At 57.0% G+C, this 139,641-nt stretch overlaps 5 protein-coding genes across 10 annotated transcripts; 1 reads left to right on the forward strand and 4 right to left on the reverse strand.

Annotated features, from left to right (window-relative positions):
* Positions 1-23,357: 23,357 nt before the first annotated feature.
* Positions 23,358-41,193, reverse strand: TNNT3 (troponin T3, fast skeletal type). 6 transcript variants are annotated; one of them, XM_082478036.1, is made up of 17 exons: positions 41,052-41,193; positions 37,834-37,866; positions 37,704-37,720; positions 35,871-35,888; positions 35,679-35,720; positions 34,616-34,636; positions 34,381-34,395; positions 31,608-31,626; positions 28,913-28,958; positions 27,916-28,032; positions 27,735-27,812; positions 27,384-27,497; positions 27,191-27,300; positions 27,012-27,102; positions 25,959-25,999; positions 25,307-25,347; positions 23,358-23,884 (listed from the first exon to the last, which is right to left on the reverse strand). In XM_082478036.1, the coding sequence occupies exons 2-17, from the start codon at positions 37,848-37,850 to the stop codon at positions 23,373-23,375; spliced, it is 1,299 nt and encodes a 432-aa protein (XP_082334162.1). In that variant the 5' UTR covers positions 37,851-37,866; positions 41,052-41,193; the 3' UTR covers positions 23,358-23,372. The 6 variants fall into 6 exon arrangements, with proteins under 6 accessions (XP_082334162.1, XP_082334161.1, XP_082334163.1 ...); XM_082478035.1 differs by having other exon boundaries at positions 35,871-35,900; XM_082478037.1 differs by lacking the exon at positions 34,381-34,395 and having other exon boundaries at positions 35,871-35,900.
* Positions 41,194-42,780: 1,587 nt separating this feature from the next.
* PRR33 (proline rich 33) lies at positions 42,781-49,699 on the forward strand. Its single transcript, XM_082476474.1, has 2 exons — positions 42,781-43,206; positions 47,213-49,699. The coding sequence occupies exon 2, from the start codon at positions 47,222-47,224 to the stop codon at positions 48,557-48,559; it is 1,338 nt and encodes a 445-aa protein (XP_082332600.1). The 5' UTR covers positions 42,781-43,206; positions 47,213-47,221; the 3' UTR covers positions 48,560-49,699.
* LSP1 (lymphocyte specific protein 1) lies at positions 45,618-82,956 on the reverse strand. The gene is made up of 11 exons (XM_082476475.1): positions 82,863-82,956; positions 55,896-56,033; positions 54,701-54,872; positions 52,786-52,971; positions 52,346-52,435; positions 52,054-52,097; positions 51,803-51,884; positions 50,849-50,983; positions 50,439-50,516; positions 50,186-50,288; positions 45,618-46,070 (listed from the first exon to the last, which is right to left on the reverse strand). The coding sequence occupies exons 1-10, from the start codon at positions 82,928-82,930 to the stop codon at positions 50,199-50,201; spliced, it is 1,083 nt and encodes a 360-aa protein (XP_082332601.1). The 5' UTR covers positions 82,931-82,956; the 3' UTR covers positions 45,618-46,070; positions 50,186-50,198.
* Positions 82,957-91,260: 8,304 nt separating this feature from the next.
* TNNI2 (troponin I2, fast skeletal type) lies at positions 91,261-92,457 on the reverse strand. Its single transcript, XM_082476473.1, has 5 exons — positions 92,301-92,457; positions 92,075-92,203; positions 91,845-91,934; positions 91,564-91,740; positions 91,261-91,432 (listed from the first exon to the last, which is right to left on the reverse strand). The coding sequence occupies exons 2-5, from the start codon at positions 92,195-92,197 to the stop codon at positions 91,337-91,339; spliced, it is 486 nt and encodes a 161-aa protein (XP_082332599.1). The 5' UTR covers positions 92,198-92,203; positions 92,301-92,457; the 3' UTR covers positions 91,261-91,336.
* Positions 92,458-95,070: 2,613 nt separating this feature from the next.
* Positions 95,071-100,529, reverse strand: SYT8 (synaptotagmin 8). The gene is given in 13 exon segments (XM_082476806.1): positions 95,071-95,470; positions 95,572-95,705; positions 95,800-95,869; positions 95,873-95,905; positions 95,990-96,037; positions 96,039-96,108; positions 96,110-96,147; positions 96,216-96,328; positions 96,331-96,355; positions 96,480-96,777; positions 96,809-97,118; positions 97,234-97,344; positions 100,361-100,529. Coding segments are annotated over 13 exon segments (1,548 nt in total). The 5' UTR covers positions 100,425-100,529; the 3' UTR covers positions 95,071-95,236.
* Between the last annotated feature and the right edge of the window lie 39,112 nt (positions 100,530-139,641).

Genomic DNA, 139,641 nt, shown 5'->3' on the forward strand with positions numbered 1-139,641 from the left:
GGTCAGCTGTGACTGGCGGGGGGGGGGAGGGACAATGGCCTGCTGGGGAGGACCAGGGGAGGGCAGAGAAATGTCCGGCCCTTGTGGGATGGAGGGGGTCTAGGCTCGTTTGCAGGGGGACACGCCATGCTGGAGGGAGCCTGAGCTGCAGGGGCTGCTGTGCCAGGGCCCCGTGAGGCTGACAGGTGACCTTGGCAGGGCCCAAGGAGGTGGGGAGATAGCTGGAGCTGGAAAATGGGGGTCCCCGGACTTGGAGGCCAGGAGGCTTTCTTCTTCTTTCTATAAAGCTTTAACTCAGCAGCCATATTCCAACCCAAAGGTCCTGATGGTGCTCAGAAATGTGGCAGGAACTGGAGCTCAGAGCCGTGCATGCCTGATGGGAGGGGCCGTAGTTAGGCGCCGTGCTGGATTTCAGTGGGCGTTGCTCTGATCAGTGGGGCTGAGGGAGCTGAGGTCCTCGAGGAGGGTGGGGCCGGGATGGGGTCTCAACGGTGCAGACCCCCAACACTCAGACCCTGCTTCTCTGATTATCTGCCAACTGGATTCCTCCCCTCAAGACCTGAGACCTGTGAGTGTAAGGTGGGTCTCGACCCCCGCAGCCTGGGGAGCCCACGTGTGGCCCTCCTCTCCTCCTCCTTCCCCTGTGTCATCACATCTATCCCCTCACTGCTTTTCATGGCTTCACGCGGCTAAGTTTGCCAAGTAAAGGAGAGGAGGCCCAGTTAAATCTGAAGCTCAGATAAACAACATTTTTTGTTATTTGTTTTTTACTAGACTCTTTTAAGAATGATTTTAGGTGTACAGAAAAATTGCTCAGAAAGGACAAAGAATTCCCTATACTCTGTCTCTCCTGCCCCCCATTCTCCCGAATTATTAACACTTGCACGGATGTGATACAGTTGTTACAATTGATGGACCAATGCCGATACATTAATATTAGCTGAAGTCCTTAGTTCACGTTAAGGTTCACTCTTGGTGTTGTACATTCTACAGGTTTTGACAGATGTATAACGACCTGTGTCCACCGTTACAGAGTAACTACAGAGTAGTTTCACTGCCTGAAAAACCATCTGTGCTCCTTATTTTCATCCCTCCTCCTAACCCCTGGCAACCATAGGTCATTTTACTGTCCCCATGGTTTTGCCTTTTCCAGAATGTCCTGTGGTTAGGATCATATAGTATGTAGCCTTTTCAGATTGGCTTCTTTCTCTTGGTCATAGGCATTTATGTTTCCTCTGTGTCTTTTCATGGCTTGATGGCTCCTTTCTCTTTAGCACTGAATAATATTCCATTGTCTGAGGTACCACAGAAATGGATCCACTCAACCACCGAAGGGCATCTTGGTTGCTTCCACATTTTGGCAATTATGAATCAGCTGCTGTAAACGTCCAGGTGGAGGTTTCTGCATGGACGTAAGTTTTCAGCTCCTTTGGGTAAGTACCAAGAAGCATGACGCCCGGATCGTATGGTGAGAGTGTGTGTAGTTCTGTAAGAAACCACCAGCTTGTCTTCCAAAGTGGCTGAGCCATCTTGCATCCCCACCAGCAACAAGGCGGATTCTGTTGTTCCACATTCTCACCCGCATTTGTTGGTGTCAGTGTTTTGGATGTGGGCCTAACAGGCATGTAGGGATATAATTCTTTTATTTTTTAACATACATTTTCATTTGCTAGATCTGACATCCCCACCTGGGGCCCCACCACGCCTTGGTGCCGGGGAGGCCCAGAAGTGGCCCAGGGGAGGAGGACCCCCCCACGGGCAGGTGAGGGGGGGGGGGGTGGGTGGTCAGCAGGAGTCTTCATTATAGAATACAATTAATTAAATCATTGGCCGCTGATCATGGCTTCAACCTCCAGCCCGTCTCTAGTCCTCTGCTCAGGGTTGGCTCTCCTGACCTCAGCCCCCTCCCTTAGGTCTTTTCCCAAAGCCTCCTCATGAACAGAAACCCAGTAGCGCTGCAAAGGGACTTGCTATGAATATGAATAACAAGACACCCATTTCACCTTCATGGCTCTCAGCGGTTTAAGGAACTGAGGACAAAACTCCAAATATTATAATAAATGATGCTCCCATTGGTCTTACTGCTCAGGAAATTCCAAGGGTCTTGGGAGGAAGCTGGCAGCCAGGGAGTGGGGACAAAGACCAGACCTATATTTCTTATAAATCTCTGTATCACAGCCTGCTTTTGTAACTTGGGAGACTCCAAATGTTTCAGAAAGCTCTGAGGACAATTCCAAAGAGGGAAGGGGGGGAGACCAGTAAATACGTGATTCTGATAAAGGGGTACGTGCAATCAAGCGCACATCTTGTAGAAGATGTTTTTAATGGTTTTAGTGCTTTTCTAAGAATGGGAAGATGCAGGAAACTGGGTTCATAACATTTTCTCCTGAAAAACTATCTGAGGGCCAGTTCTGCCAGTTTTCCCAGAGTGCCTCATCCTGCTCCTTTGTCCTGAACCTCTTTCAGGGTGTGTTGTAGGTCAGCGGCTGTGGTGGCTGATGACTTCATTCTTGTCGAACTGGATGGTGGGCAACATTCTTTATTTTACAATCCCTCCCTTTCCGTCTTAATTTCAACCAAGGTTCGGGAGGCATTTCGTGACCAGTTTGTTCCACGGCGCTAGGAATGCTCATTCCCGAGTCAGACAAGGATTTCCGTGACGGGTCACCCAAGGTGCTGTTGCTGGACCAGGCCCTATTAACAGTCACCCAAAGCCTCTGGACCCCCTGTCCTACTAGTCTGTTATGGTCCAGGAAACGGGTCCCTCTTTCTGTACTTCTTCCTACATCTAGAGTTACACTATTACAATCATTGATCTTATACAACTGTATATTTGATCAATCATTTCAAGTCTCCTAATCATCATTAATGTTATCTGAGGCTCAATCACACACTTGGTAATGCAAGAAACAATCATCTTGTAAAATAGGCGGAACACACGTCATATAGCTAAGGACATTAATAAGGTCACGAGCAAGTATTTAAGCTAAGAACTTCTATTAGGTGTGGCCCAGTATCTCCCCCGGTCATCTGGCCGGTCTGTTCTGTACCAGTTGCTATCTTTAAGGGAAATGATATATTGCTGTTTCTCATAAAGTCCACCAAAGATGTCTGCACGTACAAGGCCAGTGGTGGGTCATCGTGACCTCTTACAGGACTGAGAAAGGAATGTTATCTTCTAAAGAGTTACATGGCTGACGTCAAAAGAAGAAAAATAGATTTTTATGGTTGAGCAGGTATTTCTTTCCTTGGGGAAGTCTGGTTAATGCATAATGCAGATGCACAGTGCCCACCAGAGGGGAGGGGAGAGGCCAAAGGGCAGAGAAAAAATTTCATGTTGAAATTTTTCTTGTCCTGCCTTAGAATTTGAATTTCTTTTCATCAGGTGTTTGCCGTCCATGTTCAGAACTAGCCCTGTGGGATGCACCCCCCCCCCCACCCCCCGTGGCCTGTCTGGAGGACGTCCCCTGAGCCCTGCAGGTCTTTCCCCAGGGGTTCTTGGCATCTTCACGAGACCCACCTCTAGCTGGGCTCTGGCACACAATAACCAAGGGTCCTCAGCACTGGGGGAGACCTTTGCAAACTGGAGCAGGGAGAAGTGGAGGAGGGGGAGACGGCGTCTCATTTGTTTTCATTGATACTTTAGTTTCACACCTTTTTGATGTATTTATTGGTCATTTGCATTTCTGATTCTGTAACTTTTCTATGCCTTTTGCTCATTTTTTTCTATAAGGCTGTGTTATGGGCTGACTTGTGTCCCTCCAAACGTTCATATGTGGAAGTCTTAACCCCCAACACCTCAGAATGTGGCTGTGTTTGGAGCTGAGCCTTTAAAGAGGTGATTAAGGTAAAATGAAGTCACTCGGGTGGGTCCTAATCCCATAGGACTGGTGTCCTTATGAGAAGAGGAGATCAGGACACAGACACACATGGAGGGACGACCCTGTGAGGACACAGGGAGGAGATGACCGTCTACACGCCGAGGAGAGAGACCTCAGGAAGACCAGCCCTGCCCACACCTGGATCTGGGATTCCAGCCTCCAGGACAGGAGACAGTGAATATCTGCTGTTTAAGCTGCCCCGGCTGTGGGCCTTTGTTATGGTCACCTAGCAAACTAATTAGGGTGTTAATGTTTTCCTTATGGATTTCCAAGTGCATATAATGTATTAATTATGTTACCCCCTTGTCATATTTGACTCAAAATATTTTCCCACTTTTGTCATTTGCCTTTTAATTTTTTAAAAACAGCTCTATTGATGTATTCTTGACACACAATACACTAAGCACACAATATGACAAGTTCTGAGCTGTGTAGACACCCATGAAACTATCACCACCATCAAGATGGTAAGCACATCCATCACCCCTAATAGTGTCCTCTGACCCCTGCGATCCCTCCTCCCATCCCTTCATGCCATACATCTCCCCCCCCGCAATTCTCAAGCAACCAATGAATTGGTTAGTTTGCATTTTCTAGAGTCTTCTATGAATGGAAGCATATAGTATGTACTCTTTTTTGTCTGACCTCTTTCTCTCCACATAACTATTTTGAGATTCGTCCATGCCTTTTTGTGCATCAGTGGAACATTCCTTCTGATTGCCGTAGTATGGATACACAAAAATTTGTTTATCCATTCATCTGTTGATGGACATTTGGGTTGTTTCCAGTTTTTGTCAATTAAAAATAAAGCTGCTATTTACATTCATGTGAAAGTCTTTGTAAGGACAAACATTTCCTTTTCTCGTGGGGAAATGCCTAGAGGTAGGATTATGAGGTCACATCTATGCTTAAATTTTAAAGAAAAAAGATACTGCCAAACTGTATCAGTTTACATTTCCAACAGAGATGTGGGGCTTCTCCACATTATGGCCATTTGGGATGGTTAGTCTTTTTAATTTTAGCTATTCTTATAGAGTGCTATCCTGCAATTTTATTTTGCATTTCCCCAGTAGCTAATGGTGTCATGCATCTTTTCACGTGCTGGTTTACCATCCATTTATCTTGTTTAGTGAAGTGTCTGTTTAGTGAAATGAAGAATCCTTTACCCATTTTCAAAAATTGGGTTTATTATTGAGTTTTAGAGTTCTTTATATATTCTGGATCAGCCCTTTATGAAATATATGCTTTGCAAAAGTTTTCTCCCTCTCAGTGGCTTATCTTTTCATTCTCTTTACAGTGTCTTTGGAGAGCAATTTTTTAAATGTTTTGATGAATTTCAACTCACCAGTTTGTTTTTTTAAGGACCATGCTTTCCATATTGAATGTAGGAAATCTTTGCCTTGTCCGAATTCACAGAGATTTCCCCTTATGTTTTTAACAGTTCTAGTTTTACATTTAGATCTATGATCCACTTTGAGTTAATTTTTGGATGTAGTATGAGATATAAATCCAAGTTCCTCCTCTCCTTCTCTCTCTCTTTTTTTTTTTTTTTTTGCTTGTGGATATCCGATTTGTTCCAGCATGATTTATTGGAAATGCTATCATTTGTGCACTGAATTGCCCCTGCACCTCTGGATGACCAGGTTGTCTATGAATAAAGGAGTTTTCCTTCCTTCTCTTCAATCTGTATGACATTTTCCTGGCAAATTGCAAGAACCTCCAGTACAATGTTGGATGGAAGTGGTCAGAGCAGACATTCTTGTCTTGTTCCTGATTTAAGTGAGAAAACATTCAGTCTTAGATGCCCCTTGTTGGCTGACGAAGTTTCCCTCTACTCCTAAGTTTGCTGAGAGTTTTGTATTTTTTTTTTTTTTTTTTTTTAAAGATTTATTTATTGATTGATTGATTGATTGTTATGTTGGGTCTTCGTTTCTGTGCTAGGGCTTTCTCTAGTTGCGGCAAGTGGGGGCCACTCTTCATCGCTGTATTTTTTTTTAATCAGGAATGAGTGTTGAATTTTGTCAAATGCTTTTTCTGCACCTGTGGAGATGATCATATGGCTCTTCTTTTTCAGTTTGTTAGTATGGTGAATTACTCTGATTGATTTTTAAATGTGGTACCAACCCTACATTCCCAGGATAAAACACACTTGGTCATGATGTATTATCAATATTATACACTGTTGGGTTCTATCTGCAAAATTTTGTATAGGATTTTTGTGTCTATGTTTATGAGGAATAGTGGTCTGTGGTTTTCTTTTCTTATATTATCTTTGGTTTGGGTATCAAGGTAATGCTGGCCTCATAGAACGAGTCAATTTTTAAATAGAATTTGTATATAATCGCCATTATTTTTTCTTTAACTGTTTGGTAAAATCCACCAGTGAAACTGTCTGGGCCTGGAGTTTTCTTTGTGGGAAGGTTTTAAACTACACTTTCAGTTCTTTAATAGATATAGGGTTATTCAGGTTATCTAGTTTTCTTTGATATGGGCTTTGGTATTTTGTGTTTTTAAAGACACCTTCATCTAACCTGTCAAATTTATTGTCATAAAGTTGTTCATAATATTCCTTTATTATTCTTTTAATCGCTGTACAATCTGTAGTGATGTCACCTCCCTCATTCCTGACATTGGTAATTTCAGTTCTATCTCTTTATCTCTCTCCTTTCCTGGTCAGATTGGTTCGTGGGTTATCAATTTTTATTGATATTCTCAAAGGACAAAGTTTTGATTTGATTTTCCTGTTTTTTCTATTGTTCTTCTGTTTTCTATTTCATCAACTTCTACTTGATCTTTATTGTTTCCTCTCTTATGCTTACTTCAGGTTTAATTTGCATTTCTTTTTCTGTTTTTCTTAGGATGGGAGCTGAGGTCAATGATTTGAGAGCTTTCTTGTTGTCCAATATAGGCATTTCATGGTAGAAATTTCACCCTGAGTCCTGCTGTAGCAGTTTTGCATAAGTTCCCATGTGTTGTGTTTTTATTTTCATTCTGTTGAGAATGCTTCCTAATTTCCTTTTTGATTTTTCCTTGACTCAAGGGTTATTTGGAAGTGTGTTATTTAAATTCCAAATATTTGAGAATTTCCCAAGGATTTTTGTGTTATTGATTTAAAATTTAATTCCATTATGGTCAAAGAATATAATTTATGTAACTTGAATCCTTCTCAACTTATTAAGTCTTGTTTTATGGCCCAGAACATGGTCTATATTGGTAAATGTTCCATGTGCACTTGGAAAGAATGTGTATTTGAGTGCCTTGTTCTATAAATGTCAATCAAGTTGGTTGGCAGTAATGCCCAAGTTGCCTACCTTCTTGCTGATTTTCTGCCTACTTGTCTAATTATTGAGAGAGGGATACTGAAATCTCTGACTGTAATTGTGGATTTGTCTATTTCTCCTTTCAGTTATGTCATGTTTGGCTTTATGTATATTTCAAAGGTCTGTAATTCCTTTTAACCTGTGTGTGTCTTCATACTTAAAGTGTGTTTCTTGTAGGCAGTACCTAGGAGGACTCTGCCTTTTTAACCCAGTCTGACCATATCTGCCTCTTATTGGGGTGTTTAGACCATTTACACTTAATGTGCTCACCCATAGGTGTGAGTGCATTATCTCTCACGCACGTTCTATTTGTCCCGTCTTTTTTTTTCTCCGTTTTTCCTCTTCTTCTGTCTTCTTCTGCATTAATCAAGAGTTTTACGTATTCCATTTTATCTTCTTTGTGGCTCTTTAGCTATAACTCTGTGCTGTTCTTTTGGTGTGTTCTTTAGGGGTTTTAGTTTACAGTGTTAACTTTTCATGGTTGGTTTTGATTGATTGATTTTTCTCCTCCTTATGGCTCACTTTTTCCTGCTTCTTTGCCTGTTTGATAATTTTTGATCAGATGCCAGACATTGTGAGTTTTTCCCTTCGTTGGTGCAGGCTATTTTTGTATTTCTACAAATATTCTGGAGCTTTGTTCTGGGGTGAAGTTAAGTTACCTGGTCATGGTTTGATCCTTTCTAGTCTTGTTTTTCTGATTTGTAACAGGGCGTCTGGCACTGTGCCCCATTCAGGGTGAACTGTTCCCAGTACTGAGGCAGGACCTTTCTGAGTACCCAAGACCCCGTGAAGTGTCCATTTTCCTAGTCTGGTTGGTGGGAACAGACCCTATTCCTAGCCCTGCATGAGCAGTGGGCATTGGTCCCTCCAATCTTCCCAATGCTTCTCTTCTGAGCCTTGAATAATTTCCTCCCAGGCGTGTGCTGATCTTTACTTGACTGAATACGTGAGTGGGCCCCTCTGCAGGTCTCCAGGGCTCTCTCCCTGAGCATGCTCTGCTTTCTGATAATCTGTCCTATGAACTTTTGTTGCTTTGGTCTGCCTAGACCCTCAGCTCTTTCTCATCAGCTCAGGGATTCTGTTTGGCTCCCCCTCAATTCCTCCTTCCTCTCTCGAGGAAGCAAACTGAGCAATTATAAGCCTCAAGCTGATTGTTTCTCGTCTCCTAGGGACCGCTGCTGTTCACTGCCTGATGTCTACTGTTTTGAAAAATACATTGTTTCATGTACTTTTATGGTTGTTGTTGTTGTTTTGTTTTGGGGGTTGTTTAAGGCAGGAGGATAAATCTGGTCCCTGTTTCTGCATCTTGGCCAGAGCAAATGTCTGCCTTTTAATTTTGATGAACATTTTTGGATACACAGAAACTTAAACATTTTAAGTAATGAAGTTTACTGAGTCTTTCCTTTTCTTCCATGATACTTTAATTGTTTGTAAGCTTAGGAAACTGTTCCCTAGCATGAAAGCAGATAAATGCGCACGTACATTTCTCTCTAGTTTTATTGTAAACAATTTTTTTTTTTTTTCACATACTGACCTCTCTAACTCTCCTGGCATGTATTTTGGTATTTGCTTTGAGTGAAAATCTCATTGCCTTTTTCTCCTCCCCTATACATTTCTGATTTTCTCAAACTCCTGATTAAATATCCTGCCGCCTTTGACGGAGTTAATCCCAGATTCTTACATTTTCATGGTATCAAGATGATAAACATTGTAGAATTGAAATAACTTGTACAACCTATAAAAGTGGACGATGTGGGGCTATGATTTATTGTCTATATTTGGGTCCACTTCTTAGTAGCTGTGTGACCTTGGGACTCTGCTTAACCCACTCTGAACTTCAATTTGCTCTCTGGAAAATGCAAGGGATGAGAGCATTTACCTCCTGGGGCCACTGTGAAGATATCAGGAGACAAAGGCAAAGCAGCTTTGCCTGACTGCTAGTCTACAGGGAGCTCTCCACATGCGTCAGATATGTTGCCTTCACTTTTGAAATCTGCTCTTAATTTTCAAAATTTTCTTGGCTATTCCTGCCTATTTTTTCTTGTATATGAATTTTAGATTCATCTTGCCAACTATCTCCCCACCCCTGACTCACCCCTCACCCCCAAATAAATCCTATCAGAATTTTGGTTGAAAATCTGGTGAACCCGTACGTGAATTTGGGAAGATCTGATGTTTGTAAACTTCCTACCCGAGAACATGATGTGTTTTTTCTTTCTTTCTTTTTCAAATTTCATGTTTATATTTCTCATTAAAGTTTGTCATTTTCTTCCTACAGACCCTGAACATTTCTGAAGAGGGTTTTTGCTAAGTATTTTTATGTTCTTTTGGGTTTTTTTTCCCCTTTTGTTTGAGAATGAAATCTTTAAAAATTCTACTTTATTTTCTAACTGGTGGTTGCTAGAAAATAATAAAAATATTGATTTAAAATATGTATTTTGCATCTGGCTACTTTCCTGAATTCTCTCATTCATTCTGAAAGCTCTTCCGCTGACTCTCCTGGGGCTCCTAGGAATGTGGTATTTTGGTCTCCTCCTTTCCAGAAGTTGTACATCTTATTTCCGTTTAACATCTTTTGCATTGTCTTCAGTTTATAGACCAGGGCTGAACAGTAATGGTAAAAGCAGGCATCCTTCTTTGGTTCCTGTCTTGGGCTGCAAACGCCTCTGTGTTCCACCATCCAGGGTAGATAAAGGAAGTGCTTATTTATAATTTTCTATAGTTTATTGAGCTTTTGTTTTGTTCTCAGAAATAAGGATTGACTTTCAGCAAAGGTCCTTCCCCCAATGTTTAACAATCATGAACTATTTAAGACACACCAGAAACATAAATAAAAATAGGAAGAACCTGCATCTACCCACCCACCACTTGGCTTAAGAAACACGACATGAGGACGGGTGCCAGGGCTCTGGGGGCCCCCCTCACAATAGAGCCCCTCCCCCACTGCAGGGGACCATCCATCTGCGATGTGTGCTCCTCACATCTAGGCGTATGTAACTTATTTCCATGCACTGAACCGTGCTATGGAAGTCACATCAACCTGTGCTTTTCCTTTCGCGACTTTCTCACCACTCCCAGCACTGTGTCTGGGAAACTTTGCCAAGGGATGCATGTAGCTGTAGGTCATTGTTTTAACCGTGTCGATTCCACACACAAATATACCTCAACGTGCCTCTTCTCGGTGGAGGTTCGGAGCTGCTCTAATTTTCAGCAATTACCGACAGGGATCTGCACTCAGCAGAAACTGATGGGCCTCTGCAAGCTGCCCAGATGTGGCCCAATTGCTCTCCCAGCCCCAACCCCGTGTGCCTTCTCCTGAGAAAATGAGCACGCTTCAGAGCCATCCTTGCAGACAGGTTCCCCCCCTCAGAGCTTTGCAAAGGAGCACAGGAGTCCTCTGAGAACAAGTGTCCCTCCTGGACCACGCCCCAGGATCGCACCATGGATACAGGGTCTCTGAGTGTCCGCTACACGATCCGGGCAATACATCCTACTTAGTTGTCCTGCCCCTTCATCTCTCTTCATCTGGGACAGGCCACCACTTTTTTTCTTTTTTTTTTTTGGCTTTTAGGGTCAGCGACAGCTTTGAAGAGTCTAGGCTGGGGACTTCCCTGGCGGTCCAGTGGTTAAGGCTTCACCTTCCATTGCAGGGGTATGGGTTCAATCCCTGGTCAAGGAGCTAAGATCTCACATGCCCTGTGGCCAAAAAACCAAAACATACAACAGAAGCAGTATTGTAACAAATTCAATAAAGACTTAAAAAAAATTTAAAAAAGGATTCTAGGCCAGTTGTCTGGAAGAAGTTCCCACAATCAGATTTGTTGGACAGTTTCTTGATGATTAGACCCAGGTTGAACTTTTGGGCCAGAATATGGCTTCAGTGGTGCTCGGTCCTCAGTGCTACTCACTGCCAGGTGCCTAGTGCCTGTCTGTCTCTCTGTTGGCGACACTAAGATTGATCACCAGGTTAAGGTGGGACCCACCAGTTTTCTCTGTTTTCATGGTACCCTTTTAACTTGGGAAATAGTGGAAGAAATGTGGGGAACTCTGATTTAACTTGAATTTTATGCTAAGTAAAACAGACTGTTGATGACCTATCAGACATACATCGTACATCTGTTTTAATCATTAAAGAAAAGGGTGCACTGACCAGAAGTCAAGAATGTCCATGTTAAAATAAAAGATGAAATGCCTCCCTTCCTGGGAGGTCAATGCTGGTGCTCCTTTGATAAGACTCCCTTCCCAGGGGCCAAGGCTGTACTGACTCGCTATGTATGTGCTGATCTGTTTTTTTTGTTTTGTTGTTTTTTTTCCTGAAACCTTGAAGGAATGTCTCCCTGACTTGCTTGATGGTCTTTGTTCTGACAAGATATAAACCTGTGCTGAAAACCCTGCTTCTCTGGAGCGGTTTCTCAGAGACATCTGGGAAACGGGCTTCCGGGCTATAGTCCTCAGTTTGGCTCAACTAAAACGCTTCTCTATCCCTATTATAGATTGTTTACTGATTATTTCTGTTCTCATTGCTTGGTGTAGTTGGCAGGATATTAGAAAAACCCACCTGAGGTCACCTGGAATCTACTTTGGACCAGTGCTCGGGACCAAGCACAGGTTCCTTGAACGCCACCCCCCAGCCCCCTCCCCAGCTTCCCAGCAACCCCCAGATGCTCTGGTGAGCTCTTCCTCACATCCGGATCTCCTTGTACTAGGTGATTGTCCACGACTTTTATTTTAGCTGTTCTCTTAAGACGTGGAGTCTTAAGGGGGTACCAGTACATTTCCTAGGTCAAAGGGACCTAGGGGGGAATTTCTAGGCAGCAAAGGCCTAGGAGGGACTTTGGAGTGAATGGGGCTGACTGACCATTTTTTAAAATGTGGCTTAAAATTAGAAAGATTTGTACTTTATAGTAAAATGAAACTTTTAAAAAATGGGAGGAACTTCCCTGGTGGCATAGTGGTTAAGAATCCACCTGCCAATGCAGGGGACACTGGTTCAAGCCCTGGTCTGGGAAGATCCCACATGCCGCGGAGCAACTAAGCCCGCGCGCCACAACTACTGAGCCTGCACGCCACAACTACTGAAGCCTGCGCACCTAGAGCCCTTGCCCCGTAACAAGAGAAGCCACCGCAACGAGAAGCCCACGCACCGCAAGGAAGAGTAGCCCACACTTGCCGCAACTAGAGAAAGCCAGCACACGGCAATGGAGACCCAATGCAGCCAAAAATAAATAAATGAAATAAATAAATAAATATTTTAAAAAGTGAGAAATCAGCTCCCAGATGGGCAGCTACCCACTGGAACCCCGGCTGGCTTCTATAACTGGTATGGACCCAGTACTTGCAAGTATGTATCTAGCCCTAAAATGGCCTGGATGGGACTCTTTTGACATTCCAAAGCTGATTTTTTGCACATTCAGTTAAAGAAAGCTAGCTTGGTAAAACATCTTTTCAAAATTCAGACCCTGAGAGAACAAAAGTACTCCTAGGAGAACGCTTGATGTTATGACACTTATCATGTCCTTGAAACGCAAGCACCACACACATTGCCTGAGACAACAGCCTGGGCTCAATTAGTAGAAACTAAAACTGAAAAAAATAAAGGGGAAACTTTTACAACTCAAGCAGGAAAGCTATGAGATCTCTGTCTGTGTCTATCTGGATGTATGTACGTCTTTGTGTATTTATAAATGTGATCTGTCTCTACCTGTGGATAATATTATCAAAATTAATTTGTAAAAGAGCTCTATTTAGTTGACTTACATGTAAGTGCTTACAAATCAACTATTTCTAAATACAGCAAAAAACTAACCTAATTTTTAAAAAAGGAATCGTGATCTAGGATTAATCTTTAATAAATGAAAATAAGCTTAAATCTTTGGTTTGATTAACACAGACATGTCTTTAGAGCCATCAACACTAAGTATAATAATTTTATTGTATCCAGGTTTACTACAAGCCAATCAGCTCATGGTACACATTTTTTTTTTTTATCTCAGTTACAGAATTTGTCAACAAGAAATCTAACTTGGTATGATGATATTTTCATAAGTAATGAAATAGAGATCAATGGGATAAATGTTTTTAGGCAAACTCTTCAAGAATAATTATGTTTTTATATACAATGGAATACTACTCAGCCATAAAAAAGAGTGAAATAATGGCATTTGCAGCAACATGGATGGACCTAGAGATGATCATACTAAGTGAAGTAAGTCAGAAAGAGAAAGATGAATACCATATGATATCACTTATATGTGGAATCTAAAATATGACACAAATGAACTTATCTATAAAACAGAAACACTCACAGACATAGAGAACAGACTTGTGATTGCCAAGGGGGAGGAGGGGGAGGGAGGGATGGACTTGGAATTTGGGATTAGCAGATTATACATTATATTTAGGATGGATAAACAACAAGGTCCTACTGCATAGCACAGGGAACTATATTCAGTATCCTGTCATTAGCCATAATAGAAAAGAATATAAAAAAAAGAATGTCTATATGTGTATAACTGAGTCACTTTGCTGTACAGCAAAGAATGGCACAACACTGTAAATCAACTCTACTTCAATTTTTTAAATTGAAAAAAAAGAATAATTATGTTTTATGGTATGTCTACTTAAAAACAGTTTCTCCAGATTTTGGTAACTTGAAACTTTACTTTTGCTAAATTAAGTTAAATGATGGGAACCCATTGAATATCCAGATCATTTCCAATTAAGGTAAAAATACTAAGACATTAATTGCTAAGCAAGTCTAAGTTTACCTACTTTGTCTTCTTATTAGAGAAAAACTAAAGATGTTTGGGTTTATTGGTGACATGTCTTGTACCACACTGAGGGAGGAAATAATGCTGTGAGAAAATGTATGTTTCTAGAGGTTATAGAATATGTTCATAAGCTTGCCAATCAGGAAATGCTGGTATGACAAACAGTTCAGAGTTGCTTGCTTCTCGGTTTTTGCTAGAGATTCAGGTTTTTTTAAGGGTTAAAAATTATAGTATATATGTAATTAAAGAGACTTAAAAAAGGGAAACATTTCAGTATACAATGAAAGTAAGAAGGAAAATAATAAGATGTATGTTTTCAGTAAAAAAAAAAGGTATGAAAAATGGAAATACATTTTGTTACGGGAAAAGGAAGTGAAGCATTTTAAAGAGAGATATTAAACTAATTAGGCTTATCTGGTACATTAAGTTACATGGGAAGCGTTATCAAATAAAAGATAACATTAAGCCTTCTTTATGTTATGTCTATATAAATATATATTATGTGTTCCAGAAATTATATGAAATTCCTGGAAGTCTTATATGTCCTGACATAAAGTGTTAGCTGACATCAAAACTGAGCCTCACGCTAAAGGCTGAGCCCGAGTATTAGGGAAATGCCCTTTCCTGCAAAGGGAACAACAACAGAATCTGTAAAGTTTATGGCACATGTAGATAAAGTCCATTGTGCTGCTACAAAATTAATCCCTCAGTGTCAGACTTTTCCCATCCTGATGTCCTAGTAACATGGCAACAGTCTGGTCCTGAATCAGAGAAATTAAGAAGGGTAAACAATGGCTGTAAATTAAATGAACAGTCAGGGCTGTGGGAAAAATTAAGATGGGTAAACAATGGCTGTAAATTAAATGAACAGTCAGGGCTGTGGGAAACCCGAGAAGGCCACTTGGTTCTTCCCATCTCCCTGGCAAACCACATTTTTTATTTGATGGATCAAAGCCTTCCCTTGCTGCAAGGCTTATGCCCTCATGGTGACAAAGAAATGGTTAAAAAGTGTGTTTTCCACTTGGAATATACCTTCCACAATCTCCGATAATCAACGCACCCACTTCACTGGGCAAATCACATGAGTCTTAACAAAAAAACCTCACAAACTTCTTGGAATTATCACTGTCACTAACATCCTCTATCATCAGGCAAGGTCAACAAAACTAATGGAAAACCTGGACTTAAACAGAACAAAAATTAATAATATGGCATTGAATGAACTGATAAGTATGATTTTAATTTTTATGACTTTTTGTCTGACATATTACCAGCTTTTAATCTTTGTTTTTCAGATGTAAGGGAACCTTTCCCTTAAGCTTATTATGACTTATAGCAATTTAGTAAATTACACCTTTGTAAACAGAATCGACGCATTTATCTTTTCTCTCTACCTGATCCCTCCAGAATTTGGAAACTCTTACGTTCCCAGCAGCCTTTCCAGGTGAATAAGGAAGGCCACTTCCTGGCAGGTGCAGGAACCTCAGGATACTTTGGACCTTGCGAAGGGAGGAATCCACCTAAGTCTCTAGGCATTGCTGGCAGAATCTGATGGCAAGTCCTTGGCATAGCTTTCCTGGCCATGAGAGGACTTTTAAAAGTCCAATTTGAGATTCTTTATGAATAGTTACAACACAACCAAATTTAAAAGAGCCTGTAACTCCGAAGAAGACATACTGATGGCCAACAGGCACATGAAAAGATGCTTTACATCGTTCATCATCAGAGAAATGCAAATCAAACCCACGGTGAGATATCACCTCACTCCCATCACAATGGTTACCATCAAAAAGACCACAAATAACAAATGTTGGCAAGGATGTGGAGAAAAGGGAACCTTCCTACACTGTTGGTGGGAATGTAAATTGGTGCCGCCGCTATGGAGAACAGTATGGAGGTTCCTCAAAAAACTAAAAATAGAACTACTATATGATCCAGCAATCCCACTTCTGGGTATATAGCCAAAGAAAATGAAAACACTAATTTGAAAAGATACATGCACCCCAACGTTCATAGCAGCATGATTTACAAAAGCCACAACATGGGAACAACCCAAGTGTTCAACAATGGATGAATGGATAAAGAAGATGTGGTGTATATATATACAATGGGCTACTACTCCATTATATTACAGCCATAAAAAAATGAAATTCTGCCATTTGCAACATGTGGATGAACCTAGAGAATATTACGGTTAGTGAAATAAGTCAGGCAGAGAAAGACAAATATTCTGTTATCATTTATAATGTGGAAGCTAAACAATAAAACAAATGACTGTATATAACAAAACAAAAACCGACTTAGACAGCTAGAGAACAAACTAGTGGTTACCAGCGGGGAGAAAGAAGGGGGAGGGGCAAGATAGGGGCACGGGATTAAGAAGTACAAACTACTATGTGTAAAGTAGACGAGCAGCGAGGGTATATTGCACAGCACAGGGAAATACAGCCACTATTTTGTAATAACTGTAAATGGAGTATAATCTATAAAAATGATGAATCACTATGTTATATAGCTGAAACTAATATAATATTGTAAATCAACTACACCTCAATAAAATAAATAAATAAAAGAGCCTATATGTTCAATTACACTTATGTAAATAATCAGGACAAATTTATTGAAACTAGACTTATTTTTGCAAACAAGACTGTTGGCAATTTGGCTATATTTGATGCAAATAAGGATAATTTTAGAGAGAAAAATTATGTTTCAGACAATATACCTTTGTGGATATTAAGTTCTAGTGCTATTGTCTTTGAGGTTTGGTATTTTCTGCCTAAAACTCACTTCCTAGATGACTCCTTGTTACTGTGTTACAGTATTGTAGAGTTTAATTGAATTATTAAGAGGATATTCTAAGCTTGTTTCTGAAGCTGATCACAGTATTTTATCTTTGGGTGAAGATCAGATGCTCCATGACCTGCACCCAGGAGACTGTGCAGACTGGAAAAGACATCATTTAAAGGACTATCTCCAACCTAGATGGAAGGACCCTTATCAGGTACTCTTAACTAGCTCATGCACAGTGAAACTGAAGGAAATTGACTCTGGAATTCATATTTCCACTTAAAAAAGGCCTCTGCCTCAGACTCGTCTATAGAGAAGACTGCTGACCTCAAAGTCACCTTAAAACAACCATCAAGACAGAACAGGAAAACGATTACAACTGTGGAGACACAGCTGACCCAAGAATCCAGGCCAGGCCTGTAAGACCCATCCTTCTAGTTCAACTGAACTGTTATTCAAATGTTTGTCTCCCTATCAAAATAGAAAGTTACTGTTTTGGCTATACTTTTTCCCCATTGTTTAGGATGGAAAAAAATTCTTTGGTAAAGTTGTCACAAAAGGTATAGCTACCAGCAGCAATCTAACCAATTGTTAGATCTGTCATCAAATTCCTCAGTCAATACAAGACTGATATAGGCCCCTCAGAATACCTGTCACTGACTTCTCAGATGTCCTAATGTAACTACTTACCTACACCAAACCTAACCTTTCAGGTTCAAATTCTTCAACATATGAATGTGTCCGTCTCTTGTCTGGTACTACCCTCTGTCCTTAGAGACCAAGCACAACTTACACTAGGACACCCCCACCCCCACTCTGTCCCTTACTTAATTAACAAATGTCGTAAAGAGAAAAACACAAGTAAATTATGCCAGCAACTCCCTTATGTCAAATACCGTACAGATGGCTTTTGGAAAGAGTGCAAGAGAAATGACCCATGGTTTAATACCATGTTAACAAAACTTCCAATTAATGAGGCTATCAATGAGAGCTCTCTGGGAGGATCACTTTCACTCCCCCAGGTTTTGTCTTCATGTGTGATATTGGAACTGATCCACCTTCCCAAGGATGGGCATATAAATGTCTTAACAGCTGGCAAATAGATTTATGCTTATTGGGTCATTAGGTTACCCCATTGTCAATACACAAGGAACTAAATGAACCTCCTTTCTCTCCCCATTACAGAGTCAACAGATCCATGTTAGCAGGATACCAAGAAACCTGGTGGCAAATTCTCTTAGAAAACCTAATTCCTAATGCAGGAATGTATGTAAACAGAGAGGTGATCAGAAATCTATCAGCCACTGTTGGCCAAATAGCTGAGGAGACTGCAAAAATCACTGAAGCACAACAGACATCCCTAAACTCCTTAGCCCAAGTCGTATTAGATAACAGGGTTGCCTTAGATGTTCCGCTGGCTAAACAAGGAGGTATTTGTGCTATTGCTCACACTACTTGTTGTGTTTACCTCTGGAGAAGTTGAGACTTGTCTAGAAAGAATTTCCCAAAAGGCAAGTTGGTTACAAGATGTAAGAAAAACTGATGCTTTAAATGAGCTGTTTAGTTGCTCTCTTCAGGCATTAGTAATTTTTTCACTCTGCTTTACAGATGATTATTATTTTCATAACATGTATTTATCACTCTTTTCCTAACTACCAACCTACTTGTGACATGTATCACGGCCTGCTTTAAGTCTACTGCGAAAAGCACATGTACAATGTTTGTGTGACCATTCAGCATAATTGATCAAATGTATAGCCTATAAAACGTTTCCCCATTAGCGTACTTCTGTGCTTGTTTACTATGTCTGATTAGTTCCCCCCCAACGTGGATAACTAGGCAAATCTCTATACACATATAAACAAACAGAGGAGGCCTAACACCAAGGGGCATGATGGACCCAGGGCGGATAGCAACCACCCTGGCATCAAGGGACAAATATGTTGATCATCAATGCTTTCTATTGAGACTCTATGATCAAAGGGGAGAAATAATGAAATTTTCACATATTCAGGTTTGGGGAAATCATTCTGGCTTATACATGATTTAACTTGAATTTTATGCTAAGAGAAACAGCCTGTTTGTGGCCTAGCACACATGCATTGTACATCTGCTTTAATCATTAAAGAAAGGAACATATTGACCAGAAGTAAAGAATGTCCACGTTAAAAATAAAGATAAATGCCTCCCTTCCTGAGATGCCAATGCTAGCCCTCTTTTGATGATAAGACTCCCTTCCCAGGAGCCCAGGCCATGCTGACTCACTGTGTACGTGCTGATCGGTTTTTTCTCGAAAACTTGAAGGAATGTACCCCTGACTTGTTTGATGTTCTTTGTTCCAAAAAGACATAAAACGGTGCTGAAAACCATGCTTCTTGGGAGCAGTCCCTCAGTGTTATCTGAGAGGCTATCTTCTGGGTTATAGACCTCAGTTTGGCTCAAATAAAATTCTTTTCTATTCCTATTGTAGACTGTTTGAGTATTTCTGTCAACATAAGTCATCAGAGGGGTGTTACTTGGAGACTGAATATTCTGTACTCCACTAATTTTTCATCCAGTCATGTCAGTGATGACCCTTGCCTCAGTCAAGCATCACATTAATGAAACTTTTCTCGTTCTATCCCTCCCTCTGCATTAATCAGCTGCATTCTTTCCTTCCCCTCACTGACATCTGTGTTCTGTTCATCTAGTTGGTCTGAACTGGCATCAGTGGTAGTTTACATTTGATTTCCCATTTGCTATGATCACTCAGGTTCTCTTTTCTGTGAGCTGATTACTCCCAACTTGACCCATTTTTCTGTTCAATTGCTCGCCTTTCTAATGGTATCCTAAAGTTCCTTATACATCCATCTTCCGTGTCTGAGGGGAATTGGTTCCAGGACTCCACAGATACAAAAATCCAGGGATGGTTAAGTCCCTTATATAAAACACTGATGTGTTTGCAACCTAAGCACATCCTCCTGTGTACTTCAAACCATCTCTACATTATCTATAATATCTAATACAATATAAATGCTATGTAACTAGTTGTAAATACTACATAAATAGTTGCTGGTATGCAGCAAATGCAAGTTTTGCTTTTGAGAAATTCCTGGAATTTTCCTTTCTGAGCATTTTCAATCCGAGGTTGGTTGAATCCACGGATGCAGAGGGCCTACTGTATACATTGAATACTAATTCTTCATCACTGACATGTGTTACAAATATCTCCTCCCAAGAGATGCCTTGAGTTTTCACTTGTGGTGTCTTCTGATGCAGAGAAGTTTATTTCTTAAACTTTATTCTTGTTGAATTTATCAATCTTTCATTTTATGATTTGTGGGGTTTATGCCTTATTTAAGAAATTTTCCCTGATAGGAGAGCTTTCTGATTACTCTCCTATAGTTTTTTCCTAAAATTTTGAATGTTTTCTTTTTCAGACTTAGGTCTTTCAATGACCAGGAATGGATTTTTGGTGGATGGTATGAAGGAGGACAGCACTGTTATTTTATTTTGTTCTCAGTGGATATGCAGCTGTTTCAGCTGTAAAAGAATGTTGCCCACCACCCAGTTCCACCTACAACACACCCTGAAAGGAATTCAAGGCAAAGATCAGGAATGAGACACTCTGTGCTCTGGGAAAACAGGCAGAACGGGCCCTCAGGTAGTTAGATATTTTCAGGAGAAAATTTATGAACCCAGATTCTTGCATCTTCTCAAACTTAGAAAAACACTAAAATCATTAACGGAGATACCTGTTCCTCGTGACCAGCAGCAACCTTCTACCAAGATGTGCTCTTGATGGCACGTACCCCTTTGCCAAAATCACATATATACTGATAGCCCTCTCCTACCTCTTTGGAACAGTTCCTCAGAGCTACTGCGATGACGTTTCCCAGGCTATAGTCTTTAGTAAGACCCCAAATGAAACTGAAACTCACAGCTCTCCCATTGTGGGTTTTTATTTCAGTCAACATATCCCATCCTTTCCCCTGTTATTCCTGACACCATGTCTGCCCCACCCCCCCTCCCCAGTCAAGTTCCCCTGTGTGGTGGGCTTCACTCTGTTTTCTGTGTCCATCTGGGAGCAGACATTCCAGCGGCTTAAGGAACCCAGCTTCACATGGGAGGGTGGCCGGTAGGACAGATTCCCCAACCTCAGTCTTCTGATATTCAGACCCCATTTCTTTCCACAGGAATTTTAGAATCAGTGTCAATTTACATGTGAATCCATATTGGAATGTGGGTGAGTTGCCCTGAATTCACAGATTAATTTAGGGAGAACAAACATTTTAAAGATCTTGTGGAACATGGTGACATCTCCAGTGACGTAGCTCTTCTGTAATACTTTTCAATAAAGGGATTTTATTATCACTCTAATTATCTTGCACATCTTTTGTTAGATTTATTCTTATCCTATGTTTTTTACATTTCTGCTGGAAATGGCATCTTTGAACATTGCCTCCTACCTTTCAATTTTTCTTTCTTGTGCTCACATGCACACGTCCTCACTCTCCTTAATTCTAAAAACTTAGAATTGCAGATTTTCCTGGGCTTCCTTATAGACAGTTATTTGATTGTGAATAATGGTAGTTTCTTTTAAGGGACTAGCAGGCAAGAAAACCTTCTAACCTTTTACTATTAAGATGATTTGCTGTAGGATTTTGGAAGATGTCTTCCTCAGGTTGAGGAAATTGCCTTTTATTCCTAATTGACTAAGAATTCGTAAACTGTGTTCTGTGTCATCCAATTTTTCCCCCCAAGCCTTTAAACTGTTTATGTGTCATAAATCATCATATTACTCAGTTTTCTAATATAAAACTATTTTTGCATTAGAGAGGACCCCCTTGGTCATGATGTAATTTTCAAAATCTTAGTATTTTTTGGTGAGGATCTGTTTAATTGTTGGTTCAACATCTTTAAAATGAAGTCAGTCTATTCAAGTTTCATGCTTCAATGCAGTAAGTCTATTTCCCCCGGAAACTGGCCATTTTATCTAGTTTTCAAATATACTGTCATAGAGTTTTCTATGCTGTGCTCTTACTGCTAATTTAGTCTCTGCCATCTTTGTCACATGCTCTCTCTTCATTTCAGTGTGGTTTATGCCTTCTCCCCTTCCTACCTGATTTTCATGCCAGATGTTGGACTGTTTTATCAGTCCCTCTGAAGAGCCAATTTTTTTCTCTGTTGACCTTCCCTGCCAATTTTGTTTCTTCATTTTACTGTCTTCTTCTCTTTTCCTTACTCATTTCCATGCTTCTCTTTTACTCAGTTTTAGTTTTTTGTTCATTTTCTAACTTCTTGAATTTGATGTGTAACTTATTAAAAATATGGGTCTCCCCCTCCACCGACCCCAACCTTTTCTAATGTAAGCATTCAGGCCCTGACATTTCCCTGTAGGTCTGGAGTCAGCAGCACCAAGTTCTGCTCTGGTCCTGCATTATCGCTCAGCTCCAAGGTGCTTCCCAAGTCCCATCCCAATTTCCTCTGTGATCCCTCAACTATTCAGTGTGTTTTTGCATTTCTAAACATCCGCTAATAAGCTACCTGCCCTTGGTTCTGACTGGGCTGCAGATCGTTGGCTGGGACATTCCCATTAGAGCTTGAGACTTGTTCTGAATCCTCCTCTATAATCTGCTTCTGAAATGTTTCACACGCCACTCTAGATTGGAGGAACAGTGGTCCATCAACGTCCATCAGTCGAGCCTAATTGTTTTGTTTGAACCTCACATGCCTGCCCCCTCAACTCAGATCCTCCTGACCTCTCTGTGACTATGAGATGTGCTTGAAAATCTCCCGCTCAGATCCCGGACTTGTTCATTCCCTGGGTTTCCACCATGTGTGACTCAGCTCACATTGTTCTGAACCTGTACAATCTCGGTGAGCTGACTCTGCTTCTCACGTGTGCTGACCGCCTCTCCCCAGGGAGCTTTAGCCCCGTTAGTTCTGTGCGAGTGGAGGGACGGTGCTAGGGGGTCAGTGGACCCCACCGTTTACTACATGAAGGTGTTCATCTTCGAATCACTGCAGGAAAGCACATTGGCTGTGCTCAGAGTATTTCCACCGACTGCAAATAGCCCTGTCATGGGGGGGGAGGGGCACGGTGCTCGCATATTTATGGATGTATGTTGCGGGGGAGGGTACATGAGGGGGCATGGAGGTGTGTGCTGGGGTGCGTGCCACGTGCGTGCATGTGCCATCTGGGCAGGCGACCTCGTTGTCGGGATCCCGACCCCCGTGGCAGACCGATCGGGGTTGCTCCCTACTTTCCACCGCTCTGCAGAGCCTTCCCAGGGGGCGGTTCCAGACTCCGGCAGCTTCCTCTGTGGATACTTGGCTGTGCAAGCTTCTATGTCTTGATCCAATTTTTGTGATTTATATTTTCCGTAATTCTATTTGGTCAGGACTTTCAGACTTATTACACAGTGAGCACTGTATTCTCAGATAATATAGAAAGAACGGTCTGTGTTTGCTGTGTCTGCTCCCTGAAATGTGCTTTTCCACTCCTTTCCTGGGGCTGTGTGCACCTCTCGTGCTCTGGACTCTCCTTCTGCCCCATCTCTGGGGGCCGTTTGTGAAGTGTCCCACTGTGCCCTGGGCCTGCCTCCCAGACGCCCTGCAAAGGCCAAGCTCTACTGCCCCAAACCAGCTTCAGAGCTGACCCGGGGGGCTGGGCACTGAGGTGGAGAACTGAGCAGTGTGTGGGCTCTCGGAGTGGAGACAGAAGGTTCTAGGGGGTGAAAGCCCGTTGACAGAAGTGGAAGCCACTGGCAGAGCCGGTGGGCATCCGGGGCATAGCGCTCACGGCACAGTAGAGCCATGGCCCCACGGTCTGCTGAGCTGACCCCTAAGATGAGCGCCCAGGGTCCTGTGGGCCCCCTAGCTGCAGAATGGCCACCCCGCCCCCCCCCACCAGGGCCCCATCCATGAGCCAGGGCACACCTGTCGGAGGGGAGTCTGCTAGCTTTATTTATAGACCCCAGAGGTTGGAGGCAGCGAGGACAGAGACACAGGAGGTGCCTGAGAGCCAGATGCCTCCATGTGGGCCCCACAGGCTGAGGGTCTCTGCCTCGGGGAACCTCTTCGGCTGCTTTACTTCCAGCGCCCGCCGACTTTGCCCTTGGCCGGGGTCCCAGCCTTCTTGCTACAAATGGGAAGCAAGGTGGTCTTGAGCATGAGGGTATCCGGGACCCTGGCCAACCCCTTCCCTGGCCCCTGGCAGACCCCAGTCCCTGGCAGCTTTGCCCGGACAGGCTCTGGAAGCCCCAGCGCATCCCCCAGCTCCAGTCCAGCAGCAGTGACTCACCTGTACCTGCCCAGCCAGGCTTGGGTGGCTTTGTGCAGAGGGAGTCAGGGAGGCTAAGTGGGGGCTGGCGAGAGCCTGGTCCCCCTCCCCTCCCTCCCTTCCCCATCCGAGGGGCTCGAGGCACAGGGGGCAGGGAGACTCTGGGGCCCTACGTCAAGCAGACCCAAGCCCGCATGGGAAGCTGCCACCTTCCCAGTTACTTTGTCCTGAAAAGAGCCTCTGCCCCTGAGTCACAGCCTCCTGGGGCAGGTGGGCTCTTCTGGTCCTTCGCTGCAGGCCAGCAGTCCCAGCCTGATGGATGTGGCAGCAGGGAGGGCTCTGTCTTGTTGCAGAGTCTCGGCCCCTCAGCCACTAGTTAGACCTGGACCCTGGGGTCGGGAGGTCCCACCCCAAGGGATGTTGGTCCTCAGGAGCCCGCCGCATCTGTCTGAGCCCTCTGCACGCCAGTGAGCCAGGAGCGAGCTGGGTGCCGAGTTAGGACTGGCTGGTGATCAGAGCTCTTTTTTGGACAACTTCGGGCTGGAATGGGCCCTGCAGCTCCCAAGGCTTCAGGAGAAGGCCTGGCGCTGGGGCTGTGCCCACAGCCTGAGAACCCTCCCAGCCATGCACATGCACGCACACACACGTGCTCATGCACACACCTGGCCAAATGGCCCCCTCTCGAAGGGACCTGCAAAAACCCCTGCCCTGCACAAAGGCAGGGAGGAGGGCGTGTCTCCTTCACCAGCCCCGCTGCCCACCTTGGGGCATGCCCCATCTCAGCCACCAGGCTCCGGGACAAAACCCCCCTCTGGGCCTTACCCGGCAGTTATTGTAAAGGGTCCCATGGACCCCGAGGGTTCACCATCCTGAGGAACCAGTGATTTCACCCAGGGCCACGGAGGAGCTGGTGACAAAGCCCAGGCCCCCTGATTCCTGGTCCCAGGTCACCTTTGAAGTGACACGCTGCTGGCACATCCAGGAGCCCAGTCTGGCTTCACCGGGCCACTCTGAAGCTGCCCAGGGGGCTCCTGCCGGCCCTCCCCCAACCTGCCATCCTTCTGGGCTCTGGGGGTAGCGGTGAGAGGAGGCTCGGGTCCAGGGGTGCAGGGTCCCGACATGCTGGCCCAAGTGGCCAGCTGGTTAGTCCTGTTACTACTCTGCTGAAGGCCGGCTGCCACCGACACAGGCTAAAATCGCCAGGCCCCTGGCTCGGCAGTGGCAGCTGACCCGTGGGGCCATGTGCCCCATGCAGAGCAAGGGACAGGCAGAGCTACTCACTGCTTCTGGGCCTGGTCAATGCGGCTCCTGAGGTTGGTGATCTGCAAACAACACAGGTGACTTACCTGCCGTGTCCAAGCAGGGCCAGGCCGGGTAGTGACCTCCTGCCCTGCGGGCCCCTTGGCGGCCCTGGCAGGTCTTGGCACTCTTACTGTGTCCCGGCTCCTTTGGTTGGAGGACCCTTGGGCTTGTGCCTCTGACTTACTCTTGGTGGCCTGAGCTGGAGACCCGGGCTATAACACGCAGCAGCCCAGGAGCTGGCCACTTACCTTCCAGCCTCTGCGGGATGTGGGGCAGGGGGCACGGGGCGGAGGTGAGGCTTGCAAACAGAGCCCCTACCTGGTGGGCCCGAGCTCAGAGCCCTGCGGCCTCTCGCTCCTCGGCCCAGCTGCTCTCTCCTGCCGACTGCCCCGGGGGAGGCTGGAGGAAGGCAAGGCCCGGCCCTCGCTGCCATCAAGACAGCAGGGCAGCCTCAGCAGCCCCCAGGTAGCCGGCAGTGGAGAGGAGGAAGGCGGGAGGATAAGAGGAAGGCCTCCGGGGCCTCCGTGCCCCCTGCCGCCAACACCTGCAACGACCCAGGTTTTCGCCATGCAAGAGGCCCACCGTGCATGAACACTACGAGCCTGGTCCAGCGTGGACTCCGGCTACTTACAACTTGGCCAGCATCTCCACTCTGGCCCGGACGTTCACGATCTAGAAAGACCGAGACGGTTAGGGGGGCTGGGTGGGTAGTTGAGGCTTCGGCACCCACTGTGCGCTGGGCTATTCTGGGCCAGGGCTCTTGTGGTTCTTTTAGCCCCCGGGAACCCACCGTGGGCCATGCACAGTCTGTCAGGAAGCAGTTCGCCCCTGGCTCAGCCTCCTGGACATGAGTAGGGCCAGTCTGGGCTCTCTCTGAAGCCCATTTCCAAGGCCGGCCCTCCCAGGGGAGCATCAGAAGGGAACAGTGATGTCCCCGGCGCCTGGCCCTGCCTGCCGGCCAGCAGCGACACACATGCCCCTGGGGGCGGCCTGGGAGGGGCGTGCTTCTGCTCCAGTTAGAGGTGGGGAAATCGAGGCGCAGGAGGACCAGGCAACTCGCCCAAGGGCACCGGGATCCTGAGAAGGAGCCAGGACTCGCCTGTCTGTCAGTACTGGTCTCCCACACCCTCTGTCTCAGGGGCCAGTAGGGGAAGCTGGGAGAGGTGCCCTGAGAGTGGAAGGTCCTCCCCCGGGACCCTGGAGGCCAGAAGGGTCTATGCTTCACGCAGCGGGTCCTTCCCCAGGACTGGTGCCCCCAGCCCCACCCCCAGGCCCAGACTCCGAGGGACGGTGCCCACCCAGGGCTGCCGTCCTGAGTCGTGAGCTCCTCTCAGGCAACTCCCAACCCCCGGGGGATGGGCACTGTCCCAGCCCCCTCCCCAGCTCTGAGCTTGGGGGCCTGGGAGGGGGCTGGGGAGGACCCCCACCACAGAGGAGCTCAGTGCCAACCTGGTGGGCTTGGGACACCGCTGGCTTTCCACGGTCCCCCCCCAGCCCCCCGAGGGCACTCTGCCCCAATGCTCTCTCCCGCCAGCCCTGGGAGCCAGAGTGATGCGGGGAGGCTGGCCTGGAGGACACCCAGGCAGGGTCCCCAGCAGGACAGGGGCCTCAGTCGGGCTCCGAGGGGACTCGGGAGTGCTCAGGGGTGCCTGCTGGCAGGTGAGGGCGGAGGCGCTTCACTCACATCGTATTTCTGGCGCTTCAGCTTCTCCGTGTACTCAAACTTGCTGGTCTCCAGCTGGTGCAGGGTTTCCCAGAGCTCCTTGGCCTTGTCCCTGGGGAGGGAGCAGCAGAGAGGGAGGGTTGGCAGATCAGCCCCGGGCGGCTGGGGCCAGGCCTCCCCCACCCGAGGGGCGTCCTCACATGAGCTTCTCCTGGCTGAGGTGGTCGATATTGAGGGGCTTCTGCCGCTCAGCCAGGACTTTCTTCTTCATCTCCCGGGCCGTCTGCTTCTTGCCTCTCTTCTGGTCAGCCTGAGGGGACACGGCAGCGGGGACGTGGCACCGCCGGCCCGAGGGCGTGGCGGGGACCCCCGGGCCCCAGGCCCCGTGCCCACCTTGGTCAGGTAGCTGCTGTAGTTGACACCAATGGAGGACAGAGCTTTCTTCTTCTTCAAGTCTTCCTCGGCCTTCCTCTTGGCCTCCTCCTCCTCCCGCCGGGCTTTCTCCTCCTGCGGAGACCCCACCCCAAGACCTCAGGGCAGGCATCGAGGACTGCCTGGGCTTGGAACCTTCTGGAAGGTCCAGGTCCTGGTCGGGTCTGCCCTCTCGTGGGGGTCCTGCAGGGCGTGGGGACCTTAGTCACCAGCCCGGGTCCTTGGCCAAGGTCAAGGGAAACGTCAGGAGAAGGGAGGTCTGGGAGCCTGGCATTTCTCGGGCCGGGGGCTGGGGTGGCAGGGGCGCCTCACCGCCAGTCTGTTCTGGCGCTCTCTCTCCCTCTCGGCCCGGGTCCTCTGCTGCTCGGCTCTCTCCGCACGGCGCTTCTCCTGCAGCCGGAGGAGGGGCGGGTCACTCCGGCCTGGCCGCCCCCCTCCGGCCCCGCCACCACGTCCACCAGCCCCACCTCCGCCCGCAGCGGCCGGGACTCACGATCCTCTCCTTGAGCGCGACCAACTCCTCTTCCTCTTTCTTCCGAGCCACGAAGTGGTTGTCGATGAGGGCCTGCAGCTCCATGAGGTCTTTGTTCTGGCGCTTCTTCTGGATGTCCTGTGGGGGACAGGCCCGTCACCCCCACCCCTCCTCTGGAACTTCGGGCTCCCTGGCCCTCCTGGGGGCCGGCGGCTGGCTGCTCCCTTAGCCACAGGGTAGGAGCGGTGCCCTCCCCACGGGTGAGTCCAGGCCGGGCGCGGCCCTGGGGTCAGTCAGCCCCCCTGGGATGGACTGGCCCTGACGTGGCCCCGTTGTCGTGCCCAGAGGTGCCCTGCGTGGATCGGGCAGAGAGGAAATTGGGGAGTGAGGTAGTCTGTTGGATACACAGATGGATGGGTGGGTGAATGGATGGGTGGGTGGGTGGGTACCTGGATGAGTGGGTAGATGAGTGGATGGATGATGGGTAGATAGATGGATGGACGGATAGATGAATGGATGGATGAAGGATATAGACGGATGGAGGAAAGGACAGATGGGTGGATGCACAGATGGATGGATGGATGGATAGATGGTTGGGTGGGTGGAGGATGGATGGATGGATGGATAGGTGGGCGGGTGGGTGGGTGGAGGAAAGCATGGATGTGTAGATCGGTGGGTGAGTATCTGCATGAGTGGATGGATGATGGGTGCATAAATGGATGGATGAGTGAATGGATGGATGGATTGATGAATGGAGGGATGAAGGATACAGATGGATGGAGGAAAGGACAGATGGATGGATGCACAGATGGATGGATGGGTGGGGGAGGAGGGAAGAAAAGTGTCCATTACTGGAGGAGTTTCTTCTGGTCCAGGAATGAATTAAAGCAGAATCTCATGGAACCAGGAAGCCTTAGCTCTGGCTGCTCTAGAGGAGGTGACCTCCTCAGGCTTAGCCTGGAGCCTGAAGTCTGGGGGCTGGGGGGAGAGTGTGTTGATCTGGGTCCCGGAAACTTACATCAAAGTCTACTTTCTCCCCTTCCGGGATCTTAGGAGCAGTGAGTCTGAAGAAGAGAGAGAGGCTCATGAGTGGGGACGAGTGGGGACCCCCACCAGGACAGCTGGCCTGACCCAACCTGGCCTGGCCCTCCGCCCTTCGCCCTGGCACCTGGCTGAGGGCACACTGCCTGACCTTTGCTCTTATCAGATGTATAACCCACTGTCCCCAGAATGGCTTGACCCTTCGAGGAGGTTTCAAGCATCCCTCTGTTTTGCCAACTTCTGGACCTTGCAAGAGCTGTTTCACCCCCCTCAGTCCAGGAAGGGTAGCCTTGCTTTCTTTCTCAAACAAATAAACAAATGTGGCGAGGTCAGACCAGAAGGCAGGGTGGTCACTGCACACCCTCCCAGGGCCTTTGGCCTCTGTGGTTAGGAACGGCTGTCTCGGATGACCCTTTGCTTTTCTCTGGCCCCTCTTTGATCTTTCTTTCTGGGGACCCAGAGGAAGGGGGGCTGGGCAGAAAACAGTGCGAAGAAGAAATGAGACCTCTCCCTGAATCCGGCCGGCTGTGAGAGCCATGGTCTCCACCCTCCCCTGAATACGTTTCAGATGGAGCAAAGAGTTAAATCAACAACAACAACAACAATTTCTTCAAAAAAGAAGAAAGTGGAACTGAATATGGACCAGGATGCTGGCGCAGGAAAGGATTTTCTAAGCTCGGAAGGTCCTGCTCAGGAACTCCATGCAAATGAAAAACTTATGGACATGGAAAAAGGCACAACGCAAAAGGGGGGAAAGAAAAACCAGACTAGAAAAATCTTTTCAGCAAATACAGAGAAGACTTATATCCTCATGCAAACTGATGATTAAGAAAACACAGAGACACCCCCGCCGTTAGATAAATGGGCAGAGAGCGTAAGCTAGCAGCTCCCCAAGAAGAAAGACCACCAGTCAACACACGAGGGAAAGGCCATCAAAGGAATGCGAAGGAAAACAACCAAGAGAGGCCGTTTCTCATCCATCCGTCAGAGGCTCCGTGTGCAGGCACGTCGCGGTCCCCGGGCATGCGGCGTGGAGACCGCGCTGGCGGCCCTCGTGGAAGCCGTTTGGCAGACGATATCAAAAGCCTTAAGAACGTTCCTACTCTTTGACCCAGTAATTCCATTCTGGGAATGAGGCCTAGGGAAATAACCCAAAAGACAGAAAATGCTTTCCACCCGGCGTTATTTATGATAGTAAAATATTGGGGAAAGCCTTAATATCCTGCAACAGAGGCATGGTTAGGAAAATTATGGTTTGTTCAATTGATGGAATATTATGTGGCCATTCAAAATATTTAAGAAGACTATGTAAAAACATGGAAAAATACTTAGAAACAGCGCTGCATTTTAAAAAAGCAGAATTCAAGGCTGTATAGACAGGACGATGTTTGAAAAACAGCTCAGAGTTTCAGTCTTTTTTTCCGAGCCCTATGCATGGAAAAAGAGTAGGAAGAAATAAGCCTTTTTATTCCTTTCTACTCTTTTCCGCAGTCTGGCAGGCGGGGTGGGAGAGTTATAGATGATTTTTTTTCATTGGACTTTTACGTATTTTCCAAATTTCCTTTAATGAGGTGTTTTATTTTCATAATGAAAACACAAACATTTTTTTTAAACTAGAAAATATCTTGTGACCCGGCAGCTTTCTTTAAAACTGCTGAAAAATAAAGTGTAACGGACGGAAATGTGCTGGCTATACGTTCGCATATTTCCAGTCTTCTTTGGAGAGTCCGTAAGGCTCCCCTAAGTGGGAGCGAACACTTGGCGCGTGCTCATACGCGCTGACATTCCATCCCGTGCAGAGCAAAGGCAGCATGAATCCTCCGAAGGATAAGGGGGATGAAGCACGTGCAAAGTGCCGTGGGCTTGTGCGTACTTATCAGAAACAGAAAAGTCAGGAAAGTCGGATTAAAACAAAACATCTCTGAACCACTCACTGACATGTGGGCAAAACGAGGGAAAGAAAGTCCCTTCGAACAAGGAAGATGGTTCCCCAGAGAGGGTTGAGGCCGCCGTGAAGGGAGGGATCGTGTCTCCGGTCAAGGTTTTGTTCCCAAGTGGGTTTCAGGGGTGAGACCCTCCTTCCCACCGCCCCACTTTCACGCCTATTTCACATCTAGGGCCCTGGGAGATGGGGGGCAGCAGGCCGGTACAGGGGGGCCGGAGAGGGCACAGGGAGCTGCGTGGGGCCTCCCTCTCTCTGCCCTGTCTTCCCCAACTTCCTGCACCCCTTCCTCCCTCCGCCCATTGTCTCCTCCTGCAGGAAGCCCTCCTTGCGAACACTGGGTGATCCGGGGCGGAACCACACCCGACTGGACTTCCAGAGTCCGTCTCTGCCCGTCTCTGGGAGGTCTGACCCCCACCTGTCGGGGGCAGGGCTGTCCCCAGTGACCCCATTCCCATGATACGCCTCATCAGAAACCTGGAACCTTCAACACCAAACCAAGGAGCAAAGAAACGGCTGCTGTTCTCAGGGGTTTGGGTCTCCAGAGCCTAATGCACTTTGCTGCCTTCCTCAGGGGGCCCGGAGCCCAGCCCTGGGGCACCTGGTTCCCCAGGTGGCCTCGGGCCCCGTCCAGCCTGCCCACCCGGGCTTCTCCTCCAAGCATGGGCTCCAGGCCTCACCCCGCCCGCCCCGCCCGCCCGGCGTCCATCCCTGCCCACCCCACACTCACTTGAGTCTTGGCTTCTCCTCTGGTCAGCAGGGCACCAGCGTGGGGAGAGGGGAGAGGGGAGAGAGACCAAGTGAGATGGACAACGCACTCCGGCCAACGGGTCCCTGGGGGCCTCAGGCTGGGGGCCGCCTGCCCCTCCAGCTGAGCCTACCCCCCCGCCCTCCCCACCCACCAGGGGCAAGGGGGTCTTGCCCCCACTCTGGGCCCACGGAGGTCCCTGTGGGGTCTGAGGACGGGAGCTCGGGTGCGGGGCCCAGGACACTGGCGGGAGAAGGGAGGGAGGGAGAAGGGAAAGCAGAGCCGAGACATAGAGCATCCTCAGGGGGCAGAGGCAGGAGAGAAAGACCAGAGATGGCGGGGGCGGGGGGTGGGGGTGGGCAAAGACCGGGGGCTGGGGGAGCATCCCCCTGCCCAAGCTCCGGTCTGCTGGCCGTTCCCCACTGACCGCCCCATCATGGCGTCAGGCAGTGCTAAGTCCCGAGGCGGACGCGGAGCGAAGCAGCAAGGCCTGGCCCTTGGAGGCCCCGGTGCCGGGAGAAGAGGACAGACAGGCGCACAGGCGCGTCTGCGGGTCTGTGCAGACGAGCTGCGTGCGGCCAGGGGCTGGCCGTTACCTGCCTCGCCCTCCCACTCCTCCTCCTTGGCATCTTCAGGAAAGCGCACGTGCAAGAGAAAGCGGCAGGGCTGCAGGGGTGAGTCGGGGTGCGAGCAGGGGCACGGGTGAGGGCCCAGGGCAGACGCCAGCCGGGGGGCACCCCTCGATCCCTCTTCCCCTGGGTGTGCGTTGGCCTGGACCCCGTTTGTGACCCCAGCTGAAGGCCAGAGGACTCGCGTCTGGGGAGGGGCTGGAGGAGATGTGCGGCCAGGATGCCCAGGGAGAGGCCCGGCCCCCACCCCGGGAGGCTGGCCGTGGCTGGAGAGGCCACTGAGGGCCTGTGGGTGCTGGCTGCTGGCTTCTTTGAGTCTGTCCACTGGGGGTGAGAGGTTCTGGGGACCGAACACCTGGGTTTTGTTGGGCTGAAACCTGAGGGGGTCTGGAACACCTCGGTTAATAAAGCTTCTTGGGGCCTCAGACCTGCAGAAGCCTGGCTGATTCCAGTCCCAGCCCAAGGGGACGAGGGAGCTCAGGCAGAGCCCCGAGGGGCCCGGGTTCAGCTCAGCCCCAAGGTGGGGGCTCCTGACTCCCAAGGGAGCCTGTCCCAGCCCCTTAAGCGGCTTCTCTTCCGGAGCCTGGCTGGGCCATCTCACAGGACTGGCCTTATGACAGGTGGCCTGTCCAGGCTGCAGCCTTCAGACCTGAGACCCCACCTGCCTGGGCTAACCCAGCCGCCCTCACGTGGGGGGCTGCTTCATTTGATCCTCTCTGCCTCCCCGGGCCCTGGGGAGGTCCTGGCCGGCCTGGATGCAGCCCGGGATCTGCAGGGGGCCTGGCAGCACCCTAGCCCCATCCTTCAGTCCCTGCTCTGGGCCCTTTGGTGGCAATGACGCCTGGCCGTCAGCCTGTCTGAACCGCCAACGCCCCCCTGCACTTGGCCTGGCCCCAGGCCTGTTGGGGGTGGGAGGGCTCTTGGCAGGGTCTCCCCTCACATCCCCCTCAGCTCACAGATCACTTGGTTCCTTAGCAACCAACCCCACTCCCACAGATAGCGCCCCCAGCCCTCTGGCACTACTGTTTTCAGGTGGGCCTGACGTCACTGCCCCCCCGCACCTGGTTGGGGGCTGTGAACGTGGGGAGACTGAGGGAGACGGCGCTTTGGGAGCAGATGCCAGGAGAGGGTATGGGGGGAGGCCAAGTGCCATGCAGCAAAGCTCCCCAGGCAGCAGGCAAGCGGGCAGCGGCCTGGCATTCCCACCCCTGCCTGTCTGTCTGTTGGCCTCAGAGCTGGTGCCAGGGTGACCTGGTGACCTTGTGACCACCACAGCCCTTGCCTGGACCCTGGTTCCTGCAAGGCTCAGCATTCACTGCCCGACCCTCAGGGCCGGCACGTCCCTTTCTCTTACAGGTGGCCTCGCTTTGGGGGCTGTGCTCTGGGTTCTGGCCCAACCGGGAGGCCCCCTGTGGCCCCTCGAGACATTGTGTGAAGGCAGGGGCTCCCCGACTAGGGCCCTGGCTTGAGCCTGCACCTCTGTCACCTCCAGCCCCGCTGCGGGTAGGGCAGGCCCACCCAGGGGGCCTCCTCGCGCCTGGGTGTGTCTGGCTCCGGCCCAGGCGATGGGTGGGATGCCGGGACCTGACTGATTGCTCGTTTGCACGCAAGGCCCCAGCTGTTCCGGGTCCCCGACATCCCCACCTCAGCCTCAGCCTGACTTTCTGTTTCACCCCACTTGCCTCTCCACCCTTCCTTTAGCCCCCGCCTTACTTCCCCTCTCTGCCTTGCTATCTGGGGTAGGGCAGAGGCCACCTGCCCTGCCTCTCGTCCTCTGCTCTCCCCCACCCAACCCTGGTGGATCCCGAGGGTCCCAGTGGACCCCAGCACAATCCTCCCAAGGCCCACACCCTTCTCAGGCCCTACACTCGGCTCTGCTCTTGACCTCGAGGCTGACCGCCTCCATCTGCCTGCTGGTGACCCGGGAATGGCTTTGTCCCCCCAGCCCTGAATGCCCTCTGCCTGCTTCCCGTAAGCCAGTCCCGCCTGAGCCAGCGCCCCAGGCCTAACTGTCCCCACCCTGTCCCCAGCCCGCAGGCATGGCGGCAAGAGTCATTCAGTGAAGGAGGAAGAAGTGGTGGGGGCTCAGGTCCAGGGACGGGGACTGGGGTGGGGGACGAGCCTACCTTCCTGGACTTCCTCTGCAAAAGTGGCACCGTGGGGGGAAAGGGGGGGAAGAGAGAGAACCAGCCGTGAATCTTGGGGCAGAGGCTGCGGGGAGGGCAGCAGCGGGCGAGCAGAAACACACAGTAAGTGGGTTACGCGGCCCCTCTTGTTCCTTCGCGGCCAGGAGGCAGCTCGCACCCACACACGGCCACGTGTGCACATGCGCCCACACGGGACTGAAGTCATGGCACATACCTGGTTCATGAACTTCATGGACTAAGGAGGGCCATGGAACAAGAGGCAATGCGTGGGTCAGAGGTCAAAGGAGAAAGGATCCAAGGTTAATGGAAACAGCCGGTCGCCACGGGAGGGTCAGTGGAGGAGGCCGAGGGGTGGGGAGGGTGCGGGGAGTGAGCGAGACAAGGTCAGTGTCGGCCCAGGGCAGCGTCCCCCAGGTCCTGTCCCTGCCCCTCGGAGTTTCCAGCCTGGCTCTTGCTCCTGTCGTGACTTCGCTGCTGGTCACGGGCCTGTCGGGGTCCTGCCTGCCTCTGCCGCCTCCCCTCTTCCCGCCTTCTTCAGGCCCCCCCAGAGGGACTTCCATGCAGGGGCAGGGCTGTGACCTGGCGGGACGGCACCAGGGGCTGGGGGCCTGTAGCCCAGGAAGCTTCCTACCAGCCCGAGAGTGGGGGACACGCTGCCTTTTCTTTCTGAGCCTGCCAGGGCTCTGGGACAGCAGGTGCCAGCCCTCAGCTGCTCTGACCAAGGATCCAAGCACGGGATTCCCCACCCTTCCATCCTCCACCCCGACCTGACCCCGAGGAGGGAGCCCACTGGGGCGGGCTGGAGGGGGGCTGGGGAGTGACAAGGGCTCCGGCGGGGGGCTGACGGGCCCAGCTCAGGGCACCGACCGCGGGGCCTGTTCCGCCACCTCCCTGTGAGCACCGAGGTCCAGCCTGGGTCCCTGGCCCTGCCGAGGGGTCGGGCACTGTGGGGCTCTGAGATACCCACCCTGGGGTGGAAGGCTGGCTTCAGGGCTGTCTCCAGGGCAGCTAGGTCTACATCTGGTCCAACAGCCCCACTGACCAGCCCTCCCTGGGCCGGGGGATGGAGGACCCCGTCTGCCACCCTGCCCACGTTAGAGGGTGCGGGCCCTCGGGGCCCCCTATCTGGTCAAGCACTGGCCGTGGTTAGTGGGTTACGCTGGGGACCACATGTGGGGGCCCCTTGGCTGGCTGGCGCCTGGCTGCCCCCCGGCCCCGCTGCGTGCCCCAGCCAGCCCCGGGCGCCACATGGGGCCAGAAGTCCTGTGTCCTCATACCTTCCTCGTGGACTTCATGGACTTCTGCAGGCGGGGGGGGCGCTGGGTGTGCGGTGACAGGAGGAGAGAGGAGAGGTTAGGCCAGGAGCACACTGCACGTCGTCAGAGGGGTGGGGCCACGCAGGGTCACTGAGGTCGGGGGGCAGAGGGCTGGAGGGCGGTCGGGGGGCTGGGGTCCTGGACCCCACTTACCTTCCTCCTGGGCCTCTTCTGAGGAGGGAGCCAGAGGGCACAGGAAGGAGAGAGGGAACAGGACAGCTGTTAGGGGCCACGTGGGGGGCGGCAGGGAAGGGAGGCAGTCCCGGGTGCGGGGGTGGGGGGTGGGCAGCAGGCGCTCCAGGGACCAGGGGAGGCTGGTCCTGCTTCGAGGGCCTGCAGGACCTCAGAGAGCTCGGGCCTCGGCCTCCCCTCTGCAGCGGGACCTCCTCCCGGCCCTGGGGGTCTCCGAGCCCCTTCCCCATCCGCGGGTCTCCAGCCTGCTCTGGACTGCGGGGCCTGTGCACCGGAGGGTCTCGCTAAGTCTGACTCTGAAGGTGCCGGAGGTGAGACAGGTGTTATGGGACAAGCCCAGGAGACGTGGGCCAGAAGGCGGGCAGCCAAGGCAGGTCTTAGAGGACCCAGCTCGGGGGACCTGTCCCCCCGGCCCGTCGCCTTCCCTGGGGAAGGGTGGCTCCCGGGACCGTGGTTCCCTCTCAGAAAGGAGTCTTTCTACCTTTTCAGCAGAAAAAGAAATGTTTTGCTCATGTTGTTAGGGTAGCCAAGTGTTTTCAAAATATTTTCAAAACCTAGCGCCCAGAACGCCCCACAGGAGAAGCCTGCCTGGTGGAGTTCGGGAAAGCCTTCCCGCGGTTGAGCGGGTGCCAGCGGCCGCGCACGAGCGCCCGTCGGGCCTGAGAACCACCCGTGCGCACCCTTCCCAGGGGCCGTGGCTCCGCTCCCACGCCTGCCTGGGCACGGCCCACCGGGAGGCTCCCACAGACTCGGGCTAGGGAGGGGTCTCCAGATCTGCCTGGAGGTTCCTGCTCCCAGAGGGAGGGGGAGGGGGAGGATGCCGGGAGAGACAGAGAGAGACAGAGAGGCAGAGACAGAGGGAGAGACAGAGAGACAGATGGAGACACAGAGACAGAGAGACAGACGGAGACACAGAGACAGAGAGACAGACAGAGACAGACAGAGACAGAGCTGTGGAGAGACAGGCAGGGCCCACACACCCAGACTTGCTATTAATGAGGTGAGTGTCTTCACAACCAAATCCCAGGTAACTCCACACACCATGGACACCGTGGATGAGGTTATGTATAAATAATACATAATAATGCAAAAAGTATTAATGAACGATCAATGAGTGCTTTCTATTAATCGAGTAAAGAGGTGGGCAGTTAGGGGTGATGGCAAGTGGGGATTAAGGATGAGGAAGGTGGACGGTTACTTGGTGAGTCTGTGGGGGGGGCTGGAGGCCCCCTGGGGATGAGAGTGGGCATGTGGAGCAGGAGCAGGGGGGATGCCGGGGCGGGGGCGGCGAGGGCACTTCCGGGGCTGCCTCGGTTACCTTCCCTCTCTACTCCTCTTCCAGGGGTACAACAAAGGAGAGGGGCCAGCTAGAGGGCGCGCTGGGGGCCAGCCTGGGAGGGGAGGAGGGCAGCGCCTGCCTGCCCCATCGCCCACTGTCACGCTGTTCCCGCTGGCCAGAGAGGGGAATGGGAGGAGGAAGAGGTGCTGGCGGTGACTGCGGCTCTCGGGGAGGGGTCTGGGCCGCGGAGGCCCGGGTCCTATCCTGGGGGGTGGCCCCGCTGCCCAGACGACCCTGCAGTGCAGGCCGGGTGGCTCAGGGACTGGGCCCAGGGCCCTGGCCTTTGAGAGGAGGTGCAGGGGCAGGAGCGGGCGCCCGTTCACAGAGGGGTCGATCGGATGCGGCTTCCAGTGGGGGCTCCCCGGGAGGCGTGCTGGCAGCGGCTGGCGAGGCCCTCCCCACCTGGACTTTCTGTCTAGAGGCCGATGCAGACACAGCCTGGCTTCCACACTTACCCTCGACGACGTGTTCACTGTGGGGGAGAGAGGGGGAGGGGGTGAGGGGGGTGGGAGCTCTCGGCGGGGGGTCCTCTGGCCTCTGAGCACAGCCAAGGTCCAGGGGTCCCGAGGCAGGGCGGGTACTCACACTTCCTCGTCCGACATGGTGGGTGGGTGGTTTCTGCAGGGGTGGAGGGAGGCCAGGGCGAGGGTTAGGAATTGCCTTGACCTAGAGGGGCTGGAATGGCTGGGGGATGGGCCCTTGGAGTGGGGCTGCAGGGGGACGTCCATCAACAGGGGTCTTGGGCCAACTCTCCGGCCTTGGGCGGGCCGGCTCCTGCGCTTGGGGCCTCCTCAGCGGGCCGCCCTGCTTCCTCCGAGGCTCCAGGCCCCCCAGCCCTCTTCGCCCCTGATCTGATCCCATTCCGCCCCCCTTCCTGCCCTGGCTCCAGCCTGGAGCTTGGACTCCGGGAGCTGGACGGGATGCTGGAAGGTCGCGGCAGGGCAGACATCCTCTCTATAGCACTCCCCGAGGAGAATCATCCAGAATGCACGCGGCTCGGCCAGGCCGGCGGGGGGCGGGGGACGGGGGCAGGCAGGCTGCTCTGGACCGCGGAGGGGTGCTGCTGACTTTGCCTCAGAACCTCCCTCTTGGTGGTCTCTGCTCTTGGGCCCAGATGGGGGGGCTCCCAGGGACCCCCCCAAATTACAGAGCTTGGTACCTCCAGATGGTAACCTTGGACCTTCTCTAGCCTTTCCGCCCGCCATCCCCACGAGGCCCCCTCCTCAGGTGTGAGCCCAGACTCCCTTCTCTGACTGATGGTTTCCCGTGAGGACCCCGTGTCCTCTTATGGGGGTGCCCAGGGGTCCCCTGGGCTCTCCCATGGCCCTCTGCAGAGCCCTCTTCCAGAATCACAAGAGTGCACGAGACATTCTGTTCCCCCTCACCCCCCCCCCGTGTCCGCCTTGCCCCAGCAGACAGCAGACTGAACCCCGGCTCGTGAGGACGGGGTCTGGGCTGTTTCTCTGTGTGGGCCCCCCAGCCTGGTGCCCATGCCAGGCGTACATGTCCTCCGAGAACTGAGTGGACGGCCCGTCCCTCCCTCAGCCTGCTTTCCCAGGCCCTGTGGATGCCCTTGAATGTGTCAACGTCTGCGGGGAAGCCTGCACCCGGGCCTGGCTGCATGTGTCCAGGTGTGGCCGGCACCGGGCCAGCGCACGCGGGGACCGTCGATCCGTGAGCTGGCCACCACACAGACCTGAGGCAGCCGGGCCTGGGAACGCTCAGAGCAGCTGCATCAGAATGTTGGCCCCGGGTTTCGAAAAACAGAGTTCATGACAACTTGCTACAGCTTACTTGAAGACAATAGTTATGGCCCCCCGCCCCGGGAGGTTTGTATAAGAAAAACACAAGTTCATCATCTAAAAATGCGTTTACATCGCATTGCTAAGGTGGGAACAGTTTTCCAAAGCCTCTGTCAAGAATGTTAATTTTCCCAGAGCAATTTAAGCTCCATGCAAAATTAACCAACGGATGGGTCTCTGCTAACCCCTCCAGGAAGCTGAGCAGCTTTTTCGCATCCTGAAGTCTCTTCCCGGGGCTCTGCTGCCCCCTCAAGTTACAGCCTCCTGCTTTGTCTATAGCTGGGGTCTCACGGTCCCTTGGCCCAAACCCTCCCGGTGGGCCCTGCCCCTGGGTGTCGGGCCCCCGCACCACCCAGGCCACTGCCCTCGCCCTGCTGTGCCCACCTCTCCCCCTGGAAGGGCCAGACACCTGTCAGCCGCCTTGAAAAGGGGTGGTCATGGCCTGAGTCCAGGAGTGGGTTATTTTTAAGGAGCCAGTGGCAGCTGAGACGTCCAGAAATAGGCACCCAAATTAGCCAAGACACCTCTGCCCAGAAACCCAAGACGATGGGAGGGGGACTGGGAAGGCAGCCCCGGCTCAGGTCTTGGCCTGCATCCCCTCCCCCACTGACCCCCAGCCGGGCTCCGGGGTCGGCCCTCTTGTCTTCTGGGCCAGAGTCCCAGGGGGCATGCAGGCGGGCTCCCACATACCCAGGCAGGGTGCCATACCCTCTAAAGAGGGAAACTGAGGCCCCTCTGGGCTCCTGTTCCTCTTCCCAGCAAAGCCCTGGGGGTGATATCACGGGCTGCTCTGTCCCACCCGCCCTCCCCCTGAGAGGGGCCCAGGGTGGGGTGTGCTTGGGGGCAGGGTGGCATTTCGACAGCTGAGAAGGAAACCAGTTGTCCATTTAATGTCCTGCCCTCAGAGGGGCCATTGTGAAAACAGCCTCTGAGGTCACCGCTCCTTGGGGACACCCTCTCCTTCCTTCCTTCCCAAGTGACAAGATGGGGGCGGGGAGGCAGGAGGCCCTGCCGCTCACTTGCTGTGGGCCCTGACCCTGTTCCCTGACCCTCGGGCCCCCACCATCCCATCTGGCAGTGGCTCCTCAGCCGTCTCCTCCCAGAATGATTGAGGGCACCAGGGAGGTTGCTGCCCGGTGAAGGCGCCCCGTCCCGTGACGTCAGGAGGGTCAGCTGAGCCCTGGTTCGAGGGGGCACAGGAAGGGCAGGAGGGGCGTGGGGGCCAGGAGCTCAGGCGGGGCCTCCTGGGAGCTCGTGCTCCTCCCGTCCAGGCTGAGGTGGGACACGTCTTCCTTGGGCAGACAGGACAGACGCCCAGCTCCCCACTCCTCCCTCTGCCCTGCCCCAGCCCAGGCCCTGTCCACTCCAGGCCCTGGCCTCTGGACACTGCCCCCGGGCTGCTGGGGTCCCCGCCACCCCTCCCCACAGACCCACTCCTGTGGTGAATCCCACCAGCCACCTGGTAGTTGTCGTCTTTACAAACGGCAGCGTTAGAGACGGTGGCCGCTGGGCCGAGGGCCCCAGCCTCCTGGGAGAAGCTGGCCGAGGCGCCCCTCAGCTTAGCCGAGCCCCATGGAAAGGCCGGGGGGGAGGGCGGCCGCACCGCAGCAGGTAGCCTCGAAGCCCTGGGCAGCGCCCCTTCCCGGCTTCTTCATCTCAGATCGTCACCGTTCTCTAGTCATCTGCCTTGGGACCACCCCACTCACCCCCGGGCCTTCCAGGGAACCCCCTCCTTCCTCCTTCTTGGGCCGCCCCTGCCCCTGTACTCTGGTCTGGAAGGGCTTCCTCTGCATCTGATGTTCAGAGAACGTCACCCCGCGATGCCGGCACCCCAGACCGTTGGGACCCTGCGGTGGCTTCCTGGGTCTCCAGGACGCCATGCTTAAAGTGGCAAAAGGCTGGGAGGCACAGCCTCCTGCACCCGGGACCCCAGGACGCACCCAGGCCCGCCAGCACACAGCAGGCCGGCCCGGTCCTGGGGCTGCTCTCAGATGTACTGACCTGTGGCTGGGTCTGGAGAGATGGGCAGGAGCTCCCTGTGGACAGGACCAGCTCAGGCACTGCCCGTTCGGCCGCACGCTCTCATGTTATAGTGACATTCGATCTTTCCCGGCAGCCCATTGGCCAGGGGCTGGGTGGCCGGGTGCGTGGGACGGGCGGGAAGGGGCTGTGCCTTGAGGCCCCTTACCAAGTATAGGAAGAACAGAGCGGGGCGCCCAAGGAGGCAAGGATGGGGGGAAAGAAGACGAGGGCCGCCCTCCTCCCCCAGGAAGTGTCAGCTTCTATTTTTACTCTCCTGACAGTGGGCACATTCTTCATGGGTGGAGGAGGGTGAAGGAGGGCATTGGGTGGCCCTAGGGAGGAAGCTGAGGGCTCTCCTTGGGCCAGGCTGGTGTGGGGTCCCCAGAGCTGGGGCCCCATCTTCCCCGGGGGAGCTGTCCTCCCTCCGAGGTGTCTGCCCAGGAAAGGGGTCTGCCTGGCCAGGCTGCATTACTCAGGCCCCCAGCGCCACCCCGCCTCCCCATCAGAGGCAGCGGCCCGAGGTCCCTGAGACCCCCAAGGAATGGAAGACCCTGTGAGTCTTCGGCCAGGCCCTCAGCAGGTCCGAGCCCCACTGAGTGGTTCTCTGCGTGATGGCATTAGGACATACAGCATAAATGGGCAAGAGAAATACTAACCAAAGTCTGACTGGGGGGTCTGGCATCTCCCCACTGGCTGGTGCCTCCCAACGCCAGGGGCCACACCTCTGAGGTCTGCCCGGGAGCTCCCCATCTGGGGGTCCTGACCCCGCAGGCCTCTCTCTCGCCACGGGCCAGGCTCAGTGTGCTGCCCGCAGCGGGCTCCACCGTTCGCCCGTGGAGCCCCGTCTTTCTTTGCTCGGAACTCCAGGTGGCACCATCCAACCGGCAGACACCTCACCCGGGGCTTTCCATGGTCCCCACGCTGGCCAGTGAGGCCACGAGCTCCTACGGCCCCGCCCCTCGAATCAGGGAAACCGAGACACAGAGTAGGAAAGAGCAGCCCCAGGCCTCCTTCCCGACGCGGAAGGCTCCAGGCGAGGGCTGGTCGATCACAGACGGCTGGCCTGATCCAGACCAATGGCTCTTGGGCTGGAGCGCAGGACAGGGGTTGGTCCCAAGGAGACTCAGATGAAGCCCCTGCCCTCTGGAGCCTTAGGGGCGTCAGGACGACTGGCTCACACATCCCAGCCCTGGCTTCCCCTGGCTCTGCGCCCCACTCTGGGTCCCCAGAACCTTCTGGAAGGTTTCTCTCAGCACCTGATCCAATTTCTACACATTGGAGACAAGGCTACGGGGACCCGAGATAGGCAGGGTGGGCCCACCGTCCACAGCAAGGGGAGCCAGAGCCCTGGGCCCGCAGTGGGCAGGACAGAGCCCCTCCCCAGAGCTCCTGGGGGCGGGAAGCCCCACAAGGCCAGAGCTGCTGGGGCCGTTCCCGCCTCCCTTGTCAGAACTCTGAATTCCTCCTCCCGTCCAGGTCCTCGGATGGGAGAGTGTTTGACGAGTGTTTGACGGGCCACGCGCGTGCCCGACCCTTGGATAACTCTGACCAATTTTCTGTCCAGTGGGGTCAGCTGTAGAGCCACTTCCGAAAAAGGCCCCTGAGCGACTGCTGGGGCCGGCCTGGCCCAGCTGCTCCTCGCGGTGGGAGCTGACAGCCCTTCTCAGGCTGGGTCCTCTCACTCTGCTTAGAGGCCCACACCACCCCCCGCCCCCGCAGTCGCAGGTGCACACGTGGGGAAAGCACAGCAGGGAGCCCTGAGTCTGGGAAGCCCCGTGTGCACCCAGCCCCACCAACTGTGGGTGTCTTGCTCCTGGGAACTGCCAGCCACACCTCGCACAGGCCCGGGGTGTTCTTGGGGGCTGCACCCACAGGTGGGCGCTCCACGAGCCTGCAGTGGCCCCGCTCGGCCAGCAGAGGAAGGTGGCTGCCTGCCCAGGAGCCTCGGGCTCTGGCAGGTGCTCTCCCGTGAGCGGGCTGAGCCAGAGGGAGGGCGCTGAGGTCAGTGGGATGGGGCAGGTTTTATTTTGGGTATCGGCAACCTGCCCCTCGGGGTGCCAGGCCCGCGGTGCAGCAGGACGGCATTGAGCAGACACTGCTGGACGGGCTGCCGGCCGCCGAGGGCCTGAGACAGGTAATCCACACCCTGGTCCACCTGGCCAGGCCGGGCTGGGGTGGGAGGAGAAGGGGGTAGGGCAGGGCAGCGCCCCCCCTGGGGGCTGGAGGGGGGCTGGAGACCTGGGGTGGAGGCACGGGACGGGGTGGCCCAGCCTGGGTTGGGTGGGGGACTGATCTCAACCCCAGGAAGAACTTGAGGGCTGATGGGGCAAGGCCTCCACCCGGGGGCAATAGGAGCAGGGGTGGGCTTCTCAAGTCTGCAAAGCTGAGCTGAGCCAGGGAGCAGTGAGGAGGCCGTGGGGGCCCAGTCCCCCCAAAGATTTGGCTCTAGGTTTCTGCAGGGGTGACCCTCAGGGTGGTGGGGAAGGACAGGGGTCCCTCAATCTTGGTCCTGGCCCTCGGTGTGCACGGTTGAGGGTGGCGAGGCCCAGGGACCTTGAACCTCGAACCTCGCCTGGTAGCCCTGAGCTGCCCTGGGTGCCCGCGCCAGTGCCAGCCGAGCTCCCGGTCAGCCCAGCCCACGGGCTCGGGCTCTGCCATGCCCCAGATAGAAGCTGCTGGCACAGCACTTCGGGGATGAGCCTTTCCCAACTTGCGTAGCTGCCGCCCCACACGCCCTGGGGGCTTCTGCGGGATCTGTAATAGGTTTGCTCTGTGCGGGGCTGGCATTCAGTGCCCGGAGCAGGGGAGCAGGAGGGTGACGGGTGGGGCCTCTCAGGCAGTCAGAACGGATGGCAGGGGGCCAGCACCCAGGCAATGGCTCCTCTGAGCCTCTCCACCTCTGCGGTGGGCAGGCCCTGACCCCCAGGTTCTGCAAGGCAGGGGCTGGTTGTCACCACAGCAGAGGAGACAGACCCTGGGTCCTTGTCCCCGAGGCCGGGCCAAGTGCTAAGGCGCCCGAGAGGGGCTGGGCTGGGTCAGGGCTGCCTTCCTGGCACTGCCCACCCTGCCCGCCACTTGCCCCTCAGCGCCGTCCACTCTGGTCCCCTCTGGCCGTCCAGTGGGCCGTGTGGCTGCCTCTGCCTGCTGCCCTCGGCTAACGTCCCGCCCAGGTGGACAGGAGTGGCGCGTCCCCTGGGAGAAGCTCCCCAGCTGGCAGAGCACAGCCCTGATGCACCCTCAGAAGTGGGCCACGGGCGACAAAGGTGTGACATAGCTGATTTCTAGCACCTCCGAGCTGCCCGTGTTCACGCTCCCCTTGGGAGGCAGCAAGATTTTGACCACGAAGACTTTGGAAAACAGGTTCTGAGCAGACCCAGGCCTCGAATGTCAAAGGTCTAGGGGGCCTGCTCTTCGAAGGGGCTCCTCTGACTCCGAGGGCAGCAGGGCCTCATGTTAGACGTGTGCACAGGCCGGGGGTGGGGGGTGGGCTCGGGAGGACAGCCCCACCCTCTCCTTGCCTCCACACGCGTGTCCATCCGCCCACTGCACATCGATTTTCACAGGTACATCCTCACCATCACTGTCTGTTTCCCTCCCTCCCTCCTTCCCTCCTGCCTTCCCCCCTTCCATCGCCCATCCATCCACCCACCCATGTGTCCACCCACCCACCAGCCATCCACCCACCATTCCGTGAAGCAGGCATTGATCTGATTGCCTCTCCATCTCTTCTCCTGTCTACTCTCTGCACAACTACTTTTCTGCCCATTGACCTCTCATCCCTTCCGCAGACCCACCCATCCACCTGTTCTTTCTCTAGCCACCCATCACCCAAGGATTCAACACCTCTCTTTCTACTTATACACCAATCCATCCTTCCACCCATCCCTCCATCCACCCATCCCTCCATCCACCCATCCATCCATCCATCCATCCCTCCATCCATTCATCCATCCATCTTTCCATCCATCCATCCAACCACCTAACCATCCACCCATCCATCCATCCATCCATCCATCCAACCCTCCATCCATTCATCCATCCATCTTTCCATCCATCCATCCAACCACCTAACCATCCACCCATCCATCCATCCATCCAATCACCTACCTATCCATCCTTCCCTCCATCCCTGCATCCATCCATCATCCATCATCCACTCATCCATCCATCCACCGAATCTTCACTGAGCACCTCCTGGGTGCTGGGATGGGATGACCCCAAGGTGGGTCTTGTACTCAAAGGGTGCACAGTCTAGGGGCACAGACCAGAAGTGCACACTGTTTCAGGGGCTGTAGAGTTTATAAGGGGCCAGTCAAGGGGCAAGTACCACAGTGGAAGAGGACGACTGAGCCCCCACCCATCACATTCACCCTGACTACCCTCAGAGACCCCAGAGCCTAACACACAGAAGGCCACTGGACAGGACAGAGTGTCCAAATCTAAAGGCCAGAGGCTGGGCCCTGCCACTGTGCAGGGCGGATGGCCTTTCCGACGGGCCCTGCTCCCTGCCCCTCCCCCGTCAGTGAGCCCCAGAGAGCCAGCACGTGGAGACACCAGAGGGAGTTTACTGCACAAAGTGGAGGGCTGCAAGCGGGGCGGGGGGGGGGGGGGGGAGTTGAGGGGAGCCAGTGCCGTTGCGGGTGTTGGTGGCTCTTGACACGGAGGCCCCGGCACGTGGCCTCTCTCTGCACCGGCTGCGCCTTCCCTGGGAGCTTGCGGCTTCTCTGGAGGTGGTCCTTTTGCCAACCAACAGCCAGAGTTCCTTTCCTCCCGGAACTGTGAGGGGCAGAGCTGGGGGTCAGAGGGAGAGGTTGGAGGGTCCAGGAGCAAGAGGTGGCGGAAGTCGGGGGTGCATGCGGGCCAGGCAGACCATGAGAAGCAGCTTCTTCGGCAGGGCCAGTGGGGGGCGGGGGGGCGTTCATCTGGCCGGCCTCTCCCCCGGGCACGTGGGTCGGGAGCCAGGAGGTGCCGCCGGCGGGTGCTGCAGTCTTGGGAAAGCTGAAACACAGGTCGGGGAAGCATCAGGCTGCAGCCCGAGGAGGGGCCGTGGCTCTGCCTGTCCAGGCCTGCAGCCTCTCTCGGGTGGCCCCCGGCCTGTCCCCGGCCATCCCACCCCGCTCCCCCCACCCCAGGAGCAGCCTCCCTGCGGCAGCCCCCAAAACCCTGCATCCACCTCCGTCCTGGAAGCTTGCTTCCTGACACTGCGCTCTGGTGCCCTGGGCCCTGCTCGGGATTCAGGGTGGAGGGACGCTGCCTACTGCCTTTCTGCCAGCTGGCCTGACAGCCCCCCAGGCTAAACCTGGGGTCCCGGCCCCCCCTCACCGAGGTGGGCAGCAGCCCAGAGTGAGCCCCAGCAGACCCCTCGGGCCCCTCCCCAGCAGACGACGCACTCCTGCCTGACAGAGCCGGCCTCGTGGCAGCAGCCCCCAGGCCTCCCTCCTCCCCCAGGCCGGCGGCCCTGGCTCGGCCCAGCGGCCATTTGTCAACGTCCTCGGGAGCACGTGGTGCCCAGAAACCAGGGCGGGCGGCTTGGCCGGGACCACCCCGCCGGGACGTCTGTGGGAACATCCCATTTAGCGTAGCTCAGCAAAAACTGCTCCCACCTCCCACCCCGTCTACCTCTGATGATGCAGCCGCAGCTTTCCCGAGCCTCTGGCCGCCACCTCTCCGCTGGCTCGCAGCGGACGCGCCTGTGGTCAGGCCGGCGACAGCAAGGCGGCCCTCACGCTTGCGGGCGGGCACTCTTCCCGCCCTCGCAGGCGGCCGGCCCAGCACGTGCCTCCCGCTTGGCACCCGCCTGTGGGTCTCCCGGCCCCCGCTGTGCACACGGGCGGCACCCGGAGCCAGGTCCCACCCCTCCTCCATCACCCACGGCGCACCTCGGGCCTCCGTGGGCTCGTTTCTAAACCGGGATGACGGTGGGGCCGCCCCATAGAGTCACCCGATGCAAACGTTCATGCCGAGAGCGCGCCTGGGCTGGCAGGGGCCACGCACTCAGGGAGCACAGCTTCTGATGGTCAGGCTGCGGGCCCTCTGGGCCTGGGTCCTGCTGCGTGGCTGGGGGCCGTGTGCCCTCCCCCAGGGAGGCGGCCTGTGCGGAGGAGGGCTGGCCTCACGGCTGTCCCTCCCGCCCGCCCTAGGGTGCAGCGATGCTCACCTCGGCCGCCTCCCTGGCCCCTGAGCCGGCTGGCCGGTGCCCCCCGGGGCCCCCGGGACCCCCACCACCACTGCTGCCCAAGCCCGGGAAGGACAACGTGCGTCTGCAGAAGCTCCTGAGGCAGGCAGCCCGGAAGAGGACGAGCAGCGGCGGGCCGCCTGCCCCGCCCGGGGCTTTCCGCACCTCCTTATCCCCCGTGAGCGAGGCCAGCCACGACCAGGAGACCCTGGCCCCGAGCCCCGCGGAGGCGCCACGGGCGGTGGCCACCCTGCCCTACTCCCCCCACACCCGCGTCACCCACCACGTGGCGTCCCCCCTGCAGAGGTCCACGTTCTCCTTCAGCCTCACCCAGCACGGGAGCCTGGCTTCACACTTCAAGCCCACGGGGCCCCGGCTCGCAGCCCCGGCCCCAGAACCTGTCCAGTCCCCCTGCGGCCTTGCCCAGGTCTCGGACCCCACAGTGAGGGGCACCCCCACCAGGCAGGTGCACTTCCGGCGGGCACCATCCCCGCAGGCCGGGACCCCTGAGCCCTCCCCGACGGCCCCGGATGGTGGGCCTGGCAACCAGGACCAGGACACAGCCATCTGCCCTCCCGGGGCTCAGCCCCTGATCCCTGCGGTCCACACCCACTCACTGCCCGCCAGGGCCCGGGCTGCCAGCCCTCAGCACGACGAGCCCTCGGCGTTAAGCGCCTCGGTGCCCAGAGAGGCCAGAGGCCGGGTGGTGGTGTCCATTGCCCCCACCTACCGCTCACCAGGACCCTCGCCTTACACGCTGGCCTCTGTGGCACCCAAAGCTGGGCACCGGGAGGAGCCCCCCCCAGCCGGCCCTGCCGCTGAGGCTCAGCAGGTCTCCAGCCCCCGCGAGGCCTCATCCCCTGCACCACCGTCAGGCCCCCACCCGTGCCGTGTCCCCAGAGTCGCACCCAAGCCCCGGCTCAGCGGCTGGACGCGCCTCAAGAAGCAGCTGCTGGAAGAGGCCCCCTTCCCGGGGCCAGAGCCGAGCCCGGGGCACGCGGAGCGGGGAGGGACAGCCCCCACTGTCTCGGCGCCCCGGCCGGCCCCCGCCTCCCGGTCCTCCAGGATGTGGGACGCAGTGCTGCACCGCATGTCAGTGGCCGAGGCCCGTGACGGCCAGGTGGGGCCCCGGGATGGGGTGCACACCCTGCCCGGCTTCAGCCGCCTGCCCTTCCTTTGCTGGCCTCGCTTCAACGCCCGGAAGCTGCAGGAGGTGGCCGCCCGGCCCCCTCCCGTGAGCCACCCCGTCCTGGTCCTGAGCCCCCAGCCCAAGAACTTCAATCGTTCGGCAGCTGGCTGGAGGCTCCAGTGAACGGCTGGGGGGAGCCCAGGACCGTGGGGTGGACAGAAGAGGGGCTGAGGGTCCAGCTGGGAAGCCGCAGCCACTGAAGAGGGGAGCGTGGAGGGGCTGGGGGGTCAGGAGGGGAGGTGGGGTGGACGGGAGCACAGAGGGCCGTGGTGGGAGGTGGGACGCGGCCGGGAGCGGCTGGGATTAAGGAGGTGGTGGGTTTGGATGGTGCGGAGGGGCAGGGGGGGGTCTGCATCGGGGTAGAGTGTGGGGACTTCTGGGGTGAACTTCTGGGGAGACAGACCGTACACGAGTCTGCTCTGAGGCTGGGGCTGCATGCGTGACCCTGCAGGGCAGGGCCAGCCTGGGTGTCCGCACGGGGCTTGGGGCAGGGCGTGCAGGAGGTGGTCACCAGCGAGACCTGGGAGGGCCTGCCTGGGTCCAGGGAAGCTGCAGGCGGGGATCAGGGCCCAGCTGAGCCCCAGATGCTCTGGGTGACGAGCCCTGACGCTTGACGGGGTGAGCAGGGTTCTGGGGCCCCCGCCCTTCTGCCGAGAAAGGTTGGGGGGATGAGTTATGTTGCCGTGCGGAGTGGGAGCGGTCGGGATGACTCAGTCGCGGGCACCGTGGGCTCCGAGAGCTGCATGGGCGGCTTGACAGCCATGCCTCCCAAGGACGGAGGCCTGACAGGTGCTGGGAGCCCGGTGCAGGCCCGGGTAGGGGCTGGCCCCACACCCCTGCCCCTTCACTGCCACCTCTGCTTCCCCCGCCTGGGTGCAGAGCTCGAGGGGGACTCGTTGATGGGGGACAGAGGGGTGGGGTCTCAGCCTAGATGCTGGATGAGGAGGGAGGTCGGAAGTCAGCCTGGCCAAGTGGGTGAGGGGGGGCTGTGGCCCGGAGGGGGCAGCGACAGGGACCCCAGGCCTCAGGCAGCTTTGGGGACCCCCAGTCTGCACTCAGCTGGGGTCTGGCTCGGGACAAGCACTGGGGCTCAGACGGGGCAGCCGTGATGCGGGAGGGACACGGAGGTGCTGGGGGGGAAGCTCCAGCCGCAGCCCCGGGGGCAGGACTCAGAAGGGGAGGAAGCCGTCAGGAGGGGGACGTGAAGGACGCTGTAAATGGATCCTGGGACCCAGGCCACCAATAAAAGTGTGCGTGACCATGGCAGCGGGTCACCCTTCTGACTCTTCACCAGGTGACGGGGTGGGTGGGGGAAACGGGAGCAACTCCCCACTCGGGCAGGAGGGCAAGGGCAAGGGCAAGGTTCTGGCTCCTTGGAAACCCTCGGCCCAGTGCAGGGCGGGGACCTGCGCTCCCGGGGCTCCGGTCATCCCCCTCCTGCCACGCTCGCCCCGCGGTGGCCGGGACGGGCTCACCTGCCGGAGGAGCCCAGCTGGGGCATCCGGCCTCCTCCCGGGAGGGAGTCTGAGCTACCCTGCGGGGAACAGGAGCAGGGCAGGAACCAGGGAAGGGCGGGGGTGGGAGGGGGCTCACGTCTGTGGGCTGAGGACGCGCAGAGGCGGGCTCTGGCCAGCTCTGAGGCCGGGCATTCGGCCCTCACACGTCACCTTGCAGTCCCTGCCACCACACACCCAGAGCGGCAAATTTCACCCACGACACATCACGCTCTGGCCGCTGCCCCCGACTCACCAAGAAGGACGGCCTAGGGCGCCGAGCCCTCGTCCACGAGCACTTTCTCGTACTTCCCGTGTCCAGTGGCCACAAACTTGTACCTCTTCGCAGACGGGGTGCTCTGTCGGGGAAGGAGGTGGAGACCAAAGGTGAGAGACGCAGAGGGAGATGGCGCTGCCTCCTGGAAGCCCCCCAGGTGCGCTGAGGGCAGCTCCCCTTGCCTCTCACCCACTGGACCCGCCCCCCCGCATCAATCACATTCTGACTCTACCTTAAGCGCCGCTGAAGACTTGGGGCCTCCCTTCTGCTCCCAGAGGCTCCTCTTACTCATGTCTCCAGCTACAATATCCTGAGGGAAGAAGGCAGCCACGTCTCAGGGGCAGAGCCCTGACTTGGGGGCTTGGAGCCCTGGTCACTTCTCCTGCCTGGCCTCGCAGGGCCAGGGCCCCGGGGCCCGCACACCTGCCTCCTTGGGTGAGAGCCCAGGGGAAGAGGCCAGGGGAAGGTGACACCGTCCATCCTCACCTGGCCCAGCAGCCTTCCCGCCCAGCCCTCCACAGGGGCCAGCCTGGCGACCCCGTCCCCCATGCACCACGGTGCCCTCCGCCCACACTTCAGCCTGGACAGTCTCACACTAGCCTTCCAGAGGGAGCCCAGCCGGGCCCCAGGATGGGAGCCCACCTTGCAGGAGGGGGACTTGGCGGAGGACTGAGCCTGCACCTCTCCCGTCTCCCAGCGGCTCTTGGTGCTTGCCACGGCCATGCTGGGCAGCTCGATGGATGGCTGGCGGGCTAGCTTCGGGGTCCGGCCAGAGGTCTGCAGGGGAGACAGAGCCCAGGACCGCTTTACTGGACAGCCACGTGGAACACATCAGAGAGGCCTGTGTGAGCCGCTTCGGCACACAGCTGACGTCCTGTGTGGTTGCATTCCCCCAGGACTGCTTTTCCAACGCAGGGCTGGCAGAAGGCACTCTGGAAAAACGTGCCTTCCTCCCCTCAGTGTACTTGTGAAACACCCCCCTTGCTCTGCAGAGCACAGGTGATGGGTGAGATGCGAGACAAATGTGGGGCTGTCCTCATGCTGCTCCTGGCACAGGCTTGGAGGAGGAGGGGTTGAATGGAAGAGTGTTGGTTGGATGGAATGATGGTTGGATGGAGGGAAGTTAATGGGATGAAAGGGCATTGGTTGGATGGAGGGGTGTTGGTTAGAGGGAGTGGTGTTGGTTGTGTAGAGGAACATTGGTCAAACAAAAAATATCGGTTGGATCAAAGGACATTGGCTGAATGGAAAGACATTGATAGGATGGAGGGGTGTTGGTTGGATAGAGGGATGTGGGTTGGATGGAAAGGTGTTGGTTGGATGGAGTAGCGTTGATTGGATGGAGGGGTGTAGATTGGATGGAAGAGTGTTAGTTGAATTAAAGGGTGTTAGTTAGTTGGATGGGGGGGTGTGTAGGATCAATGGAGGGACCTTGGTTGGATGGAGTGGGTTGGTTGGATAAAGGGGTGTTGGTTGGATGGAAGAGTGTAGGTGAAAGGACAGGAGTTGGTTGGATGGAGAGACATTGGTTGGATGGAGGAATGGGTGCGTGAATGGAGGAGGGACCCTGCAGAAGCGGAGGGGACCCGTACACACCTCGATGGCCTGGGTGTACTGCTCCAGCCGCTCGTCAATCGTGGAGACGGGCAGGGCTGGCTGGGACTTCTTCACACTGTTACTGGAGGAGAGGAGAAGGGTCATGGCCCAGGCCCCCTCTCTCAGCTTCTACGCCCACCCTGAGCTCCTACCAGAGCTTTCTCGGGCCCCCACATCTCCACCTACTGGGTCCCCTCTTCAACCCTCCCTTGGAGAACACCGAGTCCTGCCTGGGAAGAAACCAGACATACCTCTTCTGAATGGAGCGGTTCAGGGACTCGGTTCTGTCGCTGAGCTGTGGAGGGCGGGCGGAGACTGAGCCTCCGAAGCCAGAGCAAGGCCCCCAGCCCACCCCTCCCAGCTGCTCCCACCCACCAGTCCCATTGCCCAGTTCATGCGTTTCACAAGGCTCTGCTGAGAGCCAGCCCGGCAGAGAAGGAGCAGGCTGTGCTCCTGTCCTGGAGCTGCCCCGTGGCCGCCTCTCTGGGACTGTCATTGGTCATGAGTCCGGGACAGAGGGCTAGGCTTTGGGGCTTAACCTACTTTGGTGCTGGGGCTCAGGGGAGGCGAGCCCGGTTCCGTCTCCTCCAAGACCAAGGGACTGGGTGCCCTGCGCTGCTGGCATCTCTGGTGCTGGGAACAGAACGTCTGAGGTTACGGGGTCTGAATGATCGCCCCCTTTGCACCCCTCCTGCCCCACCCGGGACTGGTTGAAGGAAACACTTTCCCCTCCCTGGGCCTCAGGTCCTTTCCCACCCTGCCATTCTCTGGTTCTGGAATTCTCTACAGCAGGAGCTGGTGAGTCTGGGAAAGCGTTGTTCCATCAGGCAGGGTGACCAACCCCACCACCCTCTGAGACTGCGGGGGTGGGTGCTGGCTCCCTCTGGGCCCGTCCCACGAGGCCCGCAGAGCGTGCAGGTAGCAGAGACAGACGCAGCCTGGGGGCCGGGGTGTGCCCAGACCCTCTGGGGAGACACCGGCACCTGTTCATCTGCCTCCTTGGTCTCTGCCAGCCCTGGGCTGCCCTGGACGGGTCCCTCGGGGCCTTTGGGCTCTGTGTCCTCTGTTCCCGGCCCCTCCTGGGGCTCTGAGTCGGGGCTCAGATGCAGCTCCTCCAGACAGACCCCAGCTGGGGTCAGCTCGTCGCCACCCTGGCTCCCAAAGGTGTACTGGAGGGGCCTGTGGAGGGGAGGAGGAGGCAATCCAATAGATCGAAGGTCTTTTGATCACTTCGAGTCCCTTCCCGTTTCCAAGCCTCAGTTTCCCCATCTGTAAGATGGGCAGTCAGACCAGTTAAGCGCCCAGGAATCTCGAGACCCCAGCCTCTTTGGAGAAGTAAGCCCAAGGACCTCAGAGCCTGCCCTCTGTCCCCGGGGCCACGTGACCAGTGCCCACTGCCCCATCCCTGCGCGCGGAGGCTAGCCCCGGGCTCCAGGCCCTCAGGACCAGCCTCGGCCCATGACTTGCTTGCTGGTGCCCAGCCTGCGGGCTGGCCTCCTGGGGCTGGGGCTGCCTGGGCCCCCTGCTCCTGCCCTGCTCCGCGTTGGGGCGAGCGGGCCTGGGCGGCAGGTGGGAGCTAGGTGGGGTCTGAGGGTTGCTTGGGGGCTGGTCAACTGAGGGACGAGGCAAGGGCTGGGGTCACAGCGAGGACCGCAGCCCTGAGGAGCAGGGCTGACCAGGCTGGCTGTGGGGGGCGGCGGGGAGGCCAGCCGCTGGCAGCCTGCGCGACTCTGCATTGGAGCGGGACTGAACCTGGAGAAGAAGATGGGAAATTCTCGCATTTTCCATGATTTCAGGCCCCTTGGTGTTCGTGCCAGCCAAGACCCAGACCACCACCCAAGGTGGGCCGGGGTCCGAGCCAGCGGCAGGCTCACAGAGGGCCCATTCAGCTGGGCTGCAGGAGGCCAGGCAGGTGCGGGGGGCAGGGCGGCCTGGCGAGAGCAGGAGGGTCCACAGAAGAGCTATAGTGCCCCCTGCTGTTGGGCGGCCAGGCGGGGACAAAGCGAACAGGACCGGCAGGGCTGCAGCCGCCCCAGCACCCGTGGACGGGCCACCCTGCTGCCCCCGCCCCCAGCTCAGAAACGCAGAGTGTGCTCTGGCCCCCAGAGACCGATGAGGGAAACCGAGGCCTGCAGGGCGGCCGTGGGCAGAGGGCCACGCCAGGAGCAGGGCCCCGGCCGGGCAGCTGGCTCTGGGCGTGGATGGGAAGGGGTGGTGGAGTGACGGGAGGGGTCTCAGCGAGAGCTCGGGGTTGCTTCAGGGGCCTTGGAGGGGACGGGAGGTGGCCCAGAGGGGTTCCGGAGACCCTCGAGGACACAGGGCCCCGAGCCTGGAGCTCCCGAGCAGAGCTGGGCCCCTGCCCCCGGCCTGTGGGGTGCTGAGAGCAGCTCAGACCCCCGGGTTGGGGGCGGGTGAGGGTCCGGAGCAGACCCCAGCCCAGGGCCCCTCCCCCTGCCTGCCCTGGTTCAGAGCGGCTGCACATCTGGAAAGCTTGTCCCCCCAGGCCGACTGGCGGCCGCACATCTGGAAATACCTGCTCCCCTCCGTGGGAATGGAGCTCGCTGCCCCGGGGGAGGAAGGGGCGGCGGCGGGGGCGCAGGGCCTCCCTGACGTCAGTGGGCTGCAGATGTGCTGATGGAGCAACAGCCCGGCCGGCCGCAGCTGGTCTGGATGGGGCCCGGGGGCCCTGGGGAGCCCAGGAACGAGATTCCTCCTGTCCCACCCGCAGCACCAGCACCCCCGCCGCCGCCCTCCTGTCTCGTTCTCTTCCTCCTTCTCCCGCTATGGCCACGGGGGCATTTTGGGGGGCTGCTGGGGGGGGCGGGAGCAGAGGGAGTGGCTCGGACACAGGTTAGGGGGCTTGGACAGAGCCCCCCACCGCCACACTTTGACCCCCACTTGCCTGTCCTCCTTCTTCTCCCCCTCCGGGCTCGCACCCCGAGGGGGGGCCCCACCGTCCGTGGTCTCCCCAGCCCCCCAGTGCTGCCGCCGCTGCTCTGGCTTCTGGGACCAGTCACCGAAACCCTCATCCTCGTCCAGTTCAGGGGCCTCCGAGGGCTTCGGGCTGAGGCTGAAAGAGCAGGCACGTTCTTAGGGCCGGGCCAGATGCGGGGCAGGGGGCCGACATCCCCGTCCACGCCACCTCCCTCTCTCAGACCCTGGGTTCCAAGTGCGGGAGACCCCATCTGCCCCAGGGGCAGCACCCCACGGCTGGGCCGAGGCCCCCCCCCCATTGTCAGAGAATCCCTGAGGGCAGGATTGTGTCTCCCCCACAGACAGGAGCTACCTGAGGCCAAGATTGGGCCACACCCTATTAAGCCAGGGCTCCCCAAGAACAGGGCTATGTCTCCCCGCTCAGCCTGGGACTCCCCAAATGCTGGGCTATGTCTCTCCCCCGCTACCTACGGTCCCCGCGGGTGGGTGCCGAGTTTCCCTCTGCCCTCCCGGCTGAGCCCTGAACCCTGTCCCCCACGGCAGGCCTGTGGTCCAGTGGTCCCTGCCTGCCCCCAGCCCCTGCCTGCTAGGCTAGGGACCTGGCCCGAGGGGCCTTGACCGCTGCAGCACCCCACTCCACCCAGAGCTGCTGACTCGGAGAAAATGGAACAAAACAGGGCCGGGAGGAGGGGAAGCATTATTGGAAAAACAGCCCAGCCCAGCTACAGCGGCCTCCTGGGCCCCGGCAGGGAACAAGCCGGCCCTCGGCCCGCCAAGTTGGATGTGGCCTCAGTGAGTCACAGACAGCAAGGACTAGGGCAAGGGGCTCGGGGGCCAGGGCCCCACAGCTGCGCTCAGAGTCAGTCCAAGCAAGGGGGACCGTGCAGGGTGACCAGGGCCTGAGGCAGGACCCCGGGAGGCTGGCCGGTAGGGGGTAGCTCCACACGTCTCCGGCCAGGTGTCCGGCAGACTCCGCTGGCACCTGGGGCTGCAACGACCCTCACCCTAAGGACACCCCCACCCCACCCCGCCCGGGTTCCAGGGCTGGGCCCCTCCCTCCTCGTCTCATCTGCTCTGGGGCCTCCAGCCCAGGGCCTGACCCCCAGAGGACCCCTCTGCCCAGGGGTGCAGGACAAGCGAGCTGGCAGCGTTGGCTCACAGCTTCTCCTGCTCCAGCTGCACCAGGGACTGGCCTCCTTCATCCTCATCCTGGGCCGGAAGCTGCCAGCCCCTCTCCTGCTGGCGCCGCCCCCGGGCGCCATCCTCCTCCTCTTCCACGCTCCACTGAGTGGCGAGCCTGAGGGACACGGAGAAAGAGTCAACACCGGGGCCTGTACCCCACTTCCCCCGTCCAAGCAGGCCCCAGCAAGGCCTCTCTAGGCCTCAGTTTCCCCATCTTTACAGCAGAGATCTTGAGAGGTGGTCGGGAAGGTGTCCTCGGGTTGGAGGAGGACCCAGGGTTCTGGTGGTCTCTGGACGTCCACGTGCCTCCTGGTGATGGGGGGGGTGCCCAGTGTCAGACAGGCTTGGGGAAACCCCAAGGATGGGACCAGACCCTCCATCCTCTTCCAGCAGACTGGATCCCTGGACCTCCTGGGAGCCAGGACACTGGCTAGTGTAGCTTTGGCCCCAGGCAGGGCCCGGAGGGCACGGGAATAGCCGGCTGAGGTGCGGAGAGCTGGCTGTGGCCGCCGGGCAGCTGGGGTCACTCGTTCGTTCTACCTGAGTCAAGTGACTGTAGCCTCGGCCACTCGGGCGCTGGTGGCCTGGGCTGAGGTCAGGCCAGAGGCGGCCCAGCTAGGCAGCCACGCCCCTAACGCGACCATCCCAGCAGGGGCGATCCTTCCTGCCCCATAGGAGCAGACTGCGGCCCCGCTAGAGGACCCGAAAAGGGCCTGCCTTCAGCCGGGACCTGACCTCTCAGCTCACCCAACACCACGCCCGCCCGTCCCCGGCCCCCGTGCGGAGTCTCTCCGGGCTGTGCCGTCAATGGGGAAACTGAGGCCCACGCAGAGCCGGGTGCGGGGGACCTCACTCCCACACTTCCTGGGGTTCCTCCCTCGGGTCTACACAAGGTCGGCCTGAGACCAGGGGTCCGGGGCCGGATCACCCTGGCCCTGGTCCAGCAGATCTCAGGCTGTTGGCATCCGGTGGGCACCGCAGGCCTCGGCCAGCTGGCACGGTCTGCCTGCCCCAGCTCCCCCAGAGCCCGAGAGAGGGGTCCTGGGTCTCCGTTCTACAGCGCTCACTGTTCCGAGCCGGGGTCTCAGCCCCTTCCTGCCGTGTCCCCCGCCTGACCCCGCAGCCCGCTCCTTCAGGGCCCCCGTCCCCTGGCCAGGGTGGGCCGGCTCTGTGGTCTCGGCAGCCGTGCCAGCACATGATCTAATCTCTCCTAGGTCTCCTCGGAGCCTCCCAGACAAAAGCCAGGCCCCTCCATAGCCCCAGCTCGAGGCCCGCTCCCCCCGCGGCAGCCACACGGGACCCCAGCCACGCAAACCAAGCCGCCTGCTCAGCCCTCGGCACCCCCAGTCCGCCCCCCACCCCCGTGCCGCTCCTCAGAAGCGACTTTGACTCCCACCCCCTCCCCACCCGGGCCCCAGGGAGCCACTTAATCCCCCACACCTGGCTCCCATCAGCCTCCTGCTCCAGGCCCTCGGCTGGGGGCTGGGGGCCACGTCCTGTCTGGGGAGGAAGAGCCTGGGGTGATCTCGGGGATGTTGGGGACCTAGGGTCCGGGGCTCCTCCCCGCCATGAGCACCTACAGCCCCTTCAGATGGAGGGCAGAAGCCTAGCAGGGCAGTGGGGGGAGAGAAGGTGCCCACAGCCCTCTCCTGGGGCAGCCTGGGGGCGCCCGGGGGGATTCCTCCGAGGGGTGAGACCGGCACTGCATCTCTTTCACTGCCACGTCCAAGCTGCACACGCCTATGGGTGTGTTGGGCGTTTGGGATTTTTTGGCCAATGTGTGGTGCTGGGTGTGTGTGCATGGGCCCCGGTGGGATGTGTGGGTGGGCCAGGTGGGGACTCTCTCAGGACGATAGCTCCTGCTCCCCAGACCCCTCCCCCAAGCCCCGGGGACCCTTCATTGGCACAGCTGAGTGCAGAGGCCACACGGTCTGGTCAGCCCACCGGTAGGGCGATGTGTCCCGGCCAGCAAAGCCCCACGCAGGCCTGCACTCAACCGCGCAATGCACAGCGGGCCTCCCTGGCACACACACACACACACACACACACCAACACACACACACACGCACACGTGGCAGGAATGCACATGTGTACGTACACACTTTCTCCTGAGCCCAACACTCAGGCCCACGTGGGCGCACACACCCACACTCCACGCATGGGTCCCAGCGCCCCCCACCAGGCACACTCGTGCACACACGTGTGCACACGGACGTCCATGTGCTGACAGACTCGGGCAAGGGAACAAGGTGAGGGCAAGGTGGCAGGCCCAGGCCCCCAGGCCCGTCCAGGGGGCCCCAGCACACTGTTTAGTGTTTTCCTGCCGTCGTCCCGACAACGCGCCTGGCCAGAGGCCAAGGCATGTTTTCTGAGAACATTACTCCTGAGGAGCTGGCCCCTCCAAGGGTCACCCCTGCTCCCTGCCATCTGCATGTGACCCCCGAGCCCTCAGGGGCAGGGAGCTCGGGGGGGGGGGCAGAGCCGGGTAGCAGGGTAGGGGTCCCCAGCGGTCTCGCCAAAGCCCCACACTGGGAGAGGCCGCGCTGGCCCCCAGCCCCTGACCCAGCGGCCCAAGGACGGAGCCGGCTCAGCCCCTTTCCTCCGGGCCTCCTCCCTTCCCGCCCGCCTGCCCCAGGATGTGAGTAATGCGGCCCCTCCTGGCCCCTCCCATGACCTCACCCCCTCACTGTTCCACAGCTGGGTTTCGTTCTGGGAACTGAGAGGGGGGCGGCTCTCCTGGGGTGGGGTGGGGGCCTCTGGCCTGGGAAAGGCGCCCCCGGCCGGCGGCCCAGACCCCTTGGCACGCTCGGCGGAGCTGTCAGGATGCTGGCGTCGGCTGGCCGGCCCGCCCGTGGCCCTGGCTCAGCCCGTGCGCAGCTGCGAGGGATTTGGTGTTCCTGCACAAATGCAATTATCTCTTTCCTGCGTCTGCTCTGGCTCCGGGCGCGCCCAGGGTTCAGCCCCAGGGGCTGCTGAAAGGGCTCTGCACCCCCCCTCCCTGTGTCACGCTCCAGCGTGGCGCCTCGCCCCACCAGGTACACGAGTGTGCACAGACCCCAACGGGCTGGCTATGGCTCCCTGTCCTCAGTGGGGCTCCCCAAGTTCAGGGGCTACCGCTGCTGGCCACGTCCACCGCCTACCGGGCCCCTCCCCTCCTTCCTCCGCAGCCCCCCAGTCTCCACCACGGCTTCCATGGTGCCAGTCCTGGGCCTGGTCTGGCCCTCCCCGCTGTCCCAACCTCCTTCCTCCCCTGCCCTGCGGTGGCTCCAGAGGGGGCATCAAGCCTCGGTCCCGTCTCAACTCTGCCCCCTGCAGGCAGCTCACGGCCGCCCCACCTGCTTCTCGGCGCCTAAAGCTTTTCAGAGTTCTGGAAAGAGCTTCGGGGCTCAGCTGAGGGGCCAGGGCCCAAGGGAGGACGGCCAGGCCGGGCCAGGCCAGAAGTGGGGAACTTCCCCTTTAGACCTGCAGGGCAACCTCCTGGCCATTGTCCCCTGGACACCACGGGCAGGAGCTGGCTGGGAGGCCTGGGGAGCTGGGCCGGTCACCCAGCCGGAGCAGGGGGCCCCTGTCTCCCTGTGACCATCAAGGTGTCCAGTCCCCTCCCGTGCCCCACGCCCTGGGGTCTCGTACGCCAAGGTGGACATCTGCAGAGCAACCGGCGCCTCAAGTGACCGCAGAGCCCGCGAGTGAAGGGACAGAGTGTGGGGGGACCCGAGCCCCAGAGAGGCCACTCGGCCTGGCTTCCGGGGCTGGGGGACAGCACGCACCCCCAGCCACCTCGTCTTAGAGCAGCCCCCGAGCGCAGACACTGGGCCCCGCCGGGAGCTCAGGAGAGGGCAGCGGGGCCTGGGCAGCACCTGCACCCCACAACTCAAGGGGTGCCCCTCACTGGTGTGCAACGTGGGTCCCGCCCAGGCAGCCCGGGGGAGGGTCCACGGCGGGCACCAGGATGCTGGCTCTCACTCATCCGCGCAGTGAGGCAGCTGTGAGGGGCGAGCCAGGCACAGAGATAGCCCCGAGCGAGCAGGTGGGAGGTGGGTGGGGTGGCAGAGGGTGTGGGCACGGGAGCCGCAGCTGCTGGGAACCTGGCCACCACCCCCCTGCCCTCCCGACTGCCCTGGCACTGGTCCAGCCCCCCTCCCGGCCCACCCCCCTTCAGCAGTGCCTTCCTGGGTGTGTCTGTACCCCACTGGGTGTCCTATGCCAGGGATACACCCCACAGGGCAAGCCCCACCCCACTGTCCAGGGAAGCTCAGGAATCGAACTTGAACTTGTGTCTGAAAGATGAGCAGGGGTCTGTGGGTCAGACCCCAGAGGCTGCGGGCAAGAGCAGAGGCGGGGCCAGCGGGCGGGAAAGCTCCGAGTGGCCGGGGCCAGGGAGCGGTGGCTCTGGGGTGGTGCCCCGCCTCCCCTGTGGGGTGTCCCCGGGCGAGCCCATGCCAGCACAGGTGCTGTCAGATCAGCATTTGGGAAGGAGGCCCAGCCGGGACATGGAGAAGGGGGAGATGCCAGCTGGGTGGGGGGGCAGTTAGGAGGGGGAAGCTGCAGCCTGGGTGCTGCAGGGGCAAAGGGACAGGCCTCCAGAACTCCCCAGGAGGGGAGAGGTGGGAACCTGGGAGGGGTCAGCCTGGGGGGTGGTCACTGAGTTGAGCTTGGAGGTGCGGGGTGCGTGGGGACCTCGGGGAGATAGTCAGTAGGAAGGAATGGCGGGTGGGGAGGGGCCCCGGCTCACCTGGGCATGAATAACCTCTAAGGGAGCCATGGGGACCCCGAGAGGGAAAGGCTGGGGGGCACCAAGCCCCCAGGGGCTCTAGGCCAGAGACTCCCTCCCTCCGGCCCCTCCCCGCCCTGCAGGGCGCCTCCAGGGCCTGCCGTCCAGGGGAGGGGGCACAGGGTTTACGGCTGGGGCCCAGCCTGCACGGTCAGCCTCCGCTGGGGGCCTCGGGGTCCCCCTCTGCTGGGGGTGCGGGAGCGCCAGCTCTTCCCAACCCTTCCCACAGCTGTCACCCCCCGCACTGTGGGGCGGGACTCAGGGGCAGAGAAGGACCCGGGAAGATTGGGTGCAGAGGCTAAGCTGCGGGTCTGGGGGAGACCGAAGGTTCCGAGCTGGGAGGAGGAGGGTGATTGGAGGGGACCTGAGGTGGGGAGCCCGTTGCCATCCTCGGGGTGAGCGGATGAGGCCCGCAGGGACCGGGCGTGGAGGGGCGGGAGGGATGGCTGTCAGTCACCCCGGCAGGAGGGAGGGCCCAGGCTGCCGGGGGAGAGGCAGCTGCTGGGCCTGGGAAGCAGTCCAGGCACTCCAGGGAGGAGAGGCCAGTCATGCCAGGCTGTGGCTCTGCCCTGTCTCCCTGACCCTCCTCCCCAGAGTGAGACCTCAGGCCCAGCCTCAAGCTCCCCAGCCGTTAAAAAGGGTGCTGACCCACTGGGCAGGGTGAGAACTGAGACCACCCCCGAGGCGGGCCCAGCTCCCGCTTCCCCACGACTGGCACTGCCCGCAGACCTGTGTCTCCGAGAAGGAGGCCGCAGTCCCAGCAGGGGCAGGCCCGGCCCACACCCCGCCCCGTGTCCCTCTTGGCCCTGTGAGCAGGTCATATGCGGGAAGCCTCCCTGGATGAGGGGACAGCTACCTGCAAAGCTGGCTTTCCCCACAACCGCAGAGAGGACGGCACCCCAAAGGGCGCGGGCCAGGGCGGCTGTGTCTCCAGGGCACTGGGCCCGGAGCTGGGGGGAGGGGGCGCAGCCACAGCCTCTGGGAGCCCGAAGCTAGCAGGGGAGAGGCCAGCCCTGCAGGGGTTCGTGCGCCCCGAGGCTGCAGCACCCTAGGGCGGCCCAGAGATGAAGGGCAGAGCAGCCCGCCCGCGCCAGGACTGCAGCTGCTCCCCAGCCCCGAGGGAGGGGAGGGCTCTGAGACCTGGGCCGGCGGGCGGCCCGGGGCCGAGGCCAGAGCAGCCTGTGGGTGGGGCCTGTTCATCAACAGTGCGTCAGCCCAGACCCCAGCCCACTGGCACTGCCTCCTGCCCCGGGGGGGCACCGCCCCCTCCTCACAGCGGAGTATCGCAGTGTGGCCTCCGTGCCCAACACCCCTTCGTCTTCTCCCAGTGGGGCAGTTCTGGGGGGGGCTTCTCGTTCAGGGGAACCCCTAGCTGCCCTGCCCAGAGCCCCCAAAGGCAACGACTCCCTCCTGCACGACTTTCCAGCCAGCCCCGGGGCAAACTGGGGAGGCTGCCTCTGCCTCAGCCCTCCAGCCACCAGGGACCCTCGGGCCAAGTCCCCGTCCCCGGCTCCTCTGGGCCTTCACCCCACTGGCCCCTGGGGGCCACGTCTGCTGGCTCCAGACCCCGCTCAGGGGGGCGGTTCCACCGCCCGGTTCTCGGCCGGCTCAGCACCCCACTTTAGAGCTGACGAGAAGGCGGGAGGTGATGCTGCAGGGCCTGGGGTCTCCCCTGGGAAGGGCAGACGGGGGACCACAGCCACCCCGTCACCGCTCCGGCCTCCCTCCCCGGGCCAGGCTACCCCGGACGACACCCCGACATCTGCCACCTGCTCCACAGCCCCCCAGCCAGCCCAGCCAGCTCCCCTCAGCCTGCCTGGGATGACCTCTGTCCTCCCGTTCCTCCATCCCCAGGGCCTCTGGCTCCCCGTGCCCTTCCCTCTCCCCCCCTTCCCTCCCCCTCCCTTTCTTTGCCAGCACTTTGTTTTGCCAGGTGCTAGGGACCCAGAGATGGGTGGCATTTCCTCTGCCCTTACAGATCTTAGAGGCTGCCAGGAAAACCAGTGCTGACCCCACAGTGTGGCTCGAGGGCCCCAGAAGAGGACCCCTATTCCAAGCTTTATTTTGGGGGGAGTCACTGGCAAGAGGTCCGCTCAGGTGAGGGGCGCCTGTGCCTGCACCCAGCCTGGAGGGACAAGGGGCCACGGTGGCAGGAGGTCCTCGGAGAGAGGAAGGTGGCCACTAGAAGACACGATGAGGGGGATCGTGGCCAAGGGAGGCGGAGACGGACGGGGCACAGCAGACAGAGCCGGGACCCCCACCACAGCCCCGCCTCTCTCTCTCCATCCTCCCCCGGGGTCCAGAGGTGAAGCCCACCCTCTACTGTGTGACCCACCGTCCCGGTACCTCCCAGACAGGTGCACCCGTCTCCTGCCTCCCCACCTGCCGGAGAGAGTGGTGTGGGAGGGGCCTCTGTTCCCATGTATTCTGGCCCCACATCCTGCTCCAGACCTGCCCAGTCCCAGACCTGTTCCAACTCCCTCATCTGGAGCGGCTTCCCCATTCCCCGGTGCTGCCCGCCCGCTGCACACCCCGTGCAAGACCCCACCCTGCCCTCTGGATGGGACCCCATCCCTCCTTCAGCAGCTGCTGCCCACCGTGCAGTGCCTGACCCTTGGGTTCTCGCTGCGTCCTTCTCCCCAGACCTGGGACGCAGCGGCCACCTCGGGACCCACGCAGCCCCCGGGGGACCAGGCTCTGATGCTGGTGGGGGCGACAGCAGGGCAGGCCTGCCCGTCACACCACTGGCCCCAAAGCCGTCCAGGCTGGTCGGGTGGACCCCCCCGCACCCCCCCCAAACAGCCAGACGGGAAAGGTGCCCAGCCGGAGTTCACTGCCACCCAGGCGCCCACGCACTGGCAAACGGCCCTGCCTAAGGAGTCTGTGACCCTCTTCGTGGGGCTTTACCCCCTCTCACTGCTCGGCCCTACAGAGCCTCACGCCTTGGGCCCCGAAGACCCCGCCGAGCCGGGAAAGTGGGCATGTGGCCCCTGAACCCCTCTACCTCAGGCTTCCCCTGGGTCCTCAAGGCTGGGTCCCCAGAGTGGGGTCCAGAGCGGAGCTGAATGTCCCGCTGCCCGGCCTGTCACCTCCCTCTGGCTGGATGGCCTACCTCTTGTGATGGGCTCCATGGTCGGCCTCCTTGCCTTGGCTCTTCTACATCTCTGCCCCCATTTGCTCAGACCAGCCTGCCCATCTGGGCTTGGGGTGGCCGCATGCCTGTGGCCGGCGCTGGCCCTGCGCTCGCCGCTCCTCCCTCTGCCCTGTGCCCCGCGCACACGGGTCTTTCCTTTCCCCTCCGAGTCACTGACCGCAGCGCCGCAGGGGCCTGGGCCAAATGCCGCGGCAGCCCAGGAGACCTCCCTAGGCGCCCCCGCCCCATCCTTCACATCAGTGAGTCGCCCTGCCCACCCCTACGCCTACACACTGCATCACCCGGGCCGACCTCCGGGGGACGGGACCCGGGGGCTGACCGCACAGCACCAGCTCCAGCCGCATCCCCGGGCCCGGCCCAGTCTACTCCTGGCGCCGGACGGCCCTGCAGGAGAGCCGGACGCTGCCGAGCCCAGCTGGGACTGCCTGGCACAGCCCTCGGAGCGCTCACGAGGCCAGGCCCTGGCACGCTCCAGGACACGCGACCGGTGGCTGGCACCGGCTGGAGCCTCTGCCACCCCCGCCCCCTCCTCCTGTGCGGAGCCCCAGGTCCACCTCCCACTCCCCAAGGCCCCACACATGGCCCTCCCCGCGGTCAGCACCCAAGGGGGTCTCCTCCTCAGCCGAGTCCCGGGGTCTGCACATCGTCCAGACCTGTCTGCCCACCTGGGCAGGAGGTGCAGCCTGGCACCTGACCACCTGTCCGTCTGCTCGTGGCTCCGCCCTCCCAGAGATCCCTGGGCCCCCAGGTGCACGGAGCAGCGGGACCCTCCCCCTGAGGCCTCCACACCGTTTCTGCCACCGGAGCCCCCGACACCCAGCCCCCAGCCCCCTCTTCGAGGTGCTCCTTCATCCCTGACCCCTTGGGATTGATCATTCTGGGGGTGCAGGGGCTTTGCCGTTGGACCGGCCCTAATTCACTCTTTCTCATGCCACCCCTGGCTGTGTGTCTTCTGATTCTGCAGACCCTGTTGCCTGTCCCCCAGGGCGGGGGCAACACCCCACCCTCCCCGAGTCTCAGCCTCCCTGCCCGCACAGATGGGGGCATGGAGTCAGCCTCAGCGGTTCTGTGGGGCGCTATGCTTCTGGATGTCCCACCAGACCCTGGTCCTCTGTCCCCAAAGTCTTGGCCAAGAGCTAGGGGCTCGGCCGGAACGACCCCGTTAAAGGGACAAAGTGACCCCTCAACAGGCAAGGAAACTGAGGCTCAGAGACGCAGCGTCTCATTGGGGGCCCCCCACCCCAAGGGGGCACAGCCAGCGTCCCAACCCCGCAGCCCCTGGGTCACCATCCAGGAGGGCCCAGCCCAGGAATGGGATGCCGCCTCGGGGCCCCCCTGCCGCCTTCCGTCTCCTCACTGGGTTTTCCTCTCCTTCTCTTCCCTTTTCTCCCCTTCTTCCCTTCTCTTACCTGCCTGCCCTCCTGCACCTTTCCGGGAGGATCGCCGCAGGCGGTCGCCAGTGCTGCCCTCACCCCCTGTACTCGGTGCCCACTCCACGCGGCCCCCGGGGGCCCCTTCCTTCATCTGCAGCCTGGGGTTCCCAGGACCCCTTGAGCATCCCCACCTCCTGCCTCGTCCAGCCCCTCCTTTGCTGCCTCTCCCCCCTTTGGACCACTGTCCTGTCCCCTGCCCTCATCCCTTCCTGTCCCCACACGTCCCCTTTCTGTCTTCACAGGGGCCCCGCTGCCCCTTGCCCTCTCCACCCTGTCTTCCCCCCACTTCCTCCACCCACCACCGGGAAGGACACAGCCTGGCGGGAGAGCCTCAGGGTCCACAGGGCACACCCCAGCCGCAGCCTCACCTCCACAAGCCTTAGGACCTCCCTGCCCGTCATGGGCAGCAACCGTCCCTCACGGCCCCGGCACCCTCGCCTTCCGGGGTGGGCCGGGGTCTGGTGCCACCCAGCGCCCATCTGCAGTGGGTCAGCCCCTGGCCACCAACCTGTGCTGAGCCGCTCTGAGCCCAATGAGGTGTTCCTGGGGCCCACACCCTGTCCAGCCATCCCTCAGGGCCCAGGAGCCATGGGGCACCCTCTCGAGGCTCTGGCGGGGACAGGGGCGCCAACCCCCAGGTGCCCGGTGCACGCTGGCCGCCGCTCGCTTGCTGCTCTGTCCCACTCTGGTTTGCGGGCCGGGGCTGGAGCCTGGCCTGAACCTCAGCGCTCTGGGCTCCGGCCCTGACACCCTGCCCAAGGGGCTGGGCCACTTGGTCCCTGTACCCCCTGCTGCTGGCTCACCCGGGCTGCCAGGGCAGTACCCGCTCTGAACGACAGACCACCCGGACCCGTGGCAGCACCGCCCACCAGGCGCCTAGCCTTGCCAGGGCAGGGGCCACCCCACCCCCGGATGCGGGCCCTTGGGTGGGCCCAAAGCAGCCACGCCCCTCCGACACTGTAGTTTCAGGCCTGGCTTCCCCCAGGCCCCTTGGGCCAGCCCAGCACACAGCCGGCCCCATCCCTTGCCCTCTTGCCACTCCGGGCTCCCTAGAGGCCTCCTGGGACAGGCTGGCCAGGGTGGGAGAGCCAGGCATGGAGATCACCAATGTGTCCGAGGTGGATGTGTGCTCGGAGCAGGGGGCGGGGGGCTCCTCTGGCCCCTAGAGCTTCCCCTGGGGGACCGGGAGCCCCTTGCACTGTGCCAGCTCAGCCCCTACCTTACAAAGCCAGGCCCTTGAGGACTGTGTGACCCTGGCAGGTGGCCCCGAGTCCAGCGCCCTCTGGAAGTGAATGGACCCAGGGTCCCCTCGCTGCCCTCCGACGGCCCCTAACACTGGCCGGGCCCAAGGGGGGCCTGGGGAGAGGCTTGAATCCCCCAGGGTGGCTGGAGGGGTCCGGGAGTAACTCCCAGCCACCTGGGAAGGGTCAGAGGTTGGTATGGGGGCATGTTGGCTGGGGAGGGGGTCAGCCCTGGGGTCCGGCCCTGCCAGCCTAAAGCCTCCTGCTGGGCATCCAGGTGGCTGCACGGCTGCACGGCCGCAGCCCAGAGTGAGCCAGACTTAGATGAGGGATACGGGCGGGGCGGGAGGACGAGTTCCTTACTGGCCCATAGGGTCGCTTTTAATCTGCTTAAACTGGATTCAGTCTACACCCCAGCCACTGCTGGTGCCAGCAAACCTTTGCGGCGCTTGTCACGGAGGGGACGGCGCCCCCTCTGCCGTCCCCCTTCCCCTGCGCCCAGGCGTCCGAGGTGAGGGACTGGGGTGAGGCAGGGGGCGGGGGGGGCGGGTTCCCCGATCCCAAGGGGACCTGGGGCGACTCATAGCCTCTCTGAGTCTTGTTTTCTGTTGCCAACCGGGGACAAGGGGCCCGTCGGCCGGCAGACCCATTAGATTCGGGAGAGAGGGTGGCAGGAAGTCGCGTCTGTGTGTGGTACGTGAGCGTGTAGCCCCGCCGGCCGCTGGGTAAGGGGCCTGGAGCGCGTGCGGGTCCGTGCGCGTCGTCGGAAGCATCAGCACGTGCAGGGGGCTTTGCTCAGCGTGGCCGGACGGCCCGACGCGCTCCACGACTCTTCACGAGGGACCCTCGCGTGCGCCTCGCCCTGCCCCGCCCCGCCCTCCACAGCGGGAGTTCCCAGGGAGTTCAGAGGGAGGCTGCCTCCTGTCCCTGCCCCTGCCGGCCACCTGCAGGCCCACCTGCCCCTGTCCAGGTCCTCGGGGCTTGCGCCCGAGCCTGCCCCCACCCTCAGTCCAGCTGCACCCTCTGAGCCCCGCTGGCGCCTCCAGCTCGCCCCCGGCTCACCCAAGTCAGCAAACTGGCACCAGGTCTGGGAACTGAGCCAAAGCCATAACTGGACGGATGCTTGTGACAACGGATGCTTGTGCACACAGCCAGGCCCTGGGGCTCTCCCTGCACCACCCCCCAGTGGGCTGGGCAACGCGCCCCCATGGCTTCAGTTTCCCCATTTGTTACGTGGCGCTGGGGAGCCCCGGGGACTGACCCAGCAGGCATTCCTCTGTTCCTGGACCACAGGCTGGGGACAGGGGGACAGCGGTGACTCCTGGGAAGGCACATCCCAGCTGACAGGAACGAGAGGTCCCACCTGAGACACGTGGATTGGGCAGGTGTGAAGCCCAGGAGACCCAGGGGGGTCTGCCTTCTCCACGGGCAGAGCAGGGCCCCAAGGGAGCACGCCCAGCAGGGCCCCCTCAAACCCTCTCTCTGGTCCCCACCGTGGGGTCGCAGCCCTAAGGCCAGGCCAGGGTGGGGCAGGGAGAGAGCCGTCCCTCCGTGACTGCAGAGACCCTGCTGAAGGGGCCCGGGGCGGCTCTCAGCTCTCCTCAGAGGCTGCTAAGCCCACCTGCACACCTTGCCCCCCCTCCCCCCAGAGTCAGAGCTAGGGTGGAGTGGGGATGCTGAGGGACGCCCGTCCCCCTCCAGGAGCTGGCAGTCTGCCCAGCACGTGCCATGCCGTCCGTCCAGCACGTGCCATGCCGTCCACCCAGCACGTGCCATGCCGTCCGCCCAGCATGTGCCATGCCGTCCAAGGGGGCAGGGAGCAGGCCCGCAGGCCTGGCAGAAGAGGGCAGTCCTCCAAGCTCAGGAGAAGCCGAGGCGGGCTGCATGCAGGAGGCAGCGTTTCCGCTGGGCCTTAGATGCCTGGAAGGGTGGAGGAGGAGGAAGGGCATTGCAGGTGGCTCAGAGGGAGGCGGGGAGACGCCCACAGTGCACAGTGGCTCTGAGCCCGCCTGTGGCACTTTGCTTCTGCTCTCTTTCCAGGCCTCGGTGAGGCAGGTGCCACCACACCCCGACTTTACAGAGGAGGGAACAGGCCCAGAGAGCACCGGGCACTGGCCCGTGGCCCAAGGATGCAGGAGCCAGGATTCCAGCTCGGGAAGATCTGGCTCTGAGGCCCAAGCACTCACGTGGCCCGCGGCCCCTTCCACGCTGGGCTGGTGCCCTCAGGGCCGGGGTGGTGAATGTGGTACTAAGTCCAGTTTCATCATCTGTAAAGTAAGGGGTGACTGGACAGTCCCCGAGGGCCTGCTGGACCAGAGGAGGCCTCGGAAGCCGTGGTGGGGCCACGCTCTTCACCCGGGGAGCGCTGAGCCTGGGCAGAGACCCAGGGCCCGGGGAAGGGTCTTCGAGCAGAGAGTGGCCACTGCCTGAGGCCCGGCGGTGCAGGTGGGAGAGGAGGACGCGATCTTGGGGGCGCAGAGGAAGGGACGGGCCCTCGTGCACGCGCCCACACGCACGTGCACACGCCAGGCCCACAGCCTGGTGCGCCCCACACCCTGCCCGCGGCTCGGGGGCCGCAGAGCTGCCGGGCTGGGGCCAGGCTCCTGGGGGAGGCTGGGGAGGCCCACGCCCAGGCAGCCCAGGCTCCGCGGTGCCAGTCCTCCGTGGGTGGCAGCAGCGCGGGCACCCTGCCCTGCCCTCCGCGCCCCAGCCTGGGCGGAGGGACCTACCTCAGGAGGCTCTCCAGGCCCTGTTTGCTAGAATTCCTTCTCAGGAGCGCAGAGCTGCTCATGACGCTGGCGGCCGCCCGCCTGGCCGGCGACCTGGCCTGACCCCAGCCCTGGGGACGGGACGCTTCGGCTGCTTCTTCAAAGGCTCTTGCCTGCGGCCCTCTGCGGCTGCCCTGTTCCCTCCGCTCCTCCTGCCACTGGGACCCTCTCCCCTCCTCTTTCTCTCCTTCCCCCTTTCCCTCCTTCTTGCTCTGTCTCTCCCTCTGTCTGGCTGGCTGGTCTCTGGCTCTGACACCCCCTCCCCTGTCTCCTCTCTCTGTCTGCTGGTCTGTGACCCTCCGTCTGTCTGTCCTGGCCCCTCTGGCCCCTGGGGGTCTCCTGGGCCAGCTCCCCACTGGCTGCCCCCGGGCTGTCCGAGTGCCCCTCTGTCCCTGCCTCTGCGGCCTCGCGGACTCTGGGTCTCTCGGCCCCTCTCCTGCTCCAGGACGCCTAGCAGCTGCTTCCCGTTGGTTCCCCCCAGCCCCCTTCTCCGCCCCCCTCGGTCTCCTCCACCTCCACCTCCCCCTCCTTCTGAGACTAGTAAAAATGTCAGAGAGAAAACCCTCGCAGCCCAGCAGCCTGGGGGCTTAGCAGGACCTCAGAGGCCTGTGATGGGCAGGCGGCCCCTCCCTCCTCCTCTGCCGCCTCCCCCCTCCCCTGCCCTGGCCACCTTGGCGGCCGCTCCCTGCCTTACACGCTCCTCCCTCCTGCATCCCATCTCCATCCGCTCACTGGTGCCTGGTCCCCCACATCTGCGTCCCCATCCCTGCCCGCCTCTCCCCTTGCCCAGCCCTGGCCCAGCTGCTCTCTGGCCCTCTCCCCTGCCCTGCCCAGCCCAGCCCGGGGCCCTTGCTCCTTCCTCCGTTGCCCCTCAGCCTCCCTGGTCCCACACTCGGCCCCTCTCTCCTCTCTTTTCCCCTCTGGTGTCTCTCTGTCTCTATCTCTGTCTCCCTCCTTCCCTCCCCCTCCCTTCCTCTCCCCTCCCTTCCTCTTCTCCCTCCTCCCCCTCCCTCCTCTCCCCTCCCTCCCGTTCTCCATTTTCCCTTTGTTTCTTTCCAGCCCTCTGCTCCTGTTATCACCTCACGGGGGAGGCCGGGGCACCCCAGGAATCCTGTCTGCTCCCCAGTGGGGAGGCTGCTGCCCTCCCCCGTCCCCTGCCAGACGGCACTGGAAGGTCGGAGCAGCGACGCCCCGCAAGGCAGAGGCCAACACAGCCTCTCCCGTCGGGATGGGAGAGCCATGCTCCCCAGAAGTGGCCAGTGGCACGAGGTCGGTGCGGTGGCCTGGCCAGCGGCCCCCCTTGCCCCCGGGCTCTGGCCAAGGCCCCAGGAGGAGCAGCCCAGCCCACTGTTTCTCCGGTTGGGCTGAGTCGCCGTGACTCACTGGAGAACACGCGAGGCGAGTGGCCGGACCAGGGAGGGACCAGACTCGGGCTCGCTCGCTCGCTGACACTCGCCCAGGGCCAGCTCCCTGCCGAGCTTTCTCACGTCCAGGAGCTCACGGGGCTCGCCAACGCCCACAACCACCCTGAGAGGCAGACGCCACCGTACCTGTGTCCCAGACGGGGAAACCGAGGCTCAGACTAGTACCCGAGGTCGGAGAGCAGGGGCCCAGCACAGCCGGACCAAGCCCAGCTGCCGACAGCTGGCCACCACAGCACTGGCCCGGCCACCTCCCTCCATCCCACGGCCGCAGAGGAATGGCCCTCTTGCTTCCCCAGCTAGTCCGACCTCTGGCTGTGCCAGGCGGTCAGGGCCAGTGAGCACCTGCGGATGTGTGAGTGGACAAAGGGTCAGGTTAGGCTCAGACCAGCAAGCAGGTGGACATGTGGGTGAATCCCTGTGTGTTGGAGGGGGCAGCAGCGTCAGAAAAATTCCACGTGGCCCTGAGGTCCCAGTGACTCAGGTGGTGGCTGGCTGGTGAAGACTTTGTGGGGGTCAGGACGTCCGGCTCAGACGCCCCCCCACGCAACAGGCTGTGTCCCGTGGCCCACAGCCTGCCCCTCCCCCCGCCCAACCCAGAGGAGCCAGAGAATGTGGGGTGTGCCGCCGAGAACAGCTGTGCCCACTGCCCGTCCCCAGCCTCCAGCCAGAGCTGCGGAGACCTCAGGATTCTGGTGGGGAGGAGGAGGGAGGAGGGAGGGCGACAGGGCCAGGCCTCAAGCTGAGCCAGATCGCCCAGGGAAAGTAAGCTTGTGTTTCATTTCCATCTCAACCTGCCCATCTCCTCCTTGCCTGCTGCTCTTGGTTCCGGAATCCCAGTCACAGACAGCCAGGCACGAAATGTGCCAAAGTATATTCTGGTTCAAAAGAAGGAAAAATATTTCCACAGGGTAGAGGGCTGCCTTGGGGTGGCAGGAGTTTCCTGTCACTAGAACTTAAATAGAGTTGCACGATTATTTATCAGACTGATGGGTGGGAGGTAGCAAGAATCGATCTTTAAATGCAGTGGTCAGGATTCAGTTTTGCAATTAGGGCATGTCCCAACAGGAACAATAGGGCAGAGTATTTGATGTCAACTGTACCATTATTTGTCCATCCATCCATCCATTTACCCACCATTCACCCATCCTCCATGCATCCTCCATCCATCCATCCTCCACCCATCATCTATTGATCCATCCTCTATCCATCCATCCATCATCCATCCATCCATACTCCATAAGTCCATCCATCCATCCATCCATCCACCCATCCAACCATCCTCCATCCATCCTCCATCGGTCCATCCATCCTCCATCCATCCATCCATCCTCCATCCATCCATGCACTCCATCTGTCCTCTCTATACAGCTATCTGATTTTCCATGTATCATCTATGAATCCATCAATTTCTCAATATATCTATCCACTCAATTGTCCATGTAAACCATATATTCTTCCGTCAATCCATTCAATACGTATATACCCATGTCCATCCCTATCTCTTTACATTTCTTCATTGAGCAAGTGTCCACCCACCCACCCACTCATCTATCCCTCCATTCATCCATCCATGTACATACCCATCCATCCATCCATTTATTTAAATGCCTTAATACATGTAAAACACTTAAAAGAAGCATTTAGCTAGTCATCCACCTATCCTGAGCATAATATCTACTCAATATGTTAATCACTATTATCTATGTATTCATCAATTTGTATATCTATTTGCCCATATATACAACTGGTGAACTATTTGTTCATTCTATAATACATTCTTCTATCTCTCCAAATATTCTACTGTCCTCACATTCATCTAAATATTTTACTATTTATCCTTCCCATTCATAGATCCATTCATATATCTGCCTATTCATCCATCCATATGTCTAACCATCTTCCCACCTAGCAAGTCAGACATCCAATTGTGCATGAATACATATATGTTTGTCCTGCCATATACATAGTTGTCCATTATTTTGCCCATAAGGCCATCCAAATGAGTTAATACTTAAAACAGTTGTTGGAACAGTAAATTGTCAATAAATGTTAGTTACTGTTATTTTCATTCATCTATTCATTCATCCATATCTCATCCAAACAACCACCTAGTCATTCATCTCTAAATTTATCTTTATATATTTTTCCACTTATCCATATATTTTTAAACAAACTTATTGAATGCTGACGGTATTCACTTTTTAGGTGCTGGAGTTTAGACTTAGCAAAGTTCCTGTTCTCACAAAATGACATTTAGTGGGAATAAAAAAAATAAACAAGGAAATATATATTGCAATATATCAGATGATGGTAAATGCTATAGAAGATGGAATTCAGGGTAAGAGGATATGGAGTTATGGAAGGGGTTGATATTTTATATATGAGAGTCAAAGAAAATCTCATGGGGAGGAATAAGCCTTTCCTTTTTTGTAAAGAGACTTGGGTACAATAGCTCCATACATCGATGGAAGAAGGTGTTCTAGGAAAAGAGAACAGTGAGTGAAAAATCCCTGATTTAGGTCTGACTCTTCACCAATTTATCTCTTCAATAGTTCATCCAGCACCAAGTCATACATCTATTTACTCAGTATCTGTCTTCCTATTCTTCTGTCTCTTTCTATATTTGCCCATCTGTTCATCTAAAACTCTACCCATTACCCAATTACATCTATATTCATCTGTCCAGTCGTTTATCTATAACATTCCATTATCTACCCATCCACCAATTCATAATTCCACTCCGTGTGTCCATACACCAATTCATCCATCCATCCATCATCCATCTATCCATCTACCCATTCATTCATTCATGCATCCATCCACCTGTTCATCCACCCATCATTCATCTATCCATCCATCTATCCATCCATTCACTCATCTACCCATATATCCACCCATTTATCCACCCATCATCCACCTGTTCATTCACTCAACCTCCATCTATCCAACTATTCATTCATCCATCCATCCACCCATCCATCCATCCACCCATTACATATCCACCCATCCAATCACCCATCCACCCATCTATCCACCCATTAGCCATCCATCCATCCATCCATTCACTCATCCATCCATCCATCCAACCACTAATCCATCATCCATCCATCCACCTATCCACCAATCAATTCACACATTATCCATCCAAACATCTCTCCATTCATACATTTATCAATCCATTCATTCACTCATCCGTGCATACGTACACACATACATCATCCATCCATCTATCCATCCATCTGCCCATTATCCATCCATCCATCCATTCACCTATCCATCCACCCACCCATTTACCCAAAATTCATCTATCCAATCACCCGTCCATCTACCCAACCATCCATCCACCCATCCACACATCCATCCATCCACCCATCCATCCATCCACCCATCCAGCCATCCACTCATCCACCCATCATCCATATATTCACCCATCCATCCACACATCCATTCATCCATCCATCCATCCATCCATTCATTCCTTCATTCACTCATTCATTCATCCACCTACCCATACAGTCATCCATCCATTCATCGATCCACCCATTCATCCACCCATCATTCATCAGTCCATCTATTCACTCATCCCTCCATCTATCCATCCATCCACACATCCAACCATGCACTCGTCCATCCATCTATCCACTCATCCACCCATCCATCCACCCATAATTCTCCATCCACCCATTCTCCATCCCTTCATTCATCCACCCATCCATCCATCCATCCATCCATTACACATCCATCCATCCATCTACCCATCCATCCACCCATTAACCATCCATCCATCCATCCATCCATCCACTCATCCACCAATCAATTCACACATTATCCATCCAAATATCTCTTCATTCATACATTTATCAATCCATTCATTCACTCGTCCATACATACATACACACATACATCACCCATCCATCTATCCATCCATCTGCCCATTATACATCCATCCATCCATTCACCTATCCATCCACCCATCCATTTACCCAAAATTCATCTATCCAATCACCCTTCCATCCACCCAACCATCCATCCACCCATCCACACATCCATCCATCCACCCATCCATCCACACATCCATCCATCCACACATCCATCCATCCACCCATCCATCCACCCATCCATCCATCCAACCATTCACTCATCCATTCATCCACCCATCCAGCCATCCACTCATCCACCCATCATCCATCCATCCATCCATCATCCATATATTCACCCATCCATCCACACATCCATTCATCCATAATCCATCCATCCATCCATTCATTCCTTTATTCACTCATTCATTCATCCACCCACCCATACAGTCATCCATCCACTCATTCATCCACCCATCATTCATCAATCCATCTATTCACTCATCCCTCCATCTATCCATTCACCCACCCATCCATCCAACCATCCCACCATTCTGTACCCATTCATCTACCCACCATTCATCCATTCATCCACCCATCTATTCACCTAACCATCCATCCATCCAACCATCCCACCATTCTGTACCCATTCATCTACCCACCATTCATCCATTCATCCACTCATCCATTCACCCAACCATCCACCCATCCATCCATCCATTCATCCACTCATCTATCCATCCACCCATTCATTCATCCATCCATCCACCTATCTACCCATCCATCCACCCATCATCTATCCATCCAACCATTCCTTCATTCTGTACCCATTATTCTACCCAACATTCATCTATCCATTCATCTATCCACTCATCCACCCACCCATCCATTCACCCGTTCATTCACTCATCCATCCATCCATCCGTCCATCTGTCCGTCCTTCCATCCATCCATTCATTCATCCAACCATCTACCCATCATCCATCTATTCATCCACCCCTCATCCTTCCATCCATTAACACTCATCCATCCACCCATCTACCTATCCATCCGTCCATCATCCATCCATCCCTCCACCAACCTATATCCATTCATCCACCCATCCCTCTACCCACCACTCATCTGTCCAATCACCCATCCACCCATCCATCCATCCATTCACTCATCCCTCTGTCCATCCATCCACTCATCCATCCACCTATCCATCCATCCACTCATCTATCCACCCATCTATTCATCCATTTGCCCACCATTCATCCATCCACCCATCCCTTGATCCAACCATCCATTCACTCATCCATCCATCTACTCATCCATCCACCTATCCATCCATCCACTCATCCATTCACCCATCCACCCACCCACCCATGCATCCATCTTCCCACCATTCATTCATCCATCCATCTACCCATCCATTCACTCACCCATTCACTCACCCATCCATCCCTCCATCCATTCACTCATTCATCCATTCACTCATCCATCAATCCCTCCATCCATCCATCTACCTATCCATCCACCCATTCATCCACCCTTCATCCTTCCATCCATCCACTCATCCATTCATCCACCCATCCACCTCTCTGTCCATCCACCTATCCCTCTACCCTTCATCTTTCCATGCATCTATTCACTCTTCCATCTATCCATCCATTCACTCATCCATCCACCCACTCATCCATCCACCCATCCATCTACTAACAATTTATCTATCCAATCACACATCAATTCCGCCATTATTAGTCTATCCAACCATCCATTCATCCATCCACCCATCCATCCGTCCACCCATTCATCCACCCATCTGTCCCTCTACCCATCATCCATCCATCTACTCACTCATCCATCCACCCATCCATCCATCCCTCCCTCCATCCACCTATTGTCCATCCATTCATCCATCCATCATCCAGTTGTTCCTGCTTCCTACCTTTCTTCATCTACCTTTCCTTTCATTCACACTTTTCTCTCTTGTTGAGCCTTTTGTTTTCCTTTTTTCTTTCTTCTGTGACTAAGACATGGTTCATAAGCTTGTGGCTGAAGAACATAAGAGAGCATACCCTCTCCGCAGTAGGCTGAGTACCACAATAGAACTTAAATAGGGGCTGGAGAGGGAGGGATCTGCCCTCTTGTTCAGATGTTCTCAACACACACACACACACACACGAGTCCACGCTTATAGAGCTGTATCCCAACGAAAGGTGCATTAAGCAGTGAGAGCCCATGGGGAGTGGGGTGCAGAAGAGAGGTCAGGGCTGTTGGTTTCAGTGGCTCCTGGGTGACTCCAAGTAGAGCAGTGTTTCCGAGTACTCATCTGTCTTATATGTGCCTGGGTCCAGCAAAGGGAGAGGAGCCAGGGTGGTGCAGTGGTGGGTATAGAGATGAAGCTGGGATTTGGGGAAGGTCTGGGACCAGGAGAAAGGCTGAAGGCTTCTTTCCAGATTCCTCTAGAATCAACTAGCTAGCTGCATCTGTCCCAAGTCCCATTTATCTTTCGAAGGGAGGCAACTGAGAGAGGAGGAGAGGGTGAGCTGGCAGCCTTGGGACCTCAGAAGGGAAACCATCAACAAAGCAGTTTCCTCTCCCCAGGAAGGAAGGGGTACAGACACCTTCAGAGTGAGGGGCTTGTGTTTTTCCCTGGGAGCAGGAAGGAGCAGCTTCTGAGATCCCACCTGCCAGGCATAGAGCAGGGCAGTGACCCTCTGCCGGTCCTCACCAACAGCTCATGGGATAGTGGGGAAGCCGAGGCTGTACCCACCACTACTACCCCCCAGTTACTGTCACCCCCACCCTCTGCCGGCTGTCCCTGCTGACCTCTGCAAACGCCCACCCCCAGAGCTGGCCCTGCTCCAGGCTCTGAGGCCAGAGCCCCGAGGCCCTCCCACTGCTACGGGGTGAGGTGGACTCGGTTCCTAGGTTCCCAGACAGCCCCTCCCTGCCAGCCAGTGAGACCAGACAATGCTCCCCCCGCGAACCCCCCAACTCCCACCTTCCCAGCTTGGAGGCAGTTAGCTGACGGAGTTTGGACAGGCTGGCCTGACCCCAGGAAAGGGCCGGGGCTTTCCTCTCCCGCCACCGACACCACCCCCCCCCCCACCCCCCACACCTCTTATCTGTCTGTGTCTGGCACTGCAGGGCTGTGCTGGCTGGGCAGTGTTAGGAGGCCTGATTTCCTCAATCCTCTTATCTCCTATAAACTCCACACCCGCACAGGCCCCAGCCCCCTCCCTTCAGGCTCATGGGTATGGGGGAAGGGGCAGGGGCTGGGCTGGCTTCCCAACCATGGGCCTGGATTCCCATTTGACCCAGCATCCCCTGGCCCTGCACCCCCAGCCTGTGCTTTCCCCTCTAAGTCTCAATTCATCATCGGCAGAGAGGGTCTGACTGTCTGCCTCGGCCGCACTCAGGGTTTGGGGAGTTTGGGGAACTCCCCTCACTGGTTGTCTTATGGCCCAGGGCCCTCCTAGAAAGAAGATCCCCAGATGCAAAGGGCTGGGGGCTGGGGCCTGAGAGAGAAGCTGAGAGCTCCTTTCCAGGTGGCTCTGGAGAGGACCAGCTCATCATGGCCATGCCAAGTCCCATTTCTGCTTTGGAGGAGGTCCCTAAGGGTGTCTTCTGAGCTGTGCCCTATTCGGGGTGGCCCTCGTCTTCATGGAAACCTCGGGAGCAGCAGTGGTGGGGTTATTGAGCGCCTGTGAGGGGCTTCCCCAAATCCCACCCCTTCCCTAAATCCCATCTCTTCCCCAAATCCCACCCCTGGGTCACCCTGAGTCCTAGCTGGGTCGCAGGGGGCCTGGGCTCCCCAAAGAGCCCCTGCAGGGAAGCAGCGTTAGGAAACACATTCTAGCAGCAGGTTCAGCCCTTAAGCCTCAGCTTCTGCCCCTGGAAAGGGAGGCCCTAGCACCTGCCTCACTGGCTGTTCAGTGAGAACCTTGGCTTGCAGAGCTTGGCGAGGCTGGCGTGGCTGAGTGAGTGCTGAGTACCTACAACTCTGACTGTGTACATGGGGAAACTGAGGCCTCAGGGGCAAGGCTCAGTCGCTCCAGAAAGTACTAGGCCAGGTGCAGCAGCCGGTGCCGTGTGCCCTGGGGCTCTGTGCCCACCCGCCTCCTCCCCCCTGCACCTGGAACTCAGAGCCCAGGAGAGCAAAGGCAACACTCACGGCCCCACCCCTGCCAGCTCCAGGGGCCTCTTGCTGCTGCCAGGACCTTCCTCTTCCCCACTGAGGGCTGGCCCATCACTCTGGCACCCTCTGAGGGATGCCGAGGCAGAGGCAGGCGGGGGAGGGGGGGTCGTGGGGGGAGGGCAGCACTGCACAAACCCACAGTGCCACCCGGGGGGCCCGCCCGTTCTGGCCCGGAGACCCTCCTGGCTCTGCCCCGGTGGCTCCAGGGTTGTTTATGAGGAGACAAATGGGGACCAGGAAGGGGACGGGCATGCAGGGAAGGGTTTCCGGCTTCCCAAATCAGCAGAGTGGGCCGTGCAGCGACTTCCCCAAGTGTGTGTCAAGGTCCTCTCCCTCTTCCCCACCCAAGGAGGGAGTGGGAAGTGTCCAGATGGAGGCGGGAGGAGGCACAGGAGGAAGGCATCCATCATCTGGGCTGAGCTAGACCTCCCCCCTCCCCTGTGAAATTTCCAGGCGCCCGAGACCCCTGCCGTGGGGAGGAGGAGACGAGGTCCACCTGGGGGTCCCAAGGCCTGACCCAGCTCTGACTGTTACCTCTGGGTCTGGACCCCGGGCAGGTCTGGGGAAGGAGCCCTAGCGTGCGGCCCCCAATCCCTCCACCCCATCAGCCCGCTGCCGGGGCCGGGGTCTCATGCCGCCCGGCTCCACCCGTCCTCCTGAGTGGCCTTTGGCACTGCCCGCTGCTCCAGGGCCGTGTGCCCGGCTGTACCAGGCGGTGCCGGTCCTGCTGAGAGGGCAAGCGGGTGGGAGGGCCACCAGGTACCTGGCTGAGTGGGCGGTTCCCACCGGTGGGTTTCCGCCCCTCACATGCCACAGGCTCCCTCAGGGGGACGGAGGCGTCCAAGGCCTCCCAGCTGGCTCAGCCCCTCCCTCCAGCTGCCAGCTGCCCGCAGCCCCGTGGGGACCTGCGGCCTCTCTCCTGAAGAGCCTGCAGCCCAGAGGGCAAGGCCGAGAGGGTCTGCAGGGACTGATGGCCGGGAAAGGGATCCTGCCCAGGGTGGCCCTGCAAGTTGTCCCCACCCTGCCTGCCCCCTTAGCTCAGCACACGGAGGAGTGATTGAGGCAGCGTCCCCTGCGCACGGGGGCCACGCCCTGCCTGGCGGGCGGCCTGCCTGGCAGGCGTTGGTGATCAGAGGCCTGGGGGGCAGGGAGACACCTGCTCACCCCATTCCCCCACCCCAGTCAGGGTCATCCAGGGCCAGAGCAGCCCAGCCCACCCGGGGCGGGTGCTGGAGAGGACAGACCATGCTCCATGCCGGCCCCCACCAGGGGCAGTGGCAGATGCGAAGGGAGCCTGGGGTAGCGACCACCCGGGGGGAGGGGAGGGAAGCCTGCAGAGGGGGTGGGGCGGCCAGGTAGGTTGAGGAAGGGCCTGTGCAAAGTCTGCAATGATTCCGGCACCTTCCAGAACTGGGAAGAGCTGGGAAGGCCAGATGGCGGGGGGAAATGAGGTCAGGGTGGCCAGGGCAGGCTGCAGTGGCCGCCCTGGGGCACAGATTTTCACCGCTCCATGGTGAATGCTTCCACGCATGGGAAGACGTGGCCTGATGGCTTTTCAGAGAAAGAGCACGTGGCAGGGGCAGGGGTCTGGAGACCACCCTGTCATCCTGGCCAACCAGAGAGGGGCTGGGCTGCAGCAGTGGGAGGCCCAGGGGGCCGGCAAGCCTATCTCCAGATGGCAGCAGGAGTCCTGCATGGGTGCAGACGGGGGAAGGGCCCAGCGTGGTTCCGTCCGGCCTCGGGGAGGGTTGGGGTGCACATGGGGCCTCCGAGGGGTCTGGGGCAGTCCGAGGGGATGGCCCAACTTGGCCAGTTGGAGGGGCACGGCCTGCCCTGGATCCACAGACCTGAAAGCGCCCATGGGCAGCACATGGGGGGCAGGGGGGTCAGGGGGGCAGGTCTCACCTGCTCGGCTCTGACCCCAGCAGACCCTGGCTGTCCTGGGGGCCCCTGGGCGGGGCTTCCCAGCCTCAGTCCCCTGCCTAGGCGTCAGGGACTTTCTCCCTCACCCTGGACAGGAAAATCCCTGCTTCCCTTAGTCACCTTGTGAAACGAGAACCCCACCCACCCTGGGTCTCAGTTTCACTCTGAAATGTCAGCGTCACATACCCCCCGTGGGGGTGACGTCGCCGGGGCGCCCAGGCTCCAGGGGCCGGGGGTGCATCCAGCCAGTTCTTCAACCGATCCCCCGACGGACCCCGCACAGGTGCAGCCCGAGGCCCGGGGACAGGCACCAGCGAGCCGCCTGGACCTGGGCTGGCGGCCGTGCCCTCCACCGCCTCCTCCGTCTCCTCGGTATGCACGACAGCTGGGAAGGGGGTCAAGGAGGGGGCCAAGGAGCGGGCAGGCCCTGCCAGGCCACTCAAGCCGTGCCCTTCTATGGGCATGAGGTGGCCGGAGGAGCCCAGGGCCGGACAGCGCTGACGTGAGGAGCCCTTTCTGAGCGGGGACACAGCTGTTCCCCAGTCACCTGCTGTGTGTGGAGCGACCTGCCTCCCTGGAAGGACGGGGCTGTCTCTTCAGGGCACAGAGCCTGGGCCGTGCCCCCCTCCCCTCCTTGGCGGCGAGCGAGCAACGGGTCCCATCCAGCACGCCCTTCCCCCACAACAACAGCCCCTGGCCAGATCCCAGCTGCCCAGCCTCCACACTCCCCCAGGGCTCGGCCCCCCGAAGCCCCCGCACCAGGTCCCCGTGGGATTTGGCATGGAGAAGACGACCTTCTTCCTCCCTCACACACACACACACACGCACGCACGCACACACGCGCGCGTGCATGCACACACTCACACCACACACTCGCACACGCACGCACACACGCACGCACGCACACACGCACGCACACACGCCCTGCAGACATTTCTGTCCTCCTCTCGTTATCAATAGAAGCATCATCACAGAATCAGGTACCGCTGCCACCAGCCTCCAGCAGAAGAGCTGGGGTTGGAATCCACTTTGCAAGTCAACCCTGAGGCTGTGGGGAGCCCTGCCTTCGGGGGCTCAGCGGGGGTCCTAGTGGGCCCCCTTCCCCTCCTCTCCTCTCCCTTCACCCCCTCCCCCAGCAGCAGCTCTGGGGCAAGTGGGAGTCAGCCCTGGGCGGCTCCATCCCAGTCCTGTGGCTGCAAGCATCTCGCCTCCCCCAGTCTGGAGCCCCTGCTCCTTCCCTTCCGCTCGCCTGGGCAGAAGCCGGCAGCCCCTGCTGTCTTCCTCCTGGGCTGGTGGTCTCTCTCCACACAGCTCCCACCCCTGACTGTCAGAACATGTGTCCCTCCCCAAGCCCTGACCACTCCCATCTCTCTGGCACCTGCACCCTGGGGCAGTCGGACCCCCACGGTGTGGCTCAGCTTAGATGCCTGCCCTCGGCAGCCCCTCCCCCAGCCAGGGACCCCCCTCCTCTGCCCCTGCACAGGCCGGGGGCGGGGAGGGGGCAGCGCGGGGAGCGCCCCGTGAAGCACAGCTGCCTCCTGAGGAAGCCTGGGTCACACAGTCTCTCTGCCCAGCTCTGGCTGTGGCCACACGGCTGGTCCTTTTCACCGGCAAGCCTCACAGCCTCGGCTTGTGCCCCCTCACATCCCACCGCCAACCAACAGCGCCTGCCTGGCACTCAGAAGCTGCGGCAACCTCAGCCTCCATCAGCACCGGGAGGGGGCGGCCTGGGGGAGGGGGCCCGGCCAGGCCTCAAGCACAGGCTTTGAGGACCCCGAGGCAGAACATTCCCCTCTTGGCCAGGCTTCCTGGCCTGGGGCCCTCCCCACCTCCTGCCCTCACGGCCTCGGCACTGCCTGCCCACGGCCTGGCTTCTTCCCCAGGTGTCCAGGCCGCATCTTGGACCCGTACCAGGCGTCCAGGCTTCCCGGTGCTGGGTCAGCATCCCACTAGCTGGTGGGGAACCCGGACTCTCCCAGTGAGGCCCAGCTGCAGAGGCAGACGGAAGAGGCGTCTACCTGCCCGGGGTGAGACGGGGTCCCAGGAAGGTGCCCTGCAGGCTGTGTGCCTCCCCTGAGCCCCAAGGGTGCCACCGACCTCCAAGTTAAGCGTCCCCCCCCACCGACAACGTGTCAATGCAGAGGTTTCTTGGGACCGCAGCGCTCGCGGCCCGGCCCCGGGCCTTACCCTGTGCCTTCTCCCACCAGCAGTTCCTGGTGCTCCTCAGAGCCGGGGTGGCTGGGAGCTGCCGCCATCGGGCTGGTCCCTGCTGTGCGTGTGTGCTGCAGCTCTCAGCGCTTCCTGGGGCGGCTGCCCCGAGCCTCCCCTCACCCCCAGCCGGGTTTCACTTCCCCCTTCCGGCGGCAGGTTGAGGTTTGGAACATATCGGGCCTTGGGTTGGGGTGTTGTTTTTTAATCTGTTGCTGCAAGAGGAGAGAGAGAAAAAAAAAACAGCCATCAGGAAACGTTAAGCAAGTTGCAGGGGCCTGGAGGGCAGAGAGGGACCGTGTGGAGGCAGAGGTGGGTGCAGGGGCTGGGACCCCCGTGAGCGGCCCATGCTCCCCCGGGGCCCCTGCAGCCCTGGCCTCGAAGCCCACCTGTGCGTGGCTGGTGTCCCCGAGCACAGGGCGCCGTCCTGGTCCCTGAGCCTCCACGTTAAGCATGGTGACCTCTCTGGAGGGAGATGTTCTGGATGCGTGCCCAGAGCTCGGACGCTCTAACCCCCGAGCCTCGGGCCATCGCCTGGCTCACCCCTCACTGGTCTGTGCTCTCCAGGCGATTTCTGGGGCCCGGCACGAGCTGCCCTGTCTGCAGGCCCCACGTCTTCCCTTACAGTTTTCTTGACTTTCCTGAACTATTGGGGTCCCCAGTCTCTCTGCTGCCCCTGGACTCTGCCACCTCCTGTGCTCAGGGGGCTCGGAACTGGCCCTCACCCGCCAAGCGTTCACCAGACCCCGGGGCCCTCCAAAGCATGCCCTCTCTCCCCTCTGCCCATCCCCACCCTCAAAGGCCCAGAAACGACTGATCCCTCCTGTTAAGGGCTGAATTGTGTTCCCCAAATTCATAGGTTGGAGTCCTAATGGCCAGCACCTCAGAATGGGACTTTATTTGGAAATAGGGTCATTGCAGATATAATCAGTTAAGATGAGATCATTAGGGTGGGTCCACATCCAGCATGACTGGCGTCCTTATAAAAAGGGGAAATTTGGAGGCAGACTTGCCCGCCAGGAGACGCCATGTGAAGACGAAAGCGAGATGGGGGTGGTGCGTCTACAAACCAAAGGTCCCCAGGAAACCACCAGAGGCTGGGGGAGGGGCCCAGAACAGGTTCTTCCTCAGAGCCCAGGAGGAGCCCCCGTGATACCTGGGCCTCGGACGTCTGGCCTCCAAGACTGGGAGACGTTGGAACCGCCCCATCTGACACTTCCTGGGGCCGAAGAGCGGGCGACGCCCCGTTCTCCACGCGTGGGAGGTGGGAGCGCATGGCGGCCGTGCCCGGGAATGCTCCGGGGATCTGGGGGCCCACAGGGTGCTGTGGGCCCAGATGCAGCGCCCTCCATGGTCATCCCAGGCCTCCCCTCCGGGTCCTCATCTCCTATCTTGCCATCTGGCCCCCGTCCCCCTCCCCTCTCCAGCTCCAGCTCCTGCTCTGCGACCCTGCCCTCCCCAGCACTCAGCTTATCCCCAGATGCCAGGGCCCCCTCCCATCCCTCCAGCCTCTACTCCCCCACTGATCCCATCTGTGGGTGTGTGTGCTAGAAGCTCTCACATCTTCAAACAAAAGCGCCCTGGACCCGCCCTTCTCACACCTCCTTCCAAGGCCAGTGAAAGGCATCCCTGGGGACCCAGTGTCCAGGTTTGAGGGCCTTTGTGCCCTGCTGGCAGGTTAAGCAGAGCCGGACTTCCTCGGAAGAACTAAGAGTCCACCCAAGAAGCAGACACGCCATCATCTGTTCAACTGGCATCGTTCACTCAAACTAGAGGGGCTGTTGAGAGGGCAGAGACCACTTCTCGTCCCCCCTCTCACTCCCAAACCCGGTGCAGTGTCCAGCGACACAGTGAGTGACCGAGGCAAACAACGAGCCAGTCCGAAGCCCGGATGCAACAGGCTCTGCAGGAGGGCGGGGTGGGCGCCAGGCAGGCTTCTGGCCCCGGAGACGCTGAGCCAAGGGCGCAGGCCCCGAGGAGGTCTGGGCGAGGCAGACGGGGGCAGAGAGACACGCGACGCACTGACTCCGCCCTGCCTGTGGGGCATCGAGGAGGAATGTCCAGGGGCGGCTGGGTCCATGGACCAGGTGGCCTCCAAGGCCCAGGTGGGACGAGTCCCCAGGGAGACCACTGTCAGGACCACAAGCTCAAGTGAAAAAGTGACACCGGGTGACTAGATGCTGGGGAGGGGAGGGGAGAGAGTGGGCGGAGTGAGCAAGGAGGAGGGGTCAAGAACGGGGAAGTGGTCAGCACAGGGGCAGGTCAAGGCAGAAGAGAGTGATGCCTGTCTGGTCTATCTGGAGCGCTGAGGGCACGAGTCGACCAGCACGGGTCTGAGGCCGGCTGCCAGTGGGGGGAAGGCAGGTCGCCGAGGGTTGGAAAGCGGCCTTCCAGGGCCGAGGGCTGGCAGAGGCCACAGGAGCGCAACTTAGGAGCCTACTGGGGGCTCCGTGGGTTAGAGGGGGGACAGTGGGAGAAGCAGGATGGGTGAGGAAGAGGGCGTCTCGATCCAGGAGAGAAATGTTGAGGCTCTGAAGACAACGGGGTTGGGGGTGGGGGTGCGGCTGGAGAGAGAGGGGGGCCTGGGAGGTCTGTGAGCTGAATTGTGGCCCCTAAAATTTCACACGTTCCGGTCCTGACCCCCAGAACCTGTGAGCTTATTACAAAATAAGGTCTTTGCAGATGATCAGGTTACATGAGGTCACCAGGGTGGGGCCCTAATCCCATAGGACTGGGGTCCTTATAAGAAGAGGAGGTCAGGACACAGACACACACAGAGGGACGACCCCGTGAGGACACAGGGAGAAGACGGCTGTCTACACGCCGAGGAGAGAGGCCTCAGGAGGGACCAGCCCTGCCCACACCTGGATCTGGGATTCCAGCCTCCAGGACTGGGGACAGTAAATGCTGCTGTTTGAGCCGCCCCGGCTGTGGTGCTTTTTTATGGGTGCCCCGGGCACTGATACAGGGATGTACTAGTCAGGGAAGGAAGAAGCTGCTATAACAAACAACCCTACACCTCGGGGGGGCTTAGCACCAAGAAAGCTTCATTCTCACCCAGTCCAGGCCAAGGTGGGCGGGAAGGGGGTCCACATTCGTTCTGGGACCCCAGGCTCCTCCCTCCGAGGACCTCAGAGTCCCAGCTGGCAGGGGAGGGGCGGGGAGACCATGGGGGAGGCTGGGGGGTGGGTCTATGGCCTCACCTGCCCTCAAGGTGTGTGCCCAGTAGGAAAAGGTGGGCAGTGTGGTGGGCAGCCAGCCAGCTCCTGCCACCACGAGGTACAGAGGCCAGGGAGCGAGAAGATGGGGTGCCCAGATGTGCTAGGGGTCCAGGGGTGCCATCAGCAAGCACAGGTACGAAGCAGAAGAAGGTCAGGGGCACGAGAGGATCTGGATGTGGACGCCCGGGGCTGAGGTGCTGTGGAAACCCAAGCAGAGGCGGCCAGGGCTGTTTGTGTGGATGTGGGCAGAGGGCAGAGACGCGGGGAGGGAGATGGTCAGCGGGTCAGCAGGCTGGAGGGATGCCCAGGGTCTCCCGCTGGGGCTTGAGCCTCATTCCTGAGCTCAGGCCTCCCAGGCCGATCACTCCGCCGGTGCGGGTGTGCACACATGCCGTCCAGCTTTGCCCTGGGGGGACTGCAGGGTTTGCTGGTGTAGCTCCCTTCACGCTCCCCATCAGGCAAGCTGGGTCCTGGAGCCGGAGGTGCCTGGGGACAGACAGGGGCAGGGCAGGGAGTCTGCGGGGTGGGCGGGGGACGGACAGGTCGGAGGGAGGCCAGGGAGGGCGATGACAGGCAGACAGGGCGTGGCCATGCTGAGCAGATTCACTGAGAGACAAGGTAAGGTGAGAGGCCGGGGCAGCAGGTGGCTCACAGGAGCCACCGGGGGACAGGGGACAGCGGAAGGGACAGGGGAGCAGATAAGGGTGTCTGTGCACACACGTGTCCCCTGATGGGGCCTGGGGGTCAGGCAGAGGGGTGCGGCTGACACCCTCCACACGGGCCAGGTCTCCCTGGAAGGGGGCAGCTGTAGTGGGCCTGGAATTGCCAGAAATTGCCCAGGGAGTCAGGGAGTGGGCTCCGGAAGCAGCAGGAGCCATGAGGAGGGGGCCCAGGTGGAGGGTCCATGATGACCCCCGTGGGCACAGCAGGGAGAAGCTGTCCAGAGGGTCTTCCTACGGGCACCACCCCCCTGAAGGACGACAGAAGATGAAAGCTGGAAGTCCAGCAAGGACTTTGGTGATTGGGGTGGTCAGGAGGTGGGGTCAGATGTGAGAGGAGCCCTGGGGGCCCAACATGGACAGTGGGCACGCAAACTCCTGCCCTCTACACAGGGTTACCATGGCCTGGACCATGTGCCAGGCTCTCGGGGCTGAGGGCTCACAGAAGGCTTCTTTGAGGAGGTGGGGAGGGGGCAGCCGAGGGAGAGCCCAGGGGACGCTTCCAGAGCTGGCGCTGAGGCGGGTGTGGCATGGAAGAGAGGCTGGGGGAGCTGGAGGACTCCCAGGAGGGTCCAGAGCGCCCCCCTCACCTGTCCACCCTGTGAGCCGGGTATACTCACCTGCACACCCATTTTGTAGTCGGGTAAACCGAGGCCCAGCCACTGTGAGGAGGAGGGTGACATGGAGGCCTGTGGCTTGTTGGTTAAGGGGCAGGGGGAGCAGGTCTGGGCCTGGATGGAGCTGGTGCCTGGGGACCAGAGGGGACAGGTGCGGGCAGGTGGTCATGGGCGAAGCTGGAGGGAGGGTGAGGCACCGTGAAGCCCTGCAGGTGGAGGCTCACGGAGAAGCTCTGTGTCCTCCGGGCCACGCTGGCTTCCCCCCGGCCAGGTGGGGGTACAGGTGGAGGGGGAGGGGAGGCCTGTCCCGCAGGTGCAGGGAACCCAGGGGGTCCGCAACCCATACTAGTCCTCACGCCTCCGCCCACTTCCAAGTGGACCCCCGGCTCCGCCCCATCCCCCGAGGCCGGCACCGCCCGCCCTGCCCCGTCTCTCTGGCCCACTGCACTCACCCAACCCGCTGAAGAAGGGCGCACCTGGAGCCCTCCCGAGACCCCTGTCTGAGTCCCCCACCTCCATCAAGCCCGCCGCCCTGTCAACAGCCCGCTGGCCCCGCCCCGTCTCCCTCCCTGTCTCCCTAGCTCTCTGGGCTCTTCTGCCCACATCTCCATCTTCAGAAGTCTGGGTGATTCATCTTTGTTGATTTTGTTTCATCTATTTTGTGGTTGCTTAAGAGTGTTCTTGTTTAGGGGCTTCCCTGGTGGTGCAGTGGTTAAGAATCTGCCTGCCAATGCAGGGGACATGGGTTCGAGCCCTGGTCTAGGAAGATCCCACGTGCCACAGAGCAACTAAGCCCGTGTGCCACAACTACTGAGCCTGCGCTCTAGAGCCCGCGAGCCACAACTACTGAGTCCGTGTGCCACAACTACTGAAGCCCGTGCGCCTAGAGCCCATGCTCTGCAACACGAGAAGCCACCACAATGAGAAGCCCGCGCACCGCAACGAAGAGTAGCCCCCGCTCGCCACAACTGGAGAAAGCCCGTGCGCAGCAATGAAGACCCAATGCAGCCAAAATTTAATTAATTAATTAATTAATTAATTAAAAAAAAAAAAGAGTGTTCTTGTTTTGACATTTAAAGGAAAGTTTAATTGGGGTAAATGATTTCAAACTGACAGAAAAGTTTCAAGATTAACACAAAGAGCATCTTTAACTCCGTCACCTGCTGTCGTTGCCTCTCTGTCTCTCCCTTCCTCTACTCCTAAGGCCCTCATGGCCTGTTTCCTAGAACTGGAGCCGCCCTCTCCCCTGACCACAGTGCAGACACCAACCTCAGTCTAGCGGACGTGAAACACCACGGTCATCTCACCGGCCAGTCTGTGTCCTTGTGACCGGCTCCCCTCGGTGACTTTGTTTCTTGTTTGTTCTACCCACTTCCTTTCTGGCTCACCGAGAGGGTCCAGGCTCTCTGTGTGCTGGCTGTCCCTGTGGTCAGCCATTCCTCCCGGAGCCCTGGTCCCTTCCTGGAGGACAGTGTAGGGACCAAGGCCCGGGGGCCCGGGCGCACTCGCAGGGGCAGGCTGGGGAGAGAGCTGCGGGCACAATCCCGCATACGCCCTGCACCGCGCAGGAGCGTGCCCGCCAGCCTCGCCTGCCACCGCAGTCCAGCCGAGCCGCGTCCCCCGGGGCTTCCTGCGGCTGCGTTCCCTCCCTGACCTCCAGCATCACCCACGGAGTGGGCCATGTCCCCTGCACCTTTGCTGCCCTCCTCCTGCTGCCCTGCGTCCAGCTCGGGCCCTCCAGGGGTTGCTGTCTCGCTCCGTCCGTTGTCAGGGACATCGCCCATTACTCACGTCTGAGGACGCCCAGACCCCATCTCCAGCCCGGACCCCTGCACCCATCTGTCTGTGCCTGGGAACTGCCACGTCCCCCAGCCCCCCAAATCTCAGCCCAAAGCCAGCCCCTCACCTGCCCCAGGCTCCTGCCCTGGAGAACACCCCTCCGCCCTCTCCCTCTCAGCACAGGCCTGGGTGCCCCTTCTCCCTTGTCCACCAAGTCCTGGGGGCCCCGCCTCTTGAATCTCTCTCCATCCACCACCGCCCTCCACCCCAGGAGATGACAGTGGCCCCTCTCCCCTCTCCTACCTCCAGCCTCCACCGTTCTCCACCTTGCAGAGATCTTTCTAGAAGGTGCTGGACTATGCACTTCCCCAGAATTGCCCCATTCAGCCCCACGTCCACACGGCTGCAGGGACACTGAGGTCACCCAGCAAGGGCAGTGGCAGAGGGTCGCAGAGGGGCGTGGAGCCAGGCCGAGTGGCGCTGGCCAGATGTTTGCTGGCTTGGTTTGGTTTGCATGGTTCTCTTTCAATTCACTCATTCATTGGAAAATGTAACAAGCACCCATAAATCCACTGTTCTGCCCAAGAATTACGTCATCAGCCCCCAAACCTGCTTCTGCTTCCGTGTTTCCACCCCACCTGTCCCCGGCTTGGCCCCCCGCCCCGGGGAATCACTGTCTGGAATTCTGTGTTTGACATTTCCTTGCCTTTTGAAAAGAAGACCATTTTCCACATCTGACGGAGTTGGGTCCTGCCTATGGGAACCACATCCTTGGGGTCCCTGCACCCGCCGTGGCCCTGGGCATAGATTCGCGCTCCCTTTGCCGGCGGGCACGGCCCCTGCACAGCTGCCCGGTTCACTTTGCAGGGTCCGAGGCAGATACTGCCTCTATCACTGGCAGCTCTCACTGCCAAAACCCACTCACTCCTTGAATTCACTGCCTGCCCTGCCTGCTCTGGACTCCGCACGGGCTGAGCCTCAGACAGGGACGTCGAGGGGTCCCCTCTACCCTGCATCCGTGAGCAGGAAAGGCAGCCCAGGCACCCGGCCCGGGCCCGGGCCCGAGGGCCTGACGAGACCAGCCAGGGCCCGTGGGGAGCTGCTCGCAGGAGGGAGCTGATCCCTGGGCTGCCGCGGGGGCGGGGAGCAGTACTGGCCAAGGCCGGCGGGGCAGGCTGACGTCTGTCCCTTGAGGCTCAAGGCTCCGGCCCCGGCACATCAGTCGCAGGGGCCTCCGGAGGGCAAGGGCAGGGCGGACAGCCGCTCCATCAGGGCGTCAGGGGCGGCAGCCTGGCCTCCCCGGGCTCCGCACCAAAGATCTGCGCGCAGGACCTTGGCGGACCACGGCATCACCCCTCACAGAGGAGGCTGGCAGCGGCCTTGCCGTGACATTTGTGTCGGGGCCTGTCGGGGACATCGTCCCTTGATGTGTGTCGTGGGCCAGGGCCGGGGGCTGTGCAGAAGGGAGAAGCTAGCCCTCTCACCGGGCCCGGTGTCAGGCCAGCTGGGCCTGTCATCAGCCTCCAGTGGGAGCACGGACCCCAGCCCGGCGTGCCCCTGCCCCACGCGCTCAAGACTCCCCGGAGGGCCAGCTGATCCAGGACTGCCCCGCGGGCCCCCTGGTGGCGGGGGGTGGGGGGTGGTGTGGGGAGGAGCAGCCTGGGAGGAAGGGGCTGCCCACAGGGCACGGGACACAGGCCCACGAGGCCCCTGCCTGGACTTGTGCCACAGGGACAGGGTCTCTGGGCCCTGTGGGGACCTTCATGGTGACAGTGACAATGGACCAATGGTCATCTAGGGAAGTGGCTCTGACATGGCCCGGGCACCTGTGTCCAAGCCTACAGGGTCTGACACCAACATCACCAAGCAGCCCCAGGCGGCAGGCGGGGGGGTGGGGTCCCAGCCCAGCCGAAGTCCCCCGAAGCCCCTGTGTGGCTCCTCCACCCCCAGCCCGGGGTCCCCGGTCTCAGAGGCCTTCTCACGGCGGCCTGTGGGCAGAGAGGCTGGGGCAGGGCCGGACCAGAGCAGAGCAGAGCAGTCATGGGGATTGGAATCCTTTATTGACAGGAGCTGAGCAGGACTCGGAGGGCCTCGGGCGGGAACGGGCGGCGGGCGGCCTAGGACTCGGACTCGAACATCTTCTTGCGGCCCTCCATGCCCGACTTCTCCTCGATGTTCTTCCTCCAGTCACCCACGTCGCGCAGGTCCCGCTCCTGCGGGCGGGCCGGGAGAGGGCTCAGGCCCACCACCTCCAGCCTCGCTTCCCCTCCAAATCCCATCCCGGCTGACCCGTCCGGCGTCTGAGCCGGCCCGGCAGGAGGGGTGCGAGAGGTGGGGACCCTACCTTCTCGGTGTCCTCCTTCTTGACCTGCTTGAGGTTGCTCCTCAGGTCCATGCACACCTTGTGCTTGGAGCCCAGCAGCGCCTTGAGCATGGCATCGGCCGACATGCGCACCCTTCTCAGTGGGGGCCTCTTGAACTTGCCTCTCAGGTCAAACAGCTTCTGGCTCAGGTCCTCCAGCTGCGGGGTGGGCAGCAAGGCTGGGCAGGAGGTGGCGGGGGCCAGGGCCTCACAGTCGGGGCGCCCCCCCCACCATGTCCCCCTCCCCCTCCCCCTCCCCTCACCTCCTTGGAGCTCTTCTGGACCTTCACCTCCATGTCGTACTTCTCCTCCTCGGCCGCGTTGATCTTGGTGTGCAGCTGTTGGCAGAGCTCCTGGGGGCGGGGGCCGTGGGTGGGTGGCCATCCCCACACTCGGCCTCCACCCGCCCTGACCACCCTGCTTGCCCTCTGGACCGAGGGGGAGACGGGGCGGTGGGCAGGGGCTGCGTGGGCGGGTGGGCGGGCCTGGGTACCTGCACCTCGGCCATGGAGCTGGGAATGTGCAGCGGCGGGCAGTGCTCGGCCAGGTAGCTCTCCTTCTCCGTCTCCCGGCGGCTCTCCTCCTTCTGCAGCTCCGTGGCTGCGATCTGAAGCATGATGCTCTGGGGGGTTGGGGGGGGCGAGGGGTAGGCGGTGGTGAGGGGCTGCAGCACGCCAGCCTGCAGACGCCCGGGCGGCCCTCCCCAGGCCCGCACCTACCTTCAGGTGCTGTCTGCGGGCCGTGATGGCCCTGTCGTGCTTCTGCAGGGCAGGGAGAAGATGCAGGAGGGAGAGTCAGGGTCGGCGGGGCTCGCCCGCCCAGCCAGGGGGTCCTGCCCGAGGGGCGGCTGGGCCTGGGCCTGGTGGGGGAGGCTGGGCCCAGGACACGGCACTGCACGGTGACCCTCTGCCCGGGTGGCCCTTCAGGTTGGGAGGACTGGGGTCGGGGGAAGAGGCTGTGCTTCTGAGGCAGGGGGATGCTGGCGGGGCCCAGGAGGCGGGGGAGGGGATGCAGCCATCAGAAAGAAGAAGCGAGTCCCCAGTGAGCAGGCCGCAGCCGCACTTCCCCTGCTCCGGGAGCACTGGGGCACCGGGCAGCCACTTCCTCTGTTTGTCAGTGTCTGGGGGGGGGGGGGGGGTTGCGGGTGAGGCATTTTCACAGAGGGGGGAGGGCTGGGCGGCCTCCCTGGGCCTTGGAACTCCGACCTCTGACCTCTCCTGAGTCGGGGGTCCCACCCCCTCCGTGTTTCACCCCCAAGCAGGTACTCACCTCCTTACTGTCCCAGGGGGGCAGGTGGCGGCGGCGGGGGCGGGGGTGGGGAGAGAGAAGAGAGGTTATGGCCCTGCCACGGGGCTGTGTGCTGGGGCGGGCGGGAGGTGGCCTGGCGGGGACATGGGGAGACCCTCGCCCAGTGGGGAGTGGGGTGGGCAGTAGGGGCACCGGGCTTGAGGGGCTACACTTACTCGCCCATCTTGAAGTCCTGGGCTTAGAGCCTGTGGGAGGGAAAGGGGAGGGGTGTTAGGGCCACGGCCCAGGACCCCAGCTCTGGGGGTGCAGCACCTCACCTCACACACTAACCTCCCGCAGCCCCGCCCAACCCCCCACCTCCTTGGGGGACACTTCTTGGAATTCCCCGGGGGAGGGGAGGAGTAAGAGGAGAAAGTGTTCCCAAAATGTCCCAGGCGGGCCTGGAGTGGCTGCAGCTGTCCCCGAGGGAGGGGGGGGGTCCGGCCATCGCAGGTGCCGCCGGAGCGAGCAGTTATTTTTAGCTCTGCTCTTTGAGCTTCTGCCCCAAGTGCATATAAGAAACGGCCCGCCAGTTGGGCCTGGGGTCCCTCATTCCGTAAAACCCCCTTCCTGTGTCCCAGTGGTGAGGCCTGGCCGTCGGGGTGCTGCTCGGGGCCCCTTCGCCACCCCAGCCTGCCTCCGGATGCATCTCCCTCTCGCCCCCTGCTCCGTGGGAGACCCCCAGAGAGGCTGCTGGCGGCGGCCCTGGCCCCCAGGCCCCCGCCCCGGGAAGTCTTCCTGCAAGCGAGCTCGAGCAGGGCCTGTCCCGGCCTCCGGGCCGGCCTCACCTCACGTCTGGGCAGCAGCGCTGGGAAGCGGGGTCAGGCCGGCAGCGGCGAGTTGGGCTGGTGGGCCCAGGGGGAGGGGTATAAATGGCCTCCCCCAGGCTGGGCCCCTGCTCAGAAAGGGCATGGAGCCCTCCTCAGACCAATGGGGGCACAGGGACCTCCCCACCTGCCCAGGCTGCCTGGCCCGGCCCAGCCTCGTGCTGCCATCCAGGCCAAGAAGTCTTGGTTGTGGGGCGGGGGGGAGTGGTGCTGAGGTTGGGTTGGTCTATTTAGGGCTCAGTGACGACTTAAGATGCCTCCCTTGTATCTTACAAGGAGCCTGAGGACAGGACGACGGCCTCGGCAGCCGTGGCGCACAGCTTAGGGGTCAGCCAAGGGGTCACTCCGACCCGACCCCACTTGTTCTGAGTCAGGGTCCACACTGCTTTCCTCGGCTTCGCCAGGGCTCCGGGCCCCCTGGGGAACAGCAGCTGCCTCGCACTCTGCTTCTTATTGCCCCCTCCAACCCAGCGGGCGTCTCGGGCATGAGCTGGCCATGTCCTCCCATCCCCAAGCTGGCCTGGGGCAAGACCGGACCCCCAAACACGGCCTCTGGGGCCTGCGGCAGTAGCCAGGGTCTCTGGGGCAGGGCTGCCCTCCACGGGCGTGATCCCAGCTTCCCACCCAGGAGCAGGATGGGGGGGCGCCTGGACGGACGTGCAGCCTTGCCTGGACCGCCCTGCCCACGGGCCGGCTCCCTGCACAGCTCGGAACACATCCTTCAAACCCAGGATTTCGGCGCCACCCACCTGGGAACCTCTCCCTGACCCGAGGGGGCCTGGGGCCCGCCTGGCTGCCCCAGGCAGGCCCGGCACTGCCCTTCTCACCCCGGTCCAGGCCTGCGCCCCCCGCCCGGGCCCCCACCCAGCAGAGGCATCCGGATAACCATGACTTGGCACCCTCTGAGCTGGGGGTGCATGGCCCCAGCCCTGCCGGCTTCTCGGGCCATGGGGAGGGTCAGGGAGAGCTAAAGCCGTCCAGATGTGCGGGGATTAGAGCTGCTTTCCGGGCCAGGCTGAGCCCCCAAAGGCCCGGGGCGGCTTCCGAAGGCATCTACTGCCCCCTGCTGCTCGTGAAGGGGACGCCCCGCAGTCACCATCCGGAGGGTTTGGGGGCCCCTCGGGGGCTGGGGCGGTCCCTGGGATTGGGTTCCCCTCTGTCCACTGTCACCATCCCCCAAATATCTCCCACTTGCCCACTGTGTCCCCAGGGGCCCTGACTCTCCAGCTGCTACCGACGGGGAGGGCTTCCCATCTCCCAGTATCATCCCCCTTGGGCCTGGAAGGGCCCCTTCATCCTCACTCAGGGGTCAGGCATGGGTCAGAGCCCTCAGGGCTGGCTGAGCCCGGAGAGGAGACCCTCTCCTTGTCCTTGGGAGGGGGCCGTGGCGATGTCGGTGGAGCCCCTGGCCCTGCTGTGTCCATGGGGCTCAGGAAGGACACACAGCCATGGGGGAGAAGGCGTTTATTATGGTGGGTCCCCAGGCCAGCCTGCACGGGGCCCGTGGCCCAGCCCAGGGAGACCGAGGGCCGGGGCTGCTTTCAGGAGCCAGGCAAGGGCAGGCGCAGGTGGGGCTGCAAGGCCAGGGCCCTGTCCACCTCCCTGGCCGGCTGCAGGCGGTGCCACTGGGCGATGGGCCGCCGGGCATGGGCCAGCATGTCTGCCCAGTGCTGTAGGGGTTGACCAGAGGCCCAGGCGCCCAGCAGAACCTTGCTCACGGGCTTGGCCCGGAACTGTGGACCCCGGGCCCAGACGGCCAGCACCAGAGCCACACTCTGGGTAGAGGCAGGCTGAGGTGCGGTGGAAGGGGGAGAAAGACAGCTGTCAGTTTGGCCCTGAGCGAGGTTCCATCAGCCCCCTCCTCCAGGCAGCCCACCTGGATCTGGCTGAAAGGCACAAGGAAGGTGAAGGCCTCGTTGAAGTAAGGGGTGGCCGTGCCCTTCCTGGCAGATGTCTTTCTCTTCTTCCACTTCCTCTGGTTCAGCACAAGCTGGACCTTCACGTAGGGCTCTGGGCAAGTGAAAGGGATCATAGGGCGTCCCAGGTCTGAGGGCTGAGCACAGGGCTCCCTCCGTCCACGTGGAGGGGCAGGTCTGGCTCTCACCTGCCAGAACCGGGCTCAGGCCTCGGGCCTCCAGCACGACCACGGTCAGCCGGCCCGAGCCGGGCACGTACTAGAGCGAGAAGCACACCTCCCCCAGCTGCTCAGGCTGCGGGCAGCAAGAAGGGCCTCAGCTTCCCCGCCGGGCACACCGGGCAGGGCGGGACTGGAGCCCAGTGGTCAGCAGGCACACCTCGGCAGCGCTGGGCGGGCCCAGAGGGCGCCAGAGCTCCGGGGCTCGTGGGCTGCAGATCCACGGTGCCCAGCAGCAGGCTGAGCACGCCCAGAGGCTCGTGCTGGGAGGGGCACCTGCACCCGCGGGGTGGTCCGGGGCAGCTCCACGGGGGGGACCTGTGGGGAGGGGTGTGAGCGTCCCCCGCCGCCCGGCCCAGGCCCCTGGCCATCCAGCCCCGACTCACGTGGAAGGAGCGGGTCTCCTCAAACGTGGGGCAGAGGGTACCACGGTGCACCTTCGTCTCGTGCCTGCACCTGGCCTCAGGGGAGAGGCTGACGCGGGCGTAGGGGTCCGCCATGCAGCCTGCTTGAGGCCCACCTTGATCTAGGAGCCAGGGGGTGTTTCAGCCAGGGCCCCCTTCCTGGTCAGCCCTTCACCACCCAGCACCCAGTGCCCACCCTTCCCCCATCGCCCCTCCAAAATCCCGCACGTCCCCGGGGCCCCGCACCGCCTGGCTTCCAACGTCGTACTCCACGGACGGCTGCAGGCGCTCCCACTGCTGGGGCCCCCCAGGGCCAGGCTCCACGTTATCCACATCTGGCTGCACCTGGGTGGTATCACAGGGGCTGGCGACAGGTGCTGCTCGGACCGTGCCCCCATCAGAGCCCCGGCGTTCCAGGCAGCGGGTCCATGATGGGTCAAACCTCCAGGCCAGGCCACCAAAAGGGCTCACACCCCAGCTCAGCTCCGCGGGACCGGCCGTAACTGCCCCAAGTCCACCTCTCAGCCACTGCCCTCCTCCAGACCTGCTGTGGCTCCTGCAGCCCACGCCCTCGCTCACCTTGTTCATCGCCTCGCCGGCCAGGCGGCCCCCCATACCTCTGCTCTGGGCAGACCAGACCATGCTGGGGGCTGAGCTCGTCCCCGAGCCTGGACCTTGAGCTGCCTCCCGGCACTGACCCAGCTGGGTGCCCGTTTCTCACCAGGTGGGTGTTGATGGTGCTGCAGGCGCTGCCCAGGCCCACGGCCTCCTCGTCTCTGGGCTTTTTCCTGTGGCGGCCGCAGCCGCAGCAGATGGCACAGAGCAGGCAGGAAACAACGAGGACGCCAGCCACGACCGCAGTGGCTATGAGTGCCCAGCGGAGCCCTGGGGGCGGGGCGGGGGGAGCACAGAGATGGGCCTGAGAGGCATCCACGGACAGCGGCTGCCACCCGCCCGGCCGGGCCATCCCCACGCCCCTCCCAGAGGTCCCGAAACTCACAGGGGATCCGGGCGACCAGGTCCGGAATGAGCCCGGGTACAGCCGTGGAGCCCGCCGGGGCCCGGGCGCTGTGGGGGCCTGGGGGGCGCCCCATCTCCTCACCCTGCTGGCCTGGAGCAAATGGCCAGGGCAGCCAGGTCACTTGTGAGGGTGGCCCCTTGGGGCCCTGCCTACCGTCCCATCTGCCCAGCAGCAGCCAGCTCAGTCTGCCTGGGCAAGGAGGCAGCCCAGGGCGGCCGGGGCGAGGGTTCCGAATGGCACCAACGGGAGGGGGGTGCTGGGCCTTGGCCGAGGTATGGGCTTAGCTGCCACAGGCCTGGCCTCCTACCACCTCCCCCAGCCCCCAGCCCAGCCAAGCGGGCCAGGCCTGCGCAGCCCGGGCCCTGGCCTCACTGGTCCTCGCCGAGGAGCCCTTCCTCTCCTCACCACAGGGCCTCTCCCTCCAGGAAGCCCCCTCCCACCTGACCTCTCTCCCTGGGCCCTGGGCCCTCCTGGTGGTCGCTGCTGGGGTCCCATCCTGGCCTCCCCCGACCTCGGGCCCACCATGGTTTGCCACTGACATAGGTGGAGCGCGTTTACGTGTGGGTCCCCAGCCCTGGAGCAACTGGGAGCCTGGGGATGGAGGCCCTGAGGGGTAGGGGCTCTGCTAGGGTCATGGGGGACGGGAGGGGCCAGGAGTGGGGGTCGGCTGCCTGCGGGAGCTCCGTGTGAGCAAGTCTGGGCTGAAGGTACATTCCTGGCGCCTGGGGAGGAGGGTGAGGTGGGGGCAGGCAGGGGCGAGTGTAGCTGGGAGCAGCCAGAACATTCCTGCCTACTACCTGCCCTGCTGCCCTTCAGAGCTCCGCCTGCTTGCTCGGGGGTGGGAAGGAGGGTGGGCCCGGCTTGGCTGCGCGCCTGGGGCCCGAGGAGGAGCGCGCCTGGCAAGGACCGGCTCAGCCCGCACGCTGGGACCCCAGGCCCACGGCTAGTCTCTCTGGCTCAGCCTCTCCCGGCTGCCCTTCCTCCCAGGGGCAGTGGCGGCCAAGTCCCAAGGACCAAGCCCAGGCCCCACTCCAGGAATAACCAGGCATCAGAGTGGGATCCCTGCCCCTCCGCGCTCCCTGCCCACCCACGTGCCAGCCTGGGGAGGGACCGAAGCAGCCCCACCGTGATCTCAGAGACCCCCCCCACCCCCCATGCACATGGCATAAATGCCCCACTGCCAGCACCAAGCCAACCTGTTTGCAGGAGGGGCCACAGCTCAAAGCGGGGTGCCCAGGCCCCAGCTCGGCCTCCCCTTCCCCCGCAAACGCGCGTGTCTTGTCCCCGTGAGGTCTTTGGAGGATAAGCCATCTGAGGCTCGCAGCAGGGCAGAGGCCAGGCCGGGGGTGGTCCACACACGCAAGGAAGGGACGTCGAGGCAGCCTGTGTACCCGCCCCGGCTCAGAAGGAGGGCCCGGCTTGCTTTACTGCCTGCTGCAGCCGACTTAAAAGTTCTAACCCTTTGGAACTAGAGGCTGTACGTTTCCTGCCTGGGCCCCACAAATTATGGAGCGGGCTGTGGCTGGGGGGCCACCGGGCGAGGGCCCTGTGGTGCAGTGGGGTGCACTCAGGGGACTCACAGCTCTCGGCCGCCCCTCTGGCCACTGCCCGCCCTCCTCCCAAGGACACTCCCAGGTCAGCTGGTAGAGCGCCCCTGGTGGCGGCTGGTGGCGTGGGCTGGCCTGAGAGCCGACGGTCCGCAGGGGTCCCTGGAGCAGCCCAGTGGTCAAGGCAGAGAGGCCCTGCTGCCCTTGTGGGATTTAAAGCCCATCTTCATTTGTTGAAATGTCAGAGTCAAGGTGTGCTCTGGAATTAAAATAGCTTCAATCGAGATCCTTACGGTTGAGAATGTGGGGGTCAGTTGTCATTTGTCATCACAGAATTTCCATCTGTGCGTGCACACCTGTACCTGCGTGTGGCTGCGTGTGCATGCCTCTGCATGTGTGTGTGTGTGTGTGTATACGTGTGTGGGCATGTGTGGGCCTCTCCCCGCACCCCTGCTCGGTTAGTGTCCTGTTCTTGGCTTGGCTGGGGTGCGGTGGGCATCGAGTCACAGGAATTTGGTGCTGCTGGCTTGGCAGGATTCCCAGGCCAGCCTGGTGAAGGTTGAGCCCCAGAAACACAGGGGGTGCCTGGGAGCTGACCCGAGAGGACCCTGGATCCCCGGGCACACCAGCCACAAGCAATGGGGGGCCCTGTAGGCTGGGGAGGTGGGGGGTCCCTCAGGACTGCCCGGTCCCCGTGGTGGTGAGGGTTCCGGCTGGCGCACAGCCACCAGGTGGCGCCATCTGCTCCACTGGCCCCAGCTACGCCACCGTCCAGCCTCCAGGCCCCGGCTCCTGGGGGAAACTTGCAGGAGACCCCCTCCGGCAGGCAGGAGCCCCAGGGGCAGCCCTCCAGGTCCTGTGAGCGCGGCCTGGTTCTCCCTGTCCCCGTGCCATGCCTCTGGAAGCCCTCCTGGCCTGGGCCACCCCTGGGCGGGACCTCCCGTGCCCACCCCTCAGAAGGCAGGAAGTCCCTCCTGGGGTCTGCTTTCTGTGGCCCAGCTGGGGGAAAACCTCCAGGTGCTAAGGCTGTTTTTCCCAGGAAAGGGGGGACAGGCATCCTTCCTAAATGGAGTCCCAGCCCCCAGCCACCTCCGCCGGGGCTCCCTCCCAGCTGCTCTGCTCTCTGCTTCCGGGCAGGGCGGCCTCCTCCTCACCCAACTCCCACCCCAGCTGCCAGGCTTTGCTCCGGCTGCTCCAGGACCTGCCCACCCCCTCCCCCTGCCCATCCTACTTGGCCTTGGAGACCTGAGTGAGCTCCACCTCTCCAGGAAGCCCTCCCTGGTCACTCCCGGCCCTGGCCCTCGGACCTGCCGGAGTTATGCTGGATTCCACCCTGCACCCTCCCCGAGTCAGGAATGCCAGCTCTCCCAGGGGGAGGGCCTTCCCTGTCAGCTGGGCACCTATCAAAGCTGTGCTGACTGACCCCTTCCCCCTTTGGTCTAACTGGAATTTTTTATGCTTTGATGGGACCAAGTTTCTGCAGGCCTCCCTCTGAAAGAGCAAGATTCCCTCAAGTGTTGGGGGTGGCAGCCCCCGCCGCAGGTGTCACACACTCTCACCTGATGCCTGCAATTCCTGTGCCCCCGCCCCGGCGTCCAGGACTTCCTCTCGGACCCTGGGCATTGGATCCCATGCTCGGAGCCTGTGGCTTTGCTTGGCCTCTAGTGACCAGGGAAACTCTCCTTGGTGGGGGGGGGGGCAGGGCTTCGGGGAGCCCCACCCCAGGGCCGGAACTGCTGGCCCTCAGGAGTCGGGGAACTCCCTTGGGAGGAGGGCCCCTCCCGAGACCGAGGCACCCGGCATCTCGGCCCGGGGCCCCCCTGCAGGGGTGCCCTGGGACTGGGGCACCTCGAGCCCTCCTAGAGGCCTTAGCAGAGGAGGTGCCGGCCCATCTGAGCTGACCTTTGGGTGAAGCAGCGGGAGGGAGGTCGGGCTGGACTCGGTTAGTGAAGGTTCTACACCCCAAGGGGGGTGTTCCGAGCCGCAGGGACGTCTGGGTTTGGAGGGGAGCAGCTTTCTGGGGCCACTGGAGCCAAGCCCAAGGAGGACCGGCCCTTGGGAGGGAGAGCTGTGGCGTGCGGGGCTGGGCGCTCGCTCTCGCTGGGCGGCTCCCCAGGCCTGCGTGGCCCTGCTGCCGCAGACTTCTGGAGCCCAGAGAGCCTTCTGGACGTCATTCTGTCCACGTCTTTGCCCCCAGCTGGTGGAGCCAGTGGGTGGAAGTCCTGCTCTGGCCCACCCTCGGCACGTCTTGCTTCAGCAGGCCCAGCAGGGCCTGTAATCTGAGCTCCGTCCTGCTCTGGCCAGTTTATCTGGTCCAGTCACTCCAGGTCTGGTCTCTCCCCTGGGCCCCGCTCTGAGGGGCCCACCCGGGTCAGGGTGTCTCTCCAAACCCGAGATCAACGGACGGCCAGACGTGGAGCGGGTTAGTGCTCAGCCTGCCCGCAGGACTCCTCGGGCAGGACTTCCGGGAGACTCAGCCCAGGTTGAGGCTGCTCTGGGGACATGACAGGTGGGACGTGTGCACGTGCATGCACACGTGGGTGCCCCTGCTGGTCACGCGTGGCTCTAGGGGCACGTGGCATGTGGGGGCGTGCGTGTCTCTTTGGGCACGTGTTCCCCTGAAAAAGGCCTGGGCCCCTCTGCTCATCCCACCCAGAGATGGGGGTTTAGAAGAGGCAGCTAAACAGTTCTGGGGCGCAGAGGAGGCCTGTTGCAGGGCAGCGGGCGTGCAGGCTCCCGTGCTGCGGGAGCGAGGTGCGTGGGTGGGCGTGATGGGGGCGCAGGGGCGGCGGGATCCAGCCCGCGGCGCATTTGCCCTGCATGCGACTCTCCCCAGCCTGACTGTGTAGGGCCTTTGTGCCTTTCCCCGGATCTGGGCGCCTCCGTGGCGAGACGGGCGTCTGAGGTTCCAGGGCAGGAAGGGGAAAACCAAACAGAGCTGGCAGCCCCAGGCCAGCCCTGCGGCCCCCGAGACGGCGGCTTGGCAGCCAAGAGCCACATGGAGACCCTGGCGGGGCTCCTGGACGGGGATGCTTCCTTTGAGGTTGCTTGGGGAATGTTTGAGGTTGGAACTCATGGCAGTCGCCGGCTTGGGGGAGCCGGGAGCTGCTGGCAAGGCACCGTGAGACGTGCTGGGACGGCACGCATGCACCCTGCCCGCGCTGACCCCGCTGCCACATCCCGCTCAGCTGGGGCGCCCTACGTAGCGGGGCCCGGGCTGAGGATGGGAGCGGGCGCTCGGCTCGCCACAGTCTCCGAGGATTGGGGTACCCCACGCCCATTCACTGGGTCCCAGCCTGTGTGTGCCCCAGTCATCCTTGATTCAGGCTAACCGCGCCCTCTTCGTCCGAGTGCCTGCGCCCCGCCACTGGAGTGTTAGGGGACCTGTACACGTCATGTGAGCTTCTGAGGGGCCTGCGCCCTGTCACCCGAGCGAGCACCACCCCCCCCCCCCCGAGTGTTGGCATCGTGCTGCTGGCTCCTTGAGCTTCTCTCCATCTTCCGAAGGTCTAGCCTGGGGGCTGTGAGTCTGGATCTCCATGGGATGCAAATCCTGCTTCTTGGAGTATCTGCGTGAATTATACCCCATTCGCCTGGAGATCGAGGGAACAATACCCCATCGTCTGACTGCACGTGTAGTGTGTAATCCACTCACCAGCACTCACGCCAGAGACCTGGGGTTCTCCGTGACCCAGGCATCAGGGCCCCTCCCTCCTGGGGCCGCTTGCACCCTCCCCGCACTGACTGCGTCTCCCAAGGGCCTCTGGGACCCCACTGGCCGGGACCTGGTTCCTCTGCATCTTTGGGGCCCCATTCACCTTCTCTTGGGGTATCTGTTCATCGGGGCACCCCTGCTGTCAGAGCATCTTTTCCCCACTCCTGCGGATGCCTGGAGGCACACCTGACCATCTGAACTTCCGGCAGCCTCTCGCCTCGTACCCAAGGTGCCGGGGGCATGCTCCCCACTAGTCTGGACACCAGGACTGTGTTCTGTGGTCACCTGGTTCCTGGAAAGTCTGTACCCATTTGTGGGGCCCCTGGGTGCTGAATGCCCCCTGACACGTCTCACATAGGCCTGAGTGCCGGGTCAGGGCCCGCGGCCTCGCTCCTGCGGTTTTGGATGTCCTGTGCCCCATCCACCCCTCCCTGCCCCCCACCCCACCCCCGTTGTGTGTCCCATTCATCCTTGTCTCGCTCTATGTGCTATTCATTCCCAAGCTGGGTGCCTGCCTGCCCTACGGCCAGGTGTCTGGGGCTGTACCGATGCTTCCCAAGAGCTGGACCCCCACCAAAGACATGTCCGGGTCCTGCCCCATGAGTCGGGTGTGTGGGTCCTGTACCCCAATATTTGGAGCGTCTGGGTCCTCTAACCCACTAGTGGAGTGTCTGAGGCCCCGTACCCAACTCTGCTCGGGAGCTGAACTGCCCAGTCCACATCCCCTTAAGATGCCTAGGGGCACCTCAGTGACTGAGTCCTTGCAGGCTCTGTTCGTGGGGCCCTGGGGCGTGTACCCCATTCCCTGGAGAATGAGGGTGGCTTCCTCGTCGTCCAGTCTTCTCTGCCTTCTGTCACCCTGATGATCTATGCCCATCTGACTGAGAAACTGGGGACCTGGCCCCCCACTTGTCTGGGCATCAGGGCAACGTGGACACAGCATCTGAGTTTCTGGGCGCCAGGGGTCCCAGGCACCGGAACTCTGGCCGAGACAGCCCAGCCCCGTGAGACGAGCTGACTCCCACTCCTCCATCTGAGGGGCTGGGTGCCCAGTCTCGGAATCTCAGCTGGTGCCGCTCACACCCCACCCCCCCAATTCTGTGTATGCCAGTCCTCAGGGGGTCTGGTAACTCCCTGCCTCTGCACCCAGCTCACCTGAGGCCGACGCGTCTAACCTCGCTCGTCTGAATAGATGGGGCCAGGCACCCACCACCCTCAGCTCTGGATTCCCCACTTTCCTCTGTTCTGATTCCAGACCACTCGCCCCCCACCCTCTGGGTCTAGCTGCAGTCTGTACCCTTTCCCCGTCAAGCCTCGGGCCCCAGGAACCCGTGGCTCCATTGTAAGGTCCTGGCCCACGGTTTTCTGAGTATCTGGGCAGCCTGTACCCCACTCCTCTGATCACCACGGTAACAAGGACTCCAGCTGTGAACCTGACGGGTGCCCTGCCCCCCAGTTTCCAGGGCCTCTGTGCGGTCCACCCCCCATCCTCCAGGCGTCGGCGTACCCCACCCTTCAGAGCGTTGGGCAATGGGCACCCTCCAGTTCCTGCGTTCTCTTCTCTAGTTGCCTGAATCCCATTCATCAGGGTCCTGAGCAGCCTAAACCCCACCGCCTGCCTCTCACGCAGGCCCACATCCCAGGTCTCGGGCCCCTGATGGCTGATTCCAAGTTCTACTGCATCTTTGGATGCCCGGTGCCCATTCATGGGTGTCTGGGCCTCTGTGAGTCTATCCATCCTCACCCCGGCGTCTCCACTGGGCTCACGTGTGACTCCAGGCAGGCTGCTCCTTGCCATCCAAGCGTCCAAGGGTCCTGTACCCCTTCCTTGAGGGTCTGAAGTCTCCACGATCCATGGAGCATCTGAGGGGTGTGAACCCCATTCATGGAAGGCTCTGGGTCCTTGCACACCCTGTGACGATGAATAGCCAATGCCGCGTACCCCCCGCTTCCAAGTCCCCGGGATGCCCTTTGACTGTGAGTGTCCAGTGCTCACCTGGTTTTCTGGGCCCTGCAGCCTGCACCCCACTCCTGAGTGCCTGAGTCACGTGTGCCCTTGAGTCTGAGTTTTGGGGTACTCTGTTCTCCATTCATTAGGGATTTTAGCGGTAGGGACCCTTAGTGGTTTACATCCCACACCTCACGTAGGCCCACGTCCCAGGTCTCGCGCCCCCCGTGGCCAGTTCCAAGTTCCACTGCGTCTTTGGACGCCGGGTGCCCATTCACGGGTGTCTGGGCCTCTGTGAGCCCATTCATCCTTGGCCCGGCGTCTCTGTGCCCTATTCATGCGTGGCTCTGGGCAGCCTGAACCCTGTCCGCCCACGTCTCCAAGACAGTCTGTGCTTTGTCACCCCAGTTCCAGGAACAGCTGCCGTGCAGCCAGCAGGCACATTCCGGGGTTTGGCTGAAAGCCAACGCAAACCCCAGGGTTGCTGGCACTAGCGGCGAGTGGGGGCAGGGCCGGGGGGTGACCCGGGGCGGGGTCGCAGATGCAGAGGGGAGCCTGGGGACCCTCGGTTTGGGAGCAGGCGATCAAAGACTTCCCTCCATGGTGCGTGTCCCGGACGGGCTGCCAGCGGCTGAGTGCGCATTCCAGACCCCTCCGCTGCGCCCGACGGATCCTGCCCAGGCTGCCCTGCAGCCCACCCGCCGGCTGCCTGGCCAGGAAGGGTGCGGGCACCCTGGCTGCGAGACAGTCGGCTCGGGGCGGGGTCCCAGGGTCCCAGGCCAGAGTGGGGAGCAGAGGCGGGCGGAGGGGAATGCCACCTCTGGTGGCTGCAGACCCCTGTCCCCCTGCCATGACCCTGGCCAGGGGCTGGCTGGCTACCACCCCACCTCGGTTCCATGAAAGCCCCCGGGGGAAGGGCCCCTGGCTCCGGCACCCCTTCCCCATCAGACTCTGCTTGGGGCTGGCTCCGTTGTCCCCCACCTCGTATCAGGATGTGAGGGTGTGCGAATGTGACCACTTCTTGCCCAGGGGGTTCCTGGGGGTCAGGGAGCGTCCCAGCTTCCCAGAAGTCCCTGTGGGTGCCAGGACCTGAGCCTCACCCTCTAGGGCCCCGTGCGAGGGGCCCAGTGCAGGCTCTCGAGGGTGGGATGGAGGGCTGTGCAGGCTCTCCGCCTGTGAGGGGGGCTGTCCGGGCTCTCCGGGTGGGGACTGGTGTAGTCTCTGGGCAGGCCTGTCGGGCAGGGTCCCCTCTCCCAGGATCCAGAGGTCCAGCTGTCCCCCCTGGTCGAAGGGCCCCCGGCTGTCCCGACCACCGCCGTCCAGGCCAGTCCTGCTCTCCGTGGGGCTCCTCAGTCGCAGCTCAGGGACTGGCTGCCGGCCCTCCAGCCCCGCCCCTTCCCAGGCTCCCCAGGGCTGCCGGGGGCCCGCCGGGCTTTCTGGCAAGATGCACGGGAGCCCCTTTCAAGCAGGCCTGGGGGGTTGGTGGGGGCATCCGAGGCTTTCCTGCATGTTGGCTGCCGGGTGGGCCACACTGAACCCGGCCTGGTGGGCACCACAGGCCCGGACACCAGGGCCCGGGCCGTGGTCTGTGCGTGCAGATGGGGCCCAGGAGGGTGTGCGGGTGCGTCACTTCCAGGGACAGTTCTGTAGCCGGTGGCCCTCTTCTTGGTCACCTCTCGGGTCCCTGGGCTGCTGGGAGACACCTGCCACATGGGCACAGCGGCTAGGGGACCCCGAGCCTGCGGTGACTGGACATCTCTCTGTTTGTGGGGACCCCACTATGTCATGATGACTCACAACAGAGAATTAGGGCACAGCTGGGCCGCCCACCGGTCCCCTGCTCCCATCCCAGTCCCCCCGCAGCTCCAGAGAGGGCATCCGATCCGGGTCTGGGGACTCGCGGCCACCCGGAAGCCTGCCGCACGCCCCTCCCGTCCCCACTTGGGTTTGCGGGGCCCGTGAGGCTGCTGTGAGGTCCCTGGCCTCTCTTCCCGAGGGCAGCTGGTCTCTGCAGGGCCCTGACCAGGCCCCCTGCTCTGTCTACAGGTGACTGAGTTAAGCACTGGACCGCCTGTGATCCGCTCCTGCAGGTGCCCTCTCGTGGGCCTTTCTCGGCCATCTAGGCGGTCACCCCCAGGGCCGCGAGTGGCCCGAGAGGACTGAACAGCCCATCAGCGACTTTGCCTGGGAGGCCAGAGTGGCAGGCCCGGGGCCGAGGTGGCCGGGTGGTCCGGGCAGAGCCAAGATCAGCCGGGTTCCAAGCTCCCCCTGCTGTCCGCTGGCCGCTCCTGGAGGAGGCCTGACCTCCTGCTCCCACCGACCCCGGGCTCCCTCCCGCCAGCCAGCCCAGCTCCACCCGCCTCCCTCCTGCCCAGCCCCTGGCCAGCCGCCCTGACAGGCGTTTGGGCGCCCCCTTCCGTACACAGGCCTCGTGTTGGGCCCCCTCCACGCGCGGCCCAAGGTCTGACCCCCCTTCTCCCAGAGGCCAGCCCTGGGACCCCGACTGTTCAAGGCTCTCCATCCTGGGCCCCTCCCCACAGAATCGCCGGGATGCGACCCTCCTCCTGGATAAAAGGCCCCCCACCCTGGGGTCCTGGTCTGCGCAGAAGCCCCCGAACTGAGGCCCGTTGTGAGCAGCCCTCCACCCTGGGACACCCGCCTCCCCAGACAAGCTCTGGCCAGGGCTTGCCGGGACCCCGGGAGACCCACCATCACCTGGGAAAGAGCTTTAGCTCCCTGATCTCAGATCGTCCCCCAGACGCTCACTCAGAGAGTCACATCAAGGCATCAAAGGCCACCAGTGGAGTCACTGTGTGGCTGGGACAGAGGAGAAGGGACCCGGGGATGCACAGGGACATCCCCCGGCACCTGGACCCAAGGACAGACTGGGGACCAGCCAGGACCATCCAACAGGGTACAAAGGCCATCAGCCCACAGCCCTGGGGACGCGGGGCTGGGGCCGAGCTGGAGCAATGGGTGGGGCTGGAGGAGCTGCGAGGACAAAGGTGCAGGGTGGGGGCGAAGGCAGAGAGGTGGGCGCGTGGGCAACTGGAGGGCCGGCTGGGAGGGGAGCGTGGGCCTTGGGCCGCCTGTGGACCGGGCCTGGAGGGGGCAGACGGCCCCCCTTCCCCCGGTCACGAAGCTGCTGCCGCGCACCCAACCGGGGGCCTCGGAGCCTGTGGCTTCCTCCCAGGCTGTGCGGGTGACTCCCGCACCTGCGGGCGTGGGCGAGCGCACGCGCCGGCGCACACACACATGCATGTACACACGTACACGCGCATGCACGTGACACACGCATGCACACACATGCGTGCTCCCTCTCGGCGGGAGCTGACTCTCAGGAGGCCACGTCAGCACCCCCGGGGGCCCCGCACTCCTGGGGCAGCGTGTCCCTCTGCCCCCGCACTGCCTCAGCCACGCCTGCCATGGGAGGAGGGAGCCTTGGTTCCACGGTGGCCGCCAGCTCCCAAGCACGCTCGCTGCCCTGCTGGGCAGTCACACACAGGGTCCTCTGCAGGTGCTGCCCCAGCCCTGGGCACGAGTGGAGTGGACGCTGGCCGGGCTGCCCAGCATTTTCCTGCAGGGCTCAGGCTGGGGGCTGGGGGCTGGGTGCCTCCCTCTCTGCTCTTAACCAACCACTGGGCCACGGCCCTGGGCCCCAAGCAGAGCACATGGGGTCCGATGCGGCCAGCACGTGGTCCGGAGCCAGCCTTGTCCAGGAGCCCGGGGGAGAGGCTGGGCACGTTCCTCCAGGCACCCTCTGCCCAGCCCCACCCGGCCCAGCGGCCCAGCTCTCTGCCTCTGACCACAGGGCCTGTGCCCACTGCACTGAAGGCTGAGGGCCTGGAGCGCCCCCGGCCTGGGGAGGGGTGCTGCCCCCTCCAGGGCAGCCTTCCATGCCCACCCCTTGGGCCTCTCCCTCCTCGCTGCCCTCTCCTGGACTGGACCCAGACAGGGAAAAGGGCCTCCATGCTGACCCTGACCTTGGGGAAAGGGCCTCCCAGGATCTAAGCAGGCCCACCCCACAGGGCAGCCTGTCCTCTCCTGGGGGTGCAGATAGAGGTGGGGTCAGGGGCGCTGGGCTGGGGGTGCCGACTGCCCACGGGAGGGAGGAAAGGCCTACCCTGTGCCAGGGGGAAAGGAGTTGGGGGTGGAGTCGGTGGGCATCCTAGGGAGGGGGGTGTGCACTCCTGGCAGAAGGACCCTCACAGGCTCAGCACAGAGGCAGGAAGTGCAAATCCAGCAGGGCTGTGGCCCCAGGACGGAGTGGTGTAGCATTAGCTAAAGCAGGGATGCTTCCTGGTGAGGCTGCAGGTTTGGGAAACAGGGTCTCTAAATACAGGAACACAGGCGCACCACCCCCACCCCCGACCCGCCCCACCCCACCCCGAGGGCTCAGGCCCGGCCCTTGGAGAGGGGTTGGAGCCGACCTCAGACCCCGCCTGCCCTGCAGGGGCCCAGGGCTGTGGCTCCCAGACCTGGGAGGGTGGGAGTGGGGGCTGGGGGCTGCTAGCTTCAGAGGTTTCTTCAGGTGAGACTTGTTACCTGCTGCTGGTCAGCTCAGTCGGCTCTTGGGGGCCGGAAGCCCTGGTCATTCTCGGCCACCTCCCACTGGCCTAGGTGTGGGCAGAGCTAGACGGCAAGGGGCGTGGGGCCGGAAACGTTCCCCACTGAGCACCTCTGCAGACCCGCTCAGTCACTGCCCTGGGATCCTGGGAACAGACCTACCTGGGGTCTATGGTCTGCGTGTGTGGGCCCCCCACCGGGGGCCCTGACTTTGAGGGCCCCTCTGTGGATCTGCTAGGCTCCTGGGCTCCCCCACTGCTCCCATGTGTGTTGGGCTACTTCTGTGTACTGTGGGTCTCTCCCAGGCTGACCTCATCCCCGTGTCTGTGGCTCCATCTGACCTCTGGGGGCCTGCGTAACCCCTGTGTTTCTGTGGGTCTCAGCTCGGTGCCTGGAAACACTTGGTACGGGTCCCTCACCCTGTAGCCTGTGACCCTGAGCTAGCTGGGTAGCCATTCCACATCCCGCTTTCCTCCTCTGTAACTGGGAAGAATAGCAGTGCCCCCCCCACGAGGGCTGCTGGGAATTAAACAAGTCACCACGTGGGAAGAACTGAGAATGGTGGTGGGAGCTTTAGTGGCTCTTCCTATCGGTGCGTATTCACCACACCCCTGGGCTGTGTCTGCCTATGCATTCATGTCTGTCATCTCCTCCATCCTCTGTGGGCCCTTAACCATCAGTCACCCACCCACACTCTCTGTATGCATGTGTGTATCTATCCCTCCATCCATCTTCCATCCACCCACCCATCCACACACCTACTCACCTTCCCATCTATCTATTCATCCATCCACCGACCCATCCCGCCATTCACCCATCCATCCATGCATTCACGCATTCCTCCATCCGTCCATCATCCACACATCCATCCATCCTCCATCCATCATCCATCCATCCATCCATCCATCATCCATCCATCCATCCATCCATCCTCCATCCATCCTCCATCCATCCATCCATCCATCCTCCATCCATCCATCCATCCTCCATCCATCCATCCATCCATCCATCCTCCATCCATCCATCTATCCTCCATCCATCCATCCTCCATCCATCCATCCTCCATCCATCATCCATCCTCCATCCATCATCCATCCATCCACCCATCCTCCATCCATCATCCACACATCCATCCATCCTCCATCCATCCATCCTCCATCCATCCATCCATTTTGCCATTCTTCCCTTTTCTCCTTTCCTCCTTTCCTCCTTCCCTCCCTCCTTCCTTCTTGCTGAGTCCATCTTGGGGGTGGGGCATGGGAGCTTGTGCACAAGGATTCTGATGGTCTGGGGCGGGGGTGTCCACATGTAAGTAACCATTGACAAGCAATTCTCCCAGAAGCCTTCCAACACCTGGAATGGGGCCCCTCAAGCCCCAGATCCCTCACAACTTTGTTGGGTAAAGATATCTGGGCCTCATCAGCTGAAGGTGTCCAACACTGAGGACACACGGAGATCAGCCTAGCCAGCTGCAGGACTCACCAAGACCCTCTAGAGGACTGAGGCTGGAGCAGGCAGAGCCTCCAGAGAGTGTGGAGGGCTGGGAATGCAGGATGGGGGTCCAGCCAGGAGGTTTGGGGGCACCACTGACCTGCCTGAGACCCTGGCCTGCTCCGCAAGGGACAAGGTAGAGGAAATACCAAGCCCCCGTCCCTGGAGGGGACAGCATGAGACAGGGGACGTGGGGCTTGGCATCTACGGGCCACGGCAGCTCTGCCCACAGTCCAGGCTCTCAACCTGAGCTGGGTGAGGGCTCTGCACCAGAGGGGACCCAGCTGGGAGGTGACAAGATCTCTTGAGTGTCCGGGCAAGCCCCTGGGAGAGCAGAGGATGCCGGAGCCACCTGCAACCCGGGATGTGGTCGGTGGGCGACCCCGCCTCTGACCCCACCAGGAAGCAGAGGCAGCTCCTGCTACATGGTACTCGGGTGGAGGCCAGTGAGGGAGGTAGACACTGACCACAGGCCCGCATGGTAAGCACTGATCACCAATTCTTGTCCTGGCTTGCCCGGTCTGCTCTTATTCCCTCGAGCTGCCCCTGGTGTAGGCATGGGTCTCGCTCTCACCCCTGCTCTGAGCCCCCGTGTCCCGGGGTAACTGGCAAGCTTCAGGGCCCACTGGGCCTCTGGGAACATGGACAGTGCCCCTTGGGGTCACACGGAGGGGAAGGATCTCACGGCTACCGATGGTCCCGAGACACATGCTCATAAACACTCCTCAGCCACACCGCAAGTGTCTGGGGAGCTCTGGCCGCCTGGCTCCTGGCCCCCGCAGCAAGTCCTTGGGGTCCCTTGACCCCCGCAGCAAGGTCCCTTCCCCTGGGGTCCTTTGACAAGAGGGGTCCCGGCTCCCCCATAGCTCCGAGGAGCTCCCCACCACCCACCAGCCTGTCCTTCAGGAAACCTTGTGCTGCAATCAGAAGCCTTCGTTGGGAGAATTCCACACACGTACGAAAGCACAGAGAACATTATAACTCTTACCCGGGTCTGACAATGACCACCAAGGGCCAGTCTTGTGTCTTTGACGCCCACCTACCTCACTCTCCAGACACTTTTAAGCAAACCTCAGACACCATATTATTTCATCCATAAACACTTCATCCTTCAATGTCTGTGGGCCCCTATCCCTTCTCATGTCTCTGAAAGGTAAGAACTCTTTTTTTAAAAAGGCCCCATATCATCATCACACTTAAAAATACATCAATAACTCTTTCATATCATCGAATCTGTGGACAAGTCCAAATTTTCCCAATAGTCTCATAAATGGATTTTACAGGTGATTTCTTCAAGTCAAAATCCACACAGAACTCACACAGGCATTATTGCCATGTCTCCAAAGCCCCCCTTTTATCCAAAAGTATCCCCTCCTTAATTCTGGCAGTTATTTGCGAAGGAGCAAGGCCATTTGTTTAGGGAATTTCTAATATTCTGGATTTCATGGATCACAGCGTAGTGTTTTTCCACGCTCTGTATTTCTTGTTAATCCTGATCCGTTTGAGGTCAAATCTTTGGGCAAGGCCACTTCGAAGGTAGAAATGGCACATCCTGTTGCACCAGGGCTGGAGGCGTGCGGTGGCCGGCGTGTCTCCTCTGTGAAACATCGGTGGGCGGCGTGTGGTCAGCCAGAGCTCCGTCAAGCTCCCCATCAGCTGTTCCCATGGTCTTAGCAGCCACTGGTGACCTTTGCTAGACTAGGGTTGGCAAACAACAGTAGCCACAGGTGAAATCCAATCTGCCATCTGTGTTTGTAAATAAAGTTTTACTGAAACACAGCCGCGACCCTTTGTTCACAGGCTATCCATGGCTTCTTTCACGTTACGTTGGCTATGGTGGGCTAGATTCTAAGAAATCCCACTCCTGGCCAGATTTTCTGCCCTAATTCCCGGAACTGTGAATAACATAAGAGATCCCTCTTGTGCTTGTGTCATGTTACTAGCAAAAAGGATTTTTGAGGATGTAATTAAGGGTGCTTATCATTTGACTTCAAAATAGAGAGATGACCCAGGTGGGCCTGATTTAATCCCGTGTGTGTCAGCTGGTATCAGAGGGGAATTGGGAGAAAGTCAAAGCAAGAGGTTGACAGGCAGGAGGTTTCTCCACGGCTGAGACAGAGGGGGTCCCGTGGAAGGAGATGAAAGGGCCCCTGGCTGACACTCGGTCAGAAAACGGGACCTCAGTCCTGCAGCCACAAGGAACAACTCTGCCAACCACCGGGATGGACCCTGAGGTGGATTCGCCCCCACAGCCCGCAGGAAGGAGCCCTCCTAGATCTCAGCCTATGAGGCCCTAAGCAGAGAACCTGGCAGAACCCAACCGGACCTCAGTCCTTCAGAACCGCGAGCTGGTCGATGGGTATGTTTTGGCTGCTAAGTCCGTAGTCATTTGTTGTGTGATGATAGAAAAGCCAAAAATATTTACTACCTGGCCCTTTACAGAAAAAAATAATTGCCTGAGATCAGTCGCTCAGCCTTGGCAGTACTGGCATTTGGGGCCAGTGTGTGCATCTTCTGTGCCGAAACAAATCACCACAGACTTAAAAGAACACACAGTTGTTATTCTCTCACAGGTGCTGTGGTTCAGCTCGACCTGGCTGTGCGTTCCGCACTCTCATCTGAAGATTCGACTGGGGAGGGTCCACTTCCAAGCTCGCTCAGGCGAGCAGAGTTCACGTCTCCGTGGTTCCAGAAGGAGGTCCTCACCTCCTCTGGGCACCCAGGGTCCCCGTCACATGGGCCCCCCCACAGGCTGTTCCCACATGGTGCTTCTGCAAGGCCAGCAGGACGGAGTGACCCCAGCATCTTCAGTGGTGAGGCCCGGTCCCAGGAGTAACACCCCGCCCCTTAGCCACTCTCTGTAAGAAGGCGGCGCGGGTCCCCTTCAGGTGAGGCGGTGGGGTTGCATGAAGGCATGAACAACAGGGGGCAGGGGCAGGAAGGGTCAGCCCACCACCGACACATCATTGCTGTTCCCTTGACGTCCATCAGTACCCCCGCCCCCCCAAATGCCAGTGGTACCCCCTCCATCTCGATCAAAAATGTCTCCAGGCACTGCCAACTGTGCTCTGAGGGATAAAATCACCCCAGCCTGACTATCGAAGGCCTGGATCCATTATTTCATCAGGGGCTGCAAAATGGCAGTTTTCTAAACCTAGCGTTTCTTCAGCATTTATTTGTAAGAATTCTTCTATAAAGATACATTTCCCCACATCACATATTTGAAACAAGGAAGGCAGAAAAGGTCCAGAGATACTGATTATTATCTATATACATACACATATATATATATATATATACATACATGCATATATATCTTACGAACTCATGAATTTGAACATATTTAAATATATTTCATGCATGTAGCAGTTTTTATTGCTGAGTGACGATCACCACAAGCTTAAAGGTTTAAAATCACACGCCGTCATGATCTCGCATTTTGGTGGGTCAGCAGTCCTGGCGTAACTCGTGACTGGGCCAGGTCCTCTGCCCGGGGCCTCACCGGGCCAAGGTGCATGCTGGGCGGTGCTCTCATCCAGAGGCTAGGCTGGAGAAGGGCCCTCTCAGGTCGTGGCAGGGTTCATTCCCACGTCTGCGTCCTTGAGCCTCTAACTCCAGGGAAGGCCCCAACCTTCTTAGAAAGGGCCTTCTTGATCAGGTCAGGCCCACCAGGAGGAGCGTCCCTTGACTAACTCAAAGGACCTTCACCTCTGAAAACCCTGCACCTTTGCCCTCGCCTGCAGGTCGGAAGCTAGTCACAGACCCCCACTCACATGGAGGGGAGGGAGTTGGTTGTGTCACGGCGGGACTCATGGGGGTCACACCAGGTGGGGGTGCTGAGATGCATTTCACCTCATCGTATTTAATCATCCCGACCAGTGACCAAGGGGTCAAGTCTTGGACCAAGTTCGCCAGTGTGTCATTTTGCAACGAGGCGGCAGGATTTGATAGTTTCCATGCATTCAGGCAGGACCCGAGGTTCTCCATTCACCTTATATAAGCCCCCGTGCCAGCCTTTTCTCCAGGAACCCTGGGCTCCTTCCTGGAGGGACTTTAGTGGGTATTCAGGGGCCTACTTTGGGTTCTGTGGTGCTCATTGCGGCTGGTGTGGTCATTGCCTCCAGGCCTTTTCAGTGGACAGAATTAGGACATTCATATGTTTTCAATTATTTTTATTGTAATAAAATACATAGAAAATTCAGAGTCTTAGCCATCCTTAAGTATGCAGTTCAGTGGCATTAAGTGCATTCCCACTGTTGTGCAACCATCCACTTCCAGAACTTTCCATTTCCCAAACTGACACTCTGTCCCCCATTAAACACTCACCCCCATCCCCCTCCCCAGCTCCAGGCCCCACCATCCTACTGTCTGTTACTGTCTGTCTCTATGGATTGAACTACACTAGGAACCTTATTCAAGTGAAATTGTGCAGGATTTGTCCTTCTGTGTCTGACTTAGGAAATAGGAGTTTTAAAAAATAAAGAATATCCTGACCGATATTTCCAATTCCAGTGCAGAATTTCAAGTCTTTTTCTTGACTCCTTCAATTGTATATTTATTTCTGCCAACTTGAAAATTTGTTTCCTAATGGCATTTTACACAATTACACACATACACACACACACACACAGCATATAAATGTAAACACACACACACACAATCCACCACATTTGACAGTTGTGTTCAAATTACTGTGCTTTAAAGTGGATTGAAATAAAGTCCTTCCGAGTGGTTAAGTCACCGACTCCGCGTGCAGCCAGTTCTCTGTTTCATCTTCTCCCCTTTGGGGCTGGTTTCTTCATTTTGACCCCATTGGGTTTCACACTCCATTGCTCATTTCTGGGATTTTGAAGTCCCAGCTGTAGCGCACGGGAGGCTCCGCAGGACGGTCTCCTCTGTGCCCTTGGGTTACCTTTTTTGTTAGCTTTGATTTACTCTCCCACCTGTTTAAAATGTCTTTACTCACGTCCAGACCCTTTCTGAAAAAATCGACCCCCGGTCCTCACCCCGTCTGCCCCCGCATTTCCCCTGACTCCGGCCCTGGGGACCAGCCTCGCCCTGTGGGCCCCCTCCTCCCCTGCGCAGGACCCCGTACCATCCAGCGGCCACCCCAGGGTTTGTCCCACCAGACCCCACTTGGGGACCCGTGGGGCACCTCCAGTTCCCTGCTCCCACGGGGAGTGCGTCGAGCGTGGGCTAACACACGCCGCCTGGTACGTGTCCGGGCAGTTTGGGGGTCTCCTTTGCTGCCGCCTGAAGCTCCCGTCTGGGCGGCTCTGTCCTGGAAGCACCCACGCGGCTCTGCGGCTGCTCCCTTTCGGTGCCCGGACCCGGAGATCAGCGGCCGATCCCCACCAAGGATATACCCGGGTCCTCAGTGCGCCCGGATGGCACACACTCCGGATCTGCTCGCGGATGGAGACCCTGCTGCGGACTGCAGGGCCCTTCCCGGCGAAGGCAGCGCACGCGGTGGGGTTTGGACCTCTCTCCTGGGACCCGGCACCGCACCGCCCACGACGAGGAAGGCTGTCCTGGGCTGCCCCAAGCGCTGGCCGGCCAGGAGGTGACAGGGCTCGCTGAGGCCCAGGCCACCTGCACCCACGCCTCCCAGCCTGGCCACTGGCCCGCAGCCCCAGGCGTCAGCGCCTGCCTGCCCCACTGCCCTCAGGAAATTCCAGCGTAATCATCGCAGGACCCGGGCATCGGGTGAGGCTCTCCAGTAACAAATAACAGACGGTCCCCGGCCACCGCGAGCCGAAAAAAAGGAAAGGAGTCTTCAGGGGAGGAGGAGGGGCAGCGGGCAGAACCCAGGAAGGAGCCAAAGGACCAGGCCCAGACTGGACAGGGGACCCGGATTCCTGGCTGGGGGACAAGTGGACACTCCCTCCGGGGACTTCCTGCCATCCTTCCTTCAAGACCCGTGTAGGGGGAGCTTCGCAGGCCCACCGAGATGGCTCCAGCGGAGGAGGAGGGGTTGTTTCTTGCAGGGAAAGGAGGTCTCTGTCCCCAGAAGCTGGGGCGGGGGGCTAGTGCAGGCGCCCAGAGGCTCCCTGGCCACCTCACATGGTTGCCACCCGGGGGCCACCTCCACGCCTCCCTGGTTCCACTCAGCACTCAACACCAGCGCCTTTTTTGCTTTGTGGTCTCCTCTTCCTGCAGCCGGGCCAGTGCCGGGGGATGGACAGGGGCGGGGGGCGCTGCCCCGAGGCTTAGACCCGGACCACTCCCTGCCGTCCTCCTGCCGTCTGCAGCCCTCCGGTAGGCCGGCCTGGCCGAGCTTTCCCACTGCGTCCTTCTGCATGTGCCCTGGGTCGTAGAGGACGCCAGAATCCCTCACCTCTGCAGCCCCTGCATGCGTGCTGTGCAGCCACGTGATGGGCTGGTCTGTGTCCCCCATAGTCATACGCTGCAGTCCTGACCCCCAGCATCCCAGAATGTGACTATTTGGAGCCGGGCCTTTAAAGAGGTTATTAAGGTAAAATGAGGTCACTAGGGTGGGTCCTAACCTAGTGTGACTGGGGTCCTTGTAAGAAGAGGAAGTTTTGCTCCAGGACTGGGTGACAATGAATGTGGTTAAAGCTTCAGGCTGTGGGACTTTGTTCTGGCCACCTGAGTTCACTAACGCACGCGTGAAAGCATTTAGGCAGGATACGGGCTCCATTGGCTGCTGTCACTGGGCCTCTGGCAGGCTCTGGCACCCATCTGAGTCCAGGGCACAGGTACAGGTTAGGGTCAGGTGCGGGTGGGCGGCTCTCCGCTGGCACTAGGAGCGAGTTTCTCCTTAAGACACGGTAGCATCCGCCCAGCTCACCACTCCATCGTCCCCAGCCCGTGGCCCTCACATCGTGGGCAAGGATGCCCGTTGCCATGCTCCAGATGAAGGGAGCATCAGGTGAATGGAGGAATGAAGAAGAGGGCAAAAGCCAAACAACTGCTGTCTCTCAGGGAAGGTTCCAGAAGCTGCTGGACACGGGCTTGCAACCACTGGCCAGAACTCAGTCACCTTAACCACATCAGCTGCAGAGGGTGGGAGGCGGGGCTGGGCGTGGCAGGCATCACGGGAAGGGCATACACCAAGGTCAAATGATGTGCCCGGGAAAGAGTGTGCCTCCTTTGGGGACCAGAACCTCCGTCTGTGCTGAGCCCAGGGCAGTGGGGCCAGGAAGCACACGGTCCCCCAGGGTGTCCTGGGGAGCGATGGCCAGTGGCTACCCCTGCTCAGTGACGGTCAACTTCACATGTCAGCTCAACTGGCCAAGGGAGGCCCAGATGGCTGGTAACACACGGTTTCCGGGTGTCTGTGAGGGTGTTCCCGGAAGGGATTAGCGTTTGACGGGGGGCCTCAGGAAAGTACACGCCCTTCTCGATGCAGGAGGGCATCATCCAACCCATGGAGAGCCTGAATAGGACAAGGGAACGTGCTCCTTCCTTAAGTGGGAGCATCCGTCTTCTTCTGCCCTGGGACACCGGCCCCCCTCCTTCTCAGGCCTTCGGACGTGGACCAAACGACAGCACCAGCTCCCCCAGCTCCCCAGCCTGCACGTGGGTCTCCACGGTGGCCTGAGTCGATGCCTATAATAAATCTCCTCGGGTCTCCCTATAGCCGATTGACTCTGTTTCTCTAGAGGCCCCTGACTAAGCCACACTCCCACCCTTTCTCCTGGACCCAAGCGTCCTTCTTTGGGGGGAGCAGTGTAGAGACGGACTGGGGACACGTAATTAATGCCGAAGGATGTCCCCCCTTTCCTCCGTCACGTTGTCTCCAAGTGGTGCTCCCGTGATGCCGCTAGAGGACCATCCCCGTACTGCACACGGCATGGTGTGTGACACGGCCAGTGGACCCCGTGCTCACAGGCCCTGCCCCGCATCCTCCCCGGGGGCTCCCCGGCTGGATGCTCTGCTACATGACACTCCCCGTCTCCCACCTTCAGTGCTTTTCCTTCAGGCCCCCGACCAGAGAGCCCCGCCACCAGCCCCTGCCCGGAAGTCGGTATTTTCTCAGCTTGGGCCACTTCCCCTTCCACACAGGTGGGCAGTCAGGTGCGTGGCTCTCAGCCCCACCCATCGGGGTGACTTTCCTTCTCCAGCGTCTTTCAAGGCCACCTGAGACTGGGCGCAATACAGCCACCGTCCTTCTTGACTCGCACCTGCGTGTGGGGCAGCCTGTCGGGACGCTAAGCGCAGGCGTCTTCCTTCCCCTCACCTGGTCCCAAGGGACCCTCCTGTGGCCATAGGCGTGGCTGGGGGAGTCCCCAGCCACTGGCCCCCACCCTGTGGCCGGGGACTCGGGGTTCCGGACTAGCTGGTCACGTACCGTATGTGTGCACCTTGGTCCTGCTTGGGCTTGGTCTCGGAGCACCATCTCCAAGTTACTATGCACAGAACTGAGCTCGTCGTGGGCAGGAATGGCGGGCGGGGCCCAGGGACGTGCAGGAGCTGTTGCTCCGAAGGCATGTGGCTCTGGGCTGCAGGCAGCACAGCACGGCCTCGCTCCACGGTCCCGGGAACCTGCCTTGTGAGTCCCCACTGATGCTTCCCACGAGCTCCACGTCGTGTGTTTGCACTTAGCTGACCCTTCAGCATCACAGGGTCTGCAGGACCCTGGGCTCAGCTGTGAGAACACCTCGCTCCGCAAGCGGGACCCCTGCCCCTCCTACTCCGGTGCCACTCACAGCCGGCAGGCTCGTGTCCCCCAGTTTCCAGGCTGGAGAAGGTCCCCAGGTGGGGGACACGAGTCCTCGGAGACCCAATGCAGAGGGCGGGGCTGTGTTCAGACTCAGTCTGGTCAACGTGAAAAGGGAGAATTTTAGTGGCCCCAGGGGCACCTGGCACACATGCCGTCCTTCCCCGAGACAGACCCACACCCCTCAAGACAGCACGTCTCCGTGATTGCTCTTTTCCTGAAAGGATCTGGCACTGTGTAAACATCTTTTCTACATTCTTCCAGGAAGCAATTAAGAAAGTAAGCGGCAACCTAATTTACAGCAACATGGAGAATAGAAAGCTTCACTATCTCCCCCATAAAAGCAGCCAGACGTGCTCAACAATGAGCCTTTAAAACAGTGTGCTGAGCTTTCTAGAAAATAATGGTAGTTCCCAGATAATAAAAAAGGGAGGAGGAATCCGGCTTCTGGGAATGACGGATTAAACTGTTTGACCTCTCCTGATCAGAACAACCAGAGAAAACATCAAAAGAACAAAAAAGAGTTTTTGAAGACAATGGGGGGTTTAACAGGGCTGCCGGGATTTATTTGTCTAAGATTCAGAGAGAAGATAAGAGTGCTGGGGGCAGAATCTTCGGGAGATTGCACGTTCCTAAAGCAATTTCAGCAGCTGAAAGTTGGAGGAACTGAGGGGAGTTTTGTGTCTCCCAGGGCTGGAGGGATTGAGTGCACCACGAGGGTCCGAGCTGGGACCCCGGAGCGCCACACCCATGGGGAAAGGGGAGCCGAAAGCCACCTGCCTCGTAAAGACTGAAACCCACTTTAGGTCAACTCTATTCTAGAGTGAATTACAACCATCCTCTTACCCCCATCACCTGATAGATTATGAAGGAAACCCTCTCTGGAGGGTGATAACATCGTCCAGAGCTTCTGATCATCTCCTGGGATTTTTATATAACAGGTCTGGTCCTAAATCAGAAACAAGCAAGCATAGAAAAACATGAGAACCAAAACAGGGGGAAAAATAAACAAGAGGGACAGACCAACAGAAGATTCAGATGCTGGAATTGTCAGGCATCTCTTTAATAGAAACTTGATTATGATTTTTAAGAAATTAAACAACCAGATAGAGGAATTTGGCAGAAAAATTGCAAAAAAGCATGGAATGGAAATTCTAGAATTAGAAATACAAAGACCTCAGTGGTAGTTAGATGGACGCGATATACATTCGGCACAGCTTAAAAGAGAATTAGTAAAATGGAAGATAAAATATTTAAAAGAAAGGAACATAAGAGCTTTATACATTCCCAATTTATATGGGAATGTAAATTGATGCAGCCACTAGGAAAAACAGTGTGGATGTTCCTCCAAAAACTAAAAATAAAACTGCCATATGACCCAGCAAGTCCGCTTCTGAGTATATATCCAAAGGAAATGAAAATGGGATATCAAAAAGCCGTCTGCACCCCATGTTGACAGCAGCATTAAGCACAATAGCCAAGACGTAGAAGCAACCTTGGTGTCCATCAACAGATGAACAGATAAAGAATTTTACAGAGAAATGGGCATGTTTTATGTCCTGATGCAGTCAGAGTTCAACGAGTGTATACATTTCTAAAACTAATTGTACTGTACACTTAAAATGTGTTCATTTTATTGTCTTTAATTCTATCTCAATAAAGTTGATACAATAATTTCCCATAAACAGTGAAAAAAGAATGCATGGAGCTGGAGAAGATATTTTCCACACGTGTAACTGAAAAAGACTGTTGAAAATCAACGAGGAAGTGACAGATAATTCTACTGGAAATTGGCATAAACCCGGGACAGGTATTTCACAAAATAGCACATCCAGATTCCCAAAAAACACATGAAAAGGTGCTCATTGACAGTGGGGGAAACGCAAATGTCAACTACAATAATAAATTATTACACACTCATCAGATTGGCAATCACTTAAGTCTGAAAATGCCACGTGTTGGGAAGGATGTGGAACCTCAGAAATGCTCACACGTGGCTGGAAGTGTGTTAATTTGTGCATCCACTTGGGAAAGCTGGGTGGCATTGTTAAATTACCATCTGTGGGGGGACTTCCCTGGCGGTCCATTGGGTAAGACTCCACGCTCCCAATGCAGGGGGCCCAACTTCGATCCCTGGTCAGGGAACTAGATCCCACATGCCAAAACTAAGAGCCGGCGCAGCCAAAATAAATAAATAAATATTTTTAAAAAAAATATGTGTAATTGGAATCGCAGAAGGTGGAGGCTGAGGGCAAATAATTTTTTTAAAAAAATTACCATCTGTGTACATCAGATTTTGTCAAATATTGATTATTTCATATATACATGCATTTATGTGTGTGTACATACATGTATACTACACATACACACATGCATACACTACCTATACACTATGCATGCATAGACATACATTAGGCACACAAATGCATACATACATGTATACATGCATGTACATTCACACAAACATACATGTCTATCGATCGAGATACACACACAATGCAGTGCACATGCACACATACACACATATCCATACACACATGTACACACATGGATGCACATGTGTACGTGCACACATTCATACATGTGCGTGCAGGCACACAAGACACATGTACCTCTGCGTGCACAGGTATACACACATATACCCGTGTGTACATGCACATGCATGCGTACAAAAATACATGAATGCCTATATGTGCACATGAACATCTGGATCCATGTTACAATGAATAGATAACCGTGTGCATGCACGTGCACACGTCATGTGCGCACATATGCATACGTGTGTGCATGTACATATATCATCTACACAAATCACACACCCTGCGCCCACGTATGCCTGTTTACATCCTCCATAATGCTGTCTGCATCTGTAATCCATTCATTTTCATTGCCATGTTGTATTCATCGTACGAATATCCACATTTATTTATCCATTTTACTACTGAGGGATACTTAGATGTTTACCAAGATTTTGGCAAATACAGTGTTGGAATGACATCAAAACTGATACACATCAATAGCTAGTGGTTCCTAGGTGAGCAGAAGAGATTATGATTGAGTAGGGACACGTGAGAGCTCTCTGGAGAGGGAATAATATTCTGTTTCTTGACCTGCATAGGGGTTACGTGGATGTTTGCTTTACAGTAATTTATTAAACTGTACATGTGTGCTTTATGCATTCTTCTGCATATTTCACAATAATAAATGAATGATTGAATGAAGGTACATCTATTTGTTTTACATCCTTAATATTCTAAAGATGTCCATCATCCCCCAAATGGTCTATAGATTAAATGCAATCTTGATCAAAATTCTCACTGGTGTTTTGTGGAAATTGATAAACTGACACTAACATTTGTGACAAAAATGCAAAGGGCCAAGAAGAGTAAGACACTCTGGAAGAATAAGAAGTCAGGAGAGCTCCCCAACCAGCGATCAGGGCAGCACAGAACTGTAACAATTGAGAGAGGATGGTATTCACACGTGTGCTAAGTGATAACTAATAAGAATAGAATGGAATGCAAACCCCAGGGAGCAATCCGGATGGGTCTGGACCACTGGCACGTGGCAATGCTGGCACCAAAGGACAGTCCCTTAGAATTCGATGCTGGAGCAACAGGGCACCCGTGTGGATGAAAAGAAACACACAACGTTAGTTATGTGGACCAATCCTAAGACATTTAGAAGAAACACTAGGAGAATATTCTCATGACCTAAGGTAGGAAAAGACGTCTTAAACCATATCTGAAATGAAAATAGAATCAACATATTAGACTACATTTAAATGTGTTCAATAGTTAACTCTCTAAGTTCTGTTCATCAAAAGACACCATAAAAAGTTCAAGAAAAGTCACAAACTGGGAGAATACGTTTGGAAGACATATAAAATACAAAGGTGTTGTATACAGAATAAATGATCCATGCCTGCAAATCACTGAGAAAATAAAACAGACAATGCAATAGAAAAATTGGCAAAATATTTAAACAGCCGTTTCACCAGCGTGGACATTCAAATGGCCAGTAAACGCATGAAAAAGATATTCTACCTCGTATATAACCAAGGAATGCAAATTAAAACTGCAGGGATGGGTAGACAGTTCTCCAGAAAAGACGTACACATGGCCAACAAGCACATGAAAAGATGCTCAATCCCATCGCCATCAGGCAAACACAAACCAAAACCACAGGGAGATATGACATCACACCTACGGGATGCCTAGAATCAAAAAGTCAGACAATAACAAGTGTTAGCGAGGCTGTGAAGAAATTGGGATCTTCGTGGGCTGCTGGTGGGAATATTCCTCAAAAGGTTAAGCATAGAATGACCTTATGACCCAGTAATTCTACTCCTAGGTCTATTCCCAAGACATGAAAATGTGCGTCCACACACAAAAAGTGCACACGAGTGTTCATAGCAGGTGTAATTCATAATAACCACAGGGTGAAAACAACCTAAGTGTCCACCAACTGATGAATGTGTAAACAAGACGTGTCGTATCCCGACAATGGTAACCAAAATAACTAAGTACTGCCACACACAACAACGTGGATGTACCTTGGAAACATCACGCTCAGTGAAAGGAACCAGTCACCAAGGACTTTGTCTTGTGTGATTCCATTTATGTGAAATGTCCAGAATAGGTCAATGTATAGCATCCAAAATTAGTGGTTGGCAGGGGCTGCAGGATGGGGTACGGGGGTCACAGCTAAGGGATTTGGGGGATGACAACATTCCGGACGTACCTAGCCGTGACAGTCACCCAACTCTGTCAATATATTAAGCACCACTGAAGTGCACATTGTATGGTATGTGGATTATACCTCGATAAAGTTGTGTTAGAAAATCACACTGACTTGCCCTTACAGCATCCCAGAGAGGCAAGCATTTAGATGCCTGACTGAACTGAGCTTTGTTGGGGATGCAGATCAGAGCCCTCCTGCTGTGCTGTTCCCATGGAAACCAGTATGACACCTGAGAACCAGTTCGACGTTATCTGGGAAAAGTGAACTTACACATTTCTTGTGGCCATCTAGCAATTCCACTCCTGAGTACAAGGGCCTGGGTGATTCACGTAAACATGCATCACGCCACCTGAGTTCGTGAATGGCCGTCGAGGCAGTGTTCATAACAGTCCCAGATCAGGAATGAGACAGATGTCCACGTGAGATGGACGCAGTGATGAGGACATCACAGTGGAGACACACAGGCTAAGGAAATGCAGGGAAAATACACAGGAAATGTGTTCCACGGGAATGAGGAAATGCAAGAAGAAACGGTGAGTGAATTAACTGGTAAACATTGGGGTAAAACTAAGCAAATCTCAAAATAATAAATAACTAATCTGTAGGGATAAATGAACAAAGCAGAAATAGAATATTTGCTGATGATAACATATCATGTAGGAGAGAGAGATTGGGGTCTAAGGCTGTTGAGAGATTGACTAACAGGAAACATTGTAAAGAACACATACTATATTTTAAGGCATTTTAAATTTTACAGACAGCCAATTGCACTTTTTTGTGTACAGTTCTGTGAGTTTTGCCAAGAGTTATATAACCACCACCAAAATCAAGAGACAGAACAATTCTCTTGCCAGCGCCCTGTGTGTCATCAACCCTCCGCCCCTAACCCCTGGCAACCACTGATCTGGTTTCGGGCCCAGAGTTTGTCACTTCCAGAATGTTCTATTAATGGAATCACGCGGCACATGTAGGCTTTTGCATCTGGCTTTGCTCACCCAGCCCGATGCATCCGAGGTTCATCCACGGATCGCTAGCTGCTTCCTTGTATAGCCGTGGATGGTCCCATTGCGGGCTTATCTCAGTATCCGTTCACATGTTGAAGGACATCTGGGTGGTTTACAGTATTTCGTGGCAATGACATGACAAATGCTGCTGTAAACATTCCCGTCCAGGTTGTTGTGTGAACCTGAGCTTTCATCTCACTCCAGATGCCTTGGAGTGTCCAGGCTTGTTGGCAACGTGTGAGAGCCCCCAGTGCACTTGGCATTGTCTGTTTTTTTTTTTTTTTTTTTTAATTTATTTATGTAATTAATTTATTTTTGTCTGCACTGGGTGTTTGTTGCTGTGTGCGTGGGCTTTCTCTGGTTGCGGTGAGGGGGGGCTACTCTTCGCTGCGGTGCGCGGGCTTCTCATTGCAGTGGCTTCTCTTGTTGCAGAGCATGGGCTCTAGAGCGCAGGCTCAGGAGTTGTGGCTCACGGGCTTAGTTGCTCCGTGGCATGTGGGATCTTCCCGGACCAGGGCTCGAACCCGTGTCCCCTGCATTAGCAGGCGGATTCTTAACCACTGTGCCACCAAGGAAGCCCCCATTGTCTGTTTTTTAATTGCTTTATTCCGCCTGCTCTCACAGGTGTGCAGGGGTAACTCACTGGGGTTTAACTTGGGTCTTCAGGACAGGAATGGTGTTGAGAATCCTCGGGCCCGTGTATCTTTGGTGAAGCAGGGTTTTTTTCTTATTAAGTCGTGAACGCTTTAGGGGACTCTGGATACAAATCCACTGTCGGACATGTGATCTGCAAAGTTTCTCCAAGTCCACAGCTGGTTGGTTCTTTTTCTTAACCCTGTCTTTTGAAGAGCAAAGTTTTCATCGTACTGACGTCCAACACAACCGTTCTTTCATTTACAAAGTATGCTTTGACTCTCAGAACTAAGAGCTCTGCCTAACTCCAGTTCATGCGGGTCTCCATCCTGTGCTGTCTTTGAAAAGTTTCATTTGCCACGTTTTACATTTCGGTCCATGATCACTTTGAGTTAATTGTTGTGTAAGTTGAGGTACAGCTCCAGGCTGTTGATTTGCTTTGATTGAAGGTGATGTCTGGGGACGTCCCTGGTGGTCCAGTGGTTAGGACTCCACGCTTCCACTTCAGGGGGCCCGGGTTCGATCCCTGGTCAGGGAACTAAGATCCCGAAAGCCATGTGGCCAAAAAAAAGAAGGTGATGTCTGGTGTTTCCAGCACCATTGGTTGAAAAGACGATCCTTTCTCCACTGACTTTACTGTGTCTTTGTCAGAACTCAGTCGACCATCTCCGAGCAGGTCTGTTCTGGACGTGCCCTCCCCACCCACTGACCTTGGAGCCGGTGTGTCCACCAACTAACTCCATGTGGCCTCAATCACTGGGGCCCCAGAGCGAGTCTGGGTGCTGGGTGGTAAGACGACTCCGACTCTGATCTTTTCCAAAATGATTTTGGCTCTTCTAGCTCCTGTTTTTCTCCACATGTTTTGGAATCCTGCTGATATTTTTATTGGAGTTGTCTTAAATCTGTAGATGAACCTGAAGAGAACCGACATCTGAACAACACCGACACTTTTAGTTACTGAACATGATGGATGGTCTCTCTGTCTCCACTTATTTAGGTTTTTAATTTCCTTCAGCAGATTTCACCTTCCTGCCTGCCACTGTTTCATACACCCAGGGGGTCTGTGTCCCAGCTGAGGCCCCTAAGCTTAGGAAACCCCAGTGTTTTATACGGGGCTGCTAGCAAGCCCACCCCGCTGTGGCCAGGGAGACATTATCTGTGTCATTCTGGACAATCTGCCTTCTGCCCCACAGGGAGGCACTGTCTTCCAAGGCTGTTTGCTTTACAAATGCTCTTAGAAAGATGGTCTGGAACCAAGTGTGCCGAGGAGGGAGGGCCTGTGGGAATTCCCTGGTGGTCCAGTGGTCAGGACTCCACGCTCTCACGGTACAGCCAAAAAATAAGAAGAAGAAAAAGGAAAAAAAAAAAAAGGAGAGAAGACCCATGTAGGGTGGTCTCTCAACACCCCATCCCAGATCCCAGCTCTTGGTAACGTGTACTCTCTCTTTCTTTTCTTGATTAATTTAGCTAGGAGTTTTATCCATTTCTTAATTACTCCTTCTTATTTTTCTGCCTTTTATTTTATCAATTTCCCCTCTTAGTTTTAGTTCTTCTACTAAAGTTAGCTTCATTGGTTCTTTTTTTCAACTTCGTTAGGTGGAAACCTAAATACCTAATATTAAATCTTTCTCTTTTTTTTTTTTCTTTTTTTTCGTTTTGGCCGTGCAGCTTGCGGGATCTTAGTTCCCCGACTAGGGATCGAACCTGGGCCCTCGGCAGCGAAAGCACGGAGTCCTAACCACTGGACCACCAGGGAAGTCGCTCTTCTTTATTAATATAATCATTTGAAGCTGCACATCTCCTTCTGAGCACAGCATTTACTGCCTTCCACAGATTTTTGGTGTGCTGAGTTTTCATCTTTATTCAGATCAAATGTTTTCAAATTTCCCTTGTGGTTTCTTTTCTTTTCTTTCTTTTTTTTTTTTTTTGCCAAATATTTTGGGGGCTTCTCTGGATATCTTTTAAAAGTTGATTTCTAATTTCCCTTGGGTTCAGATGATATACTCTGTGAGACAAATCTTTGGAGCGTTTGGGGACTTACTTGCACTGTCCTTGGTTTTTATATCGGGACGGGCTGGCTTCACAAAATGAGTGGGAAGTGTCGCGCCCTCTTCAATATTGTGGAAGAGATTATGTAAAATTGAGGCTAATCCTTCTGGCATGGAGGTTTCTTTACTGGGAGCTTTTAAATTGCAAATTCATTTTCTTTAATAGTTACGGGGGTTTTCAGATGATCTGTGTCATCTCAGTTGAGTTTGAGTTAGCTTTTAGGCGCTGGTCCACTTCTTTCCGTTTTGTTTTTATTTTTTAATAAATGTATTTATTTATTTATTTTTATTTTTGGCTGTGTTGGGTCTTCGTTGCTGCACGCGGGCTTTCTCTAGTTGCGGCGAGCAGGGGCTACTCTTCGTTGCGGTGCGCGGGCTTCTCGTTGCGGTGGCTTCTCTTGTTGCGGAGCACGGGCTCTAGGCGCGAGGGCTTCAGTAGCTGTGGCCCGTGGGCTTAGTAGTTGTGGCACGCGAGCTCTAGAGCGCAGGCTCAGTAGTTGTGGCTCACGGGCTTAGTTGCTCCGTGGCACGTGGGATCTTCCCAGAGCAGGGCTCAAACCCGTGTCCCCTGCATTGGCAGGAGGATTCTTAACCACTGCACCACCAGGGAAGCCCTGGTCCACTTCTTTCAATTTGTCAGATTTATGGTGTAAAGGTGTTCTTCGTACCCAGCATTGACTTTCCTACTAGCAAGGCCTTTCATTGCTAGGTGGTCACCTTGAACTTGCAGAGGCTCACCTCACACTTTGTTAGAACTGTTCATTTCATCCCGAGCCTCAATCTTAGGGCAAATCCCTATTCTGGGGACACAGTCTGCTCTGAAGCCATGGTCCTCCTGGGGTTTTGATGGAAGCCCCACGGGGTATCCAAGCTTCTCTCCTGCAGTGAGATTCAAAGTCTAAGCTCCGCCGTCTCTTTGGGATCAACCTTTGAAAGCTCTGCTCAACTCTCACCTTCCAGCTTCAACCAGTCACCTGGATTTTCTCCTGCACATCATTGGTTTAGGGGTCGGGGTGAGTTTGGGGTGAGTTTTGTGTGAATTTTGGGGTCCCCCCTCTGGGGCTCCCTCCTGTCTGGGGTCTCCCCCTTCACCCCCAAACCAGCCTCTGACACCTGAATCCACCAGGATTTGCACTTTCTCCTTGCACCCCAGCTTCCCTGCTCGGCACTGACTGGAGGATCCGCAGGACCAAGCCCCCCGCCGCTGTGTCTGCCCATACCTTGAACCCCACCACGGTTCTGCCAGCTTGCGACTGTTCCCAAGTCCCTCCACAGAGTTTTTTAAAATATTTTGCCCAGAATTATCATTGCTTTCTGCAGAGAGCTACGTGCAATTTCTGAAACCCAAACTATAGATGATTTAATGACAGGTTAGGAAGTCTGATGTAACAGAATGATGTACTTCCCTGTATCTGATATTTAGAGAATCACCCTTTTCCTCAGGCTCACGTCTGTGACAACTGACTGCGTTTAAGTCCATAAAGGATGAATGTGTGTCATACTGACCCAGCTCTCTGACCATACTGCAAGTAAGTTAAAAACCACAACAACAGCAAGATAACCTGACATGCATTTTTAAGCCTAAAAGATAAAAGACGTTCTAACATAGCTGGAGGCCTGAGAATAAGTCATAATGGAAATTAGATAGAATTTGGAACTAAACAATGATGAAAACAGAAAACACTATAGGCGAGGGTTTGAGGATGTCATTGCTGCTAAAGCAGTGCTTGTAAGAAAACCAAAATCTCTAAATTGGAAAGGAACCGAGACCGAAATCAGGGAGGTCATCATCTAATTTATGAAGTTAGGAAGAAGAGCATGGTGACCCTCCCCGAAATTTGAAGGAAAAGAAATTTTAAAAATACCGTAGAAATTAATGAAATTGAAAACAAAGATGTGTTAGAAGTGCTCACAAGATCAGAGAGAGGAAGACAGAAAGAGAGGGAGAATAAATCTACAATACCAAATACAAATGCATCCAAAGTTTCTAGAAATAATATGAGAATGCTACGAACAACTGCATGCCAAGTCATTTGAAATTGTATTTGAAATATCAAATTCATAGGAAAAGATCATGTCAAACTGATCTCTGGCGGCCTCAGCCTGCAGCGGCTTGAAGCAGGGTTTCAGTTTCCCGGCCAGAGACTGAAGTCAGGCCACGGCAGTCACACTGCTGAATCCTGGCCACTAGACCACCAGGGACCAGTGGCCAGTGACAAGCCCTGGCCCATCAGCTGTGTAGAAATGAATTTCCACAGAGAGACGGAAAGTTGCGAAACAAGTAAAATGTTTATTAGGATTAAAAAGAGTGCATGTGGGCTTCCCTGGTGGCACAGTGGTTGAGAGTCTGCCTGCCAATGCAGGGGACACGGGTTCGAGCCCTGGTCTGGGAGTATCCCACATGCCACGGAGCAACTGGGCCCGTGAGCCACAACTACTGAGCCTGCGCGTCTGGAGCCTGTGGTCCGCAACAAGTGAAGCCGCGGTGGTGAGAGGCCCGCGCACCGCGATGCAGAGTGGCCCCCGCTCGCCACAACTAGAGAAAGCCCTCGCACAGAAACGAAGACCCAACACGGCCATAAATAAATAAAGAAAGAAAGAAAGAAAGAAAGAAAGAAAGAAAGAAAGAAAGAAAGAAAGAAAGAAAGAAAGAGTGCATGTGGATAGACACAAGGGCGGGCTCAGAGAGAGACAGTCACACCCTTGTGGTGGTTTGAATCACGCTTACGGGCCATTTCTTCCGGGTTTCCTCTGGCCCATCATCTTGCTTTGTCTGGTTCTGAGTCCGTATTTGGTTTGTCTCAGGCTCCTCCCAGGGGTCCGTGCACATCTCTTAGCCAAGACGGATTCTAGCGCAGAGGCCTGTGGGTAGGTTGACATCACTCTCTTTTTGACCTCCGAGGAGCCTCTCTGCGCATGTGTAGTCGGGAAGGTCTCCTTGACCTTGAGAATGAGGAATATGTGGTCTTTTATCTCCTATCTGGGCAGGACCCAGCTCCTCCTCCTTTTCATCTTGCATTATCTGTCCACAGGGGACAGATTCCAGCTGCCCAGCCTGGGGCCCATCTATCTCCTGCCTCAAATCTGACTCAAGAAGAAAAAGAAAACCTGTCTTGACAGCACTGAAGCAGTTAAATCAGAAGTTACAACGTAACCCTAAGGAGGTGAGAGGTGGGGAATAAAAGACCAAACTGTTCCAACCTTGCACACATGTGACTATGAAAGTAAGTTGGTTTTAAAGTTTATTTTATGAGACTAGTGTAACTTCAATACCAAAATCAGATGACAGTCGAGAAGAAGAAATTACAGGCCAATCGTATTTGAATGCAAAAATCCTAACTAAACATGTTAGCAAATCACATCCTAAAACATGTGACAAAATTTCCTGACCAACTCAGGTTTAAACCAAGAGTGTAAGGATGATGTATTAGAAGCGCTATTAAAAAGTAAGGTCATATATGAGATGGAGTTTGGGACGATGTCTCATTCAAGGTGATACGTGGTAGCATCTTCTAGGTGACCTCCTGAGGCTCTGGGATTCAGCTGTGAATAAACCCAAACAAAATGCTGTCTCCATTCTAGTCGGGGAGACAGCAAATAGAACCAGCATGTATTAAGATAACCAGCTGTGCGTGGTGTGTGCTTTGAATAAAAATAAAAGATACCTGTTACATGGTATCTACCTTTGCAGTTTCAGGGTAAACTTGCTGTCTGGTGGGACAAAGCCCTCCCCGTGACTCACTTATTTTGTAACTGAAAGTTCGTGCCTTTCAATCTCCCACCTATTTCTCTCCTGCCCCCGCCCCACCCCCTCTGGCAACCACCTGTTTGTTCTCTGTATCTATGACTCTGTTTCTGTTTTATGTTTGTTCGTTTGTCTTGTTTTTTAGATCCCACATGTAACAGGGAAGAGCAAAATCTGACTTCTTGTTGGATCTCTTTCTTTTACTTTAACCTTTGCTTTTCATTGCTTTTATTATTACAATCATCCGTAATGGCCTGCCTCGGGGAACCCTGCCCCTCTGCCTGAATGTTGAACTAAACTGCCTCTGTTCAGCTCACAGGGAGACAATCTGACCCTGCCCACCTGCGGATGGCTGCAAGAAAGAAGATATTAAGGCATCCCCTCCCCAGTGCAGGCCAAAGCAGGAGATATTTTGCAAAACTAATGGCCTTTTTTTTTTTTTTTTAAAGCTGTATGTATTTATTCATCTGCATCCTTGGTGAACGAAGAAGGGTCAGAAATGTGTCAATGTTTAGACATAGGCCAGTGCTACTGCTTTTTAACCTGTGGTCCACAGCCTTGTCAACTGAGTTATTGAATTAATATTCCTCCCTACGTGCTTTTCTTTTTTATTTCCCTTATTTATTTATTTATTTATTTATTTATTTATTTATTTATTTTTAAATTTTTGGCTGTGTTGGGTCTTCGTTTCTGTGCGAGGGCTTTCTCCAGTTGCGGCAAGAGGGGGCCACTCTTCATCGTGGTGCGCGGGCCTCTCACTGTCGCGGCCTCTCTTGTTGCGGAGCACAGGCTCCAGACGCGCAGGCTCAGTAGTTGTGGCTCACGGGCCCAGCTGCTCCGCGGCATGTCGGATCTTCCCAGACCAGGGCTCGAACCCGTGTCCCCTGCATTGGCAGGCAGATTCTCAACCGCTGCGCCACCAGGGAAGCCCCCTAATGGCCTTTTTACTTTACTTCCTCACCTCCTCCCCCTCTCTGTTCTGTAAAAGAAACTGGCATCCAGACCTGGATAAGATGGTTATTTGGAGACTTTAGTCCACTATCTTCTCGGTCTGCCGGATTTCCGAATAAAGTCGTATTCTTTGTCTCAACACCTCGTCTCCCGATTCATTGCCCTGTCGTGGGGCAAGCAGAGGGAGCTTGGACTTGGTAACTCACATATAAGTGCAATCATACAGTATTTGTCTTTTTCTGTCTGACTTATTTAACTTAGCATAATGCCCTCCAGGTCCATCCATGTTGTTGAAAATGGCAAGATTTCATTCTTTGTATGGCTGAATAGTATTCTATTGTGTATGCGTATGTGTGTGTATATATATATGCATGCCACATCTTCATCCATTCATCTATCAATGGACACTTAGGTTGCTTCCATATTTTAGTTATTCTAAATAATGCTGCAGTGAACTTAGGGGTGCATATGCCTTTTCAAATGAGTGTTTTCATTTTCTTCAGATAAATACCCAGGAGTGGAATTGCTGAATTATACAGTAGCTCTATTTTTAATTTTTTGAGAAATCTCCATACTGTTTTCCGTAGTAGCTGTTCATGGAGTTTCTTGAAACTTACTTAGATTTTAATTTATTGTTTTTGACTAAGTAATATGTTCACATGGGTGTAAATTAAAAAGGGCACACAGTGAAAACTCTTTAGCCCATCCCTGCCGTATGGGACTGACCATGTTATCGGTAAGGCTTCCAGTCAACAGTAGGCTATTAGTAGTTAATTCTACTAATTAGGGGAATAAAATATGATGCATGGCTTTTCCACTGCACGGGGGTCAGCACCCCAACCCCCTCATTGTTCAAGGGTCAACTGTACTTCCTTTCCTCTGAATTTCTCCTTCTCTCAGTTGCCTGTGCTTCTATTGTGTTCTTTTTTTAAATTATTATTTACAGGAGCTCCTCATACATTAGAGAAATGAGTCTTTCTCTGTGATTGTTACCTATTCAGAGTTTGTCAGAGGACTTTTGACTTTGCCTATTAGCGTTTTACCTAATTAAACATTCAAAAAAATTTTTAACTAATTAAAAAATTTTTTTAACTAATTAAAACAAAAATTTTTTTTTTAATGTAGGTAACCAAATTCATCCGTCTTTCAGGGTTTTGGCCTCTGGGTTTAGTGTCATGCTTAGAAAGGCCTTCCCCACTCTAAGATGCTAAAACAACAATAACAAAAGACAATAATGATAATAATGACAGCTCACTCCCATCTAGTGAGTCATAAGTGCTGGGCCATTGTAAGGGCTTAACACCTATTAGCTCATTTATTCTACAAGGTGGCTCTGCCATTATTCCACCTTATAGATGAGGAACGGGAGGGCCAGAGGCTAAGTGACCTTCACAAGGTCACAGAGGTCACACCTGTGTGAGCCAGGATGGGCACCTGGACCGTTTGGCTTCAGAGCCTCTCATCCACTCTGTTCCGCTGTCACCCATCATCTGCTGTATGCTTCTATAGTTCTGTAACAGGGAAGAACACAAGCTGACCCCATGTTGGAACTGTTTCTTTGACTTTAGCCTTCTTTCTCCTTTGCCTTTGTTAGTATCTTTCTATAGCTATAATCACCCACAATGGCCTGCCTCAGGGAACCCTGCCCCTCTGCCTGAATGTTAAACCGAAGTGCCTTTGTTCAGCTCACAGGGAAACACCCTGACCCTGCCCACTTGTGGACGGCTGCAAGAAGGAAGAAAGCAATGCATCCCCTCCCCGATGCTGGCCAAACCAGATGTTTTGCAAGACTGATGGCCTTTTTACTTTACTTCCTCACCTCCACCTCCTCTCTGTTCTATAAAAGAAACTAGCAACCAGACCCCGGTAAGATGGTCTCTAGGACATTAGTCTGCCATCATCTCGGTCTGCCAGCTTTCTAAATAATGTCGTACTCCTTGCCTCAGCACCTCGTTTCCTGATTGATTGGCCTGTCATGTGGCGAGCAAAGCGAGCTTGGACTTGGTAACATTTCCACTTTTTATTGTTAAATCATGGATCCGTCTGGAATTTAATTTGGGGGGGGTGAGATACACCCTCATTCCTGCCCCCGGCCCCCGCAAACTGTGAAATAATGGTACCATCCAACACTCCATCTCCCCTGCTTTGAAGTTCCACCTTAACTCAGCCTCCACCTTTGCTCTGGGCACCCTGAGACATGGAATATTTCCTGCCATATCAGTAAACAAAGGATGTCTGAGCCAGTGAGCCCTGAGGGAACTCAGGACAGAAAGAATACCTGCCATCTAGCAGCCATCAGACTGCAGCCACTCCCCACGGGGCACCCTGAGGGGACTCAGGATGAGAAAGCCCAGGACACTGGCCCCAGGGAGCTGAGGTTCACATCAAAGGAATGATTTCAGTGAGCCCAGACTCTTGTATCTTCCCATACATAGAGAAGCGCTACATTCCTTGACTTCGGATATCTGGTTTTCTTTAATTAACAGTAATCTTTTGACATTCCAACTACCTGCCCTTAGTTGCAAAACTTCTGTATAACCTAGCTCCGCCCGCCCCCCCTCACTTCCTGGGAGCAGTTCTCTCAGGGTGACTTGAGACGCTGCCTCCCGGACTTGAAGTCCTAAAAATTCCTGCCTAATAAAATATAACTCTCAACTTTTAGGTTGTGCATATTTTTTAAGTCAACAACCCTCAGTCCGCAGGGAGCTAATTCAAATTCCACGAATACACCAGCTCCCAAATTTTGAAGTCCAGCTCAGACCTCTTTCCTGAACTGGACCCACGGATCCAGTTCTCTGCTCAACATCTCCCCTCGGATGCCCCCCTCCAAACCCAATGTGCCCGCAACCACCGAACCTTTCCTCCCTCTACCCCCAGATCTCCCAGCTCAGCAAATGGAAGCCCCACTATTTCAGGTGTGCAGGCCACCATACCTTGACCCTTCCTCCCCTCAGACCCACTCCTAGCCCATCAGCAGATCTCACTCAAAACACACAAAATAGATCCAGAGTCTGACCGCTCCCGCCAGGGGCTGTTTGTTCCATCACTTCCCCCAGATCCCTATGAGATCTGGGAGGAATGCGGGTCCTCAGCACCTGCAGGCCAGGTGAGTTTGATGCCCTTGCTCTATTTTTCCATTCAGCCTATGTCCATACTTAACGATGTTCCAGACACAGCCAGGGGGTGGGGGGGTTGGGCCTTTGACCCAGGTGAGGTTGCCTACATCTCTGGGCCACCTGGCTTGGAAGCAGATGCCCCAGCCCAGCCAAGCTGCTGCAGGTACCAGGGGCCCTGGAAATCCTGCTCTGGTTCTGGGGCTTTCAAACTAGTTCAGATCTAGTGCTCAAAGGCAGGGTGTGACTCCCCCACTGTCATCTTCCCCTAGGCTCAGAGGTGTCCTGGCGTGTGTGGGAGGGGGATGGCCCATGCAGGACAAGTCAGGTGAGCTGAGGTCCTGAGGAGGCAGCATTTACATCTGGGGCTGAGCACTGCCAGGTTGAAATCCTCTCCAAACACAAGGAAAGCCACGGGCAAACTTCCTCTTGTTTCTCAGAAACACAATGTCCATCTGTTGGAACCATTTTCCTTCTATTTAATCTATAAAAACTCATCTCTCTGTGTTGTTTTGCTATAAATCTCTGTCAACTAAAAAATAATTCACAACCTAAAAGTTGAGAGTTATGTTTCATTCAGCGAGAATTTTTAGGACTGCAAGCCCAGGAGGCAGCATCTCAAGGAACCCTGAAAAGGGACTAACTTAGCGGTCCAGTGGTTAAGACTCTGCACTTCCACTGCAGGGGGCACAGGTTTGATCACTGGTGGGGGAACTAAGATCCTGCATGCCGTGCAGTGCGGCCAAGAAAAAAAAAACAAGGTAACCCTGAAAGAACTGGTCCAAGGAGGTGATGGGGTGGGGGTGAGGGTAGGTTATATAGAAGTTTTGCAACGAGGGGCAGGTAGTCTGAACATCAAAAGGTTATTGTTAATTAAAGAAAACCAGATATCCCAAGTTAAGGAATTTAGAGCTTTTCTATGTACGGGAAGGTGCAAGAGTCTGGGTCCACTGAAATCATTCCTTTGATATGTACCTCAGCTACCTGGGGCCAGTATCCTGTGTTTTCACATCCTGAGTTTCCTCAGAGCTCACCAGCTCACGCTGGAGGGCTGCAATCGCTGATGGCTGTGACATCCTTTGTTTACTGATATGGCAGGCAATATTCCATTTCTCATCTCAATTAGATCTCAAGACAAAACGAAGCAAAAACTGGCTTGCTTGCTCTGGAAAGAGTTCTGGCCTAAACTTCAAAACTTTCTAAGGAAATAAAAAGAATGGGAAGAGAAACAGAACAGTCCCCCATCTGGGAGACTACTGCTTCCTGCCACGATGCAGTAGCAGGCACCAGATTACCCTCTAATCTGAAACAAACAAAAATAGAAAAAAAATAGGAAACAAAAGTTTTTCAGATGTTGGACATCTGTCAGTGCAGGGCTGGGGTCCTTGATGGGGGCGGACAGATGATCTAAGAATTGCAACAGGCAAACGTCTGCAGAGAGTTTCCAGGCTGCAGTGGCGGTGGGACCTGGGTGGAGCCTGGCAACCTCACTGAGGAGATGCGTGTGGAGTCAGGGGAGTCAGAACAGCTGAAGTTCATACAGCAAAGTACTAGAGAGGAGAGAGCAGCGTGGGGAGAGCCCCAGAGGCCTGCAAGGATCTCTCTCAAGTTTTTAGCTATGATCGGTGCATGCATTTGGGGAAACCACCCTAAAATGAGGAAAGAACCAACCCAAAGGAAATGGAACAAACCTCAGAGCTCACACAATACCAGGCAGAGTTGGTGTTCACCCCAGCCCGAGTGGAAACACCTCATAATTCACAGTAGTACCCAGAATTAAGAATTAAGAATTAAGGGAATTAAGTAGTGCCCAGAGAGGTCTTACTTCAATAGTGGGCAAAATTAGCTCTAGACTAAATGCTGCTTTGGCTCTGCCTAACAAGGCTTTCCACTAAGACCCAAGAGAATCAAACACACCCGGTTCCCAGAACAAAGCTCAAAAATACTTGTAGGAATACAAAGTATCCGTCGCTCAACAAGGTAAGAGTCACAATGCCTGGCATCCAATCAGAAATGACCAGAATGCAAATAAGCAGGAAACTATTGTCCATAGTGAGGAGAAAAATCAATCAATAGAAACAGACTCGTAAATGACAAAATGGAAGAATTTGTAGGTAGGAGAGTAAAACAGCTATTATAATCGTATTCCATACGTTCAAGAAGGTAAAGGAAAGCACAAACAAATTAAAGAGAGATGGGGAAGATGTGGAAAAGGTCCAAAGATGTCTAGAGATGAAGCTACAGTGTCCAAGACAAAAATCACACTGAATAGGATCAATGGCAGATCAGTGAACTAAATATCCAAATGAAAGTCAGAGAGAGAAAAGACTGACAAATAAAAAAAGAACACAGCATCACTGAGCTGTGAGAAAACTCTGAGCAGGACAGCATGCACAGAATCAGAATCCGCAAAGGAGGGAGGACAAAAAGATTATTTGAAGAAATACTGACTGGAATTTTTCCAAATTTCATAAACCCACAGATTCAAACATTTTAATGAACCCCAAGCAAAATAAACACAAACAAACTGTACCAAGATACATCATACTTAAATTGCTTAAAGCCAGCAATCAGTAATAGAGGGAAATTCTTTAAAGCATCTTTTAAAAGAAAATAATAAATGACATGTTGCATATAGAGGAATAAAATGAAAATGACAGTAGACATTATCGAGACAATTCAATTTAGAATACAAGACAGCAAGTTCTGAAAGAAGCTGTAAACCTGAATTTCTATATTCAGCAAGAATTTATTTTAAAATGAAGGCAAAGGAAAGACATTATTTTCAGACATCAAAGAGCTGAAAGGATTACTAAGCAGAGACCTGCACATTAAGAAATTCTTAAAGGACATCCTTCAGGCAGGAAGAATATAACACCAGATGCAAATCTGGATCTATACAAAGCAATGACGTGTACCAGAAATGATATACATGGAGATAAAGAAAAAAGAAAAAATTCTATTGAAAACTATCTTTAAAAGAGAATTGGTTGTTCAAAGCAAAAGCTGGAACAATATATTGTAAGGTCTATAATGTGATCTAAGTAAAATGTGTAACAGTAGCACTAAAGCTGGGAGGGGCAAGGAGAAGTATACTATTGTGAAGCTCTTATACTCTACATGAAGTAGCATAATATTACTTGGAGGTATACAGAGAAAAATTAAAGATATGCACTATAAGTCCTGAATTCACCAGCAAAATAACAAAACAAAGAGTTATAACTAAGAAATCATTGAAGGAAATAAAATGGAATCAACTTAAAAAAAAAAAAGACAGAAAAAAAGAACGAAGAACATATGGGACAAATAGGAAACCAATAGCAAGATGATAGACTTAAATTCAACCATATCAATAATCACATTAAATGTAAATGACCTAAAAATCTTAAATAAAAGGTAGACATTGTCAGATTGGATTAAAAAAAGAAAAGCAAGACTCAATTATATACTACACATAAGAAACTTGTTTAAAACATAAAGACACTAGTAGGTTAAAAGTAAATGCCTGGGAAAGTATACACCATGTTAACAGTTATCAGAAGAAAACAGAAATGGTGGGGGGGTGGTGGTGGCATGATGAATTGGGAGATTGGGATTGACATATATACACTAATATGTATAAAGTAGATAACTAATAAGACCCTGCTATTTAAAAAAATAAATTTAATTTAATTTAAAAAAAAAAGAAAAGAAAACAGAGCTGGGATTTCCCTGGTGGTCCAGTGGTTAAGAATCCACCTTCCAGTGCAGGGGACGCAGGTTTGATCCCTGGTCGGGGAACTAAGATCCCACATGCCGCAGGGCAACTAAGCCCATGCGCCCTGGAACCCACCTGCCACAACTAGAGGAAGCCCCATGCGCTGCAATGAAGAAAGAGCCCACGTGCCACAACGAAAGATCCCACATGCCGCAACAAAGATCCCGCATGCCGCAACTAAGACCAGATGCAGCCAAATAAATAAATAAATAAATTTTTTTAAAAAAGAAAACAGAACTGCTTATATTATCTTGGTACAAAGTACATTTTGAGCAATATTACCAGGCATAAAAAGGGTCATTTCATAATGACAAGGGGGTCAATTTATCAAGAGAACATAACAATGTTAAATATTAATGCACTTAATACCAGTGCTTTAAAATGTGTAAAGCAAAAATTAATAGCTCTGAAAGGAGAAATAGACAAATCCACAAATATGTTAG

Source organism: Balaenoptera physalus (assembly GCF_965194825.1).
Source record: "Balaenoptera physalus genome assembly, chromosome: 10".
NCBI classification, from domain to species: Eukaryota; Metazoa; Chordata; class Mammalia; order Artiodactyla; family Balaenopteridae; genus Balaenoptera; species Balaenoptera physalus.

Bases quoted from the DNA above. Each gene is read 5' to 3' on its own strand.
- TNNT3 (XM_082478035.1), bottom strand. The intron at 34,637-35,678 runs GTATGAGGACAC...GGCCCTCCTTAG, and splicing joins CCATGAAGTCCACGAGGAAG to TCCATGAAGTTCATGAACCA. The intron at 25,348-25,958 runs GTAAGTAGCCGG...TGTTGTTTGCAG, and splicing joins GTGGAGATGCTGGCCAAGTT to ATCACCAACCTCAGGAGCCG.
- PRR33 (XM_082476474.1), top strand. From the start codon at position 47,222: ATGCTCACCTCGGCCGCCTCCCTGGCCCCTGAGCCGGCTGGCCGGTGC.
- LSP1 (XM_082476475.1), bottom strand. From the start codon at position 82,930: ATGGCGGCAGCTCCCAGCCACCCCGGCTCTGAGGAGCACCAGGAACTG. The intron at 52,436-52,785 runs GTGCCGGTGTCT...TTCTGTTCCCAG, and splicing joins CCAAGGAGGCAGATGAACAG to CACCAGAGATGCCAGCAGCG. The intron at 52,098-52,345 runs GTAGGTTAAGCC...CGCCCTCCACAG, and splicing joins CCCTGAGCCCCAGCACCAAA to CTCAGCGACAGAACCGAGTC.
- TNNI2 (XM_082476473.1), bottom strand. From the start codon at position 92,197: ATGCTTCAGATCGCAGCCACGGAGCTGCAGAAGGAGGAGAGCCGCCGG. The intron at 91,935-92,074 runs GTACCCAGGCCC...CCCCGCCCCCAG, and splicing joins GCTCCATGGCCGAGGTGCAG to GAGCTCTGCCAACAGCTGCA. The intron at 91,433-91,563 runs GTAGGGTCCCCA...GCCCGCCCGCAG, and splicing joins AGAAGGAGGACACCGAGAAG to GAGCGGGACCTGCGCGACGT.